Genomic DNA, 112,883 nt, shown 5'->3' on the forward strand with positions numbered 1-112,883 from the left:
CACACACCACACACCACACCCACACTACACACCCCACACACCACACATCACACACACCACCATACACACCAAACACCACACCACACACCAAACACCCCACACACCCCACACACCACATACACCCCACACACGACACACACTACACACCCCACACACACCACACAGGCAACAAACCATACACACCACATACCACACACATACCACACATATCACACACCCCCACACACCACACCACACAGCACACACACACCAAATACACCACACACACCACACGTCCCACATGCCATACCACATATACATCATACACACCAACCACCACACATGCAACACACACCACACACCATACAGCCCACATACCACACCACACACACACCACACAAACCACACACACACCATATATACCAAACACCACACAAACACATGCAACACACACATACTATATACACCACACACTCAACACATCATACACACCCCACATACCACACACGCCACACACCACATACACCACACACCACACACTACACACACACAACCAGATGCCACACACACACTCCCCCCATACATACCACACACACATCACACACCACATACACTGCACACACCACCCCCACACCACACACATACCACTACACACACAGACCACACACACACCACACACACCCCACATACCACACACACCACACACTACACACATACACACCACACACCCCACACACCCCACACACACCCTGCACACCACACACATCACAGACACCGCATATCCCACACACCACACACACACTGCACCCACATCACCACACACCCCACACATACCACACACACACCATGTCCACACACACCACACACACACACACCACACACAACACTCATAGACACCACAAACCACACAGACACCTCACACACCAAACACTACACATACAAGCACACACCACACACCCCACACACACCACACACACACCACGTCCACACACACTACACACACACCATACACAACACCCATAGACACCACACACACACCTCACACACCTCACATACCAAACACCACACAATCACACACCACACACCACACACCACACACATACCTCACACCACATACACACTCACACCAACCCCCGCCACACAACACACAGACACACACACACACACACACACACACACACACAGAGCAAGTGCTCTGGGCCTATCTGTGGAATTGCATGGGGCAGCTGAGCGTCAGTTTTCTTTTTCTATTTTTTTTGAGACAGAGTCTCACTCTTGTCACCCAGACTGGAGTGCAGTGGCGCAACCTTGGCTCACTGAAACCTCCGCCTCCTAGGTTCAAACAATTCTCTTGCCTCAGCCTCCTGAGTAACAGGGATTACAGGCGTGCACCCAGCTAACTTTTGTATTTTTAGTAAAGACAGGTTTCACCATGTTGGCCAAGCTGGTCTCGAACTCCTGACCTCAAGTGATCTGCCTGCCTCGGCCTCCTGAAGTGCTGGGATTACAGGTACGAGTCACTGCACCCGGCCCAGTTGTCTTATCTGTAAAATGGGTGTCGTATCATATGTTCCTCCTGCCAGTCCAGGTGCCCTCTTCACCTTTCTCCATTCTGCGCTGGGCCTAGAGGCTGACCTCTCCCCAGGCTCCAGCTCTCACCGGATTCCAGGACCTTCCCTGCTCCCCGGCTGGTAAGAGCTTCCTGCTGCTGCAGACCTTGTATGCTTCACCAGCCTTTCTTGGTTCCTTTAACTCTGCCCAGCACTTTGTAAGAGTCCCTTCATCAAACCCACATTACCCCTTTGAACGTGCCACCTGTTTCCACCCAGGGCCCTGATTGCCACAATAATTGGTACCAGAATAGCTCTGGGAGACAGATCCTTGGGAGGGATTCTGGGGTTGGGTTGCTCACGCTTCTTGATTAGTGCGTGAATAACCTCTTTGACATGGGGTAATGGACAATGGTCATCTATGGCACGCAGTGGCATCACAGTTAGTTACTTTATGACCAGTGGTGGCTTGATGTTGGGAGACCAAGTGGCTATGGCATTTAGTCAATATGATGGCAATAATGACTAAGAAATAGTGACAAAGACTGTGGCGTGGGCTTCTGACTGCACATCTGACTGCCCTAGAAACGCACACAAAGGAACAGACTGAAAGCCTTGAATTCCCGACTCAGTGCAAGGCTGGAGATTCCGAAAGGCCCTAGGGTGGCTCTGAAAGTATCTTTGATCTCTGCCAGCCAGAGGGCAGATGTGGCTGAGAACCAAGCTCAGGCTCTGACTGTGAGGATCACAGAGTTGCAGAGCCAATTAAATGCACAACCTTGCTCAGTCTCTTCTGCTAAGGGAAGGGCACTGGTTAAGAAGGAACAGATCCCAAGATGGGGACATCTGGATAGAACTTTGAACACCAGCACCTCCTGAATCTTCCCTGGTGGTAAAGGCAGCACCCCTTGTCTTCAGTCTGAGAAAACTGGTCTTTCCCAGCACAGAAATCTTTCAGTGACTTCACTTGCGGCGGCTGCCTCACCAGGGAAGATGCACCCCAGGATACACCCCCATCACCTCGTTTCCTCCAGGCCTATAATGAGAATTATATCCCCATAGAGCCTAGTCAAGAAAAGGACAAAGTGTACCCCAGGAGGAGATAGTTTATACATTAAAGGAGTTGCAGAACCTTGACGGTTTGTATTGGCAGGAGTCTGGGTTGCATCCAAGGGTGGTAGATTAAGGAAGACAAAATATAAGATTAGGCCGGGCATGGTGGCTCATGCCTGTAACCCTAGCACTTTGGGAGGCTGAGGCAGGTGGATCGCTTGAGCCCAGGAGTTCAAGACCAGCCTGGGCAACATAGCAAGACCTTGTCTCTTAAAAAAGAAAAAAATAAATAAAAGATTAGATCAGGCCAAACTGACTGATACAGGTGTGCACCCAGCAGTGGGGGTTGTGTTGGCTTGAGCACCTGGAGTGGGATTACCAGTCTGAGCTGGTGAATTGCAACCTGGATCCAGTCGTGGCCTACAAAGAAGCTGAGATGCTGGCACTTCCCTGGGAAGCTGGGGAGGGAGGCAGAGGGAGAAGGGAACCCCTTCACCATAGTTCCCAAAAGCTCTATGTTAGTTATCCTCTATAGGCTGGAGATAATGTAGGATGTGCCAAATGCAATCTGGCTTCTTGCTTTCCTGACTCAATGGATTTCACGTCAAGGAAGTTTCTAGGAGATCCAGTGGTCTGGGGCATGGTATGTCAGGGTAGCTCCTCTAAAAGAAGAAACAAGTTGCTGAGCCTTATATTGCCTACTATAAAGAAGGAGGCAAAATCTTTGATGGGACTCTGGATTTTTTTTTTTTTTTTTTGGGACAGAGTCTTGCTCTGTCGCCCAGGCTGGAGCACAGTGGCATGATCTCGGCTGCACTGCAAGCTCCGCCTCCTGGGTTCATGCCATTCTCCTGCCTCAGCCTCCTGAGTAGCTGGGACTACAGGTGCCCGCCACCACGCCCAGCTAATTTTTGTATTTTTAGTAGAGACGGGGTTTCACCGTGGTCTCGATCTCCTAACCTTGTGATCCGCCCACCTCGGCCTCCCAAAGTGCTGGGATTACAGGCGTGCGCCACTGCGCCTGGCCGGGACTCTGGATTTTTAAGGCAACCTATGCCACATTCAGACCCAGCAGTGGGGGAGGCCCAATGGTGCCAATGAACTTTGGAGACCAGGTTCTTTATGATAAAGCTCAGGGAAGGAGCAGCCCTCAGGCATCAGTGCCATGGCTAATCATGGTGTCCCAGAGGCGAATGGGGACTACATCTAAAAAAAAGCCCCCCGCCCCCCCCCGAAAAATGTTAGGTGCAATGCCGGTTGCAGCTGTGGTCCCAAACATGAGATTTTTACTGGAACCAATCAGCATGGCCCCTGGCCTGGTGTGCATCTTCAATCCCCAAATGCTTTCTTTTCTATTTCGCTAACTAAAGATAGTTGGAAATAGTGTGCCTTGGTGTAGCAGGGACAGCCGTACACCTTCACTCTGTTGCCTCGGGGCTTTGCCGGTTCTCACGATGTCAATCATAATCTAGTCCAAAGGGTCACTGATCATCTTGACATAGTTCAGAACATTAGTCTGGCCCATCACATTGATGACATTATGGTAATTGGCCCCAGTGAGCAGGCCATTGCAAGCACTCTAGTTTCTTAGTAAAATATTGTATGCCAACTGAAGGGGGTACACTCCACAAAAACTCAGCAACATGCCATGTCAGTGAAGTTTCTAGAAGATCCAGTGGTGGGGGGGCATGGCATGTCAGGATATTTCCTGTAAAAGGAGAGACAAGTTGCTGTACCTTATACTGCCCACTACAAAGAAAGAGGCAAGATCTTTGATGGGACTCTGGATTTTTGAGCCAACACATACCACATTCAGCTGTGCTTGCTGCTCTATCCATTTACTATAAAACCCATAAGACTGTAAGTTTTGAGTGAGGCATGGAGCAAGGTGAGGCTCTGAAACAGGTCCAGGCTGCAGAGCAAGCTGCCTGTCACATGAGCTTAAGACTTGGAAGTGACTGTAGCAGATGATGCTGTATGGAAAAGCTCCAACAGGAGAATCACGGTACAGTTACTGACCATTAGGTTTGAGATTAAGTCATGCTTCTTCTACCAAGAACTAGTCACCATTTAAAAAACAGCTCCTGGCCAGGCACAGTGGCTCACGCATGAAACCTCAGCAGTTTGGGAGGTCGAGGCGGGTAGATCACCTAAGGTCAGGAGTTCAAGACCAACCTCGCCAACATGGTGAAACCCCATCTCTACTAAAAATACAAAAATTAGCCGTGCTTATGATGGCGGGTGCCTGTAATCCCAGCTACTCAGGAGGTTGAGGCAGGAGAATTGCTTGAACCCGGGAGGCGGAGGTTGCAGTGAGCCGAGATCACACCACTGCACTCCAGTCTAGGTGACAAAGCAAGACTCTGTCTCAAAACATAAATGAATAAAAAAATAAACAGCTCCTGGTTCACAACTGGACACGGTGAAGGTGGAATGCCTGACTGTGGGACACCAAGTGACCCACGCAACCAGAAGTAGATGTGATCTGATCCACCTGATTGTAAGATTGGACATGCATGGTACTGTTCTATTGTTTTTCTTTTCTCTCCCTCTCTCAACCAGTTGCCAGCACTAGGAATGGCATTCTATTACTGAATAGCATATATAAAATCAGGTCTGAGCAAGTCCAGAAGGCACAAAGAAATTGCATGAGCAGGTGGTTCAAATTCCCAGGGCACCTACCCTTATTGCTTCACTGTTTCTTCCTCTACCCAATTTGCTGAAGTTGCTATGACCAGTTAACACAGAGGAAAAAGCACAGACATGATTTCTAAATGAGTCTGCATCGGCCGGGCGCGGTGGCTCAAGCCTGTAATCCCAGCACTTTGGGAGGCCGAGACGGGCGGATCACGAGGTCAGGAGATCGAGACCATCCTGGCTAACACGGTGAAACCCCGTCTCTACTAAGAAATACAAAAAACTAGCCGGGCGAGGTGGCGGGCGCCTGTAGTCCCAGCTACTCGGGAGGCTGAGGCCGGAGAATGGCGTGAACCTGGGAGGCGGAGCTTGCAGTGAGCTGAGATCTGGCCACTGCACTCCAGCCTGGGCTACAGAGCGAGACTCCATCTCAAAAAAAAATAAAATAAAATAAAAAAAATAAATGAGTCTGCATGGTACCTCAGCACAACTACAAAGAGACAGCTACTGCATTATAGCCACACTCAGGGTGTCCCTGCAGGACAGCGATGAAGGTTCTGTCCCAGCGGGCAGAACCTCTAACTGTGTGGATTATCCACTTGCACAGAAGGAAAGATGACCTGAGGGGCAGATCCACACTGACTCATGAGCAGTGGCTAACAAGTTAGGGGCTGGTTAGGGGTTTACAAATCACAAGACTGAGAGATGGGTGATGAGCAGGTATAAGGGAGAGAAATATGGATGGGCTGCTTGAAATGGGCATAGGTGGTGAAGCTAATTTTAACACGCACAAGTACCGAGAGGGCATCTATTGTGGAGAAGCCCTCAGTAATGAGGTGGACAAGGTGACCCATCCTGTAGATGGCAACTTCTATTCCCAGCTACCCTGGTTCTTGCTTAATGGGCCCGTATACATGCTATGGTGGCAGGGATGACTGGCTATGTCTGGTGTGGTAGGCAGAGTAACAGCACTCCAAAAATGTCCATGGTCTAATCCTTAGAACTAAATATGTTGCATGGTACACGGCAAAGGGTGAATTTTTTTTTTTTTTTTTTGACACAGTCTTGCTCTCTCACTCAGGCTGGAGTGCAGTGGTGCGATCTCAGCTCACTGCAACCTCCACTTCCCGGGTTCAAGCGATTCTTCTGCCTCAGCCTCCCAAGTAGCTTGGTACTACAGGTACCCACCATCATGCCCAATTAGTTTTTGTATTTTTAGTAGAGACCGGGTTTTGTCACGTTGGCCAGGCTGGTCTCGAACTCCTGACCTCAAGAGATCCACCCACCTCAGTCTCCCAAAGTGCTGGGATTACAGGCGTGAGCCACTGTGACCAGCTGCAAAGGGTGAATTAAGGCAGAAGATGGAATAAGGTTGCTAATCAGGTGACATTACAAATAGGGAGATTGGCCGGGCGCAGTGGCTCACGCCTGTAATCCCTGCACTTTGGGAGGCTGAGGCGGACGGATCACGAGGTCAGGAGATCAAGACCATCCTGGTTAACACTGTGAAACCCCGTCTCTACTAAAAATACAAAAAATACAAAAGGGGGCAAGCTGGCCACCTACCGGCAGATTGATTACACCGACCCCCTGTCATGAAGACAGCAGTCTTTCTTTATTCTTTTTTCTTTCTTTTCTTTTCTTTCTTCTTTCTTTCTTTCCTTTTTTTTTTTTTTTCTGAGTCTCACTCTGTCGTCCAGTCTGGAGTGCAGTGGCGTGATCTCAGCTCACTGCAACCTCTGGCTCCTTGGTTCCAGTGATTCTCCTGCCTCAGCCTCCTGAGTAGCTGGGATTATGGGTGCCTGTCACCATGCCCGGCTAATTTTCATATTTTTGGTAGAAACAGGGTTTCACCATGTTGGCCAGGCTGGTCTCGAAGTCCTGACTTCAAGTGACCTGCCCACCTCGACCTCCCAACGTGCTGGGATTACAGGTGTGAGACACTGCGCCCGGCCCAGAACACACTGGTCTTAAAACAGGCCCTGCAACCAGAAGAAGCTGACTGGGCAGAACAGAGTTACAGCGCCAGGTGGGAGACAACCTCCGCAGCTGAGCTGTTGATGGGTAGGAGGCAGCACATGCTTGAAATCAGTGGCTAATACATGGTCCTACCTCTTTGACAACCGAAATACACAGGCCCAGGGACCAAGGGATGGATATGGGAGTAGCTTTTCTCACCACTATTCTCAATTACCTACTGGAGGAGTTTTGGCTTCCTATCCCCTCAATTTTGTGTTCAGTGTGTGAGCTTAATGCTCAAAGGAGGAACACTCCCTCCAGGGAATGTGAATATGACTCCTTTAGAATTGGAAGTAGAGAGGCCAGGAACGGTGGCTCACGCCTGTAATCCCAGCACTTCGGGAGGCCGAGGTGGGTGGATCACTTGAGGTCAGGAGTTTAAGACCAGTCTGGCCAACATGGTGAAACTCCGTCCCTACTAACAATACAAAAATTAGTCGGGCATGGTGGTGCATGCCTGTAATCCCAGCTACTTGGGAGGCTGGGGCATGAGAAGCACTTGAACCCAGGAGGTGGAGGTTGCAGTGAGCTGAGATCACACCACTGCACTCCACCCTGGGTGACAGAGCGAGACTCGTTTCAAAAAAAAAAAAAAGAATTGGAAGTAGAGTGTTCTCCTCTGGTCATTTTGAGGTCTGCATGTTGCTTAACTAAAAGGCAGAGAAAGAGGGTCAACTGTCCTGTACCTGACAGGGTGATTAGCTAGGATTGCCGGAAGGAAAATACGTTCCTGCTACACAATGTGGGGAGGGCAGAAGACAATGACAGAAAAGAGGGGATTCACCAGGTGCCTCAGTCCCCCCAGTCCCCCTTCCAGTATTGATAGGGAAGGGGAAATGTGACAAACATAAGACCAGAAGAGGCTGAACGGCACAGGAGTAAAGGTTTAGGACACCCCACCCATAAAAACCCCAGTCAACCAAAGTGCTGGCACATGGTTAGAGGAAAGTGGGGGTGGAGGAAGGATGCTGTGATTGCTAACTTGGGCCTGCTGACCAGCTGCCAAAGTGGGGGCTGTAGCAATTTTCTGTTGTTATTTGCATGCCCCACTGTCTTATTTAAAGAGCCCGGTTGCGGGGTGGCTCATGCCTGTAATCCCAGCACTTTGGGAAGCCGAGGTGGGCAGATCACGAGGTCAGGAGATCGAGACCATCCTGGCTAACACGGTGAAACCCCGTCTCTATTAAAAATACAAAAAATTAGCCAGGCGTTGTGGCAGGCGCCTGTAGTCCCAGCTACTCAGGAGGCTGAGGCAGGAGAATGGCGTGAACCCGGGAGGCAGAGCTTGCAGTGAGCCAAGATTGCGCCACTGCACTCCAGCCTGGGCAACAGAGCGAGACTCCGTCTCAAAAATAAATAAATAAATAAATAAATAAATAAATAAGCCCTGTTGATGACTAATGTGTCAAGTTAGGCTCCAGGTGAGTATGACTGAAGGTTAACAAGAACAGGGTGAATCTGACAAGGTTGATGGTGTTGATGAGACTGTTCCTTCCATTAAAAAAAAAAATGGGCCGGGCGCGGTGGCTCAAGCCTGTAATCCCAGCACTTTGGGAGGCCGAGACGGGCGGATCACGAGGTCAGGAGATTGAGACCATCCTGGCTGACACGGTGAAACCCCGTCTCTACTAAAAAATACAAAAACTTAGCCGGGCGAGGTGGCGGGCGCCTGTAGTCCCAGCTACTCGGGAGGCTGAGGCAGGAGAATGGCGTAAACCCAGGAGGTGGAGCTTGCAGTGAGCTGAGATCTGGCCACTGCACTCCAGCCTGGGCGACAGAGCGAGACTCCGTCTCAAAAAAAAAAAAAAAAAAGAAGATGAAATTCACATAACATAAAACTAACCATTTTAAAGCAAATACTTCAGTGGTGTCTAGTACATTCATGATGTTGTACAATCATCACCACAACCTATTTCCCAATCTTTTTCATCATCCCAAACAGAAATTCTGCAACCATTAAGCAACAGGGACATGAGTTTTTCACCCAAAGGACAAGAGTGGGTGCAGAGGGGTAAAAGGAATAGCCCTGCTTGGATCTCGTTTCCCTTCCACATCCACACTCCCCATTCGATGAAGGGCCAACCTGCTCTGGCTGCCTTCCCTTCGGGCTTTCAGTTGGGATTGGCCAGTGGGAGGCACCATCAGGATGAAACCTGTCCACCCCCAACCTGCCTGACGCCCTCTCTGGCAGGGGCTGTTGTAAACATGGCCACAGCTCTAGCTGGGCAGTCCCCTCCCATGATGAGAGCTCCCTCCTCTTGCCCTTTCAGCTCTATGGGTTGTAACGGCTTCCTGTAGCGTGAACCCTGCTGGGTCCCATCCTTGGTAGGTTCCCACAACCCTGCCCACATCTCCAGTTAATCCCTTAGTTGAAGGCTCTTGGTACCCCTTTGAATATACAGTCGGCCTCTGTACCCTCGGGTTCTGCAGCCTCAGATTCAACCTAGCACAAATTGAAAACATAAAAACAAGTAAACAAAAAATAACAATACAATAAAAATACAACTTTAAAAACCAGTATAACAACTTTTTTTTTTTTTTTTTTAAGACAGGGTCTTGCTGTCGCCCAGGCTGGAGTGCAGTGGCGCAAACATGGCTTACTGCAGTCACGACCTCCTGGGCTCCAGCAATCCTCCCACCTCAGCCTCCCAAGTAGCTGGGACCATAGGCGTGCACCACCATGCCCAAGCAAATTTTGTATTTTTTGTAGAGATGGGGTTTCACCGTGTTGCACAGGCTGGTCTTGAATTCCTAGGCTCAAGTGATCTGCCCATCTCCGCCTCCCAAAGTGCCGAGGTTATAGGAGTGAGCCATCATACCTAGCCGACAACTACTTACACAGCATTTACATTGTATTAGGTATTATAGGTAATCTATGGATGATTTACAGTATATGGGAAGATGAGTGTTGGTTATATGCAAATGTATTCATCTCTTGGTATCCATGGAGGATTGGTTCCAGGACCGTCCCAGGTACCAAAATTCATGGAAACTCAAGTCCCTTATATAAAATAATGTAGTATTTGCCTATAACCTACATACATTCTCCCATATATATTTTTTTGTTGCCCAAGCTGGAGTGCAGTGGCACAATCTCGGCTCACTGGAAAGTCCACCTCCTGGGTTCAAGTGATTCTCCTGCCTCAGCCTCCCCAGTAGCTAGGACAATAGGCATGCTCCACCACACCCAGCTAATTTTTTTATTTTTAGTAGAGACGAGGTTTCACCATGTTGGTCAGGCTGGTCTCAAACTCCTATCCTCAAATGATCCACCTGCCTCGGCCTCCCAAAGTGCTGGTACTACAGGTGTGAACCATCGTGCCCAGCCATTCTCCCATATACGTTAAATCATCTCTAGATTACAACGTAAATACTATGTAAATAGTTGTTACACTTTATTATTTGAAATTTTTCCCCCAATATTTTCAATTTGCAGTTGGTTGAATCCATGGATGCAGAACCCATGAAGGGCCAACAGCACTATACCATTTTACATCAGGAACTTAAGCATCCAAGGATTTTGGTTTCCATGTGGATCCTGGAACCAATCCCCGGAAAATATGGAGGGATGGCTGTAACATCCATTTCCTGCTAGGGAACAGATGGATACAGGAATAATCCTTTAATAATAACCCTGTAATCCTCTTGAAACTAACCACTTCAGATTTTGTAAGTCAAACCAGTTCCATACTCAGGTCCCAGCCCGGGCAAAGGAGATGCTTTCCTGGACAGCCCAGGTTCGAAGGGTGCCTGGGGTGCGTGCCAAGGCCCCACTGCCCTCTGGTGGTTGGATCCAGGAAATGCACCTCAGGGCTCCAGCCTCTGCTGAATCGACCCCATTAGGAATTGAGCGATCCTTACCCCAAATGCTTGAAAGCAGAAGTGTTTCAGATTTTGGAATATTTGTACATACATAATGAGATATCTTGGGGATAGAATCCAAGTCTAAACATGAAATTCATTTGTTTCATATACAGTTTCTACAAATAGCCTGAAAGCAATGTTTATATATATATATATATATATATATATATATATATATATATATTTTATATATTTTTTTTTTGAGACAGAGTCTTGCTCTGTTGCCCAGGCTAGAATGCAATGGTTCGATCTCAGCTCACTGGAACCTCCACCTCCTGGGTTCAAGTGATTCTCCTGCCTCAGCCTCCCGAGTAGCTGGGATTACAGGCATACACCACCATGCCCAGCTAATTTTTGTATTTTTAGTAGAGATGGGGTTTTGCCATGTTGGCCAGACTGGTCTCGAACTCCTGACCTCAGGTGATCCGCCCAGTTTGGCCTCCCAAAGTGCTGGGATTACAGGCATAAGCCATCGCACCCGGCCCAATTTTATATATTTTAAATAATTTTGCGCATGAAGCAAAGTTTTGACTGCAACCTGTCTCATGAGGTCAGATGTGCATTCTCCATTCGTGGCGTTGTGCTGGGTTTTCTGATTAGGGATGATCAGTCTGCACACACCCGAGCTTATCTCATGCAGGGGTCACTGTCCCCACTTTACAGGTGAGAACTTGAGGGCTCCAGTGACTTCCCACTGCCCTTTTGGTCTTCCCACGGTTAAGAGCAAAATCTTAACCGTGGAACACGAGGCCCCATCCTTGCCTCCCCTGTCACTCTGACCCAGCCACCTGGCTTTTTCTCAGGTCCCAGTGTTCGTGGGCACAGCTCCCAGTTACAATGTTTGGGAACTTTCTGGGTCCTTTTCCACCCGGAGGCTTCAGCTCCTTCTTCAGTCCCCTCCTGGGGATATCACTCACTCGGGACTCAGGAGGGTCCTCCTCGCCATCCCCTCCCTCTCCTCTGCCTTATTCACCTCTTGCACAAACACTTGGCACTGGTTAGTGCCGCTCTCCCCCACGGGGCAGGGCACGTCCTGCTTAGCTTGTTGCAGTATCTCAGTGCCTGGCATGTGGGAACAACCATCCCAGCAGCTGACAGCCATGAAGTGTTTCTGTGCCAGCCTTTGAACTAAGTACTTCAGGCCCCCAGGCCATTCTCCCTCCTAAAGACCCTTGTCCCCAGGAAGCAGCCCTTGACTCTATTAAAAACTCACATTGATTTATTAGAATATGAAAAAGATTCAGTTTCTTCTGTACAGGCGGCAGAGTGGCAGCAGCTGCGGTGGCTTGGTACATGGTTGTTGACGTCACCCTTGCATGGTGACTCCTGCCCAAACAGCACTTGCATGGAGAGGAGGATGGACAGATGGGCTGAGGACCCATGGCCCAGTCCCCTGCAAAGAGGGACACTCTGACTATTGCACAATCCTGGGGGAGTGCCCCAGGGACAGGGGGAAGGAGTGTGTGTGAGCAAAGGTCTCTGGGGGCCCAGGATTCTGCCCAACCCACCAGCCCCGGGGGACAGGAGATCCTCAGGGGAGGCCTTCTCCCCCCACCCCCGACCGCCTCCACAATGGGCTCCATGGCAGGCAGGGTGTGGTACACACGAGGGAAAGGTTCCAGGGGCCAAACCCAGGGTGGGGGAAGTAAGAGCAGGCCAGCAGGACTGGAGGTCAGGCCCAAGAGCTAGGCAGGTGCCAAGAGGCCAGCATCTGTGAGGCTGGAGAGACTCTTGATTAGGAGTGGGAGTTACTTCTGATGTCACAGTCTTCGGGCAATAGTTAAGAGCCCAGCAGGCAGAGAAACATGGGGGACGGGGTTGAACAGACAGGCACAAATGAAGAAGGGTAATTCCTGGAGTGTGAGGAGTTAGAGGCAGAGCACTGTTCAGCCAGGGGTTTTCAAAATGTTTTAAAAAACAGGAGTGCCCTCCGTGCAAATAATCATATATAGAAGTGTGAACAAACGAAACTTAAAAAGGCAGCACATTCTGGAGCCACGGCCAGTCCTTCCCCCAGCAGCATCCCCTGAGGGGCCCAGTGGTCCCCGTGGGAGCACAGTTCGGAAAGCTCTGAGTCACGTCACTGTCGACCTAGAAACCACCCCTGCTCCAGGCAGAGACGCTCAGAGATGCCCTCAGCCCGCAGCTCTGAGTAAGGACAGGTTGGGGTGGTAGCCAGGGTGACAGAGCTGGCAGGAGTGTGAGACCTTGGTGGGTCAGCAGTCCCTCCCCCAGCCATGTGACTGGTACCCCTGGCGTGTCCCCTAATAAAGCAGGGCCTGCTCGAGGGAGGCCTCAGCTCCCTCCCTTCCTGGGTGGGACCACTGCTGAGCCAGAGACTCTTTGGTTAGAAACTAAGATTGGTCTGAATGAGGAGGAGGATGAGGCAGAGGGAGGAGCCTCCGAGGCCCTAGTCCAGGTCCGGGAGAAGCCCGGATCTAGGGAGAGGCAGAGCCGGCCTCACCAGCCCCAGCAGTTCTGCCAAATGGATTGGGGAGGCAGCTCTGGTGGGGCGGATGCTCCCCAGGAGGCAGTGGCGGGGAGCTGTGCTGGGGTGGGGGCTGTGGGCCCAGCTGCCATGCGGTAGGGGGAGGGGCAGGGCCAATCCGGGTCAGGAAGGGCAAGGGGAGCCCCCAGCAGCCCCTGCTCTGGTGGGAGAGTCTGTGAGGGGACGGGCGCTGCCTGCTGGCTCTGGCGCTACTGCCCCTTAGGGATGAACGGCTCTCCCTCCCCAGGCTCAGGGTGCGGGCCTGGGTCACTGAGGCAGCGCTGTATCCTCTGGGAGCTGGGGCTGTCACTGGGTGCGGGGGTGAAGACATCGTCGGTTCCTGGGGTCGAAGGCTCCTTGCTCCGCATCATGATACCCCCATCGTCCTCCTCGTCCTCCTCGACCACCTTCACAGGATCCCGGCTCAACCCCAAGACCTTGCCCTTCAGCTCCTCGTTCACCAGGTCCACAGACTCGGGTGACTGCGGGGAGGCCGGGTCGATGGTGATGACAGGCAGGTCCTCCTTCGGCTCATACGCCAGTGGGTCTGGGACCAAAAGCAAGACACAAGCTGGATTCTGCTCTGGAGCCCAGCCCAGCACGTGCCACTCGCCGCGTCAGCGCTTCCTGCAGGTCTTCTCATGAGCACAGCTGTCCTGGTCCCAACGGGCCTCAGAAGCAGGCCTCTGAGACCCTCCACCCCACAACTTCTCTTCCTCAGACTGTGCCCCTCTCCTCTGACAGGGGCTCCCAGAGGTGTCCCTCCACAGGCCAAGACCTGGGGCTCCTCCCGGCATGAGTCTACCCTGGGGCCCTGCCCTCACGTTCCCCACACGCGTTAGGGGTTTTGAAGGGGCAGATACCCTGCCTTCCTGCCAGGCACCATGGCTCTCCCAGCTCCCCACACAGTCCTCATCCAGAACGTCTCTGTCCCTAGGGATGGCCCCTGACGTAGAAGCAGCTCATGGCTTGGGAGGGGCCCCTGAGGTCAGCGAGGGCCAGGCCTGTCCTCCCAGTGGCTGGGGCCTGTTCCTGTGGAGCCCCATCCTCAGGAGGCGGCGGCTCGGAGCGCCCAGACCTGAGGCCCCTCACCAGGCCCTTACCTGAGCCGATGCGGGCCCGAGACATGGTGGGCGAGTCCAGCTTGTGGGCTGGCACTGTCAGGTAGTTGTTGATCTGCCAGAGAGGACAGACAGGGTGAGCACAGGCAGCTGGGCAGAGGGAGCCCCTCAGGACAGAACCCGGCCACTGCCACCCCACCTTCCGTGTATGCGGGGCGCTCGCTCCCCGTCCCTTGTGCCTGTGTGGGCAGCCGTACTGACCCTTCAGGAGCTCCTGAGGGCTCAACCCAGGCTCCTGTCACAGCCTCCCTCAACACACCTACACTGCCCAGCCTTAAATCCACCCATTCCTCTGTCCCCTGCCACTGCCCTAACCCAGGCCACACTCCACACCCCCACGCCAATCCCTTGCTTAGAACTCTTCATGGCTCTCCATGCCCTTACACGGCCAACAAGCCCCTCGAAAGCCAAACCCTGTTCCTAGAATGGGTACATTTCCGCAGAGGCTGTGGCGGAGCTTGGGTGAGTGGGGTGGGATACAGGTTCCCAGAGAAAGGCAGAGGCTACCTTCTGCTCCAGCTGCCGGGCCTTCTGCCTCCGGAGCAGCATCTGGTTCCAGGCTTCCTCGTAGGGGTCCGCCACCAGCGTGTGTCTGTTGTAGGACCGCAGCTGTGGAAGGCACAGCATCAGGGCAGTGCAGGCGCCGGAAGGCTCTGGTCATGGAGGGGTGGGGGCAGTTCTGGAGGCCAGGCCAGCCCTGGGGTGGGTGCCGAGGGGCACGGGCAGGGCAGGGCTGCTGTGGAGAGGGGCTGAAGGGCTCCTGTACCCCGGGGGTCGGGCTGGGGAGCAGGCCCTCACCCGCTGCCTGGTCTTCTGCAAGTTGTTCCTCAGGATTTTGCGAATCTCCTCCTCCTTGTCCTTGGACAGTGCTGGCAGGATGCGCTCAGAAGGCAGGGACTTGGGGTGGATGTTCCTGGGACAACAGGACATAGGTTAGGTCCCCAAGATTCTTGGGATCCTAAAGCCTCCCAGGTTTGGCTAGAAGGAAGTCACCCTAGGGATGACCCAGGTGGGCACCAAAGCCTCAGGTTCTTAGTGTGAGCCCACAGCTCTCTTGTCCGCCCCAACAGGACAACAGAGGGCCCTGCCCTCAGGTGGCCGCCTCCAGCTGGGCTGGAGGGGCCGGTGTGTGGGAGCAGAAGCTGCCTGGTTGCCCCGGCACTCACTGCATGGAGACGGTGGAGACGGCAGAGGGGATCTTGCCCATGCCCCCGCTCTCCACCAGCTCGATAGCCTGCTTCATCTCCATCTTGTGGTAGAAGGCGATGAGTTGGGGCTCCTTGGAGCGCTCGCCGGCTATCAGACACTTCTTCACGTATTTCTTATTAAACCGGTTGAGCCTGGTGGGAGAGGAGGGAGATGGATGGAGCCAGCTCCCAGGAGTGGGGAGATGCCCAGGCCCAGGAGACCCTTGCCTGCCCCTCCCGGCCTGCCCACCAGGCCTGCCACCTACTTGTCCTTCCAGTGGTGGTGACCGTAGTGGCCACAGATGTCCTCGATGCCTGTCAGAAGGTGGTCCAGGAACTGAAAGGGGCCCAGGGCCAGGTCAAGCCTCGCTGTGGGGCACCTTCCCTACCAAGACCCCTGACTAGCCCCACTCCCTCCTGTGGCTGCAGCCTTGCTGGGCCCAGCCCTGTGGTTCCATGAGCAGCCAGCAGGTGGCGCCCACACTCCACTCATCAAACCCAGTGGCCCTGACTCTGGATATCTTGAACCCTGGCCTGTGTCTGGCTGAGCCCCCTTCTCTAATCCCACCCGGGATCCATGCCTAGGATAGGTCTCAAATGGAGGCAGAGATGGCATGATGCCCCCTCCTCAGGCTCCCAGCTGCTCACACCACGGACCTTCCTATGGCTCCTGGGGCAGAGGGAGACCCCGGGCACCAGCACAGGGAGGAGCGGCTAATGCGGGGCAGGGACATGAGGCCCAGCTGCTCCCCATCTCCCTGTTCCTCCTCCTGCAACCGAGGGCCCAGCCCGCACTCCAGTACCTGCGTGTGGATCTCCTCGTTGATGGAGCGCTTCGTCTCTTGCTTTTTCTTCACAGCCAACAGGTCTACCAGGGGCCGAATGGTCATGCCCTGGGAGGCAGGCAGATGTCAGGCACTCTAGTTCTGCTACCCAAGCAGGGAGACCACAGAGCCTCCCTATGCCCACCCTAGACCCCCAAGGCTAGGATGCCCTCTCTGCTTTGCCCTCTCCCAGGACCCAAGGGTGTGAGAACTCTCCCACCTCCCGGCACTTATCTAAAGACAAGTCCTTAAGGCCTGCTTCTTCCTGGAGACACGGGCAGAGGTTTCACTGCCAAATGACCCGCATGCTGGTCATCTGGCCTGGGCCAGGCAGCAGCCAGCCTGGGTTCAGATATAGACAGCACCGCAGACTCGCTCTACAACCCCAAGGAAGTCAGGGAAAACCACCTCTGCACTGCCTCCCTACCAGGACTGCGAGAAGGACCAAGTAATAACAGCAGCAGTGGATGGAACTGCACACCTGCCATGTGACCAACACATGTGCTTGGAAGTGTTCTAGCATCAGCTCTCTAATACCCACACACTAAAAGGCAGGTCCTTCCATTGTCCCTATTTAACAGATGCAGAAACTGAGGCTCAGAGAGGTTAAGCAGCTTTCTAAGATTCCACAGAAGCAGTAAAGCCATGGTTCAAACCCAGGCAGGCTGGCTCTGAAGGGAGGCCCCCTCCCCAGTGCTGCCTTCAATGAAAATGGGCTTGGAAAATCATTAGCACAACCAACTTGTAAAATCAAGGTGAAAAAAATATTTTTGAAGACGGAAGCAGTGCAAGAGGACAAAAGTAGCAGCCTCCTCCTCTCCTTTTTCTTTCTTTTTTTTTTTTTTTTTGAGACGGAGTCGTGCTATTGCCCAGGCTGAAGTGCAGTGGCATGATCTTGGCTCACTGCAATCTCTGCCTCCCGGGTTCAAGCAATTTTCCTGCCTCAGCCTCTGAGTAGCTGGGATTACAGGCGCCCATCACCACACCCAGCTACTTCTTGTATTTTTAGTAGAGACAGGGTTTCACCATGTTGGCCAGGCTGGTCTTAAACTCTTGACCTCAGGCAATCCGCCTGCCTCAGCCTCCCAAATTGCTGGGATTACAGGCATGAGCCACCATGCCCAGCCTCTCTCCTTTTTTTTTAACTCGAGACAGAGTCTCACTCTGTTACACAGGCTGGAGGAGTACAGTGGCGCAATCACAGCTAACAGCTGCCTTAACCTCCTGTGCTCAAGCTATCCCCTCCTACCTCAGCTTCCCAAGTAGCTGGGACTATAGGCGTGCACCACCACACCTGCCTATTTTTTTTATTTTTTTGTAGAGACAAGGTCTTGCCATGTTGCCTAGGCTGCTCTTGAACTCCTGGGCTCAAAGGATCCTCCTGCCTACGCCTCCCAAAGTACTGGGATTATAGGCGTGAGCCACTGCACCAGGGTCCCCTCTCCCTTTAAAGGACAGAAAATAAGCCCAGCCCCAGGTTTCCCCTATCTTTTTTCCTCGAGAGAAAGCAAAGATGTATCCCATCTAGGGCTTTTTGAGGATCAGTGCCCAGAAAAGACAGAAGGGATGGTAAAGAAATGGAGGCTCAGACAGAGTGTTTCTCATTTGCCCAAGGTCAGACAAAGTCAGGTAAGGAAGAGCAATTTGCACCATCACAGGCTGGGCGTCCTTGGGGACCTTAGGCAGGAAAGTGGCTCTCAGCTAAGCCTGGGCCAGTTAAATGCACAGAAATCACTGACCAGCAGGCTGGAAGGATTCTTGGGAATCATCTCACCCAGTTCCCTCACTTTATAGATGGGAACTGAGACCCAGAGAAGCAGGGGGTCTTTCTTAGGGTCAAATGGACACCAACACAGAGCTAGGGCTGACTCCAGGCTTCCTGCTGCCTATCTCAGAGCCCTTTCCAGTTCCCCATGCTGTGATATTACTCCCATTTTACAGATGCAGAAACTGAGACCCTAAGATATGAAATCTCTTGCCTAAAGCTCTACAATGAGTTGGTAGCAAAGAGAGATCTTGGGCCTATTGACTGTACCCACTTCTCTTTTTTTTTTCTTTTTTGAGACGGAATTTCACTCTTGCCCAGGCTGAAGTGCAATGGCGCGATCTCAGCTCACTGCAACCTCTGCCTCCCGGGTTCAAGTGATTCTCCTGCCTGCTGGGATTACAGGCATGCGTCACCACGCCCAGCTAATTTTGTATTTTTAGTAGAGGCAGGGTTTCACCATGTTGGTCAGGCTGGTCTCAAACTCCTGACCTCAGGTGATCCACCCCCTCAGCTTCCCAAAGTGCTGGGATTACAGGCGTGAGCCACCACGCCCGGCCAGTACCCACTTCTCTTAATGCTCTATGAGTTCCAAATTAAGTTGGGCAGCATTCTGGTTCCTTTACATTTTGATCAGTCACTCTGCAATGACTCATCACAATTCTCATTTTATGACTGAAGAAACTGAGGCCCAGAAAGGGGGAGTGGCTTGCCCAAGGTCACTCAGCAAGTTAGTGGTGGAGCTGGGACTAGAATCGCATTTCAAATCACACGCTTTCCTCTCTTTCCACGGGAACAGCATCAGGGTCCCTAGGGCCTTCTCTGCCCTGGCCCAGCACCTGCACAAAGACGGTGAAGAAGATGACGGTGATGATGGCAGTGAGGAATAGGTCACACATAGGGAAGTGCTTCTTGTCCAGGAGGTAGCCCAGAGAGAAGGCGATGGCCCCTCGCAGGCCCCCATAGGCGATGATGAATTGGTCCTTGGGGGTCAGCTTCACGATGCGGAACTTGTTGATGAACCAGGTCAAGCCCAGCACGCCTGCAGGGGAGGGGATGGGGGGATGAGGGTCAGGTCGCTGTCCCCAGTCCCTCCTAGCTTCTGCATCAGTGATTTCTCTGCGTATCCAGGAAGTCTCCACTACTAAGCCCACCCCGCTCACTCAATTCCTGGGTCCCTCAGCCCAGAGTGCCCTGAACCCCTCAATTCAAGAGCTGGGTGGATCCTTAAGGGACTTCTCCAACCTGGATGTGCTTTAGAGACATCATGGAGGCCTCCAGTGACTGGAGGGTGGGGGGCAGGAAGAGGGAGAAAAGGTCAAACAAGATGGGTCCCAGGTCAATACTCGTTAAATGTGACAGGTATGTTGGAGGGGTCATGATCCTATTCTCTCTACTTCTCTAAGTACTTGAAATTTTCCATAATAAAGCATAAAAAATGCAGAGGGCTGGGCCCAACCTCCACCCACAGAACCAGAATCCCTGGAGGATGAGGCTCAGGAACAAAGGGGATTTCAAAAGTGCACCAAATAAATGTGAGGTCGCACCAGGCGTGGGGACACAGACCTAACCCTCAGAGAGGAAATGAGAGATCCAGGAGGAGGCGACGGAGGCACTGGGGTGAGGTATGTGGGGCACATGTGAGTGGAACCCATGCACCTGGGGCCCGGTCCTCACGTGTGCCCCAGCCTGCCGCATAGGTTTGGAGGACTGCATGTGGCTTTGCACACAGTTCAGCACGTGCTCACGTCACCTGTGCTTGAGACAGTGCAGAGAGCACTCAGCTCAGAGTCACAGACCTATGTTCTGTGGGCCTCAGGCCCCTTGTCAGGACAGCCACAGGCTCAGAGTCTCAGGGCCCCCTCACTTTGACACAGTTGACTCTGTCTCCAGAGACTACAGCCTTGCTGTGACACAGGCTTCTCCCAGCTCAAGGGCCCATCATGGAAACAGGAAGCCCCTCCTGTCTAGCTGTGCTGGGAGCAGGCAGGAGCCAATCAGGAAGCCTCCACCACAAACTGNCCAGCCCCTACACACACATCCAGCCTCTCCACACACACACATACACACACACACCCAGTCCCTCCACACACACCCAGCCGCTCCACACACACACCAGCCCCTACACACACACCCAGCCACTCCACACACAAACACACCCAGCCCCTACACACACACACCCAGCCCCTACACACAGCCCCTCAACACACACCCCATTTCCTCCACACACACACCCAGCCCCCCAGACACACCCCCCAGCCCCTCCACAGACACACCCAGCTCCTCCCGACACAAAGCACCTCCCCAACACACACACAGCCCCTCCACACAACACACTATACACACCCAGTCCCTCCACACAAACACACACAACCCCTACATACACCCAGCCCCTACACACAAACACACACAACCCCTACACACACACCCAGCCCCTACACACACACAACACACACACAAAGCTCTTCCACACAACACACTATACACACACACTGCACCATAGCCCAACCCCTCCACACAGCACACACACATATACAAAGCCCCTTCATACAACATACTACACACACACACCCCCAACCCCTCCACATAACACTACATACACACCACACACACATCCAGCCCCCAACAATGCACTACACGCACCACACACGCAATACACGTACACACACGACATAGCCCAGCCCCTCCACACAATCCACACTGCACCACATGCACACACCACATAGCCTGGCCCTTCCACATAGTGCACTACACACCCCACACACACAGCACCACAGCCTACCACCTCCCACACATACCACACCCCCCCCCCAACCCCAGCCCTGGCCCTCACCCAGCACGCGGGCGATGAGGCAGAAGAGGAGGGTGCTGATGACGAAGGTCCAGTTCCAGTGGTGGGAGCCAGCCACCGTGGAGACGCCAAGGAAGATGAAGATGAGGGTCTCGCTGACGCTGCTCCACATCTTCAGGAAGTATTTGATGGTGGTGTGGGACTTGTGGGAGATGTTGGCCTCCACATAGGGGCGCATCACCACTCCCGAGGCTATAAGCCTGGGGCAGGAAAGAGCGGGGTCAGGGCTCCACGTCGAGCTGCACCTGCCCGAGCCCCTCCGCTGCCAGGGGCAATGGGGCCATGACCAAGATGCCTGTGTTCCGAGCTCCTCTATGGGCCAGGGGCCCGCTGTGTGCTTTACACCCTGTTGCCACTCATCCTCACATCAACCCTACAGACACGGGTCTATTCCTCCATTTTTAAAATGAGTGATCTTGGCTGGGCACGGTGGCTCATGCCTGTAATCCCAGCACTTTGGGAGACGGAGACAGGCAGCTCACTTGAGGCCAGGAATTTGAGACCAGCCTGGCCAACGTGGTGAAACCCAGTCTCTTCTAAAAATACAAAAATTAGCTGGGCGCGGTGGTGGGCACCTGTAATCCCACGTAATTGAGAGGCTGAGGTGGGAGAATCTCTTGAACCCAGAAGGTGGAGGCTGCAGTGAGCTGAGATTGTGCCACTGCACTCCAGTCTGGGTGACAGAGTGAGATCCCGTCTCAAAAAGAAAAAAAAAAGAGAGAAATCTGATTCTAAGAGAAATAGTCACCTGTCCCGTCACGCTGCCTGCAGGTAGCAAAGGCAAGACACACAAACCACACTGTGTCCAACTCCAAAGCCTGCACTTTTGCCCCAAGGCCACGCTGCCACTTGACCCAACAGGAGTCAATGACACAGGCCCATGGTCTCCTGGGTTTCTTCCCCTCAAGGGTGGCATCTGCCACTGCACGGGGGTCTCCACAGGGAGCTCTGTTCCAAGCAGCTGCTTGGAGCTCGGGGTCCTCCCAGCCCAGTGCTCACACCCAGGCTCTGCTCCTGCAAGCCAGGGGTCCTGAACCCCAGTTCTGCCTTGCCTCGGCACTGGAACACGTTCGCCCCTCACTGCCTCTCCACACCCCATTCTCCCCATTTCCAGACCTGGCGGGGGCCTTAGGACCGCCAGGACTCAGGCCTGGTGAGCCTCCTACTGGGGCTGCTAAGGGGACTCCCTGTGAGACAAATGAAGTAGCAGGACTGTGGCTTTCCTCAGCTTGAAGCTTGGTGGCTTCCAACGCTCTGCTCTCATCTACTCTGGGCTTGCCCTCATGCAGGTCACTCTTGCCTCATCTGCTCATAGCCTGAAATGCTCTCTCCAGATTCCTGGACCCCAGGGTGCCTAGCAGAAGTGCCCCTCTTCTAGGAAGCCACTGATGCCCTCGGCCATTTAAATGGCTACCAAGCACGCCTGGAGCCTGGAGCTCATGTCTCATGCCTGGAGCTCAAGGCTGGGCCCTGGGAGCTCCGTGACCCTACAAGCCTGGGGAATCCAAGCTGGCAGCCCCCGTCCCCACCCTGGCAAGCCCACTGCCTGCTGCACGCAGACTCACGCCATGATGCCTGACAGGTGGAAGAGCTCGGCCGACAAGTAGGCCATGTAGCTGTAGAGGAAGACGAAGAGCGGCTCGATGACCCGGATGTGCGAGGTAAATCGGGAGGTGAAGGCTGCGATGACCCCGTAGACCACGCCTACAAACACCCCGCCCAGGGCCACCACGAAGAAGCTCAGGAAGCCAAGGAAGATGTCCACGATGCCCACGTGCTCATAGTTGGCAAACTCCTCAAAGAGGTGATACAGGACCTGGGGAGGGTGTGTAGGCTGGTGGGTGAGAGGAGAGGGCCCTGGCCCCACGGCTCCCTGGGGTCCACCCAGGGCGATCCTGTCCCCTCCGTTAACCATGGCCACAAGAAGAGGCCACACGGTAGCAGAGAAACCCTAGTGCCAAGGAGGTGCTCAAAACCTCAGCCTGGGGCTGCGGGGCTTGGCTTGCTCTGGGCCGGCCACGTGCCACACTGGTGAAGGGTGGACCCTGGGGAGCTCTGTGAAGACCCTGAAGCCAAACTGCCTGGACTGGAATCCTGGCTCTGTCTCTCCTGAGCTGTGTAAAGGAAGCAAATTCATCTTCCTGTGTTTCAGTTTTCTCCGTCTATAAAATAAGGATAATAATGCCAACTTTTAGGACTGCTGTGAGGACTAAATCAGCGAATCAAGTGCTCGGAGCCTTACCTGATGCAGTGTTAGCCACACCTGGTGCTATCAAGTCTGCCTCTCACTGCCTGACCTTGGGTATGTCATACCCATCACTGGGTTTCAGTCCCTCCTTCAGCACAAAAAAGGGACATTCACACAACGAACTAGAAGGTGATTTCTTAACCTCTGGAGCTTTCTGAAAATACATATGTTCAGGCCATACTGGACTTGGACTCTCTGGGATAGGGCCAAGAAATCTCTATGTAACAAGCCCCCCAGGGATTGCAATGAACAGCCAAGTTCAGATGCTATGGAATTAGAGGCTCGCTAAGGTGCCCCTGTCTCCTGGACTGGGAAACAGATGGTCACTGCAACCCTACCATCAGACGTTTAAGTGGCACTTCATATGCTGTAAAGCCCTTTGATGGTCTTTATCCGAGTCGACACTCAACCACCATGTGAGGCAGGTGGGTCAAGGATGCTCCTTTGCTAAACTGAGGCTCACAGTGGTGAAACAACATGCCAGGGGGCCCCCAGCCCAGGAGTAGAACTGGGCCCAGAACTTGTTCCCTGACAGCCATGGCTGAGGCCTCCTTAGCAGGCTCGGCTTTGAGGGTCTGCCCCGCCTGTTGCTGGGTCCCTGAGCTGCCTGGCTCAAGGCTGTCCTAGACAGCTCTGTCAGGAAGCAGCAGGGACTTTCCAGGCCTGGGGGAAGGGAGGGGAGGACTTGAGGATCCATGACAGGGAACCCTCCAAAGCCCCCAGGACCTGGAGCAGGAGGAATGGACTGTGAGGAGTGACCTGTCTAGGGCACAGACCTGAGACCAGGCAGCTCAGGGTCGGCCTCCGGCTTTACTCTCTGGGAAATGGGGCACTCACACCCGTGCTCAGAGCTCCAGAAAGACCTGACTTGGGCCAGGCAGGAAGGGGAGATGCAGAGCACTGGCCAGACCTGGTGCTGCCTGGCCCCAGCCGTCTGGGGGATAGGGCAGGGCTCCAGCAGCAGACAGCCTCTTAGCAGGGGCATGCTCAGCCGTGGGCTACCTAAACTCATTCCTGGCCTGAGGGGATTCATGGGTCCTCATGGTCTACCACATGGGCCCATGGAGTGGGCACAGAGGGGAAAGTCCTCCTTTCCGGCCTGGTGCTATTATCCCTGGAACTACAGAGAAGCAGAGTAACACAGTGGTAAGCACTTGGGCTTTGGACTCAGACTACGGATTTGAACCTCAGCTATATCATATATCAGGCTAATGTAACCTCTCTGTCCCTCAGTTTCCTCATCTCAAAAAACTGGGATATAACTGTGTCAACCTCATGGAGTTACTGTACAGATTAAATGAGGCAACACAGGCCAGGCACCAAGGCTCACGCCTGTAATCTCAGCACTCTGGGAGGCCAAGGAGAAAGCATGGCTTGTGCTCGGGAGATTGAGACCAGCCCAGGCAATATAATGAGACCCCATATCTACAAAATAAACAAATAAATACATTAGCTGGGTGTGATGGCCAGCACCTGCAGTCCCACCTACTTGGGAGGCTAAGAGGGGAGGATCATTTGAGGAGTTTGAGGCTGCAGTGAGCTATGATTGTGCCATTGCACTCCTGGGTGACACTGTCTGTGTGACAGAAGGAGACTCTGTCTCTAAACAAATAAATAAAAATGAGGCAATACACATTCAGACAGGAAGCACCCAGTGAACACCAGCAATCACTACCACCGCTGCCACTGCCTTTGGGAGACACGACCGTGGGTCCACAAGTGGCTGGGTCTGTTACCTGCTTGATGCAACCATGCCCCAAGCTCCACAGCAGTGCTCACCTGAACCCCAACACCCAGATCCCACTGGAGAGGGCTTTATCTTTGGCACCCACTGGCTTCACAGACATCAGTGAGTATGACTCACTAACGTAAGTAACCCTGTAAGAAGCCTGGGAGGATGACAGGCTGAGTACTGCAATCCCTATGTCACAGATGGGGAAACTGAGGCTCATATGGTAATCCTGGGCAACAGCCTGTGCTAGAGGAAGCCAGGACGGAGGCCTGCCTGCTCAGGCCAGGCTGCTGCTCTACCCAGCCTCATGAGGAGGCCAGGTAGGAACAGGAAGCTGAGGCTGCCAGCAGCCGAACACCACAGTCTGTCTCTACTCTGAGGTGCTGCTTCCTGAGGGCTGGGGCTGCAGAGGAGGGAGTCATGGCCTGAACATGCACATGTGCCCTTGAGCTTTCCTGTGAGTGCAGCTGCTCTGAGGGGGACAGCTCAGGAGGGGGTGGAAGTGTTCTCACAACACAATGTTTGAATAGGCACATGCACACATCTGTTTCCCAAGGAAACCAGCTGGGAGGAAGGGCATGTGCAGGTGTATATGGCGCCACCACGTGCAGATCCTGAACGAAAGCACTAATCGTCTGCCACTTTGCAGCTATCAAAGGTGAGGCCGGCTGGGCGCGGTGGCTCACGCCTGTAATCCCAGCACTTTGGGAGGCTGAGGTGGGTGGATCACCTGAGGTCAGGAGTTCGAGATCAGCCTGGCCAACATGGCGAAACCCGGTCTCTACTAAAAACACAAAAATTAGCTGGGCATGGTGACACACGCCTGTAATCCCAGCTACTTGGGAGGCTGAGGAAGGAGAACTGCTTGAACCTGGGAGGCGGAGGTTGCAGTGAGCTGAGATTGCAACACTGCACTCCTGTCTGGGAGACAGAGCAAGATTCCATCTCAGAAAAAAAAAAAAAAAGGTGAGGGCCACAGAGGTATAGCATTTGCTTAAGGTCGCACAGCAAGCAAGTGGCCAACTTATTTTACTTATCACCTTCTAGATGTTTTGGAGACAAGGTCCCTTTCCATAATCTCTGCCCAAAAACTGTGCACAAACCGAATTCTAACTTAAGATACAGCCAACATGAGAGCTGAAAGACCCCTCACAGATGACATAGTCTGTGAAGAGGGAACTGAGGCACAGAGAGTAAAAGTAATTTGCCCAAGATCACATCAAAATGCAAGTGACGGGCCAGGCTTGTTGGTTCAGGTCTGTAATCTCAGCACTTTGGGAGGCTGAGGCAGGATTGTTTGAGGCCAAGAGTTCAAGACCAGCCTGGGTAACATGGTCAAACCCCATCTCTACAAAAAATTTAAAAAATTAGCCAGGTGTGGTGCTGCATGCCTGTAGTCCTAGCCACTTGGAAGGCTGAGGCAGGAGGATCTCAGGCCCAGGTATTTGAGGCTGCAGTGAGTTATGACCATACCATTTCACCAGCCTAGGAGACAGGGCAAAACCCTGTCTCTTAAAAAACAAAAAGCAAGTCAAGTCAAGGAGAGAGCATATAACCTAGCAAAACCAAGAGTTTAGGCCCTGGAGTCAGACAGACCTGGTTCAATCACTAACTGGTTCATACTCCAGCAGGTTATTTAACTTCTTTGGGACTGTGTCCTCCCCTGGAAAATGAGAATAATAAGCACCTCCTAAGGCAGCCATGAGGACTTAAATGAGATAATCCATGCCAAACGGCTCAGCATGGTGCCTGGCACTCAGGAAGGGGAAATGGGCCTTAGCTGTGTTTTTTTTTTTTTTTTTTTTTTTTTGAGAAAGAGTCTCGCTCTGTCGCCCAGGCTGGAGTGCAGTGGCCAGATCTCAGCTCACTGCAAGCGCCACCTCCTGGGTTCACACCATTCTCCTTCCTCAGCCTCCCGAGTAGCTGAGACTACAGGCGCCTGCCGCCACGCCCAGCTAATTTTTTGTATTTTTAGTAGAGACAGGGTTTCACCGTGGTAGCCAGGATGGTCTCAATCTCCTGACCTCGTGATCCACCCACCTCGGCCTCCTGAAGTGCTGGGATTACAGGCATGAGCCACCGTGCCCGGCCCCAGCTGTTTTTATTACTGTTATTAACGAGCGGATGAGGGATTCACTGCTCGGCCTGGATTCGGGTTTGTACCGTTTGGACATGGGCATGGCCCCTGGCCTCCTCACCACAGTGACGGCGTCATTGAGCAAGGACTCCCCAAAGACAAGGATGTGCAGCAGCTCATTGATGTGAATTTCCTCAAAGACAGCCAGAACCGCCACGGGGTCCACGGCCGAGATGATGCTGCCGAAGAGCAGGTTGTCCAGGAGGCCGATGTTGTTGATCTGCTCACCGCCCACCAGGCACACGGCGTACATGAGGCCGCCCAGGAAGAAGGCGTTCCACAGTGTGCCCACCACGGCAAAGATCAGGATGGTGCCCAGGTTTTCTGTGAACTGCCGCAGCGGCAGGAAGTAACCGGCGTCCAGGATGATGGGCGGCAGCAGGAAGAGGAAGAAGACGTCGGACTGCAGGAAGGGGGGTGTCTCGCCTACACCCTTGATCAGGCCCCCCACCAGCAGCCCCACCACGATCAGCAGGCAGCTCTCCGGGACGATGCTTGAGATAGTGGGGATCACATGGAAACCTGCGGAGGGCGAGAGAACGGGAGGCCATGGGCTTTCGGAGGAGCCGGGAGAACAGAAGGCTGGGGACGGGCCGGGGATGAGGAGCGCAGCTGGCCAGAGGTGCACAGGCTGGGTCTCAGAGGGCTGCTCTGTTAACTCTCTGAGCCGCTGCTTCCTCGCCTGGAAGGGACAATGCTAGCTTCACAGGTTTGCCATCATAAACCAAGTGACAGTGTTTTTAAAGCACTTTTTTCAAAGGATACATACATGCTATCTCTGTCGCTGTCATAAAATGTTATCAAGTAGCAGTTCTATATGCCTCCAGAAGGCAGAAATTATAAATTGATTACTGACGTGCCAAGTACCCACGGGCATCACCTACGCCTGAACCCAAGGCATTATTCCAGGCACAAGTTCAGGGAGGCAGATCTGAGCTCAACCTGAGGAATAACAATCTAACAATTCTGAGGGAAGATGGCAGTTCCCTATCACGGAGCTGTTTAAGCAGAAGGCAGACAACCAGCTGGTGGGGAGTGGCATAGGAGACAGAAGAAAGCACAGAAGAATCTAAGAATACCAGCGTGGGAAGGAACTTGGGGATAATAAGGCCTGGGGTCTGCAAACCTGCAAAAGAGTAGGCTTTCCAGCTGAGTCCAGGCAGCTGCCTGAGACATGGCTCAAGGACGCCAATGGCAACCAGGTTTGGCAGGTGAGATAAAATCTATTTGCTATCCCACTTTTAGCTCAATGCCACCCACTTTAAAGATGGGGCAACTAAGGCTCAGAAAAGGGAAGGGACTTGCCCAAAGTCACACAGGAAATGGGGAGCAGAACCAGATAGAACCCAGGTCTAATGCCCCAGTTCCCATCAAACTGCACAGTTCTGTAATTCAAGCTCGCCTATCCTTCCCTTCCATCAAGGCCTCCTCACACACCCTTCTGCCTGAGACCCACCAGCCATCTCCCCAGGCCGCGTCCTGGCCAGCAGCAGGCCGCTCTGCTGTATTCCACCTTGAGGCTCCAAACCCAGAGCTGAGAAGTTGCAAAAATCCCCATGAGAGGGGCCTCTCTCAATACCAGGTATGACCAGAGAACCCTGAGCTCCTGTGAATGGTTTCTATTGTTTGTTTTGTTTTGGGGTGGGAAAGTAGGTGGAAAAACCTGAGCATCTAGTTGTATGTTGGGTACCATGCTCCTAGGGGTGGCAGAGTCAAGAGTCATAGTCATAGTCATAGTCATGACCCTTTGCTCAAGAGGAAAGTTCTCTCTGGCCTGGCACAGTGGCTCATGTCTGTAATTCCAGCACTTTAGGAGGCTGGGGTGGGAGGATCACTTGAGGTCAATAATTTGACACCAGCTTGTACAACATAGGAGACCTCATCTCCACTTAAAAAAAAAAAAAAAAAGCTGGGCATGGTGTGCGCCTGTAGTCCCAACTAGTCAGGAGGGCTGAGGCAGGAGGATCACTTGAGCCCAGCCTCAAAAAAATAAATAAATAAACAAACAAACAAACAAACAAACAAAAGCAAGGCTCTTTCTCCTCTCCTTCCCTATCTTGCAAGCTCTGTGCAGGCAGATCCCGTAACTGCTTATCATTATACACCCAGGGCTAAGACACTAGAGGTGCTCAACAAATACTGGCTGACTTGAAAATACACAGGGCTGGGACATCACCCAAGATTTCCGAGAACCTGCATGCCTGGCCAGGCCTCTGCTCTCATTACTTACTCTTGAGATCCTTGGGACAGAGGAGGAACTTCCCTCTCCATGCCCAAAGCCCTTCCTACTCTCAGGTAGGAATCTGGGCAGTGCTAGTACAGTGACAAGTCAAAGTTCACACTGCTGGCTGGGCACAGTGGCTCACGCCTGTAATTCCAGCACTTTGGGAGGCCAAGGTGGGTGGATCACCTGAGGTCAAGAGTTCAAGACGAGTCTGACCAATATGGTGAAACACTGTCTCTACTAAAAATATAAAAATTGGCCAGGCATGGTGGCGGGCACCTGTAGTCCCAGCTACTTGGGAGGCTGAGACAGGAGAATTGCTTGAACCTGGGAGGTGGAAGTTACAGTGAGTTAAGATTGCACCATTGCACTCCAGCCTGGGCAACAGAGCAAGATTCCATCTCAAAAAAAAAAAAAGAAAAGAAAAAAAAAAGTTCACACACTGAACACTATCCAGGCCCAGAATCCTGGCACAATGCCAAGCACCCTGGGACACTCAAAACACATTGGGAAAAAAAGACATCGCCATCCTAGGCCAAGAGGACCTCGAAGGCACCATGTGCATTCTCCTGATTTCAAAATAGACATGACCAAAAGTCACTTTTTGTTCATCTACTTTCCACATCAATAAAAGCGAAAATAATTCCAAAATCACCTCTTTTGCTGAAAAGTACCCCAGTCTTTGTACTGTCCACCAGTCAACATCCAGTGTGTAGCTGGCTGGTCCACTGGGAAGGGCTAGTCATGTTGGGCCCAAGTCTCTCTTGCTGTAGAGGATAAAGCCCATGTTTTCAGCACAGCCTCTGTCATCTGGTCTTGCCTCATGTCCCATTCTCCCCACTGTCAACTCTTAGGTTTCAGCCTTGCCAAATTCCTTGCAATTGCCCCATATGAGCCACATCCTCTTTTGCCTGCCAACCTTCGCCTAGTCTAGTTCCTCTCTAGAAATCATTCCTCTACCCCTACCCCCACTGTATGTGGCTGACATCATATCCTCTGCCTGCCTCCTCCTCCAGGAAGTATTCCCTGACCACCACTTGTCTGCCCAGGTTAGGGCAGGAATCTTCTGGTGCCTCCCTCTCTCATAGCCTTCAATCTGCAGTCATCTCCCAGGTTCCTATCTTTCTTCCTGGCACCCACTGAGATCAGTCAGACAACCCAGGCAGAAGCAGCTGAGGTAAGACAATGGCACCACACCCCAAAGACCTGCAGTGTCCTGGAGGGGAGACAGGTACAGCACAGGGGAGATAAGCAGGATGAAGATTTAGGGGAGCAGAGCTCCTTCAAGGCAGGGGCCAGAAAGCACCTTCCCAAGGCCAGAAGTCTAGCTCCAGCCAGCTGCATGCTGGCCCCCTCCACAGCCTCCCTGCCCCTGACCTGGCGTGAGCACCAAGAGCTGCCTTAGGGGAAGGCAGAGTCTAAAGAGAGTCCAGCGCAGGCAGATGATGGCTTCCACCTCCACCTAAGAGGTCAGGCCCTAAAAATGCCTCCTACCCCCACTCTGTGCCATCAGCCCAATCCACAGAGCTTTCCTGGCCCCATAAATCGCCAGACAGTGCCTGGGAGACCCAGAGAAGAGTTGGCCACAGCTCCTGCCTGGGGAGGGGGCAGGCATGTGAAACAAGCCAAGAGTAGCAACATAAAGAAGGCTCCTCAGCTCTGAGGGTGTCCCATGAGCCAGAACTGTGCTGGGAGCCTGGCACACACCATCTCATTCAGTTCTCACCACAGTCCTTGGGATAGGTATTGCCTCCATTTTGCAGAAGACAAAGCTGAGCTCGGCAAGGTTATGCCGCTTCGCCAGTGTCTAAGGGAGGACCTCTATTCTAGCTTAGGTGTCTCAAACCTGTAGCAGAGGACGCTAATTAATTCTTTACTCAAAGCTCGGTATTTTCTCTGAGCCAGGCCATATTGGACACTGAAGACATTGAGGTGACTCAGACTCTGAACCTCCGTGAGCAGCTAATGGGGAGGGCCACGCTATTCCAGCCCTTGGAGCTTCTATGACCAGGTGAACAGACAGCTGGCATTCCTATTGGACACAAGAAAAGCAAGCTCTGAGAGGAGGCTGGATGCACTGAGCCAGGCCAACCACGACTGGGTCCTGCGCCTCCTGACTACAGCACAGCGACCTCTTTCTCCTTCAGCCAGCTCCAGAGTACTTGGGGCTGGAGCCATGTTCCCGGAGCTGGTTTCCCCGGCTTTCCTGTTTTGGCTCTGGCGCTCAGTGAGCTGAAGGGGCTCTAGGCCCTGATGGGCTCTCTGGACCTGAGGGGAGGGCCGGGCCGGGCTGGGCCAGGCTGATGAGAAAGGTCTGAGATCCACTCTTGGCTCCCTGCCCACGGGTAGGAGGCACATTACTGGAAAGCACTTCCAGGGCTGGGGGAGGAAGGGATTCTGTCATCAGAAGGAGGCTCCTTCAGGAGCAATGGCTCAGGCAAGTGGGAAGCAGCCCCTGGACCTGTGCTGGCTTGTCCCTCTCCCAACGTCCTGACTCCACCAACTGCGCTCACTCTGCATCCCTGCAGAGTCCCCACAAAGTGTAAGGCGCTTGCTGACTCCTGGTGTGGTGAAAGGGGCACAGAAGGATGGCTGGGGCCCCTGGAACCCTGACAAAAGCCCTGCATGGAGGCAAGATCCCAGGATGCCAAGAGATGAGGCAAAACTTTCAGGGCCCAAACATGCAGCAGCAGTGATGTCACCAGGGTGAAATCAGGGGTGGGAAGAGACAGAGTAAGAACCAGAGACGTGAGAGCTGGAATGGATCTTGGAGAGCATCTAAATTCTCCATTATACAGTCAGGGAAATGGAGACAGAGACAGCCAGTGACCTGTCATTGATCACGTGTCCAGTTCTACCCCAGTAGTCCGTGACACTCCAAGCCCTGTGGTGTGCACAAGCCACACAGCCTCCTTCGAGGACGTCCAGTCCTCCCAGAACAAGGAGGCACGAAAGTGTGGAATTTGGCATCTCCAAGCGCAGCCACAGGCCAAACCCTCTGACACAGTTCAGAGTTGGCTCTCCTTTTACAAGAGGCTGGGGGATGGGAGAAGTGTTTTTCATTCTATCTAGTGTAGGTGGTAGCTGGAACGAACACACACACATACACACACACACACACACACACACACACACACACACTCTTGCTGAGCAGACACCTCACCAAACCTCCAACTGATGGGGGTTCCCAGCCCCCTGCGGCTGCTCTGCACCACAAGAATGTTTTATTTATATCTCCTCGGACGGTCCCCATCTGCTGAGACTGGCTCAGTGGAGCAGGCAAGGCTGCCCCACATCACCCTGGGTTGCCAGGGTGACCAGACATGCCTGATCCCCCTTCCCACAACCCTCCTCTGGCCTGGGAAGTCAGAGGAGAGTGCTGGGAAGAGGGGTCTCTTTGGCCCATAGTGCCAGGTCACCAGGGACCCAGGGACACACTGAGGGCTCTGTCGCCCTACTTCCAGGCCTGAGGACTGCTCTGGGGCTGCAACTCGGCCAGGTCCCAAGGGATTCCTAGTTGCACAACGATTCCATTTCTTTAACTCCCTCTTCAACTGCCCCAGCAACCAGTCTCAACTGCAGCAATGAAAGCTAATACTTCCCAATGAAAGCCCAGCACTCTACAGTTTACAGCAGCACACTCTGATGCTTCTTAACCCATTTGCTCTTCACCACAGTTCTGGGAAGTCACAATTACCATCCCCCTATTTTACAGATGAGGAAACTGAAGCACAGAAAGGTTAAGCAACTTGATCAAAGTCACATAGCTGGTAACTGGGATTCAAATCCAGGTAGTCTGGCTCCAGAGTCTGTGTTCTGGCCACTCACCGTTTTATCCCTGGCTTTATTCTCACTTTGTTTCTGAGGGGTGTGTGAGCCTAGGACTAAAGAGGCCCAAAGCAGTTCCCAAAGGGTCAGAGGTAGGTATTTCTTTCCATGAGCTCCTCTCCAGGAAGTATCCCACTGCTCCCCTTCTAGTCTAGTGGCCTAGTAAAGACTTCATGAAATCCTTCCTATCTTCTAAGGCTGCCCCCTCCAGGAAGCTCTCTTGAGTTAACTCAGCCAGGATGGGTCAGTCTTTTCTACCAAACTTGTAGAGCAAGAAGTGATAACTATTCAGACTGTTCAGCCCCTGCCTGGCTGACCTGCACTCAGCCCTGGTGTCCACTGGGGCTGGAGGACCCATGGGTCCAGGAGGGCTCTGACTCTTTTTGAGTCTGATTCTCAAGGCTAATTCTTCCTACCATCAATGTCAGCTATGAGGACCAGGGAGAAAGAAAAGCCACATTAGGACAGACTCAGCCACTGCCTCAGCAGGTTCACAGCCAGACCTGCAGAGGAGACAAAGACACATGGCACTGGCCACCCCGCCCTATGTTCCCACTGTCAGAAAACTGAGTTCTAATCAGAGCCCAGCCACAACTTGCTGGGGGGCTTTAGACAAGTTACATCCCTCCCCTCAAAGTTTCTCCATCTGTGTAAAAGCCTATTTCAGAGGCTTTCTGGAGTACAAGAGGAGATAAGGATAAAGAGCACCAAGCAATAATGGTACTCAATGTTAGCCAGTGTGGTGCCTCCTATTACTATTGTAACTTTCTTTAAAACCCAAGTATAATACAATTCACTCTGCATTACTGTGACCTGTTGGTGTGTCTGTGTCCATCACTGGGCTATAAGCTCCTTGAGGGTAGTAACTGTCTAGATTCACGTGGGTCTCCAGCTTCCAGCACAGAGTAGGCATCAACTATTTGTGAACTGAAACAAAACTGACCTCAGCACTTTGGGAGACCGAGGGGAGAAGACTGCTTGAGGCTAGGAATTTGAGACCAGTCTGGGCAATATAGTGAGACCCCATCTCTACAAAAAAAAATAATAATAATAATAATTAGCTGGATGTGGTGGTGTATGAGGCAGGAGGATTGCTTAAGTCCATGAGTTTGGAGCTACAGTGAGCTATGACAGTGCCACTACTCTTCAGCCTGGGAGACAGAGTGAGCCCTTATCTCTAATGTAAAAAGGAAAGAAAAATGAAGTAAACTTCACTTGTTAGATGTGAAGTATGGGAAAGAAGGAGGTGGGGATGGGTCTGGAGTTTCAAGACTAAGTGGTGTTCCCAGAGCGGGGACCATTTGAATTGGGCTTTGAAGGATCAATAGAAGTTTGCCAGAAGAGAAGCGTTTGTATCCTTTAAAAAGTCTAGTATAGTACCTTGCACATAGTAAATGGATATGTGGGTAATGAATGAAAGAAAAACAAGTAAAGAAGACAATAAATAGGAAGGCAGGCTGACTTCACAAAGCTTTTGTCAATATCCAAACAAGAGGGCTCTTGTGAAGATTAAATGATATGACGTACATAAAAGACTCAGCACAATACCTGGTACATGTGTCTTTGAGTCTCATTTCCTCTCTGTAACTAGGATGATGATGATTAAAAGCAACTTTGAGATAATTTAATTAGAACTCCCAGCCAGGCTCGGAGGCTCACACCTGTAATCCCAGCACTTTGGGAGGCCGAGGTGGGTGGATCACCTGAGGTCAGGAGTTTGAGACTAGCCTGGCCAACATGGTGAAACCCCTCTTCTATTAAAAATACAAAATTAGCCAGGCGTGGTGGTGGGTACCTGTAATCCCAGCCACTGGAGAGGCTAAGGCAGGAGAATCGCTTGAACCTGGAAGGCGGAGGCTGCAGTGAGCCGAAATCGTGCCACTGTACTCCAGCCTGGGCAACAAGAGTGAGACTCCGTTTCAGAAAAAACAACAACAACAACAACAACAACAAAACTCCCATCCCACAGCAGAAACTCAATGAATAATACTTTTCATTTTTTATTTATTTATTTTTCTGAGGTGGACTCTTGCTCTGTTGCCAGTCTGGAGTGCAGTGGTGTGATCTCAGCTCACCTCCTGGGTTTAAGCAATTCTCCTGCCTCAGCCTCCTGAGTAGCTAAACTACAGGCGTGCACCACCATGCCCAACTAATTTTTGTATTTTTAGTAGAGATGGGGTTTCACCATGTTGGCCAGGATGGTCTCGATCTCGACCTCGTGATCCGCCCACCTTGGCCTCCCAAAGTGCTGGGATTACAGACGTGAGCCACCGCGCCTGGCCAAATAATACTTTTTTAAAAATGTAGCAACCAGCTGGGCGTGGCAGCTCACGTCTGTAATCCCAGCACTTTGGGAGGCCAAGGCAGGTGGATCTCCTGAGGTCAGGAGTTCTAGACCACAGTGACCAACGTGGCGAAACCTTGTCTCTACTGAAAATATAAAAAAATTAGTCAGGTGTGCTGGCAGGCACCTCTAATCCCAGCTACTCAGGAGGCTGAGGCAAGAGAATCACTTGAACCTGTTAGGCAGAGGTTGCAGTGAGCCGAGATCACACCATTGCACTCCAGCCTGGGCAACAGAGCAAAATTCCGTTTCAAAAAAAAAAAAAAGATAAACTCTCCAGCACCCAGGAGACAAACACTGGACACCTGGAGAATCTGATGGAAGGCTCTGTGCAGGGGGCTTATACACACCCCCTCTCATTTCATCTCACATTCTGACCCCCAATTTGACAGATGAAGAAATCCAGGTTCAGAGAGGTGACTTGTCCAAGGCTACCTAGCTGGGAAGTGGCAGGGTCATCATTAGAATCCAGTTCTCTGAACTGCTAGTTCTTTGGGCCATGCTGCTTCAAAGAAAACAGCTTGTCAGGATCACCAGGAAGAGAATTCAAGTCTGCAATAAATATGCCTCCCCCACAAAAACAGCCATAAATAAATCTGTTCCAAGTACCTGGGCAGGCATGCTTCCCCATACCCAGGGCAATCAGTCTCTCTCTGTGCCTTTCCCCATCATTCTTCCAAACAGCACTTTTATTTCTTGTTTGTTTCAATCCACATTTCACGGGGTCTTACTATGTTGAAGAGACAGGGTCTCACCCTCTGGGAACATCAGGTCTGGATGAGAAAGCAGGTAAAAAGCTGTCAGAAAACACAACCAGCATACACTGGGCTACCTGAGTCATGGAAAAGAGAAGAGCGCGCCAGGAGGCCAAAACCCCGGGTCCAGACCCTGCTCTGCCCTTTAATAACCATAAGCTTTGGGTAAATCACTACACAATGGAATAGCCTCCATTTTCTTGTCTGTAAACAAGTGAGAACAGGGACTAGACACAGGAGCAACTTGTGCACTGAGACGACTGAGAAAAGAGAGGTAAGGCAGGCTGGGGGGCCTGGGAGGCCCCTGGAGTAATAAGCAGCGATTTAGCCAGCACCAACTGCCTTAGAGACCTGGCAAGAGAGGCTGTTCCAGAGGCAGGCATGTTGTGATAGCAGATTACAGGCTCGGGGACCTTGGCACTGAGTTACAAATCCCTCACGATGTATAGCCTCTCTCTCTCTCCTTCCTTTCTCCTCTCACCTGTCCCATCTACATCAACTCCTTGACTCCAGCAGCCAGAAGTCCCCAAATCCTACCTCTAAGCAAACAGCGGGAAAATCTTCCTCACCTGGAACTTCTACCCACCTTTCAAATCTCAGTGGAGGGCCAGGCACGGTGGTTCACACCTGTAATCCCAGCACTTTGGGAGGCAGAGGTGGGCTGATCACCTGAGGTCCCGAGTTCGAGATTACCCTGGCCAACATGGTGAAAATCCATCTCTACTAAAAACAGAAAAAATTAGCTGGGTGTGCGCCTGTAGTCCCACTACTCAGGAGGGTGAGGCATGAGAAATGCTTGACCCTGCAGGCGCAGGTTGCAGAGAGCCAAGACCGCGCCACTGCACTCCAGCCCGGGCAACAGAGTGAGACTCCGTCTCAAAAAAACAAAAAGAAAAAAACAAAAAACCCCAGTGCAGGTGTCACCTCCTCTGGGAAGCCTTCCTGGAGCCACACCCCCGCCCTCCCCAGGCTGAGTCAGATGCTCCTCCAAACTGAGGAGCTCTGTGTTCAGTGCCTCAGCCAGCCTGGCATCCCAGCACACAGCTCTGGGCCCCCAAAAAGTGATGCTCAGAAAAAGCAGGTTAAGGGAATGATAAACACTTCCTGAAGGGTATAGGACTAAAGTTTGGTCTCAAGGGTGGCTGACTAAAGGGGGAAGAGTGTGAACAAATGAAAAGAGAGGTAATCTCAAAAGCCTTCTGAGGATCCTGAAGCCTGCAGCCAGCCTGGAAATGAGAGTGAACAGTGCAGGAGACGCCGGCACACAGGCCTGACCAGGGCAGACCAAGGAAGGAACTGACTCAAGGAGCCTGAGCTGACACAGCAGGCCTCAGAGGGTCCCCTGACCTTCAGCCTGGCCCTGAATGCCCCATCCTAGCCTGCGGCCTGGTTCTACCACCACCAGCCTTCTCCCTGGGTCTCAAGGACCCATTTCCGTAACCCCTATACCACCCCAAGCTGGGGCAGCACCTCTTGGTATCCAGCCCAACCTTCCCAATCATCCAAACTCTGCATAAACATTTGTTGAATAAATTTCACTCCAGCAGATCGCCCCTCCCCCTGCAGAAAAGGCGCTGGATCAAGAGTCCCCATGCAGTGAAGCAGAGGATGACTCACAGGGGAGAGGGGAGGGACAGGGACTGGGACTGGCAGTAAACAGCCTGTGTGTTGACAAGAGGCAGAGCTCCAACAGGCCCAACAGTACCTGGCAAGGGAGAGGTGCCAGGCAGCGGGGTGATTACCTGGGGAGAGGGTTATCTGGGGAAGCATTGGGGGTTAGCTCAGGGGGTGGGGGGCAGCTCAGGGGGTGGGGGGGCAGCTCAGGGGGTGGGGGGCAGCTCAGGGGTAGGACCTCAAGCTCCAAAGACTCTCACGGCTGGATTGGGTATCTGGTAGGTGACCATATGATATGCACTGGTTTCTTCTGATTTTCTCAAAATGGAAATATATTATATTGCTTTGGTGATTTTAAATAAAACTCATGGTCTTTTTTTTCTAACAGTCATATAAGTGTTTAAGTATAAGGAAAATCATCTCTCAGTGATTTTCCCCCTTCCCCTTTACCAGCTATAGCAGTCTCCCCCACAACCAAATTTCCATTAAGTTTGGTATATATTCTTGCAGACTTTTCTGCATCTATAGGTTGTTTAAAATTACGTGGGAATGGTAAATCACACCTGCTGTGCTTAAACTGCTTCTATGGGGCAGAGACTGCACTAAGCACCAAGGCATCTCATTTAATTCTCTCAACAACCCTAATGCAGTCGGTATAAGTATTACCCAAATTTTATTTTTATTGTTTTTTTTTTTGTTTTTTTTTTTGAGACAGAGTCTTGCTCTGTCACCCAGGCTGGAGTGCTGGAGTGCAATGGCACAATCCTGGCTCACTGCAACCTCCACCTCCCGGGTTCAAGTGATACTTCTGCCTCAGCCTCCCAAGTAGCTGGGATTACAGGTGCCCGCCACCATGCCTGGCTAATTTTTGTGTTTTTAGTAAAGATGGGGTTTCACCAGGTTGGCCAGGCTGATCTCGGACTCCTGACCTCAGCTAATCCGCCTACCTTGGCCTCCCAAAGTGCTGGGATTACAGGCGTGAGCCACCACGACCAGCCCTTTATTGGGCTTTAAAAAAAAAGTGTTTTTTGTTTGTTTGTTTGTTTTTTGAGACAGAATCCCGCACTGTCACCCAGGCTGGATGGAGTGCAGTGGCACAATCTCGGCTCACTGCAACCTCCGCCTCCCAGGTTCAAGCGATTTTCCTGCCTCAGCCTCCTGAGTAGCTGGGATTACAGGTGCGTACCACGCCCGGCTAATTTTGTATTTCAAGCCACCATCTCCCTCCTTTCCTTTCCCAGTGTCCCGGGTGTGTGGCTCCCCAGCTCAGGGGCTCCCTTCCCCACTCCATCTCTATCCCTGGCCTGTCCTTGCCTGTTGCTCCAGGCACCAGTTTGCCCCACATCTGGGGTGGGGCAGAGGTGGGGAAAGAAACAAAGGCTCAGTAAGAGAGCTTCCATTTCTAGAAACTTTAGAGCCATGGGAAAGCTAGATTTTTCTTTCCTCTTTGCTGGGGGTACAGTAGAGCTTGCAAAATGCAAATCTGAGATTTAAAAAATTGAGTATACCAAATATCTGTTGTTCTTAGTATTGCTTCCAGTTGCAAGTCAGTTAGCTCAGAAGCTTAACAATGTGTTAAATTCATTATATATATAACTTCAACTTGCTCAAAATCTCATCCTACTTGGCTACAGAGAGGTGGAATATAGAGAGGTAGCAGTAGGAAAGCAACACGAGAAGAAATTCTACAATTTCCAGGACAATTGCCCTGCAGAAAGCAAGTCACAGTGTCCTATTTTCAGCACTACAAGGAATGCGGGGGACTGCAAAGGAAGAACAAAACACAGGTGGCACTGGCTGGGTGGGGAAGAGAGACCAGCAGCTTCTAGGAGGCGACTGGGGCCCCTTCTATCCCTTGTAGCTTAATCAGCTTTATGGGATCTATTGTGTGCTTCACAGCATCTGAGGGCAGTGATGAAGAAGGTGTGTTAGACATCCTCCACTTGGGCATTTTAGTGACCTCTCAGAAGGGCCAGAAAAGGATCAGTGAGAGAAAATGACTCTCAGGGGACAGAGTCTGGAATAGGGCAGAAAAGATGGGGGGCCTTTGCAGAGGGGTGGGGCATGAGCATCCTTAGGCTGGTGTGTTACAGTGTGCGTGGGGTGGACTGCAGAATGGCAAACGCACAGGAGCTGCGTGCTCCTGACAGGAAATTCTTATTTTCTCATCCCCAAACATGCTCCTCAGGCCCCAGACTCTGGAGTTTTCCTGATTCCTTTCTTCCTCTCACTGCTGACATCCAATCCATCACCAAACCCTGCTGGTTCTGCCTTCTAGACATGAACAGACCCTGACACTTCTCACCATCTCCATTGCTAACACGCATCCAAGCCAGCACGATCACTTGCCTGGACCACTGCAGCAGCATCCAATCAGTCTCCTGCAACCACTTTTCTTTCTTTCTTTCTTTCTTTTTTTTTTTTTTTTTTTTTTTTTTTTTTTTGAGACGGAGTCTCGCGCTGTGTCACCCAGGCTGGAGTGCAGTGGCGCCATCTCGGCTCACTGCAAGCTCCGCCTCCCAGGTTCAGGCCATTCTCCTGCCTCAGCCTCCGAGTAGCTGGGACTACAGGCGCCCGCCACCACGCCCGGCTAGTTTTTTGTATTTTTAGTAGAGACGGGGTTTCACCATGTTAGCCAGGATGGTCTCGATCTCCTGACCTCGTGATCCGCCCGCCTCGGCCTCCCAAAGTGCTGGGATTACAGGCTTGAGCCACCGCGCCCGGCCTTTTTTTTTTTTGAGAAAGAGTCTTGCTCTGTTGTCTAGGCTGGAGTGCAGTGGCGCAATCTCGGCTCACTTCAACCTTCGCCTCCCGGGTTCAAGAGATTCTTGTGCTTCAGCCACCTGAGTAGCTGGGATTACAGGCACATGCTACCACACCTGGCCAATTTTTATATTTCAGTAGAGACACGGTTTCACCATGTTGGTCAGGCTGGTCTCGAACTCCACGGTGATCTGTCCACCGTGGCCTCCCAAAGTGCTGGGATTACAGGCATGAGCCACTGCACCCAGCCCACATATCCATTCTTGCCCCCCAGGCTCTTCCTACACCAGCCAAGAGTGAAACTTTTTTTTTCTTTTTTGAGATGGAGTCTCACTCTGTATCCAGGCTGGAGTGCAGGGGCGCAATCTCGGCTCGCTGCAACCTCCGCCTCTTGGGTTCAAGCAATTCTCCTGCCTCGGCCTCCTGAGTAGACAGGACTACAGATGTGTGCCACCACGCCCAGCTGATTTTTGTATTTTTAGTAGAGGCGAGGTTTCACCATGTTGGCCAGGATGGTCTCGATCTCTTGACCTCGTGATCTGCCCACCTCAGCCTCCCAAAGTGCTGGGATTACAGGCGTGAGCCACTGTGTCCGGCCAAGAGTGAAGCTTTTTAAGAAGTAAGACATACTACTGAAAGGTAGGGACTACACCCCCCTCTGCGTCTTTCCACCACACCTGAATCTCCACTCACTCCCCTCTAGCTCCACCGGCCTCCCTGCTTTTCCTTGAGTACAAACATGCTTCCACCTCAGGGCCTTTGCATTTGCTGTTCCCTGTGCCTAAGACACTCTTCCCCATGTAGGTGAATGACAGATTCCCTCCCTTCCTTCAAGTCCCTGCTCAGATGCCACCTCCCCAGAGAGGTCCTCCCAACCCTCTCAATCTGCTTACTCTTGCCACTTCCTGACGTCTAGATGTGCTTTCTGACTATTCCCCACCCAGAACATAAGCCTCGTGAGGGCAGCCTCTGTCCCAATCACTGTTGTATTCCTGGCACCTTAGACTGTACCTGGCACACGGCAGGCTCACAACCAATGTTTGCTGGATGGATGACTTTCTCTTACCTCAGTGACCTCACAAGGTTGTTGTGAGGATTACATGAGACCACAAACACAAAAGCACTGGGCGAACCACAAGATGTTGTCAGGGTGGGTCACCATCAGCTTGTCCCTTGGAGAGCCACTCCTCCTCCAAGGTGCTGCTCAGCAGCTTTTCCTAAATACCCCAGGGAGCAGAACGCAGTCACGCTCAGTTCTGTGGGCCTGCAGAGCCTGGGACCACACAGCCCTCTATTAAGAGTCTGATGACACGGCACAGCTGGTTGGTCTGTCTCCCCCTTCAGACCACAAGCAAGTTTCTACCTGCAAGCAAGCGTAGGGACCCTGTCCTATTCATCTTTGACTCTCCAGGCCTCGGCATGGAGCCTAACACATGGTGAGGATAAAGATTTGTTGAGCCAGCAGAACTGTTTGAGGGCAGAAGTCATGTCTGGTTTAACTTTTTTTTCTTCCTTTTCGTGTATATATTTTTGGGTTTAACTTAGTCTCCAGTGTTTGGCACTAAGCACATGGACACTAAACTCCAGCTGAATTGGCCTTTTCCTTGAAGGAAGGGTGAGAGTTAGGCACCAAGAAGGCCTGGCAGGCATATCAGCAGCATCTGGAAAGGTAGGACAGGGAAACGAATGTGGTGTAGGTAGAAGATTTCTTTTTTTGTGGGGGAGGGGGTGGGGAAAACGGAGTCTGGCTGTGTTGCCCAGGCTGGAGTCCAGCGGTACGAACACGGCTCACTACAGCCTTGACTTCCTGGACTTAAGCGATCCTCTCGCTTCAGCCCCCCAAGTAGCTGGGGCTACAGGCACGCACCACCACGCCCGGCTAGTTTTTGTATTTTTTGTAGATGTGGGGGTTTCACCATGTTGCTAAGGTCTCAAACTCCTGAGCTCAAGAGATCTGCCTGCCTTGGCCTCCTAAAGTGCTGAGATTACAGGCGTGAGCCACTGAACCCAGCCCAGGTAGAGGATTTCTATTGGAGCAAATGGCAGTGGACTGGAGTGGAAATCATTACTTAGATGCTGTAAAGCAGCCTTTTCTCTCACCCTCACAACAAGCCACGGCAGTGGGCAACAGATGATAGAACAGACACTGAGAGAAGTCCAAACATAGGCCCAGGATCACATGGGTAGCAATGGAGACTGGTCCCAAACCCAGAACTACTGACTCTCAATCCAGCGCTCAGCCAAGGCCAGTTATGAAAGGCCACAAATATCCTGTGGGGAGAGAATTCCCAATCACCCTGCTGAGCCAGGGAAAGCCACTGGAGGGCTCTGGCCCGGGGAACAACATGAAATTCTGACCCCTCAGGGAGGTGGTCAAGGGAGCAGCGCTGGCCACCCAGGCTCAGCATCTGGCGTAGGGCAAAGTTGTCCAACTGCACAGCCATTTAGTCTCAGCTCCAGGGACAGCTGGTACCGCCTCCTGCACAACACCAGCAGGATGGGTAAGCCCTCCCCCATCCTACCTCCAAATGCCTCAAAAGACCAGAAAACTACAATTCTGAGAAAAGAAAGGCCTGAGTCAAGCCCAGGCTGGGGATCAGGGGAACTGGGCTTCAGTCTAGACTCAGCCACTAACATTCTGAGGGCTTTGAACAAACCCTTGCTTTTCTTTGGTCTCAGTTTCTCCATCCTTGGGGGCTTGTTGAGAGCCTCTCTACCTCTGACATCTGACTGATGAACTCTGCAGCTGGACAAAGTTGGGCTCTGTGATACTCACCATCTCTGTCCACGTCAGCAACCGTGGCATCTGGATACAGAACAGCATTCATGCCATAGCAAGCTTGCACGAGGCAGCAGCGGGCAGCGTAAAGAACTCTGGTCCATCAATGAGGGAGGCAGTTGCTGTCCCAATTCTAAATCTTAACTTCTCTGTGACCTATGGCAAATCACAGTACTGCCCTGAACCTCAGTTTCTTCCTTTCTAACATTGGGATAAACAATGTCTATGGCACAGGGTTGCTGTAAGAGGAGAGAACAGAGATAAAAACACTCAGAAAAAAGCAAAAACAAAAATATATGTCCATACCGGGTGAGGTAGCTCACACCTGTAATCCCAGCAGTTGGGGAGGCTGAGGTGAGAGGATCACTTGAGCCCAGGAGTTTGAGACCAGCCTGGGCAACATGGTGAAATCCATCTCTACAAAAAATTTAAAAAGTAGCTGGGCATGGTTGGTGCATACCTGTAGTCCCAGCTACTAGGGAGGCGGAGGTGGGAGGATCACCTGAGCCTGAGAGGTTGAGGTTTCAGTGAGCCGAGATCATGCCATTGCACTCTAGCCTGGGCAACAGGGTAAGACCCTGTCTGGGGAAAAGAAAAAAGAAAAAAAAAAGGCCGGGCACGGTGGCTCATGCCTATAATCCCAGTACTTTGAGACACCGAGGCGGGCGGATCACCTGAGGTCAGGGGTTTGAGACCAGCCTGGCCAACATGGTGAAACCCCGACTCTACTAAAAATACAAAATCAGCCAGGTGTGGTGGTGCATCCTGTAATCCCAGCTACTTGGGAGGCTGAGGCAGGAGAATCACTTGAACCCAGGAGGCGGAGGTTGCAGCGAGCCGAGATCGCGCCATTGCCCTCCAGCCTGGGCAAAAAGAGGGAAACTAACTAACTGACTGACTAAATAAATAAATAAATGCATGCATGCCAGACACTCCCGTGCAGATCTAGGTTCCCTGAAACCAGCAGTGTCAGGGTCCCAGAGGCAAGCTGGCAGCACTAGGGAGGCGAGAGCTTCTCCTAAGCAGGCGCCTGAGGGGGAAGCTGTCCAACTGCACAGCATTAAGGCTCCAGGGGCAGCAGGCACTGCCTCCTGCACAATACCAGCAAGGTGGGTGAGCCCTCCTGATACTGGATCCTCTATCTCCAGGGGATGCCCTAAGGGTCTCCCATACGCTTCTGATAACAATCCAGCTGGCTGGGCTCTGTGTGTGGTGGGAGAGACAGGGCATGCTTGGAGGGCCTCTCCCTGCCTCCTCTCCCACCACACTGGGGATAGTTTGTCACCTCAGGCCTCTAGGAGCCACGAGATGTAGAGTGGATAGGAGAACCGAGCATGCTCAGATGAGGCTGTCCTTTAGAGGACACTGCAGAGAAAAGACGAGGACATGGCCAGCTGCAGGGCTTGGTCCTGGTGCCAGGAGGGCCCAGGGCTCTAGGAACAGCAATTGCAGGTCAGGCCTCTCCTGGGGGAGAAGAGGGGCAGCAAGAAGTCAGAGATTAGAGGAGGGAGGGCCCTCTGAGACCATCCAATGCAACCCCTCTATTTCACAGATGCAAAGGATGAAGCCCAGAGAAGGGATGCAACTTGGTTGAGGTTACACAGCAAAGTGGTAGCAGAGCTGGGACACACACCCAGGATGGTCCACTCCAAAACTGGTCCTTGCTTGGAATATGGTGCCAACCCCCCATTCCACTCCCACTTTTTTTTTTTTTTTTTGAGACGGAGTCTCGCTCTGTCGCCCAGGCTGGAGTGCAGTGGCCGGATCCCAGCTCACTGCAAGCTCCACCTCCCAGGTTTACGCCATTCTCCTGCCTCAGCCTCCCAAGTAGCTGGGACTACAGGCGCCCGCCACCTCACCCGGCTAGTTTTTTGTATGTTTTTTAGTAGAGACGGGGTTTCACCGCGTTAGCCAGGATGGTCTCGATCTCCTGACCTTGTGATCTGCCCGTCTCGGCCTCCCAAAGTGCTGGGATTACAGACTTGAGCCACCGCGCCCGGCCCCCACTTTTTTTTTTTTAAAACTACCTTCTATTGAGTGCCTCACTTTGATGCTCTGTATACTTCAACCACATGATTCTCCTAGCAGCCCTCTGACACAGGGATCACCCTCCTCATTCTACAGCTGAGGAAACCGGGGCAGAGAGAAATGGCCTGACTCCAGAGCCACAGCCCCAACCATGCTGCCTGCAGCTCTGAGCCCCAGTTTTCTGGACCAAATGGTGGGTATGGGGCACAGGAGCCCTGGTTTATTGCCAGGTCTGTCACTCCTTTGCTGTGTGACCTTGGTCAGGTCACTCACTAAACTTCTGGTCTCTCTAAGACCCCTAGCAGTAGCAGCGTGCCCTGGTTCTGTGTGTGCCTTGCAAGGAAAGAAGCAGGAGCTATCTGGCACATTAGTAATGGGGAATGGAGCTCCACTGTCAGTAGCTCCCCAGATTGGGTCTAGCCTGCAGGCCTCTGCTCAAAACCCATGTGCAATGCCTCAGGAGACACAGTGCAGCCCTCCAGCACACGCCACTGTGGGAAGGGAGAATTACTACCGAGCCCTGGGCCTTCTCATTTAGCCTCAGCAATGCCATGAGGTAGACACTACTGTTTCCATTTTCCAGTAGAGACATTGAGGCTCAGAGCTTAATAAACTAGCTCAAATGACACACAGCCAGGAAACAACCAAACTGGTATTTGATCCCAAAAGCCAAGCTCTGCCCTCAAGCCGGGCCTGGTAACTGCTTCCTGTTGGCACTCTGGTCCTCAGGGCACAGGTTCTAGAGTAAGAGCCCACTGGTGACAAGCTGAGCACAAAGGGCCAAGGGCTCCAGGCAGGCTGAGAGGTTGCCTGCTTGCCTACTTGTCTGTCAACCAGCCCACCCCATAGAAGTAAGTGCCCCATGCCCAGGAAGGAGATAAGGAAGGCTTTGTCAGTGCCCACTTCCGCCTGGCCTGTGCTAGCTGCTGGGACTGGGCAGGGCCTATCATGTGAAACCGCACATGGCATTGGCACGAGGTGCACATGCCTCCCTCCAGTAGGGCAGGGGAAATAGCTGGGGCAGCCAGAACTGCAGAAGCAGCCACCACTAGGCAGGACAAGGAGGCTCAAGAATTCAGGCAGGAGCCATGGTTCTTTTTTCTTTTTTGCCACCCCGCCCCCAGACCATAGTTCTAATCAACCCAGTCACACAGCTTCCAGTTGAAATGGGGAGGTTAATAATAATAATAGTGGCTGGGTGTGGTGGCTCATGCCTGTACTCTCAGCACTTTGGGAGGCTTGACCTGGCCTTGTGGTCAGCCTGGCCAACTTGGTGAAACCCCATCTCTTAAAAAAAAAAAAAAAAAAAAAAAAGGCCAGGCACGGTGGCTCATGCCTGTAATCCCAGTACTTTGGGAGGTCAAGGTGGGCAGATCACAAGATGATGAAGGCAGAGAGTCTAGCACAGGACCAGACAAAGCGTACTGCAACATGAAGTGGGGGTACCTCCTACTATTAGAGCAGGACTTTTTCTCATCACTGTTCACTGCCACTGGAATGAGTGTCACTCCATGACCTCACCCTGAAAGCAGATACCAGGGCTAGCAGTCCCTCCCCAACCCCCACCCTGGGCCAACAGGGCACTCCCAGACAGCCCCGCCTGGTTCCCTGATTATCACTGCCACGGTGCTTTCTTAATGAGCTGTGGCTCCAGGGAAGGGCGGAAGCTGGAGCACCAGGAGCCATTTCAACTGCCTGGTACCTGGTACTGCACTGTGACGTGGTAGCTAAATACCCGGGACAGTGGGGCCCAACTGGCCCAGTACCATGGAAATCTTATCATGCCAGATGCTTCCTGGGAGGGAGCAGGGTGGGTGAGGCAAAGGTCTAGCCCATGCCCGTCAGGGTTTCATTTCCTGATTTTCTTTTTTTGAGACGGAGTCTCACTCTGTTGCCCAGGCTGGAGTGCAGTGGTGTGATCTCAGCTCACTGCAACCTCCATCTCCCGGGTTCAAGCGATTCTCATGCCCCAGCCTCCCCAGCAGCTGGGATTACAGGCATGGACCATCACACCCGGCTAATTTTTGTATTTTTTAGTAGAGGTGTGATTTCATCATGTTGGCCAAGTTCCATCCCCTCTCTGGGCTTCATCCTTTGCATCTATTACTTGCTGGCTCTGTGACCTTCTCTGGGCTACAGTTTCCTCACAGATAAGATGATGGGGCTGGGTTAACTTCTCAGAGATTTCCTGGCCTCAAGTGACCCACCCGTGCTTGGCTTCCCAAAGTGCTGGGATTACAGGCATGAGCCATCACACCTGGTCCATTTCCTGATTCTTGATGTCAACCTAGGTTGTAATCTCGTAAGTATGGGGGCTCCCTCTTTATCTTCTTGAAGGTGAGGAGACCCAAACACTGAGCTAGAAGAAGTGTAAGAGACTACTCAAAGCCAGGACTTCATCTAAGAGGTCAGGGGGTGGGGTCCTAGCTTGACTTCTTGGGGATGGGAGTGAGCCTGGTGGGAGCAGGGAACTAAGGCCCAGGTTTGGAGGTAGTTAGGACAGGAAGGGTGCTGTGCCCTATTGGGTCAGCATTTCCCGCCCCATCCAAACACCCACTCTCCTGCCTTCTTAGACCAAAGGATGTTGGGCACACTTCACTGCCTGGAAGTCCCTCAGCTAGGGATGGGGAGAGAAGAAGAACTGGAGCCCTGGACATTTTTTTTTCTTTTTTTTTTTGAGACGGAGTCTCAGTTTGTTGCCTAGGCTGGAGTGCAGGGGCGCCATCTCGGCTCACTGCAACCTCTGCTGCCCCGGTTCAAGCAATTCTCCTGTCTCAGCCTCCTGAGAAGCTGGGATTACAGGTGCCTGCCACCACACCTGGCTAATTTTTGTATTTTTAGTAGAGACAGGGTTTCACCATCTTGGCCAGGCTGGTCTTGAACTCCTGACCTCATGATCTACCCACCTCAGCCTCCCAAAGCGCTGGGATTACAGGCGTGAGCTACCATGCCCGGTCTGAGCCCTAGACATTTTCTAAAGTGCCTTTCCACTGCAGCAGGAAGCCCTACAGTTAAGAAGTGAGTTGGTCAGAGCTAAGCTCTGGCCCGGAGACAGTCAGAACCCTCCAGGGGAGTTCCTACTGCCCAGGAAGAGGCACAGTGCAGACTTCTGGGAGTCAGAAACCCTTGGTTCAGTTTTGACTCTATTACTTGCTGGCTCTGTGACCTTCCCTGGGCTACAGTTTCCTCACAGATAAGATGATGGGGCTGGGTTAACTTCTCAGAGATTTCCTCTAGCTCTGACAGCCCACGATTTTACATAATAACCAGAACACATCACTTTTCATTTTGCTTTGTTCTTTCATGTACATTATATCATTTAAACCTCATGGTATCTCTCTGAGGGTCCTCCTACGTTAAAGATGAGAAAACCAAAGTTCAGGGCATTTAAGCCTGAGAACACACCCAGAAAGGGAGCAACAGAGCCAAGATTTGCACCCCAGGTTCCGGAAGCCAGATCCTGGGTTCCACCTAGAAGGAAATCTGCCCAGCCAGGGTGAAAGGCCGCAAGTGACTGGTTTCAGGGTCCATCCCAGACTCTCAATCTTGAAGCTATTCCCTTGATGCAGATAAGGAAACTCTTTCAAAAGATCCGATTTAATTTAAAAAGTTAAGCTGCAAGAGTACAGACAGCATGATTTTGTTTTGTTTTGAGAGCAAATCGCTCTGTCACCCAGGCTGGAGTGTAGTGGTGCAATCTCAGCTCACTGCAACCTCTGCCTCCCGGGTTCAAATGATTCTCCCACCTTAGCCTCCCGAGTAGCTGCGACTTCAGGCACGTGTCACCATGTCCAGCTAATTTTTGTATTTTTAGTAGACATGGGGTTTCACCATGTTGGCCAGGCTGGTCTCCAACTCCTGACCTCAGGTGATCTGCCTGCCTCGGGCTCCCAAAGTGCTGGGATTACAGGTATGAGGCACCATGCCAGACCAGCATGGTTGCTTTTATGCCAATTTTTTTTTTTAGGCAGAGTCTCGCTCTGTCAGACTGGAGTGCAGTGGCACAATCATAGCTCACTGCAGCCTCGACTTCTTGAGCTCAAGCAATCCTCCCGCTTCAGCCTCCCAAGTAGCTGGGACCACAGGCCTGTGCCACCATGACCTGCTAATTTTTTATTTTTGTAGAGACAGGGTCTCCCTAGGTTGCCCAGGCTGGTCTGAAATTCCTAGGTTCAAATGATGCTCCCACGTTGGTCTCCCAAAGTGCTGGGATTACAGGGGTGAGCCACTGCGCCCGGCTTAACATTTTTTATGAAAAATGTAAAGTCCAGGATGAACTATTCAGAGTGCTCAGCCGGAGAAGCAAGGGAGTAAAAGGGGTATGACTTGCATTTTTCTTCTTTATATACTTAAGCAGTGTTTGAATTTTTTTTATTTCTTCCTTTTTTCTGAAAAAAAAAAAAAATCTGGAGGGAAAATGTTCTGAGCACCTGCTCTGAGTCAAAATTCAGTATTAAACACTTTACTGTCACAGATTATTTCATTTAATTCTCACAAAACCCTATGGAGTACAAGAATGCTCAGAGCAGCTTTATTCACAATTGTCAAAAAAAGGGAACCAATCCAAAAGCCCATCAACAGGAGAGTGAGCCAACTGTGCTGTATTCATACGCGGTAACACCGAACAGCAATAAAATGAACAAACCTCTGCTACATGTGACAGTGAAGAGGAATCTCACAGAGAGGCTGAGCAAAAGCAGCCAGACACACAAGAGTACCTATGATTCCATTCAGATGAAGTTCAAGAACAGGTAAGATCAACTGATGATGATCCAAGTCAGAATTGTGGTTACCCCAGAATTATCTGCAGAAAAATGACACAGGTCAGATAATCAGCCTATACGCATATAGCAGGCAGGTAGTGGAGCTGGGATTCAGACAGGTCTGTTGGACTCTGCAGTCTCTATTGGCCCCTGACTGCCCAGAAGGATGCCTTGAATCTCCACCTGCAGAGCCTTCTGGGCCCCTCTAGAGGCAGTCTTGCTCCTGGCTTCATAAGTGGGGAGCCCCTTCTCCTCAGTGCTAAGCACCCGTCCCTGTGGTTCAGTCACATGGAGACCTGCTGCTTAACTAGCAAGGGGACAGCAGCCAGGTCCACGACTCAAGCTCTGGGTCTGCTGGGAGCAGGGGACAGGAGGAGGACTGCTCTGTGCCAAGGGAGGATGCCCAGTGCACACTCACCACTCCTAACTAACCCTGGCCCACAATACAGGAATTTCCAAGCAAAGCTGGGACTGGGCTTGGCCCCACCCACTGGGCCACACTGCCTCACACTTTCCCCAGCTCTTGTAGACCCAGAAAAGTCAGACCCTGCCAGTCACCCTAATCCCTATCCTCAACCGAGGACAAGACCAGGAGTTTTGAGGGACTCAGCTCCCCCAGAAGCACCTGTATCTTCCTGCTCTAAATTCCCAGCCCTGCCCAGGCTTCCCTCCCTCCCCTCTGAAGGGAGCCACCACCTGCTGCTTGGCACAGATCCCCCTCTCCGGCTACATCCTCTCCACTCTCCCCCCAACTCCTACACAATCCCTGTCCCAAACAATTTCCTGCAGTTTCCCATCTGATCAGTTTCTTAGGAAGGATAATTATCCATGGAAGGAGGAGGCGGAAGATTCCCAGAGCCAAGAACACTGGGGAAAAAGCTTCATCTAGTCCCTTCTCCATCAGCCAGGAAAGCCCGCATCTTAAACACAGGCCAGTCATGGTCCATGGCTCTTCCAGAACCTCTGCAGTTCCCCCATCTTCAGGAAAGAGCCCACGCTCCTCTGCATTTAATCCAAGGCCCTCTTGATCTGTTCTAACTTCGGTTTGGGCCTCACTGCCATTCCATTGTAAGTGGTAGTGCCAGATGGAGCCCCATCTGCCCCCAGGGCCCACCTGCAACGTGCTGTGTCCCTGCGGCACTTCAGCCTGCCTTGTGTTTTAGCTGTTTACGTGTCTGTCTCCCACACACAAGTGTCAGCGCTTCCAGGGTGGGAACCACCAACCACGCAGCTGTGTCTGCTGCATGGTAGGTGCTCAGAGGCAGGCTGAAAAGAAAGTGGGACAGGCAGGAGGCCGCCTCACCTCTGCAGAGGGAACGATGTGGGAAGAAGGACCACTTATAGCATCACAGGAGAGCCTGGACTAGAGGTCGGGGAGCTGAGCTCAATGCAGCTCTGTGGCCCTTGAGCAAGTCACTTCCGCCCTGGCCTCTGCTTCCTCTGTGAGCTGAGGGGGTTGGGACAGGCTGTCATCATGTCAGACATTTAGAAGCCCTTACTGCTAGGTGCTTGCCACAGCATTCTCATGTAACCGCCACACCTTTGCACACAGGGACCACACCACTGCAAGTGGGGGAGAGGGGTTTCAGTCCAGGTCTTTTGATTCCCTAACCCCTTATCTTTTCCTCCTGGACTCCTGCAGTCTCTAGGATCCCTCCCAGCGCTAAAGTCTGGTTCTGATTCTAGGTCTGCCCTTTCCTGAGCTGACAACTCCCAGGTCATGACCATAGGGTTCAGCAGAGAACAGGCATGTCCAACCCTGGTGTTCACCAATGCCACGTCTCCCACATGACAGGTCTGGTGACTGTTTGCCTGCAGGCGCTGAGGCTCACCAAGGGAGGGGTGGCCGGCAGGAGTCCAGCAGAGCCTGGTGACCACTCAGCCCCTCCCTCCCCCACGTGCCCCCGACTCCACGCCCACTCTGCTCCAGCACCCTGCTCGCCTCTCCCTGCTAGCTGCTCTCCTAGGCTGCAGCTTCCATCTCACTGCTGGCTTGGCCAGTGCTGCCTGTCGGGAAGCTTTACTCTGTTGCCCTCATAGACCCAGGCTGAGCTGCTGGTAGAGGCAGGGCACTCTGGGGCCAGCCCAGGGCCTGAGCCGACTATCACACCCCCAAGCTGTCCGCACATCCCTCCCCAGGTCAGACCATGTTATGCTACTCAAGAGCCTTTGATGGCACCATACAGCACCATGAATCCTAGCCCCAGGCCCACGGGCCCAACATGATCTGGCTTCTGCCCTCTTTTCCGTTCTCACACGACGCTTCCCTTCTTCCCCCGCACTTCAGGTTCCTCAAACACACCCTTCTCAGGGGCCCTAGTCTTTGGAAGATGGGCTCTTCTTGTCCTTCGGGTCTCAGCTCAGACGCCAGCTCCTAAGAGAACCCTTGTTGGCCATCCAGCAGCCCCGCCTCTGCCTCATGTCTGCCTTCTTCAGGACACTTACCACTGCCTGACACTGCTGTGTCCACATCCACTGCTCCATGCTGGCATGGGAGCTCCCTGACATCAGGAGCCTCTTCTGTCTTGTTCCTGGCTGTGTCCTCAGATCCAGAATAGTGTCTGACATGGGGGCAGAGGCAGTTGGTGGGGCGCGTGCTGCACGTTAGACTGGACAGTCAGGGAGGCCTCTCTGAAGAGATGACGTTTGATGTGGGACCTGAATGAGAGCGCCGGCATGCGGCAGTCTAGGGGCAGTGCTCCAGGCTGGGGAACGAGCAAGTGCCACAGCTGTATGGAGGAACGGGCCTGGCAAGGCAGATGTGCATGAGGGACACAGGAAGGCTGGTATGACTGTAGTAGGGGAAAGGGTAGAGGGGCATGAGGTGGAGAAAGGGGTGGGCCACGCTTTCCTTGCATTTTCTCCCAGGTTCATCAGGAAGCATTTGAAAGGTTTTCAGCAGGGGGAACACCGTGCTCTGGTTTACAGGTCTCAAAGCTCCCTGTGGCTGCTCTGTGGAGAGCTGCCTGCAGGCAGACAGCAGTGGAGCCACAAGACCATTCGGGAGGCCCGGGAGTCACCCAGGTTGGAGATGCTCATAGTGGAGATGGAGTGAAGGGGCAAGCCTTTGACAAGTGTGGTTGTGTCTGCCACCAGTCTGAGAAGCCCTGGCCAAGTCTACACCCCTCTGGAGTTCCAGATGCTTCATCCAGCCCCACCCACCTACCCAGTCTTATTTCTCACTGACTCCTCACCCAGACTTTTCCTGCAGCTGGCTGGGCCCCCTAACAGGTGCCTGTTCATACCCAGTACTCAGAGCTTGCAAAGAGCCTTGACCACTGTCATGGTCCTTGCCTGATTGGTCACTTTCCCTCCCTCTTAGAAGGGTCTGGTGAAGGTGTTTGCACAAAGATCTCTGCTCCATGCTCATTCCAGCCACATTTCCCCCCTCCCTAAAGGTCTCCTGTTCTTTGAGGCAACAGCACAGCAATCATTGAGCACTTAATGATTCCCTGTTTCACTTTCCTAAAGTAGCTGTAAGCTAAATAAAGCTAGAAACCATGACTCGCACCTTCGGGGCGTCTCATAGTGCAGAAGACAACGATGCACTAAGCGAAACCCTCAGAACAAAGCCAAGCACTGGCAGGGTCTCAGTAAGCGGTAGGTAGCTCTGTCCTCACTGCCTGTACCAGGGTGACAGCCATCACAGGTGCTCACTGCCCCACAGGTGCAGTTAGCTTCTCTGCCCAGCCAAGCAGGTAAGTGAGGCGTGTTTGGGGATGAGGTGGAAGGGTTGGAAACATCACAATGAGTTTCAGAAGCAAAGGTCAATGGTTCTGCATGATCTATGGCTCTGCATCATTCACGTCTCTGTGTCCTTCTCCAGTTCTCCCCTCTGTGTGAGCTAAGCACACTCACTCTTTTTTTTTTTTCTTTTTGAAACAGAGTTTTGCTCTGTCGCCTAGGCCAGAGTGCAGTGAGGCGATCTCGGCTCATAGCAACCTCCGCCTACTGGATTCAAGCCATTCTCCTGTCCCAACCTACCAAGTAGCTGGGATTAGAGACTTGCGCCATCACACCTGGCTAATTTTTGTATTTTTAGTAGAGACGGCTTTCACCATGTTGTCCAGGCTGGTTTGGAACTCCTGACCTCAAGTGATCCGCCCATCTCAGCCTCCCAAAGTGCTGGGATTACGGGTGTGAGCCAACGCACCTGGCCAAAACACTCATTCTTAACTTTGAGGACCCAGCTCAAAGCTCTGGGAAGCCTTCCTGACCCATCCACCTCCACTCCTCCCTCCTGCACACCAACAGCTCTGCAGGCTCCTGCTGCAGCACTTCACAGCACATCACAAGTGCCTGTTTACATGCCAGCCTCTCCCTTGAGGCTGGGATTATATTTATCCATCTTTCCATCTTCAGTACAGTATTTATCAGCACGAATCCAATTGCTGAACATGTGTCTCCCCACCTCCCAACTAAAGAACAAACTCAGACAATTCAGCTCATGGTCTCACTTGCACCCCCAACCTCAGTACTCAGCTTACCCCAATGCCCTCTAGTCCATATACCTAAAACCATCCTCCAGTGCTTGACCCCACCCTCACCTCTTCCTTTAAGGCTCCAGGAATAGTAGCAACTGCCATTACTGAGCACTTTTAATGTGCTCAGGGCTTTACAGACATCAACCCCTTTAGACTGGGGAAACTGAGGCTCAGACAGGATGATGTAGCTTAAAAAGGGCACACCTTCTCCCCTTAATACTGGCATCACTCACCTAGCACTTATCATAGCTGGGACTATTTTTAAAACCATCATCTGTTCTGCAAAATTGAGTGCTTTTATAGCTACACATCAAGTTGTCATACAAAATCACGCTTTGCTCATTAAATGTTTCAGGCGATCAGTCTTGCTACTCCAGCTAGGTGGGGTAACATAACATAAATGTTATGTCGGAGAAATAGCACAGGACTTGGAAGGGGAAGCCCTGGAGTCCATCTTAAACTGTGCCACAGTTAGGCTATATGACACTAGGCAAGTCACCTCCACAGGCCAGGCACGGCAGCTCACGCCTGTAATCCCAGCACTTTGGGAGGACCAGGTGGGAAGATCACTTGAGGTCAGGAGTTCAAAACCAGCCTGGCCAACATGATGAAACCTCATCTCTACTAAAAATACAAAAATTAGCCAGGCGTGGTGGCACAAGCCTGTAATCCCAGCTACTTGGGAGCCAGGAGAATCGCTTAAAGCAGGGAGGCAGAAGTTGCAGTGAGTGAAGATTGTGCCACTGTACTCCAGTCTGGGTGACAGAGAGAACCTCCATCTCAAAATAAAAAATTAAAAAAATTTTTAAAACAGGATAAGTGACTTGCCCAAGGTCACGGTGCTACAAAGTAGTGAAGCTGAGATTTGAACACAGTTCTGTCAAGCTGCAAAGCTTGTTTTTCTAAACACCATGCCTGTGGGCATGTTTCCAAAGGGACCTGCTCTGGGGCATTCTTCTGCAATCCAGAGGTTCTGAACCAAGTAGAAGCTTCTGGTTGTGCCCAGTGAGATTTCACTCAAGTATCTCATCTAAATCCTACATATACTTCAAGGCCTAGCTCAGTGATCACTTGCACAGCCTCCCGGGATCTTCCCAGGTACGAAGTTCTCTCTCCCATCTCTAAATTCCCATAGAATTCTACCTGTACTTCAAATCACACCCCCTTTCTACTGTCTGACTGTTCTGCATCTGAACCGCATTTCTCAAACAAGGCGTTGAGCTCGGTAAGAAAAGCAGTTCTCATGCATCTCTGCGCCTTCCACCAGCAAGGCAGGTAGGGCTCAGTCAGGGAAGAGGGTGGGGTAGGGTGCCTGCTCCCCCTCCCCCATCTTGCTGTAATCTGAGTCTTAGGCTTTGCCCAGCTAGGTGAGTTGGCCCCACCTCACGCTGGCATAATGCCTACCTGGTACAGCATCCAGATTCCTGTGGGCCCTGGCCACTGGGGAGGTAAGATCTTATTCCCTGGCTTGATGACAAAGATGCTATAAAAAGTACAGCACCCAAGCGCAACACTGGCTTGTGATGGATTACACGACCTGAGGGATTCAATGCGTGAAGGCAGAAGCCTCTGGGCTGGCTCAGAGGTCCTAAGACCTGTACTTGGCTCCCCTGTAAGGACCAGTGTAAGGACCAGTGGTTTCTCTGCCAAGGACAGCTCCCTAATAGATACCCCAGGAGGAAGCTGCCCTTCTCTAGGCTTAAAGGGCCCACTGGAAGAACTGAGATTTGCCAGTGCTACCAATATCCAAGTGAAAAACCACAGCCCCTCCTCTTGATCCACTGTCCAGGTCTTACTGCCTAGAGACGCCTGAGTTAGTTAACAGAGCAGGGAAGATGCCTGCCTCTGCCATTAATTCATGTGTGGCCTGGGGCCAATCGTCTCGGACCTCAACTGGAAAAAGAGAACTTGATCAAAACATCTCCATTTCCCCTTTGGGCCTGGGGGTTACAAGCTATGATAAGGATCTTTCCATCTCTAACATTCTAGAATTAGAATATCCTATACTTTCACTCCCAGAAGCAGAGTGAGAACAGAGAACAGGGACCTTCAGTCCAGGAAACAGCAGAGGTCAGTCAGGGCTTCCTAGCTGTATCCTCAAAGCCTGTCCACCTTCAGAGGCTTTCTCTTGCGTCTGCTGCCTCAAAGGTGGCTGCTTCCCCGCTAGCAGAACCTCAGAGATGTGCCTGGGCCCTAGCCGCTTTAGGGAAATGGGCAGAAGGTCTGAGTCACCTACTGGGTGTGAGCTGGGCTCACCATGGCAACCCAGCAGACCCAGAGGGCATAAAGAAGCCAGTACCTTCCCTGCCTGCACAGTGTAGGCGGAGCATGCTGCATCTGCTTTGATTTCCAACCCAGAAAAGTTTTTCTCTACTTTAAGGACTCATTTTCCTTTCCCTTCTCTCAGGACACAGCTTACTCACTCTAGGGTCCTTCTCCTTGCCTGGAAGATATTCTGCAGTCCCCCAGGCAAACTCTACTCATCCCAGAATTAAGTACCACCTCCTCCAAGGATTCATCCCAGACCAGTTAGTCCTATATCCTTCTTCAAGTTCCCACCGCATAAAAGGCAGAAGCTCTTAGCTTTCAGAATCTGTGTCTTACACATGACAATCAACTGTGTTAAAAAAAAAAAAAAAAAAAAATCTGAGTCTACTATGGGCCTTCTCCCTTGATAAAATCACATATATACAACTGTCTGCAGACTATTTTGGGAGCTCCACAAACTTTATCATGGACTCAGAAACAATCTTAGAAACCTAGATCCTAGAAGAACAACAGATCAGATCATCCAGTCCATCCTCTCACCTAAACCAGAAGCCCTTAGCAACCCCTCCTGAATGATGTTCCTCTTCTACCCCAGCCCATCTCTCAAGGCCACCTCCCTTAAGAAGCTTCCCTCATCTCTCCTCCTTTCCTCTGATTCCCCTGAGCATCCAGCCTGAACCACCCAATTTCCCACCTGTGCTTTCTCCCTTGTATGTTGTCTCACTTCCCCAGCAAGACAGCTGGCTCCCTGTGGGCTCATTTCTTCAACCCTGTAACCCTCAGTTGGACTTAGAGATGACCGTGATCTGTACTTGTACTGAATTCTGTGCTTTGAAGCCAGGGCTCACTGACAGCACTGGCCTACTCCCAAAGGACAGAGCTGCGGAGTTTTCCGTCTGACGGCCTCACAGTCTGCTTAGGCCTCAACAGAACAGGGGCTTCCCTGGAATGACTGCCTTTCCCCAGAGAGCCCTTCAAGATGAAATTGACAGATAGGGAAACTAAGGCCCAGGAAGGCAAACACAGCTTAGCAAAGGTCAATATGCAGGAAAGAGGCGAGTTAGGACTAGGACCCAGGTCCCCAGTTATCAGCCTAGAGCTCTTTTCCTTTATGCAATGGCTTTATGAAAACTAAATTTGCCCTGCATGCACACATACTCACATACTCAATATATGCATGGAGAATTTCTAAAAAAGATGGACAAGACAGTAAACAGTGATAACCTCTGGAATGTATGACAGTGGGAGTGGTCACAGAAGTAATGAGAGGGACTTTTCCTTTTCACCTCAATACCCTCTGTACTGTTGGGTTTTATTTTTGTTGTTTTATTTTGTTTTTACCATTGACATGTTTTATTTATTCATATTATACAAATAAACCTGCCATAGAAAGGAGATTCCGGCCCAGCCCACCCATTCCCAATACACATAAAAGCAAAGAGAAGCCATAAGTAAACCTGTCCAGGTACAACTATAAATTAACAAGATTGCCTTCTTGTATGGTTTACAGGCACTGGTCTCATTAATTTACAGTCACAGTGCAGTTTATGGCTTGAGGAATCTTCCCAGGAAAAGCTGAATTCAATTAGGGCTCTCGGCAGCTCCCCAAGGAAGCTCTGGTATCTTACTTTTACTTACACAAATTGAGGGCAGACCAAACAGATCCAGATCTTCCCAGAGAGACCCCACCCAGCCCAGAGAGGATGCCCTTGCAGACCCTCCATTAGAGCCAAGCAGAGGGAGGTGGCCACGGCAGCACCATGTAAACACTGACTGGCGCCTAAGGCATCATTCTGTGAGTGTCCTCCCAGCAAGCTCAGTTAAACTCCCTGGCTTGGCAGTCTGGTGCCAAGGAGCCTCTGCAACCTTTGCTCTCCCTCCTCTCTGAGCAGTCAAACTGGTTTCTTGTCTGCCCTAGGGCTTTGCAGGGATCCTATCTTTACACTGAAGTCAATCCCATATTCATTCATGTATTCCTTCCCCAAATATCTATGGAGCCCTTACTCTGTGCCAGGCACAGATAAGAAAGTGAACAGGCTGGGCGTGGTGGCTCACGCCTGTAATCTCAGCACTTTGGGAGGCTGAGGTGGGCGGATCACCTGAGGTCAGGAGTTCAAGACCAGACTGGCCAACATAGCAAAACTCCATCTCTACTAAAAACACAAAAAATTAGCTGGGTGTGGTGATGTGCACCTGTAATCCCAGCTACTCCAGAGGCTGAGGCAGGAGAATTGCTTGAACCTGGGAGGCAGAAGTTGCAGTGAAATGAGATCACGCCACTGCACTCCAGCACTCCAACCAGGGTGACAGAGCAGGATTCCATCTCAAAAAAAAGGAAAAAAAAGAAAGTGAACAAAGGCCCTGTCCTCAAGAGGCTTACATTCTTATGGAAATTGGTACTAAGTATGGCCTGCTTATCTAATTCCTTTCCATCTTTCAAGACTCAGACTCAAGTTCCACCTCCTTTGAGAGGCCTTCTCTAAACACCCCAGTCCTCAGGGACTGCTTGCTCCCTCTGCACTTTGCCTCTGCCAGGAGTCTGCCCAGCCCTGGCAGGCTGGAAGCTCCTAAAGAGCAGGGCCTGGGTTTACTCTTCTTTGTTCCTTGATGGCCATATGCTAAATGCCTGCTGGCTGATTTCAGCTGACCTGCCTCTTCCACCCAGGATCTTAGTGAGCTGCTCTTGGTCCCGGCTGGCTGGTGCAAAGACACAGCCTCTTCCAGCTTCACTTGGCAAACGGCAAATGCTATGCAAGTGTTAGCTATTTATTGGTTTTGTGAACTTGTGGGCTCTAACACACAGCTGTGATATCACTCCTCCGCCTTCTATGGCCTGGTCTCAAATAGGCTCAGCACTGTGGAAAGGCCAGTCTGGGCTTAGGGGTAAGTGCTCCCCAAGGGACAGGGAAGGGGGCCTGGGAAGGAACAGAGTTTCTCATCCTGAATCTCAGTTGGAACTGCTTAAGGACGTATCTTTTCAGGAAAGAACGTGCTGGGGTAATTTGGGGGAATTCTGGATTCCTGGCAAGTAGTATAAAAACTCAGGGCTCAGGTCTGGCCTAATAGACCCCAAAACTGGCCCTGTATATTAGATGAGCTTTAGGGGGAAGAAAATGAAGTCAGCATGATCCCAGGGAAGCGGGGCAGCCCACTGATCCAGGCCCAACCCAAAACTTAGTTCGGTTAAAATTAGATTAACCCATAAGATTAAAATACCAACATATAATCACGGGCTGCTTTAAAGTATCAGTTGATGTTTATCGGCATCTAGAGACAGTTTGGCCCAGTGCAGTGTGTGCAGACAACCTTGGGGAGACATGTCTGACTCAGACATTTGCAAGGGGAGCGAGTGCTGCAAAATGAGGCCCACACAGGCGATGGATGACTCAGGAATAACCCAGGTCCTGGGTATGCTGAGCGAGCCTTCTCTCCCTGCCTCAGGAGGAAAGGGGGCAGGTGAGAGAGGCGGTGAGGAGGAAAGGAGGCTGTGTATGGGCTGGCATTCCCAGAGACAGCCTCAGACCCCCAGCTCCAGTTCCGTCACTCCTGTATTTTTCTGCATGCTGCCACCTCCAAGAAAGGTTATTTGCTTCACAGTGGGACTTGGAGTGGGTAAGCTTTTTCCCCAAACCCAAGAAGTGATCCAAGGCTCAAAATACTAAAGCCTTTAAATCTCCCCCAATTCAAAATGATTATGGGAAAAATTAAATTTCTAAACTGAAAAAGCCCTTGGAATCAGGGCATGAGGATGAAAAGAACACAGGCTCTGAAGTCAGACAAATCTGGGCTTAAACCCCAATGTTTTCTAGCTGTGCAAGTACCTTTCACAACCTCTAAACTAGGTATGAATAAGTAGCAGCTTAGCCAGATGTGGTGGCCTGTGCCTGTGGTCCCAGCTACTCAGGAGGCTGAGGTGGGGGGATTGCCTGAGCCCGGGAGGTTGAAGCTGTAGTGAGTCGTGATTGCGCCACTGCACTCCAGCCTAGGAGACAGAGCGAAATCCTGTCTCAAAAATAAACAAAGTAAAAAATTAGTAAGTGGCAGCTAATATAATTAACAAGTATTTAACAAATACATCACCAATTACCAGCTGGGCGCAGTGGCTCATGCCTGTAATCCCAGCACTTTGGGAGGCCGGGACAGGCAGATCGCCTGAGGTCAGGAGTTCAAGACCAGCCGGGCCAACATGGCAAAAACCCATCTCTACTAAAAATACAAAAATTAGGCCGGGCGCAGTGGCTCATGCCTGTAATATCAGGACTTTGGGAGACTGAGGTGGGCAGATCACCTGAGGTCAGGAGTTCGAGACCGGCCTGGCCAACATGGTGAAATCCGGTCTCTACCAAAAAAAAAAAATACAATTAGCCAGGCACAATGGTGGGTGCCTGTAATCCCAGCTACTCGGGAGGCTGAGGCAGGAGAATCACTTGAATACGGGAGGCAGAGGTTGCAGTGAGCCAAGATCATGCCTCTGCACTCCAGTCTGTGTGACAGAGCGAGACTCTGTCTCAAAAAACAAAAAAGAAAAGAAAAACAATACAAAAATTAGCTGGGGGTGGTGGCGCGTGCCTGTAGTCCCAGCTACTTGGGAGGCTGAGGTAGGAGAATCACTTGAACCCGGAGGCGGAGGTTGCTGTGAGCAGAGATCATGCCACTGCACTCCAGCCTGGGCAACAGAGTGAGACTCCATCTCAAAAAAATAAAAATAAAATAATAGGGAGCCAGGCAAGATGGCTCATGCCTGTAATCCCAGTTACTCAGGAGACTGAGGCAGAGGGTCATTTGAGGCCAGGGATTCAAAACCAGCCTGGACAACAACATTGGAAGGCCCCCATCCTCCATCTCTAAAAAAAAAAAAAAAAACATGAAAAATTAAGTATCTATAATATCAATTAGAAAACAGGGGCTCAGGCCTGGAGCGGTGGCTCACACCTGTGATCCCAGCACTTTGGGAGGCCAAGGTGGGCGGGTCACCTGGGGTCAGGAGTTTAAGATGAGCCTGACCAACATGGCAAAACTCCACCCCTACTAAAAATACAAAATTAGTCGGGTGTGGTGGCACATGCCTGTAATCCCCACCACTCAGGAGGCTGAGGCAGAAGAATCGCTTGAACCTGAGAGGCAGAGGTTGCAGCAAGTTGAGATTGCACCACTGCACTCCAGGCTGGGCAACAAGAGCGAAACTCTTGTCTCGAAAGAAAACAAAAAAGAAAACAGGGGCTCAGAGAGGTTATGCCTTGCCTAAAGTCACACAGCTGGGCAACAGACAGCTGAGACTAGATCTCAGGTCTCTTGACCTTTCACCCCATCCTGCATGTTCTCCATTGTAATCATTTCTCTGCCTCTCCTTTTCTCTCCCAGAGGGCATACAACATTTTGGGGGAAAGGATAAGTCCTCAATTTCAAAGATTTGCTGTTCCACAGATAAGGGCTATGAGAATGACAGTCCCCAGTACGACTCTGGCCCTCATCCTCCTTCATGCAAATACAGGTATGTTCAAGTTGTAGAAAAGAACTTGGAGCTGAGCCAAAGCTGTCAGGGCTCCAGAGCACCTGGACCCTTTAGCTCTTCTTTCCTACAGAAGGAACAGGTGTCCCTCCTGACAACAATCCAGGTTACCAATGTGGATGTGTCTGGTCATTTACTCTCCTCAAAGCCCCTTTAAATCGCTCATCCCCCTTGATCCAACAAGAACGCAGCATGTTGGCCTGGCAGGAGAGAGTTTGGCCTTGAGTGATTAGTCCCAGGCTTGCTAAGTGACCTCAGGCAGGTCACAACCGAAGGCTCAGTTTCCTCAGATGTAAAATGAACACATCAATACCACACGCTATTCCAACCCACAGGACCACTGAGAAGATCTAAATTAAAGATTGTACATGCTGGCCGGGCGCGGTGGCTCAAGCCTGTAATCCCAGCACTTTGGGAGGCCGAGACGGGTGGATCACGAGGTCAGGAGATCGAGACCATCCTGGTGAACATGGTGAAACCCCGTCTCTACTAAAAAATACAAAAAACTAGCCGGGTGAGGTGGCGGCGCCTGTAGTCCCAGCTACTCGGGAGGCTGAGGCAGGAGAATGGCGTGAACCCGGGAGGCGGAGCTTGCAGTGAGCTGAGATCCGGCCACTGCAACTCCAGCCCGGGAGACAGAGCGAGACTCCGTCTCAAAAAAAAAAAAAAAAAAAAAAAAAAAAAAAAAGATTGTACATGCAAGTGCTTTGGAAACAAATTTCAGTGCTAATGAGAAGTACTACTAAACTCCTCCTGCCTTGTAGAGCTAAACAAAATTGTGCCACCCGCTCCCAACAGAGGCTGCCTCTCAGGGGACTTTGCTGGGCTCTGAGGGTAACCAAAAGCAGCCTGTCACCTTTCCTGCTCAGAGGCAGGAGGTCATAAGGTCAGCCACCCCTTGTGGCTAAAGGAGATCACCCTTTACCTGGCACTCCCCTGCCCAACCAGGGAAGAAGCAAGCTCTGGTCTGATGGCTGAGAGGGCACCGACAGAGAGATGGCAGGCAGGGTCGCTAGCAGAGAACAAGGGATAGGCCCTACCTGAATGCAGGATTCAGCTGCATCCAAGGAGACTCACAAAAACAAAGGACAGGCGCACAGCCGGACACAGAACACCTACAGCTTTCTCAAGGCAGGGACAGGGCTCCCACCAATGACATGCGCCCAACTCCTAGAGGGAGTCCTACAATTCCTGAGTGCAGGTGCAGCGAGCTGGGAGCTTCTCAGTGCAGGGCTGTGGGCATCTGCTGCAGGGAATGCCAGAGGCAGGAGATGCAGCTGCACCCCTCTAGGAGGCTATGCCAAGACTCGAACAGACAATAAATAGCAATTCAACATCACTGAAGATAACCTCTCTAAGCCATTTCCTCATCTGCAAAACAGAGACATCTTTTATCTCTTATGATTTGAGTAAGGATTAAATAAGATTGCTTTTATAAAGTGCCTGACACTACTCTGTAGATACCAAGTGGCAACTATTATTAAAACACACACACCCGTTCAACACGGGAGATGTCACAGGGCAGGCAAGGCCTCATGCCAATGTTATGGATAAACAATAAGGGAAAAGGGTTTGGGAGAGAAAGAGCAAGTGACTGCTGTGGGCTGGGAGGACCTCCCAAAAGGGGAAGAATCTGCATGGCCCTGAAAGTTACTACAGTGAGCTGGGCATTCTACCAGGCATTCCCACATTCAGCCTCTACACTGGTCTTAAGGATGAGGCAAGTCAGGTTCAGAGAATGAGGTGCACGGACCTTAAGGTTCATGGTCACACAGGTACCGAGAGGCAGGGTCAGGAGCAGAACCCAGGGCCTCTGACCACGTCTTTCCTTTATACCAGGGCTGGATGCCATGGGGCTGGCTCGGAAGGAGAGAAAAGGCAAGCTTCGTGGGTGCTCAGCAGAATGAAGTCTGGGCAATCTGACCAACTAAGCCCTCTAAGTGCCTTGGCACTCCTAGAGACACATGTCCTACCTGAAGCCTTCCTCCAGTCCCCAGTTGACCTCCCTCCCACTGTTCTGCAGTCAGTCTGCTATTTTCCCAAAGAGAAAAAGGTCATCTCTTCCTTTTCACAGAGTCCTATCTGGGCTTCTTGAGACAGTTTCAAGGTGACCTTTAAGCTATTTGTTCTTCTCTTCTTTTGAGAAGTGAGAGAGGCACCTTCTAGTGTCACTTTCACAGGAAACCAGTTGCTGGGTCTGATATCCATGCATGTCAAGTGGGCAGTGACCACATCTCCCCTATTCACAGACTTAATCTACAGAGGAGATGGCAGGATTAGCCTTGCAAAGACCAAAACCAAAAAAAGCTATAAGATGTAAAGGGACAAAATAAGCCTTTTGTGTCCCTGGTCAGGAGACAAGATGAATACCTGCTTTATGGGCTCCTGGGCCTCTGCCAGGCATTCCGGGTCAGGAACATGGGTAAACAAATGCAGGAGATGCCAGTGCTGAGCTGAGTTACAGTGAAGCTCTCCCTTGGAACAAGTACTAGCCCGGGAGTCAGGTGAACTCGGAACAAAGCAGAGTTCATGCAGGGTCCAAAGCACAATGTGGGGTGGGGAATGCATCTAACTCCTAACGCTTGGAGTCATTCCCATAGTTTTCCCAATAGCCTAAATCCTCTTCACACCACTAGCCCCTCCCCAGCAAGGACAAGTAAGAATTCCTGACTGTTGAGGGGAGAAAAAAGGCCCAGAGAGGGAAGGTGACTTGCCTAATGTCACCCACTGAGTCAGAGGTAGACTAGAACCCAGAAGCAACTGTTCTAGAACTTCAGCTCCCACCCTGCTCCTCCCACCCCAGTCTCTGCAAGAGTCTACCTGAGGCTCTGCTCCATGGTTAGGGTAGGAAGGAGAACTGCACAAAGTACTTTCTATTCTTAAAGGAGGGGTAACCTGCAAGGGAAGCAGCTGCCATAGATGACAGAATGAGGGCTCCAACGGAACTCCTACCCACGCTGGGGTGTTGAGAGAATAGGCAAGACCCCAAAATCAGCTCCCAGGCTCTTGGGTATCTGAGAGTGCAGACGGAGCATGGCCTCAGCCCCCCACCCTTATCCCCACAAGGCAGCTGGTGCCATCTTCCCTCCCGCCATGACCAGCTCAAGTGAACAGTATAGGACACATGGAAACCCTGATACCTTAAGGAAGGACACCGGTGGCAGCCTAGGTTTGAGAGATTTGTAATCCTTCAGCTCAGAGGAAGGTTGTAGGAGGCTGAGGTAGGGATGCATTTGCTGTAGGTGGTTAAAATATTAACAGGGGCAGATGTTACTCATTGAACGCTTCCTGTATATACAAACTCAGTTTTATGTGCATTAATTTATGTAATCATCACATTAATAGCACTGTAACTGGATACTATTAGTTCCCATTTTTAAAAGATTTATTTATTTATTTATTTATTTATTTATTTAGAGACAGGGTTTCACTATTGTTGCCCAGGCTGGAGTGCAATGGCGCAATCTCGGCTCACTGCAACCTTCGCCTCCCGGGTTCAAGCGATCCTCCTGCCTCAGCCTCCAGAGTAGCTGGGATTACAGGCGCCCACCACCATGCCCAGCTAATTTTTTGTAATTTTAGTAGAGACGGGGTTTCACCATGTTGGCCAGGCTGGTCTCAAACTCCTGACTTCAGGCAATCCACCCTGCCTCAGTCTCCCAAAGTGCTGGGATTACAGGCATGAGCCACTGCGCCCAGCTTAGTTCCCCTTTTATACATGAGGAAACTGAGGCTCAGAGATGCTGCTAAGTGGCAGAGTGGTAGCTGAATTCTACACTACAAAGGGGAAGCTGGGAAAAATGGGCTTTCATTTTTGAGGCCTGAACAGGGAGTCTTCAGATCTTTGGACCACCTTTCTCTCCACTCATGGCCAGATGCTAGAGCTCCTCTTTTCAGAGGCAGAAAAATGCCTTTCCATGGCAGAGACAGACTTTTGGAAAGGAGACCACGTCCAGCCTCATCATTTCACAATGGGAAAACTGAGGTCCAAGGCTGAGTGACTTGCCAGAGTTTCCAGAGTCAGTGGAATGACAGAAATATCACACCTAGAAGGGACCACCAAAATCAACTGACAGGTAGGGAGGCGTGACTGGTCCAAGGACAGAGGGAGGTGGGAAGAGAAGCCGGGTTTTCCTCACTTCTAGACTGATATTGTTGCCATGGCACCGTCTCTGCTCTCCAGCTGCCCAGGGTCCTGGGCACAGCACTTGGGTGGCGACAAAGCAGGCCAGGCCAAGCTGACCTCATTAGCACTAGAGATACCACGCCTGCAGGGACAAACTTCTGACTGCCTAGAGTGGGGTCTCTGTAGTCATGCTGTCGTCCCACCAGCAGCCACTGAGACTCAAAGTGTGTCTGCCAGACCTGAATGCCCTAATAGAATGCCAGGTGTGGTGGGCAGGTGAGGGGATTGGGGACAGGAGGCAATTTATAGATTGCACTTGTGAGGTCTCCTCCTGGTCTTACACAGTCAAATGACATCACTGTCACTTCAGCTTCTTACAGCAAAATCAGACGACATTTCATGACTCAATTGGTATGGTAAAATTGAGAGTCTTACCCATTTCACAGGTGAGGGAGACCTGCAGAAAAAGGCCTCAGCTATTCAAGGTCATGCATTTATGTCGGAATCAGTACACATGGTTCCCCTTGTCCAGTCCTTGATTTCTCTCCAGGAAGCTAAGTGCCATCAGGGTATAGGTGCTGATGGCTTAGTTCCATGTAAGGCTCTGCTACTGTGACTAGCTTGGCACAAGAGCCCTGCACCAGGAACCCAGCTCCTGGATCTATCAAATTAGAGGCACCACTTTCCTCCCGCAGCATGTCCCAGAGTCTGCCTCACACCAGCCCAGCAGCACCGCTCAGCTCCTGCATGTCCTTGGGAGAGCTGGAAGGTTTCCTGCCAAATCCCCAAACCCAAATCTCAGGGAGAGGGGACAGCAGAGTCCCAGGACCTCATGCCTTCCACAACCAGCTGGGGGCAAGCTGAAAATGCAAAGGCAGCTTTCAAAGGCCCCCTGAACATCATTTCCAGGGACTTCTGGGCTATGTAGGCTCCAGTAAGCTACCCCAGTCACTCAGCAGAACAGAGCGCTCAGGCCTAGCAGGGAGACCAACACTCTGAGAGGGAATAACTTGTTTCCTTCTCCCCAAAAGGTTTCAAAGGCTCTTCAGGCCTGAACATCCCTAGCCTCCCCCTATGTACCTCACCTACTTGATTGAGCAGCAGACCAGACAGCACCCTGAGACACAGCGAGGCAGCGACCTGGCGGTGAGCTGGGGTGGGACCAAGCCTCAACCTCCTCTACTCTCCCTCCACTCCCAAAACAGACTTCAGAAATTTCCAGGGCCCCTTGTCCCACAGATCCTACAAAGTATGGCATTCCTGGACCGGAAATTGACTCAGGGGCTCCTAACTAGCCTGGGCAAGCAAAGCTGACAGATAACATTCTGGAGATGAAGGAAAGGTGGGAATATGGGGATCCCCTGTGTTCCACCACACTTGTAAGTTTCCTGCCCAGGTCTCCACTATGCTTACACTCCTCAAGCAGGCCAAGTAGAAATATACTCCATCCTGGAACACACTCCAATAAAGCCGGTCATAAATTGCACTGGTTGCTGTTGACAGAGCAGAATGTGCCACTTGCCAGAAGACACTCCTTTCTGTCTCACATACAGCAGGGTGCCTGGCTGTCCTGGGGATCTGGCCCAGCCAGAGAAGACTTGCCAGTCGTGGAAGCCTTACTGAAGGGAGCTAGGATCAGAAGCATCCCATCCTCTAAACCTGCTCTCTTCTGTGCACAGTGCTGGCTCCCATCTTGGGAAGCCTCAGGTCACAAATCAGAAGTCACAGAACTGGAGCTTGAGAAGGACCAAGGTGGCAGGATGGAGACTGCCTACCTTATGGGGGTAGTTCAGATCCTTACTCCTGGACAGCCTCAAATGGTGCGAGATGAGGCAAGAAGCTCACCAGTCTGGCGGCCGCCGCAGCATCGGAGCAAACGGGACTTACCTATCTTCATGAGGCAGGCCAGAAGGATCCAGAGGGAGATCTCGAAGGGGGTGCGCACGTGTGTGTAGTCGATGCCCAGGACTGGAAAGGCCTTGCGCGGCTTCATGCCATGATCAGTGACGGAATGATTAACAGGGCGGCTCTCTGGGGTGACCTCCGGTGGAGCGGTGGTGACATCTCCAATCGAGCGTTCTCGTGGTGGCTCTGAGCTTCGAATGGTGCTGGCAGTTGGGCTGAGCTGGAGGCCATGGCTCCTGAGAACAGGGAGCAGCCCCACCAAAGCGACCACCACGAGCAAGGAAGGGAAGATCCGAGGTGGAGAGAGGCCACAGATGCCAGACCGCAGAACCATGGTGCTGCTCCCAGAGCCGGCCTCGACCTTACCCAAGTGAGAGTAAAACCGGGCACATAGGTAGCAAGGGGTCAGCAAGTGGGAAGAGAGACTGGTGTAGTCTCTAGGAAAAGTTCATGCTTTAGAGAGGCATTTCCATGGAAGCAATTTTCTGGGGGTGGAGGGAGGCTGGGTTTGGAACCTGGAACTCCAAAGTGGAGAAAGGGGGCAAGCACCCCGGAAGGGCCACGGAAGGAGACCAAAAGGTCTGGAACTCCGGGCCTGGGAAGGGGGAGGAGGGATGTGGGAAACAGAGCCCTAGGGATAGAGGAAGGGGCAGGATAGGCTGGACCCGTGCAAGGGAAAGGAAGAGGGAAGGCTGGGACCTTTGGCTGAGGAAAGTGACTGAGGAGCTGGGACTCTGGGCTGTGGGCTAAGGGAAGCGGTAGGGAGCCTGAGCTAATGGAAGGGGACCGAAGGGGGTGAGACCCAGTCCAGGAAAAGGAGAGAGGGGGCTGGGAGCCCAGGCTGAGAAGGAGTGAAACCGGGAAGCGGCCGGGAGCTTGTCCACCCAGAGAAGGGCAGGGGTCCAGGCGCGCCGGGCTGAGATTCCGGGGAAATGGAGAGAGGCGGAAGGCGGAGGCAGGCGGCCTGGCGGGAAGGCGCCTCGGCGCGGGCTGGGGGCGGCTCGCGGTGGGCCAGCAGCAACACGCCCCTCCTCGAGGCCCCGGCGCAGCGCGGGGCTCCGCCCCGGCCCAGCCGCAGCTCCCGATCCAGCTCCAAAACTAACCCTAGCCCCGGCCCCGGCGGCAGCGGACTGAAGCCTCGCTGAGCCCGGCGCTGTCACTTATAGGCACCAGCGAGCAGCCGGTGCTGCGGGCTAGAGAGACCGTCGGTGCCCGCGCAGCGCAGCGGCCCCTGTCGCCGAGGGAAGGAAGTATCGCGTAGGAAGAGGAAGGAGAGTCAGAGATGACAAAAAAAAAAAAAAAAAAAAAAAGTCCTGAAAAAGTCCTGAATATACAGAGAACCTCACTAACGCGGGTAAAATGCCGACTACTTACAAAGCGATTTCACCTCCACATCTGCAGTCTCATAAGGGCTTTCCAATAATCCTGTAAAGAATGTATCATTAGTTTATGTATTTAGTTACCGTGTGACCTTGAGCAAGTTACTTAACCTGTTTCATAACTTTCTCATCTGTTAAGTGGAGATAGTAGTAGTGACTATGTCAGAGGGATGATGTAATGACTGAGACAATCCGTGTAAACTATTTGGAATGCACCCTGGCACATTATTACAATTCCACTTTTACAGATGAGGAAACAGGTGAAGAGAGTCCCCTGGCTACTATGTAAGTAGTTGTATTGCTTACTAGGGCTACCGTCACAAAGTACCACAAACTGGGTGGCTGCAACAACAGAAATTGATTGTCTCACAGTTCTGGAGGCTGGAGGTCGGATCTAGGTGTTGGCAGGGTTGGTTTCAGCTGAGAGCTATGAGGGAGAATTTGTCCCATGCCTTTCTACCTTCCAGTGGTTTGTTGGGAATAGCTGATATTCCATGGAGTTCTCCTAGTGTCTGTCTCTGCGTCCAGATTCCCCGCCTCCACTTTTTTTTTTTTTTTTTTTTTTTTTGATAGAATCTCGCTCTTGTTGCCCAGGCTGGAGTGCAGTGGTGCCATCTCGGCTCACTGCAACCTCTGCCCCCTGGATTCAAGCGATTCTCTTGCCTCAGCCTCCAGAGTAGCTGGGATTACAGGCACCCACCACCACATCCAGCTAATTTTTGTATTTTTAGTAGAGATGGGGTTTCACCATGTTGGTCAGGCTGGTCTCAAACTCCTGACCTCAGGTGATCCGCCCGCCTCGGCCTCCCAAAGTGCTGGGATTACAGGGGTGAGCCACCACCCCCAGTCAGATATCCCCTTTTTATAAGGACACCAGTCATTGGATTAGGAATCCAACCTAATTACTTCATCTTAACCTGATCATCTTCAAAGACTCCATCCTAATTAGTCCATCTTCACAGGCACTGGGCATTAGGACTTCAACTTCTTTTACGGGGACACAATTCAACCTACAACAGTGGCATGCTTTCAGTAATGGAACTTAAATTTGAATCTATGGTGTTGGTTGAAATTGGTGAGGTTCAAGGGATCATGGCTGTACAATGGAATCACTGGAAAGCTTTTTTAAAATACCATTGTCTAGGCTGGGCGTGGTGGCTCATGCCTGTAATCCCAGCACTTTGGGAGGCTAAGGCAGGTGGATCACGAGGGGAGTTCAAGACTGGCCTGACCAACATGGTGAAACCCCATCTCTACTAAAAATACAAAAATTAGCCGGGCATGTTGGTGTGTGCCTGTAATCCCAGCTACTCAGGAGGCTGAGGCAGGAGAATCGCTTGAACCTGAGTGGCAGAGGTTGCAGTGAGCCAAGATTGCGCCTGGGCAACAGAGAGAGAGGCTCTGTCTCAAAATAATAATAATAATAATAATAATAATAATAATAAATACCATTGTCTGATAAAATTAGCTGGCCATGGTAGTCCTAGCCACTTGGGAGGCTGAAGCAGGAGTATCATTTGAACCTAGGAGTTTGAGACTACAGTGAACTATGATCGCACCACAGCACTCCAGCCTGGGCAACAAAGGGAGGCCCTGTCAATAATAATAAGAAGAATAAACTTTTGTAAAATACCATTGCCTGGGACCCACCTTCAGAGATTTAGATTCGATTGCTTCAGGGTTGTGCCCAAGTATTTTTTTCAAAGACTCTGATGTACAACCAGGGTTGGGAGGTATTGAAATCACTGAAATACTGTCCCTGTTTTGCGGAAGAGTAAGGCCAAAACATTCAAAGCATCTAGCACAAGGTCACATCACAAGTACTTGAGGTTCAATTTAGTTTAACAAATGTTTACTGGGCCTCTTGACAGAGCTTTGTGCTGTGCTCTGGCAACACAGAGATAAGCCAGAGGGAGGAAGGACGTGGTAGGAATTGGGAGGGGGCATAAAGTGGACATAATGAGGGCTTCTAGAATGCTGGTAATGTTCTATTTCTTTACTGGGTGATAACTACAAAGGTTACAGTGATGTAGTTGTTTTGTGATAACTCATTGAAGACTCAAGATGTGTGCAATTTTGTCTAGGTATGCAATCCTTCCACAGAAAAATATATTAAAATAATAATAAGCTAGGAGCAGTGGCTCATGCCTGTAATCCCAGCAACTCAGGAGCCTGAGATGGGAGTATCAGTTGAGGCCAGGAGTTTAAGACCAACCTAGGCAACATAGCGAGACCCTGTCTCTAAAAGAAATAAGTAAAATAAAATAATAATATCCAGATGCAGTGGCATGCACCTGTAGTCCCAGCTACTTGGGAGGCTGAGGCAGGAGAGTCACTTGAACCCAGGAACTTGAGACTGTAATGCACTATGATTGTGCTTGTGAAATAGCCACTGCATTCCAGCCTGGGAAGCATAGTGAGACCCATCTCTAAAAATTAATTAAACCAGGCACGGTGGTTCATGCCTGTAATTCCAGCACTGTGGGAGGCTGAAGTAGGCAGATCACTTGAGGTCAGGAGTTCAAGACCAGCCTGGCCAACACGGCGAAATCCTGTCTCTACCAAAAAATGCAAAAATTGGCTGGGCATGGTGGCGCACGCCTATAGTCCCAGCTACTCAGGAGGCTGAGGTGGGAGAATCCCTTGAACCCAGTAGACAGAGGTTGCAGTGAGCTGAGATTATGCCACTGTACTCCACCCTGGTGACAGAGGGAGACTCCGTCTCAAAATAAATAAATAAATATAAAAATAAAATAATTGAGTGATATGATAGTAACTGAGGTTGGCAACATTAAACTGAATTCTCTCTCTCTCTTTTTATAATCCCATGCCTAAACTGAGTTCTGTATACCTCACATTCTCCAGGCACAAATTCCAGCCACCTGGGAAATGACAAAGGAGACTTCAGAGAAGGGCAGGGGACTTGTGTCATCTGGGAGCAGATGAAAGGAGAACATCAGCTATAATGAAAGTAACCAAAGAGCATTTAGAGCAAGGATCAGAATAATAACAATAATGCATCACAATTGTTCAGCCCTTTAGAGTTCACAACCAAGTGCCCCAGGTTTATCAATGATCCAAATGCTAGGCTGGGTGTGGTGGCTCATGCCTGTAATCCCAGCACTTTCGGAGGCCGAGGCGGGTGGATCACCTGAGGTCAGGAGTTCGTGACCAGCCTGGCCAACACGGCAAAACCCCATCTCTGCTAAAAATGCAAAAATTAGCTGGGTGTGGTGGCACGTGCCTGTAGTCCCAGCTACTTGGGAGGCTGAGGCACGAGAATCACTTGAAGCCAGGAGGCAGAGGTTACAGTGAGCCGAGATCACACCACTGCACTCCAGCCTGGGTGACAGAGTGAAAACCTGTCTCAGAAAAAAACAGTACCTATTATTCTTTTTCTATTTTATTTTATTTTATTTTGTTTTGTTTTATTTTTTTGAGACGGAGTTTCACTCTTGTCATCCAGGCTGGAGTGCAGCAACGATCTCGGCTCACTTGCAATCTCCACCTCCCGGTTCAAGTGATTCTCCTGCCTCAGCCTCCCGAGTACCTGGGATTACAAGCGCCAGCCACCACACCCAGCTAATTTTTGTATTTTTAGTAGAGACGGGGTTTCGCCATGTTGACCAGGCTGGTCACGAACTCCTGACTTCAGGTAATCCACCTGCCTCGGCCTCCCAAAGTGCTAGGATTACAGGCGTGAGTCACCGCACCGGGCCAAAGAGTAGCTATTATTCTCATTCCCATTTTACAGGTGAAAAGACAAAGGCAGAGAGACATAAAGCTATTTGCCCAAAGTCACACATCAATTAAGATGCAGATCCATGCCTGGCATAGTGGCTCACACCTGTAATCCCAGCACTTTGGGAGGCCGAGCCGGGCAGATCATTTGAAGTCAGAGGTTCAAGACCAGCCTGGGCAACATGGTGAAACCCCATCTCTACTGAAAATACAAAAATTAGCTGGGCGTGGTGGCAGACACCTGTAATCCCAGCTACTCAGGAGGTTGAGGCAGGAGAAACACTTGAACCTGGGAGGCAGAGGTTGCAGTGAGTCAATAAAATTAAATTAAAATTTAAAAAAAGAAGCGGATCCAGGACTTAAGTCAGGTTTCTAACACCTAAATCCAGCACTCTTTTAAAACATCACAGGTTCAGTGTAGAAAGAAGAAAAGAGGGAAAGCATGGGGCTGGTGGAGTAACTTTCCACAGGTGCCCCAGGGCCAGAAGCCCAAGACCTACTGTTCTTTCCAGTCTTGAAGGCAGCGTTCACTGGTGTGCTCCCCACTCTCTTACTCTCCCTCACTCAGGCCTCAGCGAGTCTTTGGGTGCCAGTCTGGGACGTGGTAGATCCCAGGACAACCAGGAAATGCCAGCCCTGAGATCCTCCACAGCGTGGAGAAGGTTATAACAACAGGACAATATCAGGAAACTGGCCTTGGGAGAAACCACATGGGAGAACTGATGGCCAAGGCCCAGCCTGGCCAGGCAGTGTAGAATAATGAATAGTTAAATGCTGGGGCTGCCGAACATGGGTAGCCACATTGTCTCTGTACAGTGTTCCAGCACCACTGCTCACTAGTCACGAGAACCTGGGCAAATCAGTGCCTGTTCTGCGGCTTCTTCCTCCATAGGGAGGGACAACAATAGTGTCAACCTCATGGGGCTCTCATGAAGATATCAGCCAATGTATGTGAAGCATTTAGCACCGCCCTCAGCAAGTACCACGTATATTTACTGTCATTCTATTTTTTTTACATGCACCGAGGACCTCAAGAGTAGACTTTTGATGTTGGGAACCACATGAAGTTATGCCTTCAGTCACAGAGAAAATTGACAGGCTGGAAACAGACCCTCACATCCATGAGATGGGTCCCACCCTCACACTACCTGCAGCATGATATGAATTTAATATTTGTAAATAAATCACATTGCTATGGTTTTTTTTTTTTGAGACAGAGTCTTGCTCTGTCGCCCAGGCTGGAGTGCAGTGACGCGATCTCGGCTCACTGCAAGTTCCGCCTCCTGGGTTAATACCATTCTCCTGCCTCAGCCTCCCGAGTAGCTGGGACTACAGGCGCCCGCCACCACGCCCGGCTAATTTTGTGTATTTTTAGTAGAGACGGGGTTTCATCGTGTTAGCCAGGATGGTCTCGATCTCCTGACCTCATGATCCGCCCACCTCGGCCTTAAACGCCTTGTCTTCTTAAAGACAATCAATTCAAATACACAGCAATATTTGTAACCATGTTTTTGTTTTGTTTTGTTTTGTTGAGACAGAGTTTCACTCTTGTTGCCCAGGCTGGAATGCAATGGCGCGATCTCAGCTCACTACAACCTCTGCCTCCCGGGTTCAAGCGATTCTGCTGCTTCAGTCTCCCGAGTAGCTGGGATTACAGGCACCTGCCACCATGCCCGGCTAATTTTTTGTATTTTTAGTAGAAACAGCATTTCACCATGTTGGCCAGGCTGGTCTCAAACTCTTGACCTCAGGTGATGCACCTGCCTCAGCCTCCAAAAGTGCTGGGATTACAGGCATGAGCCACCACGCGTGGCCAAGTTCTCATTTTTTAACCATTGCAGGCCCACACTGCTTTTGACTTAGAGAGGCCAGGTCTCTGCAGACCCTTCCCCTGCAGATCCAGGACAGCCTCAGGAAGCCTGGGCCCTGGGTGGCATCTCCCACTGCTTAAGCCATGTCTGCTCCCCAATCCCCTCCTTGAATCCTTTCACTAAAAGTGCTTGGAGTTTTATGACACATAATGCACGGCCCTAGGAAAGAATCTGCTCAGCCCCTATTAGCTGCGCATTATGAGCAAGTCACACCTTGTTTCTGTCTCTCGGGGTGTTCATGTATATGAAAGGTGGGTGAAGTCACATTACTTGCTTTGTAAGTTTTATTGTAAGAATGAAAAGGCCCCCGGCCGGGCGCGGTGGCTCAAGCCTGTAATCCCAGCACTTTGGGAGGCCGAGACGGGCGGATCACGAGGTCAGGAGATCGAGACCATCCTGGCTAACCCGGTGAAACCCCGTCTCTACTAAAAAATACAAAAAACTAGCCGGGCGAGGTGGCGGGCGCCTGTAGTCCCAGCTACTCGGGGGGCTGAGACAGGAGAATGGCGTAAACCTGGGAGGCGGAGCTTGCAGTGAGCTGAGATCCGGCCACTGCACTCCAGCCTGGGCTACAGAGCGAGACTCCGTCTCAAAAAAAAAAAAAAAAAAAAAAAAAAAAAAAAAAAAAAAAAAAAAGAATGAAAAGGCCAATGTATGTCAAACATAGTTTCTGGTACACAGTCAGTGCTCAGTGACTGGGTTCATTTCCTTTCTTTTTCTTTTTCTTTTTTTTTTTTTTCTTTTGCAGGCTAAAGTGCAATGGTGCAATCATAGCTCACTGCCACCTCAAACTCCTGGGTTCAATTGATCCTCCAGACTCACCCTCCCGAGCAGCTTGGACTACAGGCACATGCCGCCACACCTGGCTAATTTTTAAAAATATTTTTTGTAGGAATAGGGTCTTACTATGTTGCCCAGGCTGGTCTCAAACCCCTGGCCTTGATTGATTTTCTTGCCTCGACCTCCCAAAGTGTTGGGATTACAAGGGTAAGTCATTGTTCTCAGCCACTCCTTCTTTCGTCATAACGTCATAGTCCAGCAAAGCCTTCTTCCGATCTCCCTGGCACTCATACGCTGGCAGACACACTTCTGCCTTAGGGTCTTTGCACTCACTATTCCTTCTGCCCGGAACACTCTTCCCCAGATATCCACATGGCTGGTTACCTGACCTCCTTCAAGCCTTTCTGCGAATCTCACTTCCTGACGTGGCCTACTACATTATAATCCTATATAATAGTGATGCTTCCCCTGCCCCTGGCCACCACCACTACCACCCAGCCCCTTCCCCTGCTTCTTTTTTTTTTTTTCTTATGTAGCACTTTTCACCTTCTCACATATGGTATAATTCTCCTATTTATTACTTTTATTCTTTTTTGCCTGTTGGGTTCAAGCGATTCTCCTGCTTCAGCCTCCTGAGTAGCTGGGGTTACAGGTGTGTGCAACCATGCCCAGCTGATTTTTTTTTTTTTTTTTGAGACAGTTTTGCTCTTGTTGCCCAGGCTAGAGTGCAATGACACGATCTTGGCTCACTGCAACCTCCGCCTCCTGGGTTCAAGCAATTCTCCCACCTCAGTCTCCCTAGTAGCTGGGATTATAGGCACCTGCCACCACACTCAGCTAATTTTTTTTAAATTTATTTTTAGTAGAGATAGGGTTTCACCATGTTGGCCAGGCTGGTCTCAAACTCCTGACCTCAGGCAATCCACTCGCCTCAACCTCCCAAAGTGCTGGGATTACAGGCATGAGCCACTGCACCCTGCCTAATATTTGTATTTTTAGTAGAGACGGGGTTTCACCATGTTGGTCAGGCTGGTCTCGAACTCCTGACCTTGTGATCCGCCCTCCTCTGCCTCCCAAAGTGCCAGAATTACAGGTGTGAGCCACTGCACCCAGCCTATTACCTTTATTTTTTACTGCATTTTTCTCCCTTCAGGATGTGAGCTCAGCTAGGGCAGGGACCACGTCTATCTCATCCATCACTGTTTCTCCACCACGTAGAACAATGCCCAGTGCATATTGGTACTCAATAAATATTTGCTGAGTGAATGAATCACAGGATGCGTTATCCATGAGAAAACCAAGACTCCCAGAGGAGAAGTGCTTGTCTGAGGCCATAGAGCTGGGAAGAAGAGGAGCCAGGTTTGGATGCAGGTCTGCCTAACTGTCCAGGCTTTTCCCAGTTCTCCAGGCCACTAGCTACCATGAAAAAGCATGTACACCCTGGGTAACTAGAAAAGAGTTCGGAGGCCGGGCGCGGTGGCTCAAGCCTGTAATCCCAGCACTTTGGGAGGCCGAGACGGGCGGATCACGAGGTCAGGAGATCGAGACTATCCTGGCTAACACGGTGAAACCCCGTCTCTACTAAAAAAAATACAAAAAACTAGCCGGGCGATGTGGCGGGCGCCTGTAGTCCCAGCTACTCGGGAGGCTGAGGCCGGAGAATGGCGTGAACCCGGGAGGCGGAGCTTGCAGTGAGCTGAGATCCGGCCACTGCACTCCAGCCTGGGTGACAGAGCGAGACTCCGTCTCAAAAAAAAAAAAAAAAAGAAAAGAAAAGAGTTCGGAGGTTGGTAAGAAGTTGGAACTTAGGATCCAGCAAATTGCCTTTAAGCTAAGTTCATAATTTTGCAATACACATTTAGTGAGTTCCTACTATGTGCAACTCCCTGTGCTTTCTGCTGGAGGAAAATCAATAATGGATTTGACAAACACACATCGGCAAACTTTGACACGGCAAACTTGTTCGCTGACTGGATGTCCCACAGGCACCTCCATCGACTTCACCCACCATCTTCCACTAAACTTGCCCCCTTTCTACACTGTCAGAATCGTGTGTGTGTGTGTGTGTGTGTGTGTGTGTGTGTGTGTGTTTGACCGTGCTGGAAAAGTTAGGATTTATCAGATCTGAGGGAATGGGTCCAGGATTGACTTTTTTTTTTTTTTTTTTTTAAGAGGGAGTTTTGCTCTTGTCTCCCAGCTGCAGTGGTGCAATCTCAGCTCACTGCAACTTCTGCCTCTTGGGTTCAAGGGATTCTTCTGTCTCAGCCTCCCGTGTAGCTGGGATTACAACAGGCACGTGCCATCACACCCAGCTAATTTTTTTTGTATTTTTAGTAGAGATGGGGTTTCACCATGTTGGTCAGGCTGGTCTTGAACTTCTGACCTCAGGTGATCCCTCCATCTCAGCCTCCCAAAGTGCTGGGATTACAGGCGTGAGCCACCACCCTCGGCCTACACAGCTTTCGGGAAGAGTTGTCTGAGCCATGGTCATCCCCGGTTTAGACGGGCACACAGCCCATGCCAGCATGGCACTCAAAATCCTGCACACAATTTGGCCCACAAACCTTTTTTTCCCCTAATTATTTATAAGAAATTTTAAAAGTATAAAGGTAATATAGCAAACATCCAAATTCAGAATTATCAGCTGTAACAGTTTATTTACTTTCAATAATATATGTATATTTTGGCTAGACACAGTAGTTCACTCCAGTAATCCCAGCACCTTAGAAGGCTGAGGTGGGAGGATCTCTTGAGGCCAGGAGTTCGAGACCAGTCTAGGCAACATAGGGAGACTCTGTGTCTACAAAATAATTTATGTATTTATTTGGTGGTGGTGGTGGTGGCGGTGTTTTGAGAAGGTCTCACTCTGTCACCCAGACTAGAGTGTAGTAGTGTAATTATAGCTCACTGTTGCCTCAAACTCCTGGGCTCCAGCCATCCTCCCACCTCAGCTTCCTGAGTAACTAAGACTACAGGTGCGTGCCACCATGCCCAGCTAATTTGCTTATTTTATTTTTAGTAGAGACGAGATCTTGCTATGTTGCCCAGGCTGATCTTAAGCTCCTGCACTCAAGCAATCCTCCTGCCTCAGCCTCCCAAAGTGTTGAGATTACAGGCATGAGCCACTGTGCCTGGCAAAATAATTTCAAAATTAGCCAGGCATGGCAGTATGTACCTATAGTCTCTACTACTGGGGAGACTGAGGCGGGAGGATCACTTGAGCCCAGAAGTTCAAGGTTACAGTGAGCTATGATCATGCCACTGCACTTCAGTTTGGGCAACATAGCAGGACTCTGTCTCTTAAAAAACTGGCCAGGTGCTGTGGCTCACACCTGTAATCCCAGCACTTTGGGAGGCTGAGGCAAACAGATCACTTGAGGTCAGGAGTTCAAGACCAGCCTGGCCAACATGCTGAAACTCTGTCTCTACTAAAAATACAAAAATTAGCCGGGTGTGGTGGTGCTTGCCTGTAGTCCCAGCTACTCGGGAGGCTGAGACATGAGAATTGCTTGAACCTGGGAGGTGGAGGTTGCAGTGAGCTGAGATCGCACCACTGCACTCAAGCCTGGGTGACAGAGTGAGACTCCATCTCAAAAAAACAAAACGAAAAACAAACAAAAAACTCCCATGTGTGTGTGTGTGTGTGTGCTTTTAATGTGTTTTACAGATATCTGTAAAATTTTTATCAAATTTTAAAGTATTTTAAACTATCAATGACACTTTTCTCCCTTCCTGATGCCCCAGGCAACGTCTAACATAAGTATAATGTGTTATTTTAACACTGTAACACACATCTCATCTCTTCATTCCGCACCCACTCCCAGCACTGCCAAATGCTTAAGAGAGTTGTCTACATTGCCCGTATTTTTTCTCTCCTATTGTCTCCAACTGGTCCAGGTCGGCTTGCCCTCTCATATGCTGTCCCTAACCTGCTCTTGGCCAGGTGCAGTGGCACATGCCGGTAATTCTAGCACTTTGGGACACTGAGGTGGGAAGATCACTTGAGCCCAGGAGTTTGAGACCAGCCTAGGCAAATCGGGAGACCCCTATCTCTAAAAAAATATATATATATATATGTGTGTGTGTATATGTGTATATATATGTATATGTGTATACATATGTATTTATGTGTATATGTGTATATATACATAGGTATATATGCATATATGTATATATGTGTATATGTGTGTATATACATAGGTATATATGCATATATGTATATATGTGTATGTGTGTATATATACATAGGTATATATGCATATATGTATATATGTGTATGTGTGTATATATGTATATTACATGTATATATATACATATAATATACATGTATACACATATAACATATATTCCTAGCACTTTGGGAGGCTAAGGCAAACAGTTTATATATATATAAACTTATATATATGTGTATATATACATATATTATATATTATATATACATATATGTGTGTGTGTGTGTGTGTGTATACATATGTATAAATAAAAATAAATAAAATAGGCCAGGTGCAGTGGCTCATGCCTGTAATCCTAGCACTTTGCAAGGCCAAGGTGGGCGGATCACTGAAGTCAGGAGTTAGAGACCAGCCTGGTCAACATGGTGAAACCCCATCTCTACTAAAAATACAAAAATTAGCTGGATATGGTGGCATGCACCTGTAATCCCACCTACTCTGGAGGCTGAGGCATGAGAATCGCTTGAACCTGGGAGGCAGAGGTTGCAGTGAACCAAGATCGCGCTACTGCACTCCAGCCTGGGTGACAGAGCAAGACTCTGTCTCAATAAATAAATAAATAAATAAATAAATAAATAAATAAAATAACTGTCCTTCTCAGTGTTGCCAGTGACCCTCCATGTTGTTCAATCACATGGTCATTTCTCGATCCTCATCTTTCTTTCCCCATCAGCAGACTTCAACACATATAATCACTTGCTCCTTCTGAAAACACTTTCTTCAATTAGCTTATGAGACCCTGCAACCTCCTGGCTTTCCTCCCACCTCATTGGCTGTTCATTCTCAATTTCCCCTTGTTGACTCTTCCTCCTTCTCTCCTATTTCCCCCTCTGCCACAACTTCTAAATACTGAGGGCCTCAGGGCTTGGTTCTTGCCTTTTCACTGCTCTATCTACATTCTTTTCTCTGATGACCTCATTTTTTCTCATGATTTCAAGCCCCAGCTATATGAGGACAACTCATAGATTTCTATCTTTAACCCAGTTCCCTACTGTAAACTCCAGACTCCTGCATCCAACTGAACATTCAACATTTTTACGTGGTTGTACAACAGGCATCTCAAACTCAGCATGTCCAAAACTGAACTCCAGATCTTTCCACCCTCTCCCCAAACCTGCTTCTCCCACTGTCTTCCCCATCCAAGAGATAGCCTCTCCATCTTCCCACTTACTCTGGCCAAAAACTTGAGTCATCCTTGGCTCCTTTCTGTCATATCAATCCTCCACAAATAGTGTCAATTCAATCTTCAACATATATCCAGAATCCATCCATTTCTTACCACCTCCATTACCCACTCTGGTCGTAGCAGTGCCATTTCCGCCGCCCAGATTCTTGTTTCAACAAAGCAGCCAGAAGGATCCCTTTAAAAGCCTAAGTCAGATGGTGTCATCTCCTGCCAGACCCCCGCCTCGGGGTCCTTATTATGACCTACAAAGCCCCACCCAGTCTACTCCCACCTCTCCCTCTAGCCTCCTCTCCTTTATTCCTTCCTCTTCCCTTTTCTCTCTGCATTAGCCACCCTGGCTTCCTTGCTATTTATTCCTTAAATACTCCAGGTTTATCCCTATCAGAGCCTTTGAGCTTACGGCTAACCCCGGATAGCTACATGGTTTCCTCCTTCACTTCCTTGCGATCTTTGCACAAATGTCTCTCAGTAAGGCATTCCCTGACCAGTCTCTCTCTCTCTCTCTCGATAAAAAGTCTATATATACATATAAGTCCATATACATACATATATATATATATATATATATATTTTAGACGGAATCTCATTCTGTCACCTAGGTTGGAGTGCAGTGGCATGATCTTGGCTCACTGCAACCTCCACCTCCTGGGTTCAAGCAATTCTCCTGCCTCAGCCTCCCGAGTAGCCAGGATTATAGGCACGTGCCACCATGCCCGGCTAATTTTTGTATTTTCAGTAGAGATGGGGGTTTCACCATGTTGGCCAGGCTGGTCTCGAACTCCTGACGTCAGGTGATCCACCTGCCTCGGCCTCCCAAAGTGGTGGGATTACAGGCGTGAGCCACTGTGCCCAGCTGTACCATATTTTTCTATTGCCTGTGTTGACCCACTAGACTGTAAGCTCCTCAACGGCAGAAATTTGAGGCAGTAGAGCATAATGATTAATAGGGCTGACTTGGATCCAAACTGTCTGGATTCGATTGCTGTCTCTACCACTATCATTTCTTTTCTTTTCCTTTCTTTTTTTTTTTTTGAGACAGGGTCTTACTCTCTTGCCCAGGCTGGGCAGTGGCACAATCGTGGCTCAGTGCAGCCTTGACCTCCTGGGCTCAAGCAATCCTCCTGCCTCAGCCACCCGAGTAGCAGGCCTGGATAATTTTGTAGTTTTAGTGGAAACAGGATTTCACCATGTTGGCCAGGCTGGTCTCGAACTCCTGACCTCAGGTGATCCACCTGCCTCGGCCTCCCAAAGTGTTGGGATTACAGGCGTGAGCCACTGCACCCAGCCTTAATGTTTTATTTTTTGTAGAGGTGAGACCTTGCTATGTTGCCCAGGCTGGCATAAAACTCCTGAGCTCAAGAAATCCTCCTTCCTCGACCTCCCAAAGTGCTGAGATTACAGGCGTGAGCCACTGTCCCCAGCCTCTACCACTGTCTAGTCATGTGACCTTTGGCAAGTTATTTAACTTCACTGCACCCCAGTGTCTTCATCTAAAAGATGAGGCAGGGGGATTGGGCGCAGTGGCTCACGTCTGTAATCCTAGCATTTTGGGAGGCTGAGGCAGGAGGAATGCTTGAGCTCAGAAGTTCGAGACCAGCCTGGGCAACATGGTGAAACCCCATCTCTACTAAAATACCAAAAAAAAAAAAAATATTAGCTGGGTGTGGTGGTGGGCACCTGTAGTCCCAGCTATTTGGGAGGCTGAGGCAGGAGAATTGCTTGAACCTGGGAGGCAGAGGTTGCAGTGAGCCAAGATCGTGCCACTGCACTCCAGCCTGGGTGACAGAGCAAGACTCTGTCTCTAAAAAAGGGGGGGTGGATAATAGTAGAACCTATGTGGTAAGGATATTGTAAGGATTAAATGAGTTAATGCATGTAAACTGTTTGGAATTGTATCTACGTAAGTGTTTGCTGCAATTATTATTATTCATGAATGGCTGGGCGCAGTGGTTCATGTCTGTAATCCCAGCATTTTGGGAGGCCAAAGCAGGAAGATTGCTTGGACTCAGGAGTTCAAGACCAGCCTGGGCAACATGGTGAAACCCTATCTCTACTAAAAATAGAAAAAATTAGCCAAGTGTGGTGGCGCACAGCTGTGATCCCAGCTACTCGGGAGGCTGGGGTGGAAGGATTGCTTGAGCCTGGGAGGTAGAGTTTTCAGTGAGTCAAGATCGTGCCACTGCACTCCAGCCTAGGCAACAGAATGAGACTCTGTCAAAAAAAAAAAAAAAAAAAAACGGCTCTTGGTAACTCCTATATAAGTGTTCACTGCTGTATCCTCAGAACTGACAATAGCACTTAGAACATAATAAGACATTCAGGAAAAAATTTGTGAGATGAATTAATTAAGACATGTGCATACATAAACAATGGCATTTTTGTGTACCCTTAAAATTTGTATTAATAGCATTATATCATATACATTCTTCTTCATCTTTACTTTTTAACACATTATATTTATAACATCAAGCCATGCTGATACATATAAATCTCATCGTGTCCTTTTAACTGTTTTAAATATTCCATATATTAATATATGTCAATTTTTATATCTTTTTTTTTTTTTTTTGAGAGAGGGTCTCCCTCTGGCACCCAGACTGGAATGCAGTGGCACAATCTTGGCTCACTGCAACCTCTCTCTCCCAGGTTCAAGCAAGTCTCGTGTATCAGCCTCCTGAGTAGCTGGGATTGCAGCAGTGTGCCACCACACCAGGCTAATTTTTGCATTTTTAGTAGAGATGAGGTTTTGCCATGTTGACCAGGCTGATCTCAAACTCCTGACCTCAGGTGATCCACCCACCTCGGCCTCTCAAAGTGCTGGGATTACAGATGTGAGCCACCAAGGCCGGCCTCTGTTCTCCTGTTAATAGCTGTTCAGGTTGTTCCAATTTTATGTTATTATGAACAATGTTGTATCAAACATCCTTGTACATCTCTCTCTCTTTTTTTTTTTTTTTTTTTTTGAGATGGAGTCTCGCTCTGTCGCTCATACTGGAGTGCAATAGTGTGATCTTGGCTCACTGCAATCTTCGCCTCTTGGGTTCAAGAGATTCTCCTGCCTCAGCCTTCCGAGTAGCTGAGATTACAGGCGCTCACCACCACATCTGGCTAATTTTTGTATTTTTAGTAGAGATGGGGTTTCACCATGTTGGCCAGGCTGGCCTTGAACTCCTGACCTCAGGTGATTCACCCATCTCAGCCTCCCAAAGTGCTGGGATTACAGGCATGAGCCACCACACCCCTGCCCCAAATCTTTATTAAAGCTCATATTGCACTCTATTAATTGTCGTTTGTTTAATCGCGTGCCTGTTGCTCCCACTACTTTGTTATTACTTGAGAAGAGGGGCCCTATTCAGCTTGTCTTTAACCAAGCACTGAGCTTGATGCAGTCAGTGTTTACTGAACGAATGAATGAGGAAATGAATGAATGAGCCTACTGTCTGGATCAGTGGTCCTTGGACGTTTTTCTCTTGTGCCCCCTAAAATAATGTTTTATATTTATTTTATTTTATTATTTTGTTTATTTTTTGAGACAGGGTCTTGCTCTGTCACCCAGACTAAAGTGCAGTGGTGCGATCTCAGCTCCCTATAGTCTCGACTTCCCAGGCTCAAGTGATCCTTCCACCTCAATCTCCTAAGCAGCTGAGACTATAGGTGCATGCTACCATGCCTGCCTAATTTTTGCATTTTTGGCAGAGACAAGGTTTCACCATGTTGCCCAGGTTGGTCTCAAACTCCCGAGCTCAAGTGATCCACCCACCTCGGCCTCCCAAGTGCTGGGATTATAGGCATGAACCACTACACCTGGCTTAAAATAATTTTTTAAAACTTTGCACCCCCTCTTTGTGAGGATTCTAACAGGAAACAAATGGCACAATCAACACAATTCAAGGAGGTTATATACACAAAACGACTAATTTGGATGTGTGGTCAGGGTGTAGGAAAATCACAGGAGATAGGGCAGGAAGCTGGGACTGGTAGCAGCCAGGCTGTTACCACCCTAGGCCTGAAGGGGCAAATCCTCTGTCTTAAAAGGAGCACTACTAACTTTCTGTCCAGGGACAGGACCAACTTCACTGGGCCCCACAGGGCAGGAACCAGAGGGATACATCCTGGCCTCACTCCTTTGCCTCTCTCGGATTTCCTTCCAGGACTCCCTAGTGGCCAAACCAAAGCAGAACCCAAGACCAGAGGGCACAGGAGCCACTGATACCTTCCGTCCAAATAAGTCAACCAGGGGAGAGGCAGGGTGGAGGACAGAGCCTGGATCTGCAGGGATACCACTAAACTGTTCACCTTAAACACAAATCATTGCCAAGGCTATACCTCCTAGCATGTTGGAAATTAATTATTTTTATTTAATTATTTATTAATTAACATTTGTTAATTATAATTAATAAAAATTAATTAATATTTTATTTATCTTATTTATTTATTTGAGATGGAGTCTCACTCTGTTGCCCAGGCTGGAGTGAAGTGGCATGATCTCGGTTCACTGCAACTGATGCCTCCTGGATTCAAGCGATTCTCCTCCCTCAGCCTCCCAAGTAGCTGGGATTACAGGCGCCTGCCACCATGCCTGGCTAATTTTTGTATTTTTGGTAGAGACAGGGTTTCACGATGTTGGCCAGGCTGATCTCAGATTCCTGACCTCAGGTGATCCACCTGCCTCAGCCTCCCAAATTGTTGGGATTACAGGCGTGAGCCGCCGTGCCCAGCCAATACTAATATTTTAAATAAAACTGTTCTATCACTTGACTGAATGTAAGTACCATGGTGATTTGATATCCACTATTATCCATTTAAAGAAAGTACTTGGCCAGGTGCAGTGGCTCATGCCTCTAATCCCAGCACTTTGGGAGGCTGAGGCAGGTGGATCACCTGAGGACAGGAGTTCGAGACTAGCCTGGCCAATATGGCAAAACCCTGTCTCTTCTAAAAATACAAAAATTAGCCAGCATGGTGGCGGGCGCCTGTAATCCCAGCTACTTGGGAGGCTGAGGGAGGAGAATTGCTTGAACCCGGGAGGCAGAGGTTGCAGTGAGCTGAGATTGCGCCACTGAACTCCTGTCTTGGTGACAGAGCAAGACTCTATCTGGGGGGAAAACAAAGAAAAGAAAATACTGAACAAACTCTACGTTAACAAACAGAAATGCTACATCATTACTTTTCTTCTTGAATGTATGGTTATATTTTGCTTCCTCTTACAGAATGGTATTCTAGTGTAATATATTTTATGCTTGAAAGCTTGTTATTTGGTTGGGTGCAGTGGCTCACACCTGTAATTCCAGCACTTTGGGAAGCCAAAGCGAGTGGATTCCCTGAGGTCAGGAGTTCAAGACCAGCCTGGTCAATATGGTAAAATCCTGTCTCTACTAAAAATACAAAAACTAGCCAGGCACCGTGGTGTGCTCTTGTAATCCCAGGCACTTGGGAGGCTGAGGCAGGAGAATTGTTTAACCTGGGAGGCGGAGGTTGCAGTGAGTCGAGATTGTGTGCCACTGTGCTCTAGCCTGGGCAACAGAGCGAGAAAAAAAGAAAGCTTGTTATTGATCACCTAACTTATATTTTCACAGAAATTTATACAGTGTTAAATTACAGTTTACAAATTTGGGGGTCAGGAGGTGCTGGCTCACTTTGGGAGGCCAAAGTGGGAGGATTGCTTGAGCTTGAGGCCAGGAGTTTGAGACTATAGCGAGCTGTGACTGTATCATTGCACTCCAGCCTGGGTGACAGCGAGACCCCATCTCTAAAAAATAAAAATAATAGGCCAGGTGCAGTGGCTCATGCCTATAATCCCAGGACTTTGGGAGGCCGAGGAGGATCGCTTGAGCTCAGGAGTTCGAGACCAGCCTGGGCAACATAGTGAGACCCTGTCTCCACAAAAAAATACAGAAGTTAGCCGGGCATGGTGGTGCATGCCTGTAGTCCCAGCTACTTGGTAGGCTGAGGTGGGAGGATTGCTTGAGCCTGGGAGGCAGAAGTTGCAGTGAGCTGAGGTCATACCACTGCACTCTAGCCTGGGTGACAGAGCCAGATGCTATCTTTAAAAAGTAAAATTATGGCCAGATGCAGTGGCTCATGCCTGTAATCCCAGCACTTTGGGAGGCTGAGGTGGGTGGATCATCTGAGGTCAGGAGTTCTAGACTAGCCTGACCAACATGGAGAAACCTCGTCTCTACTAAAAATACAAAAATTAGCCGGGCAAGGTGGCACATGCCTGTAATCCCAGCTACTTGGAAGGCTGAGGCAGGAGAATTGCTTGAATCCGGGAGGTGGAGGTTGCAATGAGCCAAGATTGCGCCACTGTATCCAGCCTAGGCGACAAGATCAAAACTCTGTCTCAAAAAAAAAAAAAAAAATTACTGGAGGCCAAACACAGAGACTCATGCCTATAATCCCAACACTTTGGGGAGGCCAAAGCAGGAGGATCACTTGAGCCCAGAATTTTGAAGTTGCAATCAGCTATGATCACACCACTGCACTCCAGCCTGGGTAAAACCAGCCTGGGTGACACAGCAAGACCTGTTTTTTTTTTTTTTTTTTTTTTTTTTTTTGAGAGAAAAAAAAGTCTCGCTCTGTCACCCATGCTGGAGGGCAGTGGTGCGCTGTCGGCTCACTGCAACCTCTGCTTCCTGTGTTCAAGCAGTTCTCTGCCTCAGCCTCCTGAGTAGCTGGGATTACAGGCACCTGCCACCACACCCAGCTAATTTTTGTATTTTTAGTAGGGACGGGGTTTCACCATGTTGGCCAGGCTGATCTTGAACTCCTGACCTTGTGATCCACCCGCCTCAGCCTCCCAAAGTGCTGGGATTACAAGTGTGAGCCACCAAGCCTGGCCAAGACCCTGTCTTTAAAAAGAAAAAAGAAAAAAGGAATGGAGGGAATTGTGTTACAATAATGTCTGTCACCCAGGTTGGAGTGTGGTGACACAATCTTGGCTCACTGCAAACTCTACCTCCCAGGTTCAAGCGATTCTCATTCCTCAACCTCCCGAGTAGCTGGGACTACAGGTATGCGCCACCATGCCCAGCTAATTTTGTATTTTAGTAGAGACGGTTACACCATGTTGACCAGGCTGGTCTCGAACTCCTGACCTCAAGTGATTTGTTCACCTCAGCCTCCCAAAGTGCTGGGATTACAGGTAGGAGCCACCATGCCTGGCCTTTTTTTTTTTTTTTTTCCTTTTTTGAGATGGAGTCTTCCTCTGTCACCCAGGCTAGAGTGTAGTGTCATGATCTCAGCTCACTGCAACCTCTGCCTCCTGGGTTCAAGCAATCCTCCCACCTCAGCCTCCTGAGTAGCTAGGATTACAGTTGTGTGGCACCATGTCTGGCTATGTTTTTCGTATTTTTAGTACAGACTAGTTTTCATCATGTTGGCCAGGCTGGTCTCGAACTCCTGACCTCAAGTAATCCACCTGCTCAGCCTCCCAAAGTACTGGGATTATAGGCGTGAGCCACCGCACCTGGCCACAGTAATGTCACTTAATTAGTTGAATTCCTTCTGGGTTACAAGCCAAAAATCACATAGTGACCTATCACTGAAACTTATTTTTAATGACAACAGAATTAGAACCTCCTTTGCCTTTGTTGAAAGCAAAGATCTGGCAACTGCCAGGTATGCAAAGCTCCTTGTTATTTGGTCAATAGAGCCCTTCACCTTTGATTGGTGCCCCTGGAGGTTTTCATTCCCTCTCCAGTCCCCAACCCCTAATGCTGTAGGGTAAAATTCCTTTGCAAAGTGTGAGGAGGGAGGTGGGAAAGAAGCAGCACCTGCATGTCAGTGCCAGTTCTCCTGAACATGGATCATAGGAAAGAAAACCAATGGAGGTTGGGGACCTGGACGTCAATTTCCTAGAAACACAGGAAACTAATGCAAAAGTGAGACCTGGCCAGGCAGGGTGACTCAGGCCTGTAAACCCAGGAATTTGGGAGGCTGAGGTAGGAGGATCCCTTGAGCCCAGGAGTTGGAGATCAGCCTGGGCAACATAGTGAGACCCCTGGGAGTAGGGGAGCTGAAGATCACTTGCACCTGGGAGGTTGAGGCTGCAGTGAGCTAGGATTACACCACTGCACTCCAGCCTGGGCAATAAAGTGTGACCCTGACTTAAAAAAAAGGAGAAAGAGTCCTTTTGCGGGTGTCAACCAGCTCTTAGAGGATGCCATGAAGGCCTTGGGCACACTATGAGAGTACAAGGTGGTGGGTCGCTCCCTGCCCACCCCCAAATGCCACACACCGCCCCTCTACCGCATGGGAATCTTTGCGCCTAATCATGTCGTCGCCAGGTCCCACTTCTGGTACTTCGTATCTCAAAGAAGATGAAGAAGTCTTCAGGGGAGATTGTCTACTGTGGGCTGGTGTTTGAGAAATCCCCCTAGGGCTGAAGAACTTCGGCATCTGGCTGTGCTATGACTCCCGGCGTGGCACCCACAGCATGTACTGAGAATACCGGGACCTGAACACTGCGGGCACTGTCACCCAGTGCTACCGAGACATGGGCGCCCGGCACCCCGCCTGGACCCATTCCATCCAGATCATGAAGGTGGAGGAGATCGCAGCCAGCAAATGCCCGCGGCCGCCGACAAGAAATTCCACAACTCCAAGATCAAGTTCCTGCTGCCCCATGGGGTCCTGCGCTGTCAGCACAAGCCACACTTCACCACCAGGAGACCCAACACCTTCTTCTAGGTACAGGGCCCTGGCCCGGTATGTGCCCCAAATAAACTCATGAACGCCCCGGTATTTAAAAAAAAAAAAAGAAAGAAAGATTCCGGTCGCGGTGGCTCACATCTGTAATCCCAGCACTTTGGGAGGCTGAGGCGGGCAGATCACCCGAGGTCAGGAGTTCGAGACCAGCCTTGCCAACATGGTGAAACCCCATCTCTACTAAAAATACAAAAATTAGCTGGGCGTGGTGGTGCATCCCTGTGTGTAATCCCAGCTACTCCGGAGGCTGAGGCATGAGAATCGCTTAAACCCAGGATGCAGAGGTTGCAGTGAGCCGAGATCACGCCACTGCACTCCAAATTGGGCAACAGAGTGAGACTTTGTCTCCAAAAAAAAAAAAAAAAAAAAAGAGAGAGAGAGAGAGAGGCCCTGGGAGTTCATTGTAGAAGGAAAATTAGAATAGGGATGGGGGAAAAGGGTGCATTACAGAAGGTACATCATCCCCTCCCATGCTGGCTTAGGGCTCCTCTGGCTGGGCACTTCTGTTTCTCACTCTGGGCTAGGAATTCTTGTTTTCCAGAGAATTCCCAGTGCCAGGGCATGGGACCTGCTCAGGAAATGGTTGATTCACTGGCTGCATGAATGAATGAATGAATAAATGAATGAATGAATGACATTTGAAGGACAGGTAGCACTTGACTATAGGAAACAGGAGAATGAGTATTCCTGAGAAAATTAAAAATATAATTTAAAATTAAGAAGTGAATGCTGGGCACAGTGGCTCATGCCTGTTATCCCAGCACTTTGGGAGGCTGAGGCAGGCGAATCACCTGAGGTCGAGAGTTCAAGACCAGCCTGACGAACATGGAGAAACCCTTCTCTACTAAAAATACAAAATTAGGTGGGCATGGTGGCACATGCCTGTAATCCCAGCTACTCAGGAGGCTGAGGCAGGAGCATCACTTGAACCTGGGAGGCATAGGTTGCGATGAGCTGAAATCATGCCATTGCATTCCAGCCTGGGCAACGAGAGCAAAACTCCATCTTAAAAAAAAAAAAAAAAATTTATTATAAAGATCACCTAATCCTGAAGCTAAGCTATGAGTGAGGCAGAAGAATAGGGCCTGGGGGCAGGGAACCTAAGGACTTCCTAGAACTAAATCAAATGGAAACACTTCAGCTATGAGAGGAAATATCCTCCTCATTTACATAGGGTGTACATCAAGTAAATAACTTTGTAACTTTACTTCATCCTCTTCATTTACATAAGGACTACACCAAGTAACCAATGGAAACCTCTAGAGGGTATTTAAAACCCAGAAGATTATGTAACGGGGCTCTTGAGCCCCTAAATCCGGCCCCGTTCCCACCATGTGGAGTGTGCTTTCATTTTCAATAAATCTCTTCTTTTGTTGCTTTATTCTTTCCTTGCTTTGTTTGTGTGTTTTGTCCAGTTCTTTGTTCAAGATGCCAAAAACCTGGACACCCTCCACTGGTTACATGAGGATGCAAAGGCATAAGAATCATATAATGGGCAAGCTGCGGTGGCCTATACCTGTAATCCTAGCACTTTGGGAGTGGGAAGAGAGCTGATCAGGAGGTCAGGAGTTCAAGACCAGCCTGGCACATAGTGAAACCTCATCTCTACTAAAAATTTAAAAATTAGCTGGGCATGGTGGTGCGCAGCTGTAATCCCAGCTACTCAGGAGGCTGAAGCAGGAGAATTGCTTGAACCCAGGAGGCAGAGGTTTCAGTGAGCCGAGATGGCACCACTGCACTCCAGCCTGGGCGACAGAGCAAGACTCCATCTCAAACAAACAAATAAACCTGATAGAGAATTGAAGACATTTGGCTAATTAACATTTTCGTAGTTAAAGCTCTTAGTCTTGATTAAAGTAAAATAAGAAGTATTGTAGGCTGGGCACAGTGGCTCACGCCTGTAATCCTAGCACTTTGGGAGGCCAAGGCGGATGGATCACAAGGTCAGGAGTTTGAGACCAGCCTAGCCAATATGCTGAAACTCTGTCTCTAATAAAAATACAAAAATTAGCCAGGCGTGGTGGTGGGTGCCTGTAGTCCCAGCTACTTGGGAGGCTTAGGCAGGAGAATTGCTTGAATCCAGGAGGCGGAGGTTGCAGTGAGCTGAGATAGCACCGCTGTACTCCAGCCTGGGCGACAGAGTAAGACTCCATCTCAAAAAAAAAAAAAAAAAAGTACTGGAAAGAAACACATTGGCAGTTTGGCCATTCTCTTTTTTTTTTTTTTTTTTTTTTTTTCTTGTGACGGAGTCTCGCTCTGTCGCCCAGGCTGGAGTGCAGTGGCCGGATCTCAGCTCACTACAAGCTCCGCCTCCCGGGTTCACGCCATTCTCCTGCCTCAGCCTCCCGAGTAGCTGGGACTACAGGCGCCTGCCACCTCGCCCGGCTAGTTTTTTGTATTTTTTAGTAGAGACAGGGTTTCACCGTGTTAGCCAGGATGGTCTCGATCTCCTGACCTCGTGATCCACCCGTCTCGGCCTCCCAAAGTGCTGGGATTACAGGCTTGAGCCACCGCGCCCGGCCCATTCTCTTTTAAATACAGTTAAGCATGAAGCCAGATTTGGTGTGGAGCCAAATTTCACATACATGTTTGCATTGCTTCATGTTATGTTTACTGTTTTGCCTGGATAGTGCTGGCACTGGAGTACGTATTTGTCATGCGCCTGGAGTGAATTTCTTTTTTTTTTTTTTTTTTTTTTTTTTTTTTTTTGTCTAAAAAAGGACCAAAATGCATTTATTTAATATACATCACAAGGGCTCAACCGAGGCTTAATTTAAAAGACAAAAACAAAACAAAAATAATACCACAGCTCAAGATACAGAGTCCTATACAGAAATCACAAAAAGGACAGACCATCTAAGGAAAAATTAAGAAGACAACACAAGGACAGGCTGGGCAGCCTGGGTCAGGGCTCCTGGCTGGTGACCTGCTTTGAGTAAGTTTCTTGCAGGTACTTCTTAAAAGCTGTGGGGTTTTTCCAGAGCTCGGCAGCATGAGTGTTCAAGGGACTATCAATGTTGGGTTCTCCTAGAAGGCTCTGGATGGACAGCAGAATGGTCCTGACGTCATATAGGGCAGACCACTTGTCCTTCAGGATGTCCAGGCATATGTTACCCTGGGTGTCCACGTTGGGGTGGTAGCAGGGTGTGAGGAATTTCACCGTGGGCGCATTGTAAGGGTAGCCACTGGGGAACTCTAGTGAGAGCTTATACCTCAGGTCTTCATATACTGTTCCAGCTGCTCCATGGATGGTCCCTACCCATTTGAAAAGGTTGTCTGATTCAGGGAAGGCAGAAATCCCTTTATCGCCAGACATCATGAGGGTCATCAGCTCCTGCTGTAGCCTTTTGCCCACGGGACCCCGGGCGGCGCCCCCGCTCGGCTCGGCTCCTTTACGGGCGGCGGTGACGCTAGTGGCTGCCGGGTCGCGGTTTTGGGAAGCCATCCGGGCGGCGTTGGCAGAGAGACAGGAACTCGGAGAACACGACTGCAACTGCCGAGTGAATTTCTTGATTGCACTAGACTTATGGTGATATTGTGGACTTAAGGATATTCAATTGTGTATCAGGAATAAAATATTCATTATGTGTGTTTTTTGGGGCCCTGGGTAACACTGTAGCTTCCAGAGTAGACTGAGTAGGAAAATTAAGGGTTGGTTGTTTGTTTGCTTCTAATTTTCATTCATTTGCTGTTTATTGTCCTCTGAGCTTTACTTGTGTATGCATACATATAAAACCATGATTTTTTTTTAGTTTCTAGTGGAAGGTTTTTATTTGGTTCTATGAATAGTTATTTTGTTTCCTATGCATTTCTTTTTTTTTTTTTTTTTTTTTTTTTTTTTTTTTTTTTTTTTTTTTTTTGAGACGGAGTCTCACTGTGTCTCCCAGGCTGGAGTGCAGTGGCGCGATCTCGGCTCACTGCAAGCTCCGCCCCCCGGGTTCACGCCATTCTCCCGCCTCAGCCTCCCAAGTAGCTGGGACTACAGGCGCCCGCTACCGCGCCCGGCTAGGTTTTTTTGTATTTTTAGTAGAGACGGGGTTTCACCATGTTAGCCAGGATAGTCTCGATCTCCTGACCTTGTGATCCACCCGCCTCGGCCTCCCAAAGTGCTGGTTCCTATGCATTTCTAGCAAGTCATCATTTCTTCCATTTACCTGGAATTCCTAAGCTACCTCTGCTAGGCCTGCAGGAATTAATGGAAAACACCAACTATTTAACCTTAAACTAACTTTTTGGAGTTTAGGCTTCCTGATACTTTAAGTGTGTTAAGTATACTTTCATAGATAGAATTTGAGTCATATTTCTCTATCTGCCTAGTTTCTCCAAAATTTCTAAACTATTTGTGAATATTCTTAATTCATGGCAATGTGTTCGTTTGCATACAGTTGAGCAGGGTTGCTAGGGCTGCTCAGAGAGAACCCAGAAACCTGACATGCAGGCAAAAGGGTAAGAACTTCTTACCTTACTCTGGTCTCTCTCTCTCTGTGCAAACTGGTTTAATGAAGGATAAAAGTCACTGTTCATCGCCTCTGTAAAGTTTTGATTATTACAAAAAAGAATTCTGGGGCTGGTCTTAAGTTGTAGCGAATTTGGTGTGCTTTGTATTTTTCTGTATTGTTCTGTCATAAAGAGGGGTACCTTAGGATAAAATGCATGCCTAGGACCCCATAGGTCTTCAAGATGGCCCAGCAAACTGGTCAGTCATGTCCTTGGGAGGCTGACCTTTAGTAACCACGTGGCCATGCTTTCTCTTTTCACAATGGCAGCCTGGGTTTAGAGTTCAATTCCTGGCTTAGGGAATGAGTCCTTTGTTTTCTGTCTGTCTGTGTATTTATACGTCTTCTATATATACTATAGAAGAGCTTTAATTAATTAGTTTAATAAAAGCTTAAATAAAATATTTTGTCAGAAAAGGGAAAGGTGTAATACCTTTTATTTAGTTTATGTGACTTAAGTAATCTTTGGGAAATAAAGAAAGTTTTTTGTTTATTTATTTATTTGTTTTGTGAGATGGAATCTTGCTCTGTCACCCAGGCTGGAGTGTAGTGGCATGATCTGCAACCTCTGCTTCCTAGGTTCAAGCAATTTTCCTGCCTCAGCCTCCTGAGTACCCGAGTAGCTGGGATTACCGGTGTGCACCACCATGCCTGCCTTTTTTTTTTTTTTTTTTGGCAGAGACTGGATTTCACATGTTGGCCAGGCTGGTCTCAAAGTCCTGACCTCAGGTGATACACCCACCTTGGCCTCCCAAAGTGCTGGGATTACAGGCATGAACCACAGAGTCTGGCCAAAGAGAGTTTAAAGATTATTGGTAAAATAAAAATATCTTCAAAAATGTGAACATTTGGTCTAAATTATGCAGGTCAGATATTAGGTTTGCTAAATGCTTTATGGTCATAAGCTGATTCTTTGATTTTTAAAGATTGTTTAATTTATTTTGGAACATTAGATTCTATATAAGGCCTGGGGACATGTGAAATTAGCCATGCCCCCTAGCTATGCAAAGAAGGTTATAAAGAAAAGAGCTTTTATATAAGAAAGGATCTTTTATGGTAAATTCTTGTCCTAAAGTAAAATAACTGGTTGTTCAAAAAGGGGGGGTGTTGGCGAAGCACAGTGACTCACACCTGTAATCCCAGCACTTTGGGAGGCCAAGGGGGGTGGATCATGAGGTCAGGAGTTCAAGATCAGCCTGACCAACTTGGTGAAACCCCATCTCTACTAAAAATACTATATATATATATATATATTCGAGTGAGGTGACACACGCCTATAATCCCAGCTACTCAGGAGAGGCTGAGGCAGGAGAATTGCTTGAACCTGGGAGGCAGAGGTTGCAGTGAGCCGAGATCATGCCATTGCACTCCAGCCTGGGTGACAGAGTGAGACTCCATTTCAGAAAAAAAAGAAAAAGAAAAAGAAAAAAGGCCAGGTGCAGAGGCTCATGTCTGTAATCCCAGCACTTTGGGAAGCTGAGGAGGGTGGATCACGAGGTCAGGAGATTGAGACCATCCTGGCCAACATGGTGAAATCCCATCTGTACTAAAAATACAAAAACTAAAAATACAAAAATACCACTGGGCGTGGTCATGGGCGCCTATAATCCCAGCTACTCAGGAGGCTGAGGCAGGAGAATGACGTGAACCTGGGAGGCAGAGGTTGCAGTGAGCCAAGATCATGCCACTGCACTCCAGCCTGGTGACAGAGCAAGACTCTGTCTCAAAAAAAAAAAAAAAAAAAAAAAAAAAGGGATGTTTAGGACAAGTCAGAAAGTCCAAGCATGTCCTACATGGTCTGTGTAAGTCATGAAAGGATTTATTTATTTATTTATTTATTGAGACGGAGTTCACTCTTGTCGCCCAGGCTGGAGTACAATGGCGTGATCTCAGCTCACTGCAACCTCCGCCTCCTGGGTTCAACCCTGAGTAGCTGGGATTACAGGTGCCCACCAGTATGCCTGGCTAATTTTTGTATTTTTAGTAGAGACAGGGTTTCACCATGTTGGCCAGGCTCATCTTGAACTCCTGACCTCAGGTGATCTGCCTGCCTTGGCCTCCCAAAGTGCTGAGATTACAGGCATGAGCCATTGCACCCAGCTGTGAAAGAATTTATGAGAGAATTTATGCAAGAAATGTTTAACAATTTAAAAATGATTAGTCCTCATAACTACTTCATAAAATGCCACCATGACTCTTTCACTGTACAACTTGCCTGCCTTACAGGTAGCTAAGGCCTGGGACACATGACGTTAGATGCTGGAAAGAGTCAGACCTCATCTGCACTTCTCTCTGGGTCTAGGCTCCACACCTAATACATAATTAAAATTCCTAAATTACCAAGGTTTTCACCAAAAGTAAAAGTCGCTAAGAGTTAACATTGTAACCTGTAATTGAGAATACTGAAGAAACAGTTTTACGTGCAAGTATGTAAGAAAACTGAAATGTGTTTTTGTAAAAGATTATAAACAGGTGTGGTAATATGGATTTTTTTGCCTAAAGAGTTAAAAGATTGTTTTAAGTTAGGATAAAGCTAAAGGTTTGAACAAGTTGTGAAAGGTTTGTAAAAAAATTAATCTTGTAAAAAATTCTGGGCCGAGTGCGATGGCTCACGCTTATAATCCTAGCACTTTGGGAGGCCAAGGCTGGTGAATCACCTGAGGTGAGGTCTAGAGTTCGAGACCACCCTGGCCAACAGGGTAAAACCTCATCTCTACTAAAAATACAAAAATTAGCTGGGCATGGTGGCATGAACCTGTAGTCCCAGTTACTCGGGAGGCTGAGGCAGGAGAATCACTTGAACCTGGGAGGCAGGGGTTGCAATGAGCCGAGATCACACCACTGTGCTCCATCCTGGCAATAGAACGAGATTAGGTCTAAAAAAAAAAAAAAGAGAGAGACTTTGAGACCAGCCTGGCCAACATGGTAAAACCTCCTCTCTACTAAAAATAAAAAATTAGCTGGGCATGGTGGCAGATACCTGTAATCCCAGCTACTTGGGAGGCTGAGGCACAAGAATTACTTGAACCCAAGAGGCAGAGGTTACAGTGCGCTGAGATTGCACCATTGCACTCCAGCCCAGGCAACAGAGCAAAAACTCCATCTCAAAATAATAATAATAATAAGTTAAAGGTTTAAAACACTTAATATTATGAAGTAGAATTCCAGGTTACCATAAGTCATTCATTTAGCCAAAATGGTGACTAACAGAGTTTTGAAAGGCAAAAACCTTTACTTATTGATAGAGGGAAGACTTAGCTTTCCAAACATTCTATCTCTTGTCTTTCCCTTCTTTTTTTTTTTTCCCAGTAGTTTATTCAAAAGGCAAACAAAAATCTTTCATTGTCTTTTAAAATTACGTGGAAATCTTGTTCAAGAGAGAAAGCCAAATTTTCATCCTTGCATTACTGTGTTATTAATGTCAACCCCAAACCCAATTTTTAATAAAACCTTATAGACAAATCTTACCAATTTTTTTTTTTGACTTATTTAACTTTATTGGCCGGGCACGGTGGCTCAAGCCTGTAATCCCAGCACTTTGGGAGGCCGAGATGGGCAGATCACGAGGTCAGGACTTTGAGACCATCCTGGCTAACACGGTGAAACCCCATCTCTGCTAAAAAATACAAAAAAACTAGCTGGGCGAGGTGGCGGGCGCCTGTAGTCCCAGCTACACGGGAGGCTGAGGCAGGAGAATGGCGTAAACCCGGGAGGCGGAGTTTGTAGTGAGCTGAGATCCGGCCACTGCACTCCAGCCCGGGCGACAGAGCAAGACTCCGTCTCAAAAAACAAACAAACAAACAAACAAAAAAACTTTATTAACTCACCTTTAACTTATTTAATAGGCGTCCCGAAATCAAATTTCTGCTTCAAAATTCTCTTTTCTTTTCTTTTTCTTTACTTTTCTTTTTTTTTTTTTTTAAGAGAGAGTCTCACTCTGTTGACCAGGTTGGAGTGCAGTGGTGCTATCTTGGCTCACGGCAACCTCCACCTTCCAATGATTCTCCTGCCTCAGCCTCCGGAGTAGCTGGGACTACAGGTGCACACCATACCAGGCTAATTTTTTGTATTTTTAGTAGAGACAGGGTTTCACCATGTTGGTCAGGCTGTTCTTGAACTCCTGACCTCAGGTGATTTGCCCATCTCGACCTTCCAAAATGCTGGGATTATAAAAGTTTCTTTTCTGACCTAACTTTGAGATACTATAGCATGCTCCTGAAGCATTCAAAAGAGAAGTAAACAGGCTTATTTGATATGTTTAGTTCCCTGGGAAGCACTGCCAAAATATAAAAATGTTTAATCTTTTTCAAGTTATACTTTAGTAAATATTAATGTATGTTAGAAAATTGCATGGGATTTCTAAAATTCTAAATGTCTGAGTATATGCTATCAATCATAATTATGTTTATTATGTTGAGTTACTGTAGACCACAGAAATAAGCAAATTTCCTTGTATAAAACTGCTAACTTAAGTAGAACAAAAATTAATTGAATACCAAGAAAATACATTCCCAGATTTGCATGCTAAATCAGCTGATACTGAAATTGTTTATACAGTTTGAATAAACTCCATGGTCTAAGTGAAATTACCTGTGATAACCCATTCGTTATCAGTGCTATGCACCTAAATTGGAGAAACAACTGATATTCAAAAGGACATAAGTTCAATGTTAAGCATGGACTCATGGCGAACCAACACAGCCACCTGTCCTTCCTGAGTCCTTAAAGCTTTTGTTAGTAAAGGTTATGCATTCCATGACTCATCATGGAAAAGATAAAATGATCCAAATTAAATATATATTGGTGTGCTGACTTATACATTGCTAATTCAGTTTATAACCAATGTTTGGTTTGTCAAATTCATATTCTCGGGAAGACAGTCAAAGCTTCAGGTCACTCGCCTTGGCCTCCCAAAGTGCTAGGATTACAGGCATGAGCCACTGCACTTGGCCCCAAAGCTTCAGGTACATTTGGCTACCTGACAGGCCATTTAAACATTTCAATTGTCATTTTCAATGCCTGTTTTCTGGTTACACAATAGCTTTCCCATGCAAGAGGGCTGATTTTATAACAGTAGATTATTATGCTACAGTGTATTTTCACCATGTAAAGAAAGTTTTTTATAGTTCACTGATAGGACAATCAACCCCTTCACAATCTAGAACCCAAAGATTGGATCTTCTGAGAACATCAGAGAAAGACTCCCCTTGCCATCCACACTACAGCAAAACTGTGGGACCTTGAACTTTGGATTCATAATCTCACAACTGAGAAGGGTCCCTCCACATTCTTGGAACTGTACACCCATTAGAATCCTTAAGATAACGCTAAAGAAGTTTCTCCCCAGAAGAAGATGGCATCCTTGATGTGAACAGCTTTTCCCAAGATCATGGATCAAGACTTCTCTACAGGCTGGGAGCGATGGCTCACGCCTGAAATCCCAGCACTTTGGGAGTCCAAGGCAGGAGGATCACGAGGTCAGGAGTTCAGGACCAGCCTGGCCAACATGACGAAACCCCGTCTCTACTAAAAATACAAAAAATTAACCAAGTGTGGTGGTGCATGCCTGTAATCCCAGCTACTTGGGAGGCTGAGGTAGAAGAATCGCTTGAACTCAGGAGGTGGAGGTTACAGTGAGCCGAAATGATGCCATTTCACTCCAGCCTGGGCAACAGGGCAAGACTCCGTCTCAAAAAAGAAATAAATAAAGACTTCTCTATCATCGTGAGACTCAAGACTTCTCTACTATCTTTTTTTTTTTTTTTTTTTTTGAGACGGAGTCTCACTCTGTCGCCCAGGCTGGAGTGCAGTGGCCGGATCTCAGCTCACTGCAAGCTCCGCCTCCCAGGTTCACGCCATTCTCCTGCCTCAGCCTCCCGAGTAGCTGGGACTACAGGCACCCGCCACCTTGCCCGGCTAATTTTTTGTATTTTTTAGTAGAGACGGGGTTTCACCGTGTTAGCCAGGATGGTCTCGATCTCCTGAGCTCGTGATCCGCCCGTCTCGACTTCTCTACTATCTTGAGACTCTTTGAATATTTTTCCCTTGCTTATGCCTCTGTGAACAATAGAAATGGAAAAGGGGTCTGTTGTGTGCACTTGTGGGGCATACTTTTATGTATGAAGGGTTTTGCAGCCAGCCTTATAAATGGATAAGCTCATACTTTGACAGATAAAAGATGAAGGCCCAATGTAAGTGAGAAACTTTAATGATACATACATTGCCTCATAATCAGTCAGAAACATAAAATTGGCTCACTCTCCTTCACCCACACAGTGGGTTAAAGAGAACATTGTCAGAAGCCTTCATTCTTCTGAAAGGGCATCACTTGTTAGGTCCTTTTCCCATGGTTTCGAAATGCAGTGATTAGACATGTATCCCTCATGATAGGCTCTATAGCAGATTCTACTGCAAAGGCTATAGCTACATGATAGACTTTATTTATTTTATTTTATTTTATTTTTGAAACCGAGTCTTACTCTGTCACCAAGGCTGGAGTGCAGTGGCACAATCTCGACTCACCACAACCTTTGCTTCCTGGGTTCAAGCAATTCTCCTTCCTCAGCCTCCAAAGTAGCTGGGATTACAGGGGCCCACCACCATCCCTGACTATTTTTGTGCTTTTAGTAGAGACAGGGTTTCGCCATGTTGGTCAGGCTGGTCTCAAACTCCTGACCTCAAGTGATCTGCCCGCCTTGGCCTCCCAAAGTGCTGGGATTACAGGCCACACGATAGACTTTAAATTCTCTTGTGAAAGTTGGAATAGGCTGAACAAGGAAATATCTGTGCAACTGCTGCTACTTGTGGCCTATGGAAAAATACATCAAATGAAGATTATAGAGATTCAGTGGTAGGGGATTAGCAAAGAGATTGCTTAGTTAGGTGAATAGACTCTTTAGCTCATTCTTTGATCTATTTGATTATAGGAGATTTGGTTTATGGGGACCCTGGGTAAGGAGCATACTCCAAACCCTTGGTGTGCTGTATTCTCTCAAAGGTTTGAAATATTTGCATGCAGCTATCTCTAGAATGTCAAGTGGTCTCTCTTCAACTGGAATGACAAGAGGTGAAAGAAATGTGTGACCATGAGGATACTGTAACCGATGAATGATGTGCTGAGACCAGAAACTCAAAACGATGGTAACTGACAGTAGCACTAAGGCCCTAAGTTTTGGTCACTCTCACCTAAGTGAGAACCTGACCAAAAAGGGGAAATTTTTAAAAACAAAATTATGAGAGGCCATTGTTTTGGATCGAGCTCATGCACTAGGCCCCCATAGACCAAACTAGACCAAAATGGAGTCGCTCATGCTAAGACTTTAAGGAAACACATAGGTCCTAGAACAGGCAACAGACCAGGTTTTGTTTTTCTCCTGCAGATCTGTATAACAAACATTCCTGACAGCATAGCTATCCACCCTATGAAGTTACCATTAATTCTTTTAATCAAATTCATTTCCTCTTGCCCAGAGACAATCAAGCTTCAGATGATCACGTGACAACTGTTCCAGCCAGTTCCAGGTGAAGACACCATCCCTGGCCTTCAAGGAGCTACCCCGTCTCCACTATACAGGGCAGGGTGAGAGTTCTATGATCCCCAATAGGTAGGCACTATGCCCCAAGCCAGGATGAAGCAGTTACAGAAAAAACACCATCGGTCCCTCTGCCTCCTATAAAGATTTATGGGAATCATGTCTTTCAAGGGGGAAATGAGGCAGGAGAATAGGGCCTGGAGACAGGGAACCTAAGGACTTCCTAGAACTAAATCGAATGGAAACACTTCAGCTATGACAGGAAATATCCTCTTCATTTACATAGGGTGTACACAGAATAAATGACTTTTTTTTTTTTTTTTTTTTTGAGATGGAGTCTCTCTTTGTTGCTCAGGCTGGAGTGCAGTGGCACAATCTCGGCTTACTGCAACCTCAGTCTCCTTGGTTCAAGCGATTCTCCTGCCTTAGCCTCCCAAGTAGCAGGGATTACAGCATGTGCTACCACGCCTGGCTAATTTTTTTTTTCTTTTGAGACAGAATTTCACTCTTGTTGCCCAGGCTGGAGTGCAATGGCACAATCTCAGCTCACTGCAACCACCACCTCCCGGGTTCAAGCAATTCTCCTGCCTCAGCCTGCCAAGTAGCTGGGATTACAGGCACCCACTACCACGCCCAGCTAATTTTTGTATTTTTAGTAGAGACAGGGGTTTCACCATGTTGGCCAGGCTGGTCTTGAACTCCTGACCTCGAGATCTGCCCGCCTCGGCTTCCCAAAGTGCTGGGATTACAGGTGTGAGCCACCGCACCTGGCTTTTTTTTTTTTTTTTTTTTTTGAGAAGGAGTTTCATTCTTGTTGCCCAGGCTGGAGTGCAATGAAACGATCTCGTCTCACCACAACCTCCGCCTCCAGGGTTCAAGCGATTCTCCTGCTTCAGGCTCCCGAGCACCTGGGATTACAGGCATGCACCACCACGCCTAGCTAGTTCTTGTATTTTTTAGTAGAGACCAGGTTTCTCCATGTTGGTCAGGCTGGTCTTGAACTCCCGACCTCAGGTGATCCGCCCGCCTTGGCCTCCCAAAGTGCTGGGATTACAGGCATAAGCCACCACGCCCAGCCTTAATTTTTGTGTTTTTAGTAGAGATGGGGTTTCACCATGTTGGCCAGGCTGGTCTTGAACTCCTGACCTCAAGCAGTCCACCCTCCTCAGCCTCCCAAAGGATTACAGGTGTGAGCCACCGTGCCTGGCCAATAACTTTGTAACTTTACTTCATCCTCTTTATTTACATAGGGGCTACACCAAGTAACCAATGGAAACCTCTAGAGGGTATTTAAATCCCAAAAAATTCTGTAATGGGGCTCTTGAGCCCTATGTCCAGGCCCACTCCCACCTGTGGAATGTACTTTCATTTTCAATAAATCTTTGCTTTTTTTTCTTTTTCTTTCTTTCTTTTTTTTTTTTTTTTAATTTTGAGAGGGAGTCTCGCTCTGTCGCCAGGCTGGAGTGCAATGATTCTATCTCGGCTGACTGCAACCTCCGACTCCTGGGTTCAAGTGATTCTCTGCCTCAGCCTCCTGAGTAGCTGGGATTACAGGTGCGCACCACCATGCCCAGCTAATTTTTGTATTTTTAGTAGAGACAGGGTTTCATTCATGTTGGCCAGGCTGGTCTCTATCTCCTGCCCTCGTGATCCACCCGCCTCGGCCTCCCAAAGTGCTGGGATTACAGGTGTGAGCCACTGCACCCAGCAAATCTGTGCTTTTGTTGCTTCATTCTTTCCTTGCTTTGTGTGTTTTGTCCAATTCTTTGTTCAAGACGCCAAGAACCTGGACACCCTCTACCAGTTACACGAGGATGCAAAGGCATAAGAATGATATAATGGGCAAGCTGCGGTGGCTCACACCTGTAATCTCAGCATTTTGGGAGGTGGAGGAGAGCTGATCACGAGGTCAGGAGTTCGAAACCAGCCTGACCAACATAGTGAAATCTCATCTCTACTAAAAACACAAAAATTGGTCGGGTGTGGTGGTGCGCAGCTGTAGTCCCAGCTACTCGGGAGGCTGAGGCAGGAGAATCACTTGAACCTGGGAGGCAGAGGTTTCAGTGAGCCGAGATGGCACCACTGCACTCTAGCCTGGGCAACATAGCTAGACTCCATCTCGGAAAAAACACACACACACACACACACACACACACACACACAAAACATACTTTTATCTTTTCTTTTTTTTTTTTTTTTGAGACGGAGTTTCACTCTGTTGCTCAGGCTAGAGTGCAGTGGTGCAATCTCGGCTCACTGCAAGTTCCACCTTCCAGGTTCACGCCATTCTCCTGCCTCAGCTTCCCAAGTAGCTGTGACTACAGGCACCTGCCACCACGTCTGGCTAATTTTTTTGTATTTTTAGTAGAGACAGAGTTTCACCGTGTTAGCCAGGATGGTCTTGATCTCCTGACCTCGTGATCTACCCGCCTTGGCCTCCCAAAGTGCTGGGATTACAGGCGTGAGCCACCGCACCTGGCCAACAAAACATACTTTTTAATAATTAAAAGAAAATCACCTAATCCAAACTCTGCTACCACCACCCACCACCCTACACCCAAATCCACCCAGTGCTCAAATATATCTAACACAAGCCATGTATATAATTGACCACATTCTGGTAACTACCAAAAAAGTAAAAAGAAAGAGGTGAAATTAATTTTAATAATATATTTTATTTAACTCAGCAAATCTGAAATATTTTATCTTTCAACATGATATGATTATAAAAAATTGTTAAGGAGATTTTTTTGTATTAAATCGTCTTGCTGGGTGTGGTGGCTCATGCCTGTAATCCTAGCACTTGGGAGGCCAAGGTGGGCGGATTGTATGAGTCTAGGAGCTCGAGACCACCCTGGGCAAGATGGCAAGACTCTGTCTCTACAAAAAATAGAAAAATTAGTTGGGCATGGTGGCACATGCCTGTAGTCCCAGCTACTCAGGAGGCTGATGTGGGAGAACTGCTTGAGCCCAGGTCAAGGCTGCAGTGAGCCATGATCGAGCCACTGCACTCCAGCCTGGGTGACAGAGCAAGACCCTGTCTCAAAAATAGTCAGCATCATAATAAATAATAAATGTAAAAAATCATCTCCATGTAGACCATTTCATGTGCTCATCAGCCACATGGGGCTGGTGAATGAAGCACAGACTTACAGGGATCCTATTCCATCCTCAGACCACTCTGATAGGAAGTTTTCCCCTAAATGGTAAAATAATGCTGACTTTGTTTCTTCTTCTTCTTCTTTTTTTTTTTTTTTTTTTTTTTTTTTGACACGGAGTCTCGCTCTGCCGCCCAGGCTGGAGTGCAGTGGCGCAATCTCAGCTCACTGCAAGCTCCGCCTCCCGGGTTTAGGGCATTCTCCTGCTTCAGCCTCCGGAGTAGCTGGGACTACAGACGCCTGCCACCACGCCCGGCTAATTTTTTGTATTTTTAGTGGAGACGGGGTTTCACCGTTTTAGCTAGGATGGTCTCGATCTCCTGACCTCATGATTCGCCCGCCTCTGCCTCCCAAAGTGCTGGGATCCCAGGTGTGAGTCACCGCGCCCGGCCGACTTTAGGCTTTTTCTGCAAAGCGCTGGGGATTACAGGCATGAGCCACTGTGCCCGGCTCCTAATTTTTTTTTTTTTTTTTTAAGAGACAGAGTCGGCCAGGCGTCTATAATCCCAGCTACTCTCCCCTCCTGAGGCAGGAGAGAGAATCGCTTGAACTCAGGAGGTGGAGGCTGCAGTGAGCCAAGACCACAGCACTGCACTGCAGCCTGAGTGACAGAGCGAGACTCTGTCACAAAAAAAGAAAAGAGAGACAGCGTCTTGCTGTGTTCCCCAGGCTGGTCTCAAACTTCTGGCCTCAAGGGAATCTTCCCAACTCAGCCTCCCAGAGTGCTGAGATTATAGGGGTGAGCCACTGCACCCAGCTCCCTTGACTATCTCTGCAACTTCTCTGTAAATCTAAAATTATTCCAAATAAAATGTTTATTAAACATAGATATTATATTTTGTGTGTATCATATTAGGAAGCCCGGGGGGAAAGGCAAAATTAAAAAAAAAAAAAAAAAAGATTCTGACTTGGCTCTGGTTGAATAACAAAGAAAAAAACAATGAAAAAGAAAAAAAAAAAAAGAGACCAAGCAGAGACCTCTGAGGCTGCATTTCAGGAAGCATGGGGAAGCGGTGGAGTAGCAAGCCAAATGAAATCATAGGTTGGATCAGGGTTAAGTTTTTGGGACTTTATCCTGTGGCATGGGGAGTCATTGAAGGCTATTGAGCAAGGGTGTGGCCTGATTACACAGTGATTCAGCCAAGGTCACACAGTCCAGCTTCCCCCCGATCCTTCCCCCCACTACCCACTGCCCCTCCCTTCCACATGCTCTTCCTTCTTTGCCTCCAGAGGCCTAGCTCTGGCACAACTCTAAGTCACTAGCATAGAGATAAGCACCTCCACTGCCCACACCTGCCCCAGCCTGGTTCAGGTGTCTTTAAAGACTCAACATTTCTTTTTTTGTTTGTTTTGAGAAGCAGTCTCTGTCGTTCAGGCTGCAGTGGTGCAATCTCAGCTCACTGTAATCCCCGCCTCCCAGATTCAAATGTTTCTCTTGCCTCAGCCTCCAGAGTAGCTGGGATTACAGGTGCGTGCCCTGTAATCCACACCCAGCTAATTTTTGTATTTTTGTTAGAGACAGGGTTTCACCATGTTGGCCAGGTTGATCTCAAACTCCTGGCCTCCACTTGCCTTGGCCTCCCAAAGTGCTGGGATTACAGGTGTGAGCCACCACGCCTGACCCTTGACATTTCTTTTTTATTCTCGCTCTGTTGCCCAGGCTGGAGTGCAATGGCGCAATCATAGCTCACTGCAACTTCAAACTCCTATGCTCGTGATCCTTCTGCCTCAGCCTCTTGAGTAGTTGAGACTACCGATGAGGCTCAACATTTAGAATCTCAACATGCCACACCTGGTAAGGGCTGGCACCATTCCACCGACCCAGTACAGAGACCCTTTGGGCAGGGAGTTGCAGGGTGGAGCCTTATGCAAAATTCCACAAGTTCTAGGTTGAGTCATTTCTTCCACCACACCCGCTCTGCTCACTCTCTCCTCCCCCAGTGAGATAAGTCCAGTCCATCGGTGGAGGAAGGGGGCTCAGGAGCAGAAGAAGATGAGGCTTCAAGACTAAACCAGAATATTGTGCCACCAGGAGAATTGTCAATTCTTTCTCCAACGGGCCTTCTTGAAACCACACATATGTCCAGGTCAGAAGCTGGGGGGAAGAAAGTTGGATAGAAAAAGGAGTTGAAGGGGAATAAATGTGTGTGTTTGTGTACATTTTTTCTGCCAGCAATAGGGCAATGAGAGTTCAAGGCTAGAATTAATTAGATTCCCACACCCCAATTAATCCAGTTTTCTCCATCCGGGTTGTTAACAAAAGGCTAACAGTATTAAACAGTCTGTTCTGTGCCAGGCACTGTATGCATAAATTCATTTATTCCTCATGGCAAATCTATATTAGTATACCCATTTTATTTATTTATTATTATTTTATTTTTATTTATTTATTTTTTTTTTTGAGACGGAGTCTTGCTCTGTCGCCCAGGCTGCAGTGCTGTGGCCGGATCTCAGCTCACTGCAAGCTCCGCCTCCCGGGTTCCTGCCATTCTCCTGCCTCAGCCTCCCGAGTAGCTGGGACTACAGGCGCCCGCCACCTCGCCTGGCTAGTTTTTTGTATTTTTTAGTAGAGACGGGGTTTCACCGTGTTAGCCAGGATGGTCTCGATCTCCTGACCTCGTGATCCGCCTGTCTCGGCCTCCCAAAGTGCTGGGATTACAGGCTTGAGCCACCGCGCCCGGCCTAGTATACCCATTTTATAAATGAGAAAACTGAGGCTTGGAGAAGGTAAGGGATGTGCCCAGGTTTTTGCAGCCAGTATGTGACCGAGCTGGCAAAGAGCACAACCAATTCAAGTCTTCAGAAGACTGCATGGGTTTAAAAGTGCTCTTGGGGAATTTCATCTTTCAGGGGAGAAGGAAATGGTTTTACAGTAAAACCCTTATTCCTTTCAGGGTATTCAGCGCCCATTTCTGACCCCCACTGTGACTGAAGTGGTTACAGCATGGATAGAACCCCTGACCTCAAAGCCACACCCATATTTTTGCTCAGAAGGGTGAGTCCCTGTATCTGCATGTGTCCCTCCTCCCTTCATCTCCTCCCTTCATTCAGGTCTCTGCCTAAAAATCAGAGAAGACTTCTCTGATCACCCTATCCAAATGACAACTGTCAGGCCTCTGAGCCCAAGCCAAGCCATCGCATCCCCTGTGACTTGCATGTACATACGCCCAGATGGCCTGAAGTAACTGAAGAATCACAAAAGAAGTGAAAATGCCCTGCCCCACCTTAACTGATGACATTCCACCACAAAAGAAGTGAAAATGGCCGGTACTTGCCTTAAGTGATGACTTCACCTTATGAAAGTCCTTTTCCGGCCGGGCGCGGTGGCTCAAGCCTGTAATCCCAGCACTTTGGGAGGCCGAGACGGGCGGATCACGAGGTCAGGAGATCGAGACCATCCTGGCTAACACGGTGAAACCCCGTCTCTACTAAAAAATACAAAAAACTAGCCGGGCGAGGTGGCGGCGCCTGTAGTCCCAGCTACTCGGGAGGCTGAGGCAGGAGAATGGCGTGAACCCGGGAGGCGGAGCTTGCAGTGAGCTGAGATCCGGCCACTGCACTCCAGCCTGGGTGACAGAGCGAGACTCCGTCTCAAAAAAAAAAAAAAAAAAAAAAAAAAAGAAAGTCCTTTTCCTGGCTCATCCTGGCTCAAAAAGCTCCCCTACTGAGCACCTTGTGACCCCCACTCCTGCCCGCCAGAGAACAACCCCCCTTTGACTGTAATTTTCCTTTACCTACCCAAATCCTATAAAACGGCCCCACCCTTATCTCCCTTCGATGACTCTCTTTTCGGACTCAGCCCGCCTGCACCCAGGTGATTAAAAAGCTTTATTGCTCACACAAAGCCTGTTTGGTGGTCTCTTCACACGGACACGCATGAGAACAACCTCCATGTGTAGCCTCATAATCAGTCTAATTTGTCTTCATAGCACCTACCACGCCTTGACATATTTACAGACATTTCTTTGCTTATTGTCTGTCTCCACCCACTAGAATGTAAACTCCATGAGGACAGGACCTGGTCTGTTTTGTTCACTGCTGTATTCCTAATGCCTGGACTGGTGCCTGACATATAGTAGGCCCCTAACAAATATGTGGGTTTTTTGTTTGTTTGTTTGTTTGTTTGTTTGTTTGTTTTTTGAGAAAGAGTCTTGCTCTGTCACCCAGGTTGCAGCGCAGTGGCACGATCTCGGCTCACACTGCAACCTTCACCTCCCAGGTTCAAGCGATTCTCCTGCTTTAGCCTCATGAGTAGCTGGGATTTACATGCCTGTGCCACCATGCCTCACTAATTTTTGTATTTTAAGTAGAGGCAGAGGTTTCACCATGTTGGCCAGGCTGGTCTCAAACTCCTAGCCTCAAGTGATCCACCCACCTCAGCTTCCCAAAGTGCTGGAATTGTGTTGAATGAATACAAAGGGAAAATTCAGCTTGCTTTCACTAGGTATTTGACACTCCCGCTTTCCTCAGGGGCTAAATTCGTCATACCCCTCAAAGTCTTGCTCCTTTGTCCTCTCTTCAGGGACTTCTCCCTCATCTTCCCCAGCCCAGGGATTGATACAGCCACCCACCCAGCTGCTCCAGCCAGGAACTGGAAGATACCCTCACCTCTTCTTTCATTCTTTCCACCTCTGCCCCCCGACTCCCCACTACTTCCAGTGTTCGATTAATCACCAGCTCCAGTCCACTCTGTCTGTTTTTAAAACTTTTTTGGGACAGGGTCTCACTCTGTTGCCCGGGATGGTCTCAAACTCCTGGGCTCAAGTATTCCTCTCACCTCTGGCCTCCCAAAGTGCTGGGATTACAGGCATGAGCCACCATGCCTGGCCTCCATTCTGTCTCTTAATATCTCCTAAATCTGCTCATATCTCCCAATCTTTGCTACGCCCCCTCTACCAGGCAACCCTCCTATTTTTCCTGGGTTACGGCATCAAATTTCTCACCAGCCTCCTGCCTCCAGTTTGGCCCCAGCCACTCAGTCTCCACATTGCAATCAGTGATTGGTCTAAAGCTTAAATTAACTCGGTAAACAAAGCATTGAGTCCTTAGCGGCCTGAGATAAAGTCCAAGATCTTAATATGGGTTACAAAACCCTGCCCCATCTGACCACAGTCTCATTCTTAGCCATACTCTGCTCCTGCCTGTTTGAACTATTTCCAGTTCCCCAAATGTGCTCCTGATAGTTATTTTGCCTGGGAGCTCTGCCCAACTCCTGCTCATCATTCAGGTCTCAGCTCAGATGTTGCTTTCTCCAGGAAGGCCTCCCTGACTTCTGTCCAACTAGGCTGGGCTAGGGGTCCTTAGTGTATCTTAGGGTATAGAATCAGGGCATTCTCCCTACCTGGAGGACTGCCAGTGGTCACTGGTCCCATTTCCACCCTTTTCCGTTTCTTGATTGGTGTCACTGCTTAAATAGCCATCTCTGCTTCTCTGATGCCTCTCACCCTTCAAGACCTATCTTTCTAGACTTGTTGTCTAGAAAACTCTCTGGGGAGTAAAAAGAAGGCAGCCTCTGAGTCAGGATGCCCCACGCTCAAGCCACCTCTGCCACTTCTTAGTGATACAACCTTGGGCGTGTCACTGTAAAATGGGGATAACATTAATATCCACCTCACAGTTGTTACAAGTAAAATTATAAATGTTAAAGGACAATTGGCCGGGTACAGTGGCTCATGCCTAGAATCCCATCACTTTGGGAGGCCAAGGCGAACGGATCATCTGAGGTCAGGAGGTCGAGACCAGCCTGGCCAACATGGCGAAACACTGTCTCTACTAAAAACACAAAAATTAGCAGGGCCTGGTGGCATATGCCCATAATTTCAGCTACTCAGGAGGCTGAGGCAGGAGAATTGCTTGAACCTGGAAGGTGGAGGTTGCAGTGAGCTGAGATAGTGCCATTGCACTCTAGCCTAGGCGACAAGAGCAAAACTCCATCTCAAGAAAGAAAAAGGAAGGAAGGAAGGAAGGAAGGAAAGAAAAAGAGATGTTAAAGGACAATGTTAACACTGCAGTGTGTTATAGAGACGTGAGGATGATTATTCTCTCCTGGTACTGTGCTCCTGCAGCGCTCACAGGCCGTGACCTGCCATTTGCATTTCATTATATCCTGCCTCCAGTGATCTGCTCTCTACAACCAGCGTGGAAGCCAGCTAGGTTCTCTTCTCTAGCTCTTCTGCATCCCCTGAAGTTCAGAGATTGGTGCTGAGCAAATAGAAGGTGTATGTGATTATAACCAACTACCATTTATTTATCAGCTACTATGCACTAATTACTTTACATATATTACAGTCAGGCACTGCATAATGATGTTTTACTCAACTACACTGCTGTATATGTGGTGTAGCAGTGGTTCCATACGATTGGAATACCAGCAGTGGTTCCATACAATTGGAATACCATGTTTGTATTGTACCTTTTTTATGTTTGGGTATGTTTAGATACACAAATACTTACCATTGTGTTACAATTGCCTACAGCATTCAGTACACTAACCTGCTGTATAGATTTGTAGCCTAGAAGCAATAGGCTATGCCATATAGCCTAGGTGTGTAAGAGGCCTTACTGTCTAGATTTGTGTAAGTACACTCTATGATGTTTACACGACGAATTCACCTAATAATGCATTTCTCAGAATGTATCCTTGTTGTTAAGAAACGCATAGCTAGGCCGGGTGTGGTGGCTCAAGCCTGTAATCCCAGCACTTTGGGAGGCTGAGACAGGCGGATCACGAGGTCAGGAGATTGAGACCATCCTGGCTAACATGGTGAAACCCTGTCTCTACTAAAAAATACAAAAAACTAGCCGGGCGTGGTGGCGGGTGCCTGTAGTCCCAGCTACTCAGGAGGCTGAGGCAGGAGAATGGCGTAAACCCGGGAGGTGGAGCTTGCAGTGAGCTGAGATCCGGCCACTGCGCTCCAGCCTGGGCGACAGAGCGAGACTCCGTCTCAAAAAAAA

The 112,883-nt window shown here is 49.6% G+C and overlaps 2 protein-coding genes and 1 pseudogene across 6 annotated transcripts; 1 reads left to right on the forward strand and 2 right to left on the reverse strand.

The window, feature by feature from the left end:
• Nucleotides 1-12,299: 12,299 nt before the first annotated feature.
• Nucleotides 12,300-70,017, reverse strand: SLC9A1 (solute carrier family 9 member A1). Its single transcript, XM_025403962.1, has 12 exons — nt 68,828-70,017; nt 27,517-27,977; nt 22,904-23,154; nt 21,321-21,538; nt 19,327-19,529; nt 16,702-16,791; nt 16,165-16,235; nt 15,878-16,051; nt 15,510-15,624; nt 15,219-15,320; nt 14,694-14,766; nt 12,300-14,137 (listed from the first exon to the last, which is right to left on the reverse strand). The coding sequence occupies exons 1-12, from the start codon at nt 69,177-69,179 to the stop codon at nt 13,800-13,802; spliced, it is 2,448 nt and encodes an 815-aa protein (XP_025259747.1). The 5' UTR covers nt 69,180-70,017; the 3' UTR covers nt 12,300-13,799.
• A 20,183-nt stretch (nt 70,018-90,200) lies between these two features.
• LOC112607586 lies at nt 90,201-90,725 on the forward strand (annotated as a pseudogene).
• Nucleotides 90,726-93,442: 2,717 nt separating this feature from the next.
• Nucleotides 93,443-94,236, reverse strand: LOC112632781 (ubiquitin-conjugating enzyme E2 C). Of its 5 annotated transcripts, none has more exons than XM_025398822.1 (2): nt 93,973-94,225; nt 93,452-93,767 (listed from the first exon to the last, which is right to left on the reverse strand). In XM_025398822.1, the coding sequence occupies exons 1-2, from the start codon at nt 94,186-94,188 to the stop codon at nt 93,744-93,746; spliced, it is 240 nt and encodes a 79-aa protein (XP_025254607.1). In that variant the 5' UTR covers nt 94,189-94,225; the 3' UTR covers nt 93,452-93,743. The 5 variants fall into 5 exon arrangements, with proteins under 5 accessions (XP_025254572.1, XP_025254607.1, XP_025254582.1 ...); XM_025398797.1 differs by having other exon boundaries at nt 93,467-93,831; nt 93,904-94,234; XM_025398808.1 differs by having other exon boundaries at nt 93,467-93,971; nt 94,053-94,225.
• Between the last annotated feature and the right edge of the window lie 18,647 nt (nt 94,237-112,883).

The sequence above is a fragment of the Theropithecus gelada genome, chromosome 1 (assembly GCF_003255815.1).
Source record: "Theropithecus gelada isolate Dixy chromosome 1, Tgel_1.0, whole genome shotgun sequence".
NCBI lineage: Eukaryota > Metazoa > Chordata > Mammalia > Primates > Cercopithecidae > Theropithecus > Theropithecus gelada.

What these genes read in the sequence shown, in the direction of transcription:
- LOC112632781 (XM_025398787.1), bottom strand. Translation starts at nt 94,188, where the DNA reads ATGGCTTCCCAAAACCGCGACCCGGCAGCCACTAGCGTCACCGCCGCC.
- SLC9A1 (XM_025403962.1), bottom strand. Translation starts at nt 69,179, where the DNA reads ATGGTTCTGCGGTCTGGCATCTGTGGCCTCTCTCCACCTCGGATCTTC. An exon ending in CACCACCACTGGAAGGACAA is followed by an intron (nt 16,052 to 16,164) that starts GTAGGTGGCAGG and finishes CTCTCCCACCAG; the next exon opens with GCTCAACCGGTTTAATAAGA. An exon ending in TGCAGAAGACCAGGCAGCGG is followed by an intron (nt 15,321 to 15,509) that starts GTGAGGGCCTGC and finishes TGCCTTCCACAG; the next exon opens with CTGCGGTCCTACAACAGACA.